The sequence below is a fragment of the Meriones unguiculatus genome, chromosome X, assembly GCF_030254825.1.
Source record: "Meriones unguiculatus strain TT.TT164.6M chromosome X, Bangor_MerUng_6.1, whole genome shotgun sequence".
In the NCBI taxonomy this organism is placed as follows: domain Eukaryota; kingdom Metazoa; phylum Chordata; class Mammalia; order Rodentia; family Muridae; genus Meriones; species Meriones unguiculatus.
In genome coordinates this window covers 2254587-2398765 of record NC_083369.1, presented here as the reverse complement: position 1 = coordinate 2398765, position 144179 = coordinate 2254587, and the positions used below count along the sequence as shown (strand labels likewise).

At 37.0% G+C, this 144179-nt stretch overlaps 1 pseudogene; it reads left to right on the top strand.

The window, feature by feature from the left end:
* Positions 1-83326: 83326 nt before the first annotated feature.
* Positions 83327-126816, top strand: LOC110542445 (asparagine--tRNA ligase, cytoplasmic-like; annotated as a pseudogene).
* Positions 126817-144179: the final 17363 nt, after the last annotated feature.

Here is a 144179-nt window from a genome sequence, read left to right as displayed (position 1 = left end):
ACCAGTTGTATGTATTAAAGTTAAATGAGAATAAATACTTTTTTTTTCCTTTTTTTTATGGTAGCAATTAAATAATGAATCAAAAAGAGGGATGAGTTTTCTTTTGATTTATACTTTTGGAAAATTAAGAAATGAAATAAATCTCCATTAATCAGAGCTATGAGCAACTCATACACATAAGTCAAAACGCTAAACATTAAAATATGTGTTACATTAAAATATGTGTTTTTCAGAGTAGGTTTCTTGCCTTTACATTTTCTGGAAAGAGAACTGGTGATACAAGTTCAAAGTTGAGTAGAAGCCAGAAGAGGCTAATGAACTTTAGAAATGTCTTGCTGAAGTTACATATTGAGCATGCTTAACACACTGATACAATTAAAAGACAATTTTTTCTTATAAGCATTATATAAATGTGCCTTATGGTAACAGTGAAGAAGCAATCTAACTTTAAACCATCTCTAATTCATGCATCTAGTCAAATGTAAACTTGATCTAAAGAGAAAAATAAAAATTGACTCATTCTCTCTCTTCATATATACTTATATATATATATATATATATATATTTCCTTCTTTGGAAATTTTATAAATGAAAAAATATATTTGGATTGTATCTATCCATTAATACTTCTCTCTGATTTTTCATAGTTTTCTCTATCAATTCTTCATCTTCATTATGTTCTACTTTTTTTTCTTATTAATAATCACCTGAGTCCAATTAGTACTCTCTATATGTATATAATTATGTGGCCATCCAATGGAGCATGGTCATCCTACCAGCAGGCATATCCCCAAAGTATCCCATTCTCAGCAGCTATCATCTGCCAATAGCTCTTCTGCCACAAGTGGGGGCGTGTGGGTCCCTTTTTCATCCACTGCAGAATTACTGACTTGATTTTTTAAATTTTATTTATTACTTATTACAGTTTAATCACTTAGTATCCCTGCTGTAGCCTCCTCACTCATCTCCTCCCAGTCCTACCCACCCTCCATTTTCTCCTCCTATGCCCCTACCCTAGTCCACTGATAGGGGAGGTCCTTCTCCCCTTCTTTCTGACCCTAACCCATCAGGTCCCATCAGGACAGTCTGCATCATGGCCCTCTGTGGCCTGGCAAGTCTGATCCCACCCTGGGAAGATGATCCAAAAGCCAGCTACTGAGTTCATTTTCCCTACTCCCCTTACTAGAGAACATCAACAGCACAGGCTCTAAGATCAATAACCAATATATGGGACCTGTTGAAGCTGAATAGCTTGTGTAAAGCAAAGGAAACTTTCATCAGAACAAAATAACAGCCTACAGACTGGGAAAAGATCTAAGTTGATCTATTTTTTGCAGGCTGTCACAGCTATTGTGAATTTATGAGCAACAACCATACAATTTACATGAGTCAGCATTTCATTGTCATCCTCACAGATTTCAGCCCTTACATCATTTCCTCATTGATGTGGTTACAGAAGATGGTTGGTTCAGGTTCTTTATTCTCCATTACAAGGAGTCCTACCTAAGGTCACCTCATAGGTTCAAGGAAGTTTTCACTACACTAGGTTTCTACATCAACTCTCTTAATTCACCCAATTCCAGTCATTTCTCCATGAACTCTATCCCTGTATCCTTACTTCCCCCACCCATTTCCTCCTCTATCCATTCTTACTTACCCCCTCCCATCTGTATAATCTAGTCTATGTCCACTTCCCAGCCAAGATCCATAGATTCCCTTAGATCAATCTTCCTTACTTAAACTCTCTGGGTCTATGGATTTTATGGTGATTATCCCTTACTAAGTAACTAATATCTACTTGTAAGTGTTACATATTATATTTCCCTTTCCAGGTCTGGGCTATTTTGCTCAGGATGATGTTTTCTAGTCCCATCCATTTGCCTGCAAATTCTGTGATGCTATTTCTTTTATCTGCTGAGTAATACTCCATTGTGTAAATGTACCACATTTTCTCGGTTTTCATTTGTACCCTCTCCCCTTTTTAATTTGAGCTATTTGGTTTGATATATCTAGGTTTTGGAGTTGTTTATGTATTTTCAATATTAGCCTTCTAATAGATATAGAGTTGGTAAAGATCTTTTTCCATTTTGTAAGGTGCCATTTTTTTTTCTTTTTGATAGTGTTCTTTGCCTTACAGAAGCTATTCAATTTCATAAGGTTCCATTTAACAATTGTCAGTCTTAGTACCTATGTTATCTGTGTTCTATTTAGGACAGAGTTTCTTTCTTAAACCCTTCCCATCTTAAAAAAAATGTAATTTTTAAGAAAGTTGAGAGCAATACAAATTTTGGATAGAAACACAAATGCTTAGAAAGATGTTTGAAAGATACCTATGTAGCAAAACTAGAGTTGATCGTCAATTAAAGAATATAATATTATTCATGCTAGTTTCACTGTATTTACAGTATCAAACATGAAATCCCACCTGAAGATAAGGCCTCATGTACAGCTGGATAGCACTTGGTTTCCCCTATAGCTGTCATGCTACTAATAGACCAGTGGCCATATCTTGTTAGGCATGTGGGTTTGAAGCTTTTAGTGTTGTGTGCTCAGTGAGACAATCTTTAATCTCGTAGATGTCCTTATGGTATCTTCTGGCAATACATAAGATAGTAATCAGAGCAAGTTTATTGATACTACAAGGCTGTTGTCTCTCCTCTCCACCAAAACAATGGTGCTTTCAGCAATAAAGTCTTACCACCAAAACAATGGCAGTAGCCTATGTTGTGGTTGTTTCTGAGCCTTCAGTAATAAATAATTTTTAGGAATATGTCCTGTGCTTAGTACTAAGATACTTATTATTTTTATTTCTTTTTAATTTTTGTATTAATTACAGTTTATTCACTTAGTATCCCAGCTGTAGCCCCTTCCCTCATCTCCTCCCTTGCCCCTTTTCAATTCGACTGATAAGGGAGCTCCTCCTCCCCTCTGACCTCACTAGCCTATCAGCTATCATCAGGACTGGCTGCATTGTCTTCTTTGGTGGCATGGTAAGGCTGCTCCCCAATGAGGGGGAGGTGATCAAAGGTCCACCCACTGAGTTCATGTCGGAGACAGTGCCTGTTCCTATTATTAGGGAACCCACTTAAAGAATGAGGTGCAATGGACTATATCTGTGCAAGTGTTCTTGGTTATCTTCAGTGCATGTTCCTTGTTTGGAATATCATTTTCAGAAAATACCCCTTGTGCCCAGATTTTTTGGTTTTGTTGCTCTCCTTGTGGAGTTCCTGTCCCTTCCATGTCTTTCTATTTCCCCCTTCTTTCATAAGATTCCCTGCACTCTTCGCAAAGGTTGGCTATGAGTCTCAGCATCTGCTTTGATACAGTACGGGGTAGATTCTTTCAGAGGTCCTATGTGGTAGGCTCCTGTCCTATTTCTTGTTTTCTCCCTCTTCCGATGTCTGTCCTGTTTGCCTTTCTGAGTGATGATTGATCATCCTGCCCAGAGTCCTCCTTCTTGATTAGATTTTTTTAGGTGTACAGATTTTAGTATGATTATCCTATGTTATATGCCTAATATCCACGTATAAGTGAGTATATACCGTGGGTGTCTTTCTGTTTCTAAGATACCTCACTCAGGATGTTTTTTTCTAGGTCTTACCAATTGCCTGCAAATTTCATGATATCTTTGTTTTCAATTGCTGAGTAGTATTATATTGTGTAAATGTACCACAGTTTCTGTATCCATCCCTCTGTTGATGGACATCTGGGTTGTTTCCAGGTTCTTGTTATTATGAATAAAGCTGCTTCTTAATTTTGTCAGATTTAGAATTAATTTTAAAAGGACAAAACACTTTTAGAAAGTATCCCAACTTAGTATATCGTATGGTGAAAAGAGATAAATAGCTTTACCAAAGTCCATCACAGGGGTCTGAAATGTAAACCAACTCCCAATTCAAACTTCATTACTAATTTGTGTTCATTCTATAATTTATAAGCATCAGAGTAGAGACACTTTTACTTTCAGTGAAATCCATTTTAAACAAAAGCTAAAAACAGAATAAAACATATGTCAGTATAAATTATAAGGTTGATCATCTAAAGCCTTTCTAACAGAAAGCCTAATGAATTCAATCACATTCTTCTATCATCAAATGAAAGACAGTTGTTGCCTTTATTTTCTAAAAACCAAATATTTACAGTAAAACAATATTATATGATTTCAAAAATACTATGACCTTATACAGACTGAAAACAAATCAAGGTCTTTTTATGTATTTCATGTAAATTCATGTTGCATAAAATGAAATAGCCAGTTCTTTAATTTGACTATACTTGGAAAAATACTATTTTCTTTTCAGGTAGATTATTTAGAAATGGTATCATGTTGTACAAAATATTCATTATTATTTGACTAATGCTCTTGCTTTCACGCAAACACTTACATATTACTTCATCAAATAGTAATGTTAATTTTATGAAACAGATCTGAATACTGTCTCTGCTTCACAGCTAAACAAAGGATAAAGAGTTAAGTCAGTCAAAGAAAATTATGAGCTAAGACATGGTTAAATAGTGCTGTATCTTTTTGAGAAAATTGACTTTTGAAATGTATTAATGCCCTTTGTTTCCCTTTTCCTTCACATGCTTCTCTTTTTCCTTCAATATTTTCAAATATGAATTCTTAGTAAAGTTGTTAAAGCCAATGTAAAGTTTAAGATTATTGTTTTAAAACTTTATTTCTTTATAAAAATTTTATTTTTCCCATATTCTTTTTGATCACTATTTTATCCAAGGCAGTGCTCTTTAAACATGCTTATCTTATTGGTAAATATTCAGTACCTTGAAACTTAAATATTACCTGGAGTAATTTATCTTTAATATGACTTACTTCTTTTGATTAGTAAAATCATTGTATCTAATATGTAACAATTAGAAAGGGTTGTCTCCCTTTTATTCATTATTTCAAGTCATTTCTATAATGTGGAGGTATTTAGTTGATCTCCTTTGTTAGTGAACTGTGTTATCCTAGCAGAGATATCAATTGAATTACAAGTGTTTGTAATTCAAGTTAGATAACATATTTTGTGCATAACAAACTTACAAACTGTAGTTCTCAAAGGCTTCTTCTAAGATAATTTCTATTCAAGTGTGGAAAGCATTAACCATACTTAATGTGGAGAAACCCTTAGAATAAACCAAATGAAAAGTTCTCTTCAAGCTCTTCATCTTGTGAGAGCCCAAACTCATGAACAGTATTTCTTCTTTTTGCTTTTAGTAATCTCCCAGTAGATGGAATGTGTTAAAACATATTGTGTTTCTTTACAAGCCACCTTTAATTTCCTAAGGCAGACTATTGAAATGTCTACATTTTTCATTGAAAGCATCTCCCTTCTGAGAAAAGAACACATGGTAAGAGCCTTTAGTAAAAAAAAAAAGAAGGTTGAGACATATGATACATACTGTTTTTCCCCTTTTCTGTTTGAACAATAAAAAGAATGCGACATCTAATACACTTCACAGCTATAAGCAAGTTTCACTTTTCTTTTCAGATTTTATCTCTTACTACTTAATATTTTAGTTGTTAAGCTCAATTTAATTAATTAAAATTTCCTTTAATCATTTCATTCAAAGGAATAAATAATAAAATTAATTTAAAATTATTTAATGTATCTTGTTGCTCTTGTAGTACCTACCTGCCCTTTGTTACATGTATGCTTTTTAAACATCTCTTCATTTTATTTTGCAGAAACTACTGAATATTCACATAAAATGGTGAAAGTAATTACCCATAGGTGTCACTGGTTACACAAGAAAAGTTATTTAATTGGTTTTATGTTACATGTAGCAGTTAGAAAAAAATAAATGTTTATACATAATGTATTCTAGCTTCTGTACATACTTTATACTTTCTAAAGAAAATCTCTCTTATAGTACATGATAATATAAGAAACTGGCAAGTACTCTTTCACTTATTGACCAACTTTTTCTTTTAATTATTTGCCAAGTTTATGTGTTGACCAAAGCAGCAAAATGAATATAAACTTGGCAAATATATAATTGACTAGCAATGAATGTTCATATTTATGTAGAACATACCTTCCTATTTTTATAGACTTCTAAATATTCTATGCTCATTTTCCAACTGTTCTATGATGTTGACACTTTTTTTTTTATTAATTACACACTTTACTCACTTTGTATCCCCCCCCCCGTGGTTCCCACCCTCCTCCCTTCCCAATCCCTCCCTTCCTCAACCCTCTGCATGCATGCCCCTCTCCAAGTCCACTGATAGGGGAGGACCCTTTTCCTTCCTTCTGATCCTAGTCATTTAGGTCTCATCAGGAGTGGCTGCCTTGTCCTCTTCTGTGGCCTGGTAATGCTGCTTCCCCCTCAGGGGGAGGTAATTAAAGAGCAGGCCAATCAGTTCATGTCAGAGACAGTCCCTGTTCCTATCACAATGGAACCCACTTGGATACTGAACTGCCAGGGGCTACATCTGTGCAGGGGTCTTAGGTTATCTCCATGCATCGTCCTTGGTTGGAATAGCAGTCTCAGGAAAGACCCCTGTGCTCAGATTTTTTGGTTCTGTTGCTCTCCTTATGGAGTTCCTGTCCTCTCCAGATCTTACTGTTTCCCACTTCTTTCCTAAGATTCCCTGCACTCTGCCCAAATGATGCCCATAAGTCTCAGTATTTACATTGATAGTCTTCAGGGAAGAGGTTTTCAGAGGTCCTCTGTGTCAAGCTCCTGACTTGTTCCCTCTTTTCTCCTTCTTCTGACGTCCATCATCTTTGCCTTTCTGGATAGGAATTGAGCATTTTAGCAAGAGTCCTCCATCTTGATTAGTTTCTTTAGGTGTACAGATTTTAGTAGGTTTATCCTATATTATATGTCTATATGAGTGAGCATATACTATGTGCATTCCTCTGCTTCTGGGATAGCTCACTCAGGACAATCTTTTCCAGATCCCACCATTTACCTGCAAAGTTCATGATTTCCTTGTTTTTCATTGCTGAGTAATATTCCATTGTGTAGATATACCACAATTTGTGCATCTATTCCTCCACTGAGGGGCATCTGGGCTGTTTCCAGTTTCTGGCTATTACAAATAAGGCTACTACAAACATGGTTGAGCAAATGTCCTTATTGTGTACTTGAGAATCTTTTGGATATATGCCTAGGAGTGGTATAGCTGGATCTTGAGGAAGCACTATTCCTAGTTGTCTGAGAAAGTGCCAGATTGATTTCCAAAGTGGTTGTACAAGTTTACATTCCCATGAGCAGTGGAGGAGGGTTCCCCTTTCTCCATGACCATCTCCAGCATGTGTTGTCTCTTGAGTTTTTGATCTTAGCCATTCTGATGGGTGTAAGGTGAAATCTTAGGGTTGTTTTGATTCCCATTTCCCTGGATGGCTAATGAGGTTGAGCATTTCTTTAAGTGTTTCTCTGCCTTTTGATATTCCTCTGCAGAGAATTCTCTGTTTAGTTCTGTTCTCCATTTTTTAATTGGGTTACTTGATTTTTTGCTGTTTAACTTCTTTAGTTCTTTATATATACTGGATATTAGCCCTCTGTCAGATATAGGGTTGGTGAAGATCTTTTCCTAATCTGTAGACTGTTGTTTTGCTCTGAGGACAGTACCCTTTGCTTTACAGAAGCTTTTCAGTTTCATGAGGTCCCATTTATTGATTGTTGCTCTTAGAGCCTGTGCTCTTGGTGTTCTGTTTAGGAAGTTTCCTCTTGTGCCAATGAGTTCAAGGGTATTCCCCACTTTTTCTTCTAAGTGGTTTAGTGTGTCTAGTTTTATGTTGAGGTCTTTGATCCACATGGACTTTAGTTTTGTGCAGGGTAATAAGTATGGAAGTCTACATGATGTTGACACTTTTATGAATTTGCTTTAGAGTTTTAGAGGCTTTCTTACAGTCTTTAGATTCCCACCTCTCCTAGCATTGCTCAAGGGAACTACTTGAATCATCCAGTTCAATCTCTTTTGTTTGTTAACTGTAATAGAACCAACATTATGAATTCTGCATGTAAATTTATGCAACACGGTGGCTAAGAATTGGGCAATGAAGAAACCAGTTTGAGTAATAGCTGTATGTTTTACTTACTTATTAAAGTTGTTCTGTATTTACATTAGATATTTTTTCTTAAAATGTTTATAGAATCTTGATTTTCAAAAACCCAAATTTTTTGATGAAATACAGTATCATTCCATGTTTAACATGCTGTCCATTGTTAAGATTAAGTCAGTCATTACCCTAAATTATACTTGTATAATTTGTTCAGCCTAAAAAAATTAAGCTCTGTAATTATTTTTAGGCTTATTTGGTACTGTCATTTATCGTGCCAAATACATATTATTGCAGGAAAAATGCACGAATCACTGATAGTACTGGTGAGAGGTCCTTCTTCATATCAAACACCTGCTGAAATCTCCAACTGTCACCTCCTTCTCAGGAGTCTAGGACACCTACTGTGTTTCCCAAATGATATCTCCACCTCATTGGCCACCTGCAGCTTGTGCCACCTGTCTCATTTTTCTTTCTCCTCCTTCTCAGGAGAAGTGACCTGCTGTCAAAATAATATTTAAATGACTACATTTTTTTGGCTAGAATATTTCCTATCTATTTAATCAAATTTAATTGCTAGTATTCAATAGCAAAGAATATTTTTTTTTACATTCCATGCTTTTTTATCTTAAAAGAAATCTCATTGACTTATATGATAATTAATTTTGATAAAGAATGTCCACATTTTGTCTACTTTTCAAAGGAAGCATTTTACTATATATTGGCCAAGTACCAAAATTAAAAACAAAGAAAATTAAGAGTACACTGAAGAACACTAGATATAAAAAAACAACTATTGTTGATTCAATGTTTATTCCAAAACAGATATCAGTTGAAACTTCAGGTATGTATTAAATACAAAGATATAAGTTTTCATTGACAAAAGGTGAAAATAGAAAAGCACTGATTTACGAAAGAGTTCAATGTAATAAAATCTCTAGGCAAACCATCACTCAGCTATGCTTACACTTCCATATTCATTACTTATTGCCACAGTTGTAGTAATTTAACATAGATTTTGAAATAAAATCATACATTAGTGTTGATGTCAAATTCAAGATAAAATACAGAACAGTACATATCAGCAGAGGTATTTTATCTCACTGTATGAACAAAATTTTGAAATTGATAAAGATGACATATTCATATTTATCATTTTCAATTTGATAATATATTAGAATAGAAAAGTTTTATAAGAATTCCTTCAAAGGAATGTTCCTCTACTCAAAATTCTGGTTCTCATCTAGGACTCAGGAATGTTTAGAACATAAACAAGATTTTGTTTACTGTTTTATTATGTTTCATTTCATTCTTATGGAATTATTGAGATTCAGAAACAGAATCTTGTATGTGTCAGGCAAGTAAAGTATAATTGAACTCTATACCTAAGCTTGGGTAGTTAAAGTATAAAATATAAGATTTTTAGGACAGTTTTCTCTCATTTGACAGTATTCTGTACCAATACTGAATACAAGTTTTCAATAGTGTGTTAACAAATGAATTGATCTTCAAGCAATAATGTCAGCCAATAATCATTGTACCTATATGCTCACTTCACAGATAAAAGTATTCCAGATAAATGGATTAGATCCAGTGCATACCTGAGCATTCAAATTTACTTGGAAATGAGACCAATGCTCAGTGAAGTTTATCCAGAAAATACATGTACTAAAGAAAAACATATATTTCCTTCTTTTAAAAATCATCTCTAGGTTCCTCCTTATAATTAAATATTTATCATTAAATTACATTATTTTAAAAGTTTATTTTAAAGATGTTTAAAATACCATAGTTTGATTCAATTGGCCTCTCCATAGAGATTTATTGACAACTTAAGTAAAATTTAATCTGAATCAGCCATGAGGACTAAAGTATTTGCTAGCATACATCATTTACCAAATAGACATAACGTTTTATTTTATCTGCATTAGGCATGTGAGCAGGCCACAGTGTTTTGTTATGTGCAAGCAACACAAATACACAGATACAACACATAAACATACACACACATCACCACCACGACCACCACCACGACCACCCACCGCAACAACAGCAACAAAACATTGAAAGTGCCCATGTTAGCAGGCCACTTTACTAGAGTCTTATACTTTGTGTAAATGACAAATTTCATTTTTATGTAGTGTCTAAAAATAATCTCCAGGAAAAGTCATCAACAATAAGTATATATTTATATGATTAATCTTCAATGAGAACTGTTTAAATAGTATTTGACTTCTTCTTTAACAAATCATAAATAATGTACATATAAATCATCAACATTGGAATGAGGTCCCTAAGATGACTGTTGAATGTATTACCTTGAAACTATAGTAAACAGCATACAGTGTCTCAATGGTCTTAGGCAGAACTCTCTTAGTTGTTTTATATTATTCTAGAGGATTATATTATAGCTTCAATTCAAATAAAATAGTAAGACTTGTTGAAAAGCTATTCCAGACTTCAAAATAACTTATAAAGCTATAGTAATAAAAAATAATGATACTGGAATGAAAGAAAACATACCCACCAATGAAAAACTAGAACAAACAAACATTAGTAATTATAACTAGAGAGACTGAATGGTTAACAACAAGATAAAAAACATAATGGAGAAAAAGCCACTATTTCTAAAATTGGTTCTGTCAAAACTGCATGTCTCAGCTTCTTCAGGTGTACAGATTTTAGTATGTTTATACTATATTATTGGTCTAGGATCCACTTATAAGTTAGTATATATCTTGTGTGTCTTTCTGCTTCTGGGATACTAACCTAGAACCCCTGCGCAGATGTAGTCCATGGCAGCTCATTATCCAAGTGGGTTCCCTAGTAAGGGAACTGGGTGACCAGAGAATGGATCTGATTGCTTCCCTCACTGAGGGGTTTCCTCTAATCTGGGAAACAAAATTGCTGGTGTTTTGGGGCCCAGAGTTCTGTTTGTTGTTTGCTGTGAAATCAGTGCTGCCCTGCTCATCAGACACAGTGTTCTCTTGGCACTGACATCTTGGATCCCTCCAGTCCTTTTAAATTATTCAAAATAGAAAAAAAAAGAGAGAGAGAGAGAGAGAGAGAGAGACTCTCAAACTCGCTGTAGAAGATGATATCATTCTAACACCAAAAACCAGGTAAAAGCACAAAATGAACAACATCAAAAGGAAAAAATACAGGACTTCATAAATATAGACTCAAAAATGCTCATAGACATTTAAAAAAATGACCAAATTTGCTTTGTTCCTGAAATAATGGTGTAGATAATCATAAATAAGTCAATAAATGTAATAAGCCACAGAAATGTATTAAAAGAAAATTTCTAGATCTAAATAGATGCAGAAAAATCCAACATTCTTTCATGATGAAAGTTATAGAGACTGTAGTGCTATTGTGAACATACCTCAACACAAAATCTATCAAAAACCCATAGCCATTACCATATAAATGGAGAAAACCTTCAAGTAATCCTCCGTAATTCAAGGAGAGGGAAAGCTGCTATGCCCATTCCTATTTAAAGTTATACTGGAATAACTTGAGCAAAAGGCAAATAAAAAAAAATTAACAATACAGAAACATGGAAAGGTGAACCCAAACTATTCTCCACTTGTTGATCACGTGACACTATATGAGAGCTAAAAGAACTGTAACAGAAAATCCCTAGACATTATAAACATATTCATTAATGTGACAGGATACAGAATCAACTTGAAAAAAAACAGTAGCTTTTCTATACACCAACAACAAACACACAAAGGGTTCATGAATACACTCTCTTTTACAAATAAACCTAACCAAGGAAGTGATAGTCTTTAAAATAAAAACATTAAGCCTGTGAAGAAAAAGATAGAAAAAGACACACAAAAAAATGAAAAGACAGTATCCCATCTGGTAGTTCTTTGGTTGTGCCAGGCATTGGTTGAACATTCCTTTAATTTCTGCTCTATCTGCTCTGTCTTTAATCCCTGCACATATTGCAAACAGGGTAAAATTTGCTTCAAAGTTTTTGTGGGTGGATTGTTTTTTCCCTTTCTCTACTAAGAGACTTGTCTAGTTAGAGGGTGTCTTCTTTGGTCTCTGTGGGCTCTTCTACTAGGAGTCTCTGTTCAAATCCCCTCATATCTTCTCAAAAGTCTACCCTGACTTAGGTCTCTCACTTGTCACAGAGATGCTCTCACCTTCAGTTTATCTTTTGTCTATAGACCTTCTGTCCTCCTGCCCTGTGCTCTCTCCATGTCTGATCTCCACTCTCATATTTATCTGTGCCTCCTCCCATGTCTTGTTCCCTCTCTTGGACCACTACCTCTGCCTATTATAATTCCCCTTCCAAATGAGATTTATACATCTTCCCTTGGATCCTTCTTGTTACTTTTCTTCCTTGGGTCTGTGCCTTATAGTATGCTTATCTTGTACTATATGGCTAAAATGCACTTAAAAGTGAATACAAACCACATGTGTCATTTGGGATCTGGGTTACCACACTCAGAATGATATTTTCTAGTTCCATCCATTTGTTTGTAAATGTCATGATTTTTTTAATAGCTGAGAAGTATTCCATCGTGTAAATGTGCCACAGTTTCTTTGACCATTCTTCTGTTGAGGGACATCTAGGTTTTTTACAGATTCTGGATTTTAGGAATAAAGCTGCTATGATTAAAGCCTAGCCTTTAACAGCTGAGCCATCTCTCCAGAGGGAAGCAGCATTACCAGGCCACAGAAGAAGACAACAAGCCACTCCTCATTAGACCTAATTGACTATGATCAGAAGGAAGGAAAAGAAGTCCTCCCCTATCAGTGGACTTGGGGAGGGACATGCATGCAGAGGATGGAGGAAGGGAGGGATTGGGACGGGAGGAGGGAGAGAACCACAGGGGGGATACAAAGTGAATAAAGTGTAATTAATAAAGAAAAAAACCACATGAAAACATACTTAAGAATTTGTATACACATTCAAAGTAAACTAGAGTGATTGCCCGTAGAGGGGGAAAATAAATAAATATATCATAACTCATAAAAAAAAAAGCTGCTATGAACATAACTGAACAAGTGTCCTTGTTGTATCGTGGAGCATTTTTTGGATGTATACCCAGGAGTGGTATAGCTAGGTCTTGAGGAATAGATATTCCTAATTTTCTGAGAAAGCACCAGATTGATTTCCAAAGTGCTTATACAAGTTTTCACTCCTACAAGCAATGGAAGAGTGTTTTTCTTTCTCCACATACTTGACAGCATGTGCTGTCACTTGAGATTTTGATCTTAGCCATTCTGACTGGTGTGGGATGGTATCTCAGAGTTGTTTTTATTTGCATTTCCCTAATGACTAAGGAAGTTGAACGATACTCAGCTAAGCTTATAGACAGAAGTTTATCAGAGTTGTCCTCCGAGAGGCTTTCCCCTGCAAAGCCTCAAAAAGATGCTGAGAGACATAGTCAAACATTGAGCGAAGTGTAAGTGGTCTTGTGAAAAAGTGAGAGGAAAAATAAAAGTACCTCTAGATGACAAGAGCTCCAAAAGGAGACCAACATAACCAACTAACAATAGCAGCCCAGAGGGGCTTGCTGACGATGAAGCATCAACTGAGGACCATACATGTACTGGACATAAACTCCCCTACAAAATGTAGCCAGCTGACAGCTCAGGCTTCACGTAGGTCCTCAAGCAAGAGAAGCAGGGACTGCATCTGAAATGGACTTTCCTGTCAGCTTTTTGATGATTTTACCATGGCAGGACTACCTTGCCAGGTCATGGGGGAAGAGGACATGCTCAGTCCTGATGTGACTTGATGAGCTTGTGTAGACAAGAAGAGGAGATACCCTTTTCTGAGGAATAGGGAAGAGAGAAGTGAAAGTAAATGGACTGGGAGATGAGGTGGAATGGGGCTACAACAAAGATGAAAAATGAATAAAAATAATTTAATAAAAATATAAAAGAAAATTGAAAAAAGAAAATGAAAAGTCATCTCATGCTCATGGATTGGTATAATTATTGTAAAAAAAATTTCCCCAAGAGGTATTTACAGATTCAATGCAATCTCATTGGAAATTCATGTCTCATTCTTTACAAAAATAGAAAATCTGTGCTAAAATTCATATAGAATCACAGAAAACTCTGGATAATTCCATCAATTCTGAAGAAAAAGAAAAATACTGGGAAAATTACCATATCTTAAAATAGATTAAAGAACCATATTAATAAAAAAATAAGATATACAGAACAATGAAACAAATTCGAAGAACCAACATAAGCATACATGTTTTTAGCAACTAAATATTTGAGAAAGTTATGAAAACATAAACTGGTAGAAAGAAAGCATCTTCACTGAATATCCTGAGGAAAATTAGATGTCCACATAAAGAAGAATGAAATTAGCAGTGCATTCCTCTCCTTACAAAAAACCTAATCTCACACAGATCAAAGATCTAAATGTGAAAGCTGAGATGTGAACCTGCTAGATGAAAATATAAGTAGTATTTTCTATATGGTATGGGTTTGAGAAAGTATTTCATAGATAGGACTTCATTTGCCCAAGAATTGACAGGCGGGACCTCATAAACCTAAAAGGTGTCTGTTTAGATAAAGAAATAAACAATGGAATTAAGTTAAAACTCACAGAATGAGAGAGAATCTTTGCCCAGTGTGATAAAAGATAATAACCAAAATACATTTAAACAGTAAAAAATATAGTCAAAATGTACCTGGGTTCTGAACAGAGAGATCTTGAAATATTAGACCTATAATATAGGATAAACATACTAAAATCTGTACACCTACAGAAGCTAATAATATAGGATAAACATATTAAAATATAGGACAAACATACTAAAATATAGGATATACATACTAAAATCTGTACACCTAAAGAAGCTAATCAAGAAGGAGGACTAATAATATAGTCCTCCTATAATAAGAAGGAGGAAGCTAATAATATAGGATAAACATACTAAAATATAGGACAAACATACTAAAATATAGGATATACATACTAAAATCTGTACACCTAAAGAAGCTAATCAAGGAGGACCATTGGTAAGATGATCAATCTTCACCCAGAAAGGCAAACAGGATGGACATCGGAACAGGGAGAAAACAGGCAACAGGACAGGAGCCTACCACAGAGGGCCTCTGAAAGAGGGTATGGAAGCAGATACTGAGACTCATAGCCAAACTTTGGGCAGAGTGTAGGGAATCTTATGAAAGAAGAGGGAGAGAGAAATACCTGGAGGTGACAGATGCTCCACAGGGAGAGAAACAAAACCAAAAATTTGGGCAAAAGGAGCTTTTCTGAGACTGATATTCCAACCTAGAACCATGTATGAAGATAACCTAAACCCATGCACAGATGTAGCCCATGGCAGCTCAGTCTCCAAGTGGGTTTCCTAGTAATAGGAACAGAGACTGTTTTCTGACATGAACTCAGAGTCTGGCTCTTTGTGCACCTCCTCCTGAGCAGGGAGTAGCCCTACCAGGCCAAAGAGGAAGAAGGTGCATCCAGTACTGATTAGACCTGATAGGCTATGTTCAGATGGAAAAGGAAGAGGAACTCCCTTATCAGTGGACTGGGGGAAGGGCATTGGAGGAGAAGAGGGAGGAGGTTGGTGTTAGGAGGAGACTAGGGAGGAGCCTACAGCTGGGATACAAAATGAATTAATCATAATTAATAAAAATTATTTTCTTTCTTTCTTTCTTTCTTTCTTTCTTTCTTTCTTTTTTTTTCTTTCCTCTCCTTCTTCCCTTCCTCTCTCCCTCTTTCCTCTTCTCTTTTCTCCCTCCTTTTTTTTCAAAGATAGGGATGGAACTTAAGGCCTTGCACATGCTAGGTAAGCTCTCTGTGACTAAACTACATCATCAACTTTTTGTGTGTGTGTGTGCTGACCTAAGTGTGCACTTCTATTTTTTTCTTTGTTAATTACATTTTATTCACTTTCTATAAAAATAAATTAATTTTAAAAAGAGACAGAAAGAAAATCAGTGACTATGAAATAACTCAAAAAATATTCGTTATCCATAGCAATTAGGGAAACACAAATTAAAAGCACCTTCAGATTTAATCTTACCCAAGTCAGAATAGCAAAGATCAACAAAATAAAAAAAAAAATTCTTGGTGCTGTGATAATTGTGTTACTTTTTTAAAAAAGTGCTGTGTTTTGATATTTTTAGAAAATTTGTCAATAAAATAAATTTGAAATTAAATATCTATATTTTGTTTAGAGTATACAATATATACATGACTATTTGAAGAAAATTAAATATTGAGATGTTTATAATTTTAGAAAATACTAAAATCATATAAAATTTTTCTAAATATTTAATAAATGTTACACATTTTCCAAAGGCTAACTATATCAGCACAAATTTTTGAACATTCAGTTCCATTTATCTAATACCTTATTGATTATAAGAGTTCCCTCCTGTTCTAAATGCCCTTTGTATATTGGGACTTAATGTGTTTGTCTTCTCTCACTTGTTCATTACAATCTGGGATCACTCAACAGGGTCCAGTGCAATGTTTTCTATATTATGCACCTATTTAACTATAAAGTAGGTTATGTCATAATATTTTCCATATCAAAATCTTCATTTAACACTAACTAGTATTTAAAAATAGATATATTCTTATTTAATCAATTAAGTGTAGTAAAAATTGATATCTATCTATGGAAGAATAAATTTGTTCCCATACTTCTCCCTCAAAAATCAATTCCAGTTTGATCAAAGAATTTAATATGAAAATGGAAATTCTGATATTGTTAAAGTAAAACAAGGTTAGCATTTCAAGATATAGACATGTGTAAGTAATTTCCGAGCAGAGCCCAGACAGCATAAAGGTTAGGAACAAAAAAAAAAACAAAAAAAACAAAAAAAAACTGAGAAATGGAATTAAGTGATTTAAAAAGAAAACGTCTGCACATTTTAAGACAACCTATTAATAGAGTGATGAGACTCTAGGATGGGAGAAACTTGTTAACAGTCATAGTTCAGACAAGTAATCAATATGTAAAATACATAAAGAACTACAATGTGTAAATACCAAACCAGCAACTACAAATTCTAGCCAATAAATTGGGTACTAAACTGTGCATATTGTTCTCTGGAAAAGAAATATAAGTAGATAATAAATATTATTTAAAATCAACAGTCTTTTACAAAATGAATGCAAATCCATTATATACCATTAAGAATAAATGAAAATAACAAATACATGAAATAAACAAATAACAATAAGTATTGCTGAGTATACTGGGAAAGAGGAAACCTTATTTACTGTTACTGGGAGTAAGAATTGAAATAACAACTTGGGAAATGACTGTGGAAGTTTCTAAAAAGTAACAAAACAAAAGCTAAAATTAGAGGCAGTATATGACCAAAGTATGCTTTTTTCTGTAAAAACATATTCAAAGACTTTTAAATCCTAATATAAATGTGTTTGTATAAACATGTTTATTGCTGTTCTTTTCTCTTTTTTTATTGGAAGTTTTTTTAACAATATATTCTTCATATGGATTTTCCTTACTGATCTCCTCTGAGATGCTTCCCACCTCCTCATTCTTCCAACTATACATTTTCTTTCTCTGTATCTTAAGAAAAAAGCAAAACAACAACAAAAACTAAACAAAATAAAACAGGCAAATAAAAATAAACAAAACAAACTCGCTAACAAAGAAAAACAAAAAAGAGCATATAAAACACACACACTGGAGACATACACAGATAAAAATATCATTGTAGAAATCATAATATACAAACAAAAGATCAATAATGTAGAAATATCCAAAAAGCAATATTAGACAAAAATATTCAAAAGCAACTTTGATTTTATTTTTTGTCAGCAATCAACTGCTGGCTATGGGACCTTCCCTTAAGTGTGGTTTGTTTACTTAATAATATTCCCTTAGAGAATCTAATTTTCCATTTGTGAGTGGTTGTTAATTGTAGATAGCTTCATGGTTAGGGACAGGAGGTTGTATTTATTCTCCGAACTCAGAATTGCAACCCCAGCTGATTTGAACATGTACAGGACCTGTTCATGCTGTTCATGCTGTGATAGTTTCTGTAAATTCATGTGTGTCAGTCTTGTTGTGTCTGGAAGTCACTGTTTCCTGGATATTCTCCAAACTCTTTGACTCTTATAACTTTTCTGCTTCTTCTATATAGTAAGGAAAGAGAGTTGATGAAGATGTCCAATTTAGGACCTCATGTTCTAAGCTCAATCACACTTTGTACATTATCTAGTTGAAATTCTTTGTATTAGTTTCCATCTACTGCAGGAGAAAGTTTTCTCTGATGATAGCTCAGTGAGATACAGATATATGGGCATATCAAAATTTTATTAGGAATATTGTCATTGTTTTCTGCAGATGTCTATGGCTTAATATCACATTCTTGGCAATCCAGGCAGAGTCAGAAATTCATTTCATCTCTTGGAGGGGATTTTAAATTCAATCAGATAGTGATTTGTTACTTGCACCAAGTTTATGCTACTATTGACCAATTATATCATGCAGTCACCATTTTAGGTCAAAGGGTAGGGTAGTATTTACCTTTCTCTTCTGATACCATGCCGGTGCCTTCTAGTACCATGAACACTAGTCAGTATGGGTGAAGGCTCCAGTTAAGCACCAGATCGAGTTCTCCATGTTTAAGGATATATAAAAGTGTTGTCTTCAGCTGTGCTCTCTTACCATCAGAACGCCATAAGCAATCAATAGCATTGGCATTAGCCTGGGTTATTTGGTGGTTGTCATGGGTTCCCCTTTGGCCATCAACTCAATTAGTTATAGCCCATTCCTGGTATTGAAAATAATCACTTGGTAACAAGAGATGCTTGTTTAAGGCTTTGCTTCACCCATTATTTGGTGACTATATTTTTATGTATGCATATATTTAAAGAAACTTCTATTGTATTAGGTTTCAATATGACCTCGCCAATAGCCCTTAATATTAGATGTCCCTCCCTGCATTCATTTTTAACCACTCTTCAATCCACATCACTATGTAAAATCTTACCCTTTCAATTTTCTCCTGTCTAACTAGACATTTCATTTCTTCCTCCTTCAAATATCCTCCCTTTTTTTTCTCAGTACCTAACAAAATATCTAACTTCTATGGTTACAATGGTAGTGGAATGAGTACTGAAGGCTTAAAAGCTAATATCTACATTCATACATAATTCATACATAGCAGAGAATACATACTGTATTTGCACTTTTGAGTCTGGGTTCTCTTACTCTGGATAACATTTTTTTTTTGCTCCATCAATTTACCTGTAGATTTCCTAATTTCATTTATTAACACATGAATAGTATTTCATGTGCAAATACAATAAATTTTCATTATCTACTCATCTATTGATGTAAAATGAGGCTGTTCCCAATTTCTGGCAATTATGAAAAGAGCATCAATGAAAATGGTTGTAGAAGTGACTCTCTAGTAGGATGTAGAGTTCATTGAATATATACCCCCAAATGGTATAGCTGGATCTCAACATAGATCTATTCTGAACTCCCTGAGAATCTACCACACTGATTTCCATAGCGGCTGTACACTTTTGTATGTCCACTGGCAATTCATGAGTACTCTCCCTACCCCACATTCTTACTAGCTGTCATTTGTTTTAATGTTATTTCCAATGCTGAAGGATATAAGATGAAATCTCAGAGTTGTTTTGGTTTTCATTTCTGTTATAACAATGTTGAACATTTCTTTAAGTGTTTCTCATATATGCTGCATCATTTGTGAACTCTGAGTAGTTCTATGCCACGTTTTTAATTGGATTATTTTTTTTCTTAAAACATTTGGGGTATAATCCTTCTATCAAATTTTAGTTGGTAAAAATGTCTTCCCATTCTGTACACTGTTGTTTTTATTCAAATGGTGATATCCTTAGTCATACAAAATCATTTCAGTTCCATGAGGTATCATTTATTAATTGCTCTTAGTACTTGTGCTTTAGATACTCTGTTTGAAAGGCTTTTCTTGTGTCAATGAGTACAAAACCATTCTGTGCTTCTCATCTGTCAGATTCAGTGTATCTGACCTTACAATGAGGCCCTTGATTCATTTAGAATTTAATGTTATGCATGGTAATGAATACTTATCTATTCTTATACATACAGCCCAACAATTTTACAAGCATCATTTATTGAAGATGTTGTCTTTTTTTTTTTTTTTTTAGTATTTATTTCTCTCTTTATTAAAAATCAGATGCTCATGGGTGTGTGGACTTATATCTGTGTCTTCTATTCAATTGCACTGATTGGTCTGTCTGTTCTTATGCTACTACCCTGCTGTTTTTAGTACTACAGGTCTGTAGTACAACTTGGGATCATGGACAGTGACACCTCCAGCAGTTGATTTTTTTTAATTATTTTAACTTTCCTGGGGTTTTTGTGTTTCCATATTAATCGGGAAATAGTCTTTTCAGTTTTTCTGTGATAATTTTTTATCCTGCTACTTTTCTGAAACAGTTTATATGCTGTAGAATTTTCCCAATGAAAATTTAAGGGACATATATGTATAAAATCATACCATCTTTAAATAAAGATACTTCGACTTGTTCTTTTGGAATTTGTATTTCCCTTCATTTCCTTCAATATTTTTATCACACTAGTAAAGACTTCAAGTACTATATTGAATAGGTATAGACAAAGTGGATATCTTTGCCTTGTTTCTGCTTTTAGCAGAAATGTTTTGAGTTTCTCTACATTTAGGTTGACATTAACTGTGGGCTTATTTTACATCACCTTTTCACCTTTATTATGATAAGGCATGTGCCTTAGTATCTCCAGGACACTTATCATGAAGGGATAATGGATTTTGTCAAAGTTTTTTCTACTTCTAATGAAATGCTAAAAAGGTGTTTGTCTTTCAGTCTCTTTATTTGATGTATTGCACTTATCAGTAGCAAAAGGAATCAGTCTAGGTGACTATCAACAGAAGAAGTTATGATAAAAATAAGGTACATATACATGAAGAAATTTTATTCAGCTGTAAAGGAAAAAGAAGTTATAAAGTTGACAGATCTGGAAAATATTATATTGAGACAATATGGTCTCAGAAAGAAAATACATCTTATTTTTTGTCATCCATTTATCTTAGATTTTAAATGTCAAACAGGGGGTTTTACTTGGGAATATACATGGCTTGCATCCAAGATGCTACAAAGGAGCCTATAATATGGCAAAACAAAGAGAGAGATACTTTAAGTTGGAGTGTGGAGAGAGTATTGAAGCATATGAGACATGAATACGGATGCAGGAATTAATGGGGCAGTCTGATACAGTATGTAATGGGGAGCAGGTATATGGGAGAAAAGAGATGAAAATAAACCCTTAAATCTATTTATCTTTTCATTATTTTCTCTGTGTTAAATTTGCATAACATTTACTTTGTACTGGTTACAATATGGACCTATGGACATGGCTCAGTGTGTCCAATGATTTCTTTCTAGAACACCAGCAGCAATTTCAAAGTTATGTACAGTAGCAAAAAATGTCTGTAAACACTATGCTCGGAACTGGAGACTGAAGGACTCCTGAGACTTGCTTTTCAATCAATCCAGTTGAAGATTTGACCTCCAGGTTTAGTGAGACACTCTCAAATCATAAGGTGGAGAATAATTGAGCAAGAAACATAATGGCAACATTTGTCCTGTACACATATTTGTTAACACATGCACAAGCACTTGCACGTATATGTGAACACACTTACATATACTCCACATACAGAAATATCATAAATAATAAAAAAGTGAAAAACATTTGTTAGCCATATATTTTTTGATCTATTAATTAATTATTTTTTTCTATTTATATTTAAGTCTTAGGCCCCTCCCCCTTTCCTCTCAGTCCTACCCTCTCTCCCAAATCCTTACAGCCTTATTCCTTAGAATAGGGTAGCCCATCTACCCACACACCCCAGGTCATCTATTCACATGAGGACTGGGTTAGTCTTCTTTCCCCGTGGCCATCAGAAGGATGTGATAAAAGAGCAGACAGCATAGTCCATGTCAGAAATATCCCTCGCTCCCCTTACTAGTGACCCCATATGAATCCTGAGCTGCCCGTTGGCTACATATATGTAAACAAAAGCACTTAAAAAATGCCAATTGTCCTTAGTCATCAAGATATGCAAATCAAAATGACTTTGAGATTTCATCTTACACACCTGTCAGAATAGCTAAAATCAAAACCTCAAGTGACAGCACATGTGGCTAGGATGTGGAGAAATAGGAACACTCACACAAATTCACAAAAGCTGACTAACTTTGAAATTGAGGAAAAAAGTCAAAATTTAGGATGTCCTTTCTGTATAGTTTTACCTTATTTTTTGTTAACATACTCATCAAGTCATCTAAATCAGATTGTCTATCTTTGATACTATTCTTGAGTAAATGTAAACAAACATCTCAGTGGTACAGTGAAAAAGTCTCAAGAAACTATTTCAAATCCATCATTGTGAACTAGTGCGTTTACTGAGGTTATTTAGATAAGTATATATTTAGAGCAACATGAATGATTTAAAGGGAAATGGATGAATTAAAAAGCATATTCCCTTGTAGGTGATAATTAAAAACAAAACAAAACAAAAAAACTACACCCCTGGATCTTGCTGCAGAACATGAAGGCAAGTACACTGTCTCTTCTTCTGGATATTGTTATTGCTTATATTGCCTTGAAAGGGGCCTTGGAATTTCTATTTTAGGGAATTACTTATCCCCCTTCTTTTCTGAGACTTCCTGAGCTCTGTCCAAAGTTTGGCTGTGAGTCTCTGCATCTTTTTCAATCCTTGCTGTGAGTCTTTTAGAGGACATCTGTGGTAGGCTCTAGTATTGTTCCCTCTCTTCTACCACTTCCACTGTCTGTCTTCTTTTCCCTTCTGAAAGAGCATTAAATTATCTTCCCTAAGGTTCTCCTTGTTGTTTAGCTTCTTTAATTCTGTAGGTTTTATTATGTTTATCCTGTATTGTATGGTTAATATCCACTTATAAGTGAGTATGTACCATGAATGTTTTTCTGATTCTGAGTTACCTCACTCAGAATGAGTTTTTCTAGTTGCATCCATTTGTCTGCAAATTTCACGATTTCCACATTGTTAATAGCTGAGTAGTATTCCATTGTGTAAATGAACCACAATTTTTGTATCTATTCTTCAATTGAGGGACATCTAGGCTGTTTCTAGATTCTGGCTATTGTGAATAAGGCTGCTAGGAACACAGCTGATCAAATGTCCTACTTGCATGGTTGAACATCTTTCAGATATATACCCAAGAGTGGTATAGCTGCTTCTTGAGTTAGTGCTATTCGCAGCTTTCTGGGAAAGTGCCAGATTGATTTCCAAAGTGGTTGTACAAGGTTACATTCCCACCAGCAATGGAGGAGGGTTCCTTTTCTTCTCATTCTCTTCAGCATGTGCTGTCACTTGAGTTTTTGATCTTCGGCATTCTGTTGGTTTACTTTTGAGGTCAAGTATTGTCATTCTTTATTTCAGCCAGCACATCTAAATCTTCCCTTTGATAATGAAATCAGGGACATGCTTCCTGGGATATTTACAGCACCAGACTTATATCCTTTGCCCTAGTTGCTAATTCTCATCTTTCCTTATAACTACCAATTTTTATTTCTCTCTTGCAATATTTACCTTTCCCTTCATTCCAACATTACCTGGTCTTTCAAATTCAGACTTACAATAACCTATTAAAAACAATAATCTGTCTCCAAACTTTCACCCCCAGTCCTGGCCCCTGACTCTCTTTGTACATACCATTGTTCCTCCAGGGTACCAAATACAATCTTACTTTTCCTCTTGATCCTTTCTTCTCCACTCATTAATCATATAGCCCATTACCTAGCCATAGCCCCTACCTTGCATTTCCTACTCACAAAGTTATGGTTTGGACACTCTCACTGGTCTTCATAGTCTTTTTTCAATGGCTGACACGTCCAAAATAAAGGAACGATTGGGCTGTTTTGTTGTTGTTTTAATTCCAAAAACCCCTCAAATTTTACTTTTTAAAAATGATTCACAGTTCACATGTCCTGCAATTTACTCTGGTAAGTAACCTACTGTGTTCTCATTTCCATTCTCATATCCAATGAAATAGGCAGTATCAATCAGCTGCTCAACATGTTGACAATTTATATCAACAAAATTGAATAATCCCAATTGAAAGGGTACTACCTTCTGATAAGATACCAATTGGAATTACCAAAAGAGAAACAATATGCTCTCCTGTCTCCTGATCTGAATGAAAAACAGTACCAACAGCCCTGGCTCTTATGTAGCACATAGACTCAGTATCCAAGTAGGATCCCTAGTAAGGGGAGCAGAGGCTTTCTCTGGTATGAACTCAGAGACAGACTCTCTAATCGCCTACCCCTGGAGGGTGCAGAGCAAGACAACGTAACCAATCCTGATAAGACCTGATAGGCTAGGGTCAACTAGAAGGAGAGGAGGACCTCCTTATCAGTGGAGTAGGGGAAGGGCATAGTGGGAGTTGGGGGAGTGAGGGTGGGATTGGGAGGAAATGAGGGAGGGGACCACAGCTGGGATACAAATTGAATAAATTGTAATAAATGATAATAATAAAAAGAAATACAAAATTAAGGAGATTATCCACGTGACCAATGGAATCAACTCTCTTTTCATAACCTTGCAGGTTCAATTAATAAATACACTCAAGACCCTACATTCCTCAAGAGTAGCTCTTTGTACACATTCAATTTATCTCTTAGTCAGCCCTGATACTTTTAAAAATACTTGAAACATTCAAAAGAGTATCCCAAACACATCAGATAGTTCTTTTCAACTGAGTAGTCAAGTCTTTTGGTAATAGGGAGAAGAAATCAAAGTAGGAAAAGGAGATGCAACTTAAACTTAAGTACCAATTATTGACATTCCAATAACATCAAGTCAGCCTCTGATATTAGTCTTCCAGCACCCACATATATCTCTTTGAGAGTGTGGTACACTCTCTCAAAGAAGCCCTATGGTACAGGGGGCCTTTGGGCAATATGTCAATCCCAGGACTTCATCCAAGCTCTACGCCAATTGCAGACAATGAGGAACAAAATGTCCTTTCCCCAGGAGACCTCATTTCTGGGAGTAGGAGATTGATTCCCAAGTATCACAAAGTATGCTGTCACTCATGGACTGAGGAGGCCTGGGTTTGTCCTCCCTTATCAATCTTGGAGAGCCCTGTAAAACCAAGATAACTAGTGTAGTGTCTGGCTATCTATCTCTGTTTTAGTTGACACTGGGCTTCTACTTTTTTCTCCAAACTTTTTCTGAACCCCATCTTCCTTTCATTATGGTCATAGAAGTGACTATTCAAAAACTAAAGATGACCTCAGCATTATAGTGCACATTTTGAGAACTAACACTTATTTCTTCCTTTATATTTCTTCTCTCCTGCTACTCATTTTTTCTCCCTCTCAGTGGATAATGAAAATAAGGAGATTTCATCAACTGAAAGACCAACAAAAACAATAACAAAAAAAGGACATCAAAAATTCCATTCTGATTAAAAAATTAAGACCATATCCAGCTACTCTTAACTCACTTCTAGACTAGAGAACTAAAGCAGTTCACTTTCTCATATCACATATAGCTCTTTCAATGTAGAATTATAAAATGCTGAGTAATACTCATTTCCCACACTACTCATAATCAAGTACACCAAGTAACTAAACATCTCTCTCACTTTTTTTCTGTTCCTTAGATATTTTAAATAATTTATGACATTTACTATTCTACCTAGAAGTGTTAAAATAATAGCCTTTTCAGGGTTAATAAAGTTACAAGTGAAGATATAATGTCTTTTCACTTAAGCATAAATTTTTGTAATGACAATCTGCTTACAATAAACCCCTAGCTTACTGAAATATTTATATATTTAAAACATTCAAGATTTTAATTTTCTTTATAAACACACATAAACATATGCATTTTCATTATTCATTATAATTTGAAGGAAAAAAATCTAGTTTTTAAATTCAACTTTAACTCCATTTAGTCTATCTAGAGATACCCAAAGATTTTGGATAATTATTTTTGTCCAAGTAATGCAATAGACATCAATCTCTAATAACAACCACTTTCATGATGTCTTATACTTTAAGTAATATTGTTTCCTGGTTTAATTAGTATTTGAGTTGTTGAATATTTTAATTATCTAGAATATAAACCTTAATTAAACAATAATTTCATTTTACAAAAAAGCAGTGGAGGTGGCAATACTACAATGAGTCTTTCCAAAGTTATAATATTAATCATTCAGAGAAATGTGAGGTAGATTATAAAGTACAAATACCCTTAAATACAGTGCAAAACAGTTAGTCTAATTAGAATATGTAAATTTTGGTTATTTTAAATACATTATTTCTTCATCTGTTACTTTTATTCTATTAGACTATTTTGTGGTCTTAATTAATTAGTTTTATATCTAGTAATCCTATTATATGTCTCGTGTAAATGTTACATAAGATTAAAAATGGCTAACAAAATCATCTTTGGACCATAAGTGCTAATAATTATGGTATGATACAGTAGTTTCTTTCATAATGGTCTTCACAAGCTATTTTTCTCTTTTGAAAACTGCTGTCCTGCCAACTACTCAACTTCATCCACATCAGATCACCAAAATGAGCCTTCCTAGCTATGGGTAACCTAGTAATAAAAAAAATAATAATATGACACCACTGCATAAATAAAATATGATATTTGATAAACAGCAGAAACTTGTGAATGAGAAATGGAAAGAAGCTCTGTCTTACCTCTGATTGATTTATTAGAACTTTAGTACTTCAGAGAGACTGCAGTTAAATCCCAAAGGTTAATTGCTTTATCTCATGTTATCTTTAGTGCTTAAAGCATTCCTTACCCACCTCAGTGTCAGAACTAAAATCATGTGGGTAATAAAGTTAAACATTTGGAATCTATTAATTTAGTAGATCAACTGTCTTCACAAACGCAAAAGCTAAACAATTCATCAGATAGCACCTTGGAATAAGCTTCCTACATCTTTCTGTAACCTCCTGTAAGATGAATTCATCAATATATTTAAACTTGCTTTCATTTATTATTTTCTTTGTTTTTAAAACTTTATTGAATTTATTCCAAATTGCAACATTGTGGGTTAGGGGTTACCTAAAACTGTGTTCCTGGGACACTGTCATTCAAATTTCTCAATACTAATTCCTTAAAGGTGTGAGCTGTGTTTTTGTGTTCACACCACAAAGACTTTCTTCCTCTCTCTGCATTTACAAACATTCTCTCCAGAAGAATCTTCTTTGGATGTCTCTCACACAATAGCAAGTACAACAGGATCTCCAGCTTATCCTGTAATCAATTACAACCTTTGATGGACTTTTGAACATCATTGATAACCTCACACTTCAGTGTACTTTTTTTCTTACCTCAAACAAGATAGAGTTCTTCACACTGATACTTTGTTACCTATAATTCACAATTTTATTTCATACTCCTCCACTTCCTACTCAAAAGAGACTGGAAGTCTAAATAAACATGGCGTCTAATTAGTACTAAGGCAATATTAATTCAACAAGTGACATTTTAAAATTGGAATCAACACACTGTAACCTCCCTTGACAATAATAACTATAATAATTATTAATAGTAATAATAATAGTAATAACCCCATAGCTTTCTATGATTTGAGTCAATATGATTCCCCAAAATTGGACTAAATGTCAAATAATCACCCTAGCTGTCCACTTCTTGGACAGAACTACCTGCTAATGAGAACTTTTCTCTGATTGTTCACTCATTACTCTGATCACAAAATCTTGGAAGTTCAGAATGCGTCATCCCCTCTCAATATTCTCAGACACACATATCTTCCCAGACTATCATAATTACACTCTCTGAAAACACAACTTTTAAAGGGATATAGTCTCTCTTTTATCCCCTACTTGTTGAATCTTCCTTCACCTTTTCCAGAGAACCAACAAATCGTTTCCTGTACCTTTTTTTACTTTGCTTACTTCCCTTTGGGTTTTCAAGTCTCTCATAATGAGTCTTCTCAAATAGAATCTATACCAGAAATCAAAGGGAACATATCATTGATTGGTTTTGATTCTGAGTACATAAAAAGAGAGTTCTGGAAAGGTCAAAACAGTAAACCATGATATATCCATTGTTTACAACTCTAAATATTGTACCATTTCTACAACATCTAATAAAATAACCTTAACAAACTCAATTAACTGTAGCTTATTAAGACCCTTTATGTCTATAGGCATCACTTCCCTATAGATATCCTGAACAGTAACCTTCTGCCATATCAGTGCAACCTCTCCTGCCTAATGTTCTCCCCAAGGGACACCTACACTCACCTACAGCACTGGGATTTTTAGAAAGTGCCCATCTTGCTAGACCTCCTACCTTTAATTTAACTGCATCCACCCCAGGTTTAACATATCATTGGGAAAAGGAGAGAGAAATGATTTACAGGCTTAGAAAAGTCTTCCAAAATATAAAACCTCTCCATCCACATGTGATTCCACCACTACTTGTAAGCTTCTAAACACACATCTTATCCATATTTCCTTGAAATCAGCACCTTCCACCTACTTCACGAAAACCCCACAACAATCTGATCTCTCATGGTTAAATCTCAACAGGTGATTTCTTTTACCTGTTCTCCAAACTTTATATAATGCTATTCACTATATGGCTTAAAGTTAGAAAAGAGTAGAACCAATAAATGGAAAAAAAATTTTGTCACAGAATAAATGGTTAAATACACTGACAAACCACCTTAAAACTTTTCTCTGTTTTCCAACAGGACCAAAATATTCTCAATTTGTAGATCAAGTACCTACATAAATCAGCCTACTATGATGTGCACTTACACATTAGTCTTGCTCCCATCATTTCTCACAAACCTTCAGATACACAACTGCTCATGGTAATTTGTACTCCAGTAAAATCAAAGAGAAGTATGCATATCTTTCTGTCACTAGACACTCTGGGGGATTCTCCCTGAGCTGGGATGGGAGCAACAGATTTACACATAGTTTACATCAATTATCTCAGAACACCTTGAAGCAATATCAGAACAGTTGAACAACCTTCAAGATCAAGTCAATATTTTTTTACCTTAGTTATGTTCCAAAACTACAGAGGTATAGACCTCCTAAATATCACCCACAAAGGAATTTGGGCTCTCCAACAGGAGCACGGTGCTTCTACACCATATACAAATAAAGACTGATTTGATAGCATCTTCATCAAAGGCACAAAATAGGCAAAAAGTTTTCTTAAGACTCTCAGTTCCCTTCCATCCTGCCTCCTCCTGACATTTATTGCCTACCTCCTTATCTCCCACATAGTTATATTATTTTCTTGTCTTTTAAACATTTTACAGAAATTCCTCTTGGACCACATCACTGCTACCACCTGATTCTACCACATCACTGCTACCATCTGATTCTATCACCGTAAAAGATGAAATAAAACCAACAATTAAAAAATTACAGATGCCCCCCCCAAAAAAAATGTAATAGCCTGCTCTTCAGCAGGAGATAACTAGTCCAAAAGAAATGATACCTCTACATTTAATATACATTTTTTGGAAAAAAGATACCCTTCCCCATTCCCAAACAAGCAGGGCCATAAACTGACCTCAAATTCCAAGGAGCCAGACTCCCAGAAATCAGAGAACAAAGACTAATGAACCTTACCTTATATATCTGGTGGTTCAAAAAAAAAAAATGATGACAGACCCTACATTTTCAATGATAGCTTCACTGGAAAATCAGCTTCTACATCATGCTGGTTACAAACACTCATTCTCGGGAGGGGCAAGATGGCGGAGCCGGGAGGACTCTTATTCTGAGCAGCAGCACAGCAGGATCAGCACAGTGACCAGCAATCAGAACTCTCGGCCATAAAACACAGGCATTGTGTTTCCCAGGTGAGAGGATAGCCCACGGTGGGGGATTCAATCAGCTTTTAACTCACCCGGCTAAACCGCTGAAGAGATCCTGGTTCCACCAGGCGCTTGGCTGCCGACCGCCAGCCCCAGCCCCAGCCCAGAGCCACAAGCCAGTGTCTCTGGTCACGGTCCCAGACTGAACCGTAGGTACCACACTATCAGAGACTGGAATTTTCAGTCGAGAGATAACCCCAGGGTACAGGAAACAATTGGGACCGGCCTTAGGTCACCCAGACATCCTCTGGAAAAGACTCGGGCGGGTTCCACGGGCACCCCAGGAGCCAGCCCAGAGCCAGAGCCGGGGACACAGGTTCCGGCACAGAGCCCTGCCTGCCTGCGTGCCTGATTCGACGCCGGAGATAGAAACGGCGGGTCTGATCTCAGAGCACTCAGCTCACCCCCAACCTGAAAAGGTCCCCAGAAAATTACCCAGCTTAGGGAGCCACTCAGGCTCCCAAAAGCCGCAAAGGCAGACACAGGCCGTTTCTGCGCACCAGACAGCTGGCAGAGCCTGAGCCGCCATCACACAGCTGTGCTCCAGGCACAGGCAATTTCTGCGGCCAGCCAGCTGGCGGACACTGAGCAGGGTGCACCAGGGCAAAAAAAGACACTACGAGTCCCTATCTCCAGAGAATTCACGGGGAAGGAAGGAAACTGTACTGATCTAAATCACCCAATCCTTCCCTAGAAAAAGTCTAGCAGTCTAGTGGGGCCGAGGCGCCAGCACTCAGCTGTGCTCCAGACACAAGCACAAACAGTTGAGGCGCGCCTGATGTCCAACTGGGTCACAGCAGCTGATCATTAAATTTGCAACAAGAAACCCAGAAACAGGGCAGCTGCCCTCAGGACTTCCCTGGGTGAGAGGAGAACCCTCTCGACTAACAAAGACCACAGTTACCACTCAGGTCTATATCCCTGAGGTGAGCAACTCCTGAAAAACACCAGCCATCCAGGGACTATATCCAAAAAGCTGAGAAGACATCCTTCAGGAAAAACCAGCTTTCTGCAAAGGGGATTCTCTCCACCACAGGATCCCCAGGAACCACCAGAAAATAACCCCAAACACCTAAGATAACATAGTGGGTAGAGGCCAGCGTAAAAGCTCAAGCAACAAAAGACAGAGCAATATGGCATCTCCAGAACCCAGTTACCCAGGGGCAAGTAGCCCTGGACACCCCACCATAACTGAAATCCAAGAAGATGACCTAACAAGTATGCTCATGAAGATGATAACAGAGGAAACAAATAAGATTAGTAAAGACATAGAGGAAGATAAACTCAAACAGAATATTGCCATCCGTAAAGAAATAGAGGAAGCTGCAGCCAAACAGTTTACGGCCTTTAGAAAGGAAATGCTTAAAACACTGAATGAAATGATAGAAACAGAGTTGAAGGAACTAAAAGAAAAACAGGAAAATACAATCAGACAGGTGAAGGAAGTAAACAAAACAACTCAAGACCTGAAGATAGAATTGGAGAAATTAAAGAAAACACAAATGGAAGAAATAATGGAAAGGAAGAATCTAGGGAAGTAAAAAAGGAACTACAGAGATAAGCATAACCAACAGACTACAAGAGATGGAAGAAAGAATCTCAGGTGTAGAAGATACAATGGAAGAAATCGGTGTATCTATCAAAGAAAATGTTAAATCCGAAAAATTCCTGACACAGACCGTCCAAGAAATGCAAGACAATATGAAAAGACAAAACCTAAGAATAATAGGTATAGAGGAAAAAGAAGACTCCTTTCTCCAAGGCCCAGAAAATAATTTCAACAAAATCATTGAAGAAAATTTCCCCAAGCTAAAGGAGAGGCCAATTAGAATACATGAGGCCTACAGAACACCCAACAAATTTGTCCAGAAAAGAAAATCCTCCCGCCACATAATAATCAAAACAGTAAGTATACAGAACAAAGAAAAAATACTAAAAGCTGCAAGGGAAAAAGGCCAAGTAACATATAATGGCAAACCCATTAGAATCACACCTGACTTTTCAACAGAGACTATGAAAGCCAGAAGGGCCTGGACGGATATCATGCAGACACTAAGAGAACACAGATGTCAGCCCAGGCTACTATACCCAGCAAAACTCTGTCCTCATAGATGGAGAAAACAAGATATTCAATGACAAAAACAAATTTCAACAATACCTACAAACAAATCCAGTATTACAGAAGACACTGGAAGGGAAAATACAACCCAAGAAAGCTAGCTACATTCAAGAAAACACAGGAAATAAATAACCTCACTTCAGTAAAACAAAAAGCAACCAAGCACACAACCTGATGACCACAGCCAACATCAAAATCAAGAGATCTAACAGCCACTGGTCATTAATCTCTGTCAACATCAATGGACTCAACTCTCCAATAAAAAGACACAGATTAACAGAATGGATACGTAAACAAAACCCAGCAATCTGTTGCATACAAGAAACACACCTAAGACACAAAGATAGACATTACCTGAGGGTAAAGGGTTGGAAGACAACTTTCCAAGCAAACAGACCCAAGAAGCAAGCAGGAGTAGCCATTCTAATATCTGATAAAATAGACTTTCAACCAAAATTAATCAAAAGAGATGGGAAAGGACACTTCATATTCATCAAGGGAAAATTCCACCAGGAAGACATCACAATCCTGAACATCTATGCCCCAAATACAAGGGCACCCACATTTGTGAAAGAAACATTGATAAAATTTAAAGCACATATAGATCCACACACATTAATAGTGGGAGACTTCAACACCACACTCTCAACAAAGGACAGGTCAACCAAACAGAAATTAAACAAAGAAACAATGTCTCTGACAGAGGTCATGAATCAAATGGACCTAACAGACATTTACAGAACCTTACACCCAAACACAAAAGAATTTACCTTCTTCTCAGCACCTCATGGAACCTTCTCCAAAATAGACCACATAGTGGGTCACAAAGCAAGCCTCAACAGATACAAGAAGATTGAAATAATCCCATGTATCTTGTCTGATCACCATGGAATAAAGCTGGACCTCAACAATAACAGAAATAACAAAAAGCCTACACACACATGGAAACTGAACAACTTGTTACTAAATGACAGCTGGGTCAGGGAAGAAATAAAGAAAGAAATTAAAGTCTTTCTAGAAATCAATGAAAATGAAGACACAACATACCCGAACTTGTGGGACACAATGAAAGCAGTGCTAAGAGGAAAGTTCATAGCACTAAGTGCCTTCAAGAAGAAATTCGAGACAGCTCATTCAAGCACCCTAATGGCTCACTTAAAAACCCTAGAAAAAGAAGAAGCAGACACACCAAGAAGGAGTAGACGGCTGGAAATAATCAAACTCAGGGCTGAAATCAGTCAATTGGAAACAAATAAAACAATTCAAAGAATCAATGAAACCAAGAGCTGGTTCTTTGAGAAAATCAACAAGATCGACAAACCCTTAGCCAGGCTAACTAAAAGGCAGAGAGACACCACCCAAATCAACAAAATCAGAAATGAAAAGGGGGATATAACTACAGACACTGAGGAAATCCAAACAATCATTAGGACTTACTTCAAAAGTCTATATGCCACGAAATTTGAAAATCTAAATGAAATGGACAATTTTCTTGAACGATTTGACTTACCAAAGCTGAACTAGGACCAGGTAAATCAACTAAATAGACCTATATCCCCCAAAGAAATAGAAGCGGTCATCAAAAGTCTCCCATCCAAAAAAAGCCCAGGACCAGATGGCTTCAGCGCAGAATTCTACCAGACCTTCAAAGAAGAGCTAACACCAATTCTCTTCAAACTATTCCACAAAATAGAAACAGAAGGAATATTACCAAATTCATTCTATGAAGCCACAGTCACCTTGGTACCTAAATCTCACAAAGACTCAACAAAGAAAGAGAATTTCCGGCCAATCTCCCTTATGAACATTGATGCAAAAATACTTAATAAAATACTTGCAAACCGAATCCAAGAACACATCTAAGATATTATCCAGTATGACCAAGTAGGCTTCATCCCAGGTATGCAGGGGTGGTTCAATATACGGAAATCCATCAATGTGAACCACCATATTAACAAACTGAAAGAAAAAAACCACATGATAATCTCCCTAGATGCTGAAAAAGCCTTCGACAAAATCCAACATCCATTCATGTTCAAAGTATTGGAGAGATCAGGGATACAAGGCACATATCTAAACATAGTAAAGGCGATACACAGCAAGCCTATAGCCAACATCAAACTGAACGGAGAGAAACTTAAAGCAATCCCACTGAAACCAGGGACAAGACAAGGCTGCCCACTCTCTCCATATCTCTTCAACATAGTGCTGGAAGTCCTTGCTAGAGCAATAAGACAGTTGAAGGAGATCAAGGGGATACAAATTGGAAAGGAAGAAGTCAAATTATCACTATTTACAGATGATATGATAGTATACGTGAGTGACCCCAAAAACTCTACCAGGGAACTCCTACAGCTGATAAACACCTTCAGCAAAGTGGCAGGATACAAAATTAACTCAAAAAAATCAGTAGCCCTCCTGTATACAAAAGACAAAAGGGCTGAGAAAGAAATTAAGGAAACAACACCCTTCACAATAGCCACAAATGACATAAGGTACCTCGGAGTAACCCTAACCAAGGAAGTCTAAGACTTGTATGAAAAAAATTTCAAATCTCTGAAGAAAGAATTAGAAGAAGATATGAGAAGATGGAAAGATCTCCCATGCTCATGGCTTGGTAGGATTAACATAGTAAAAATGGCCATCTTACCAAAAGCAATCTACAGATTCAATGCAATGCCCATCAAATTACCAACACAATTCTTTACAGACCTGGAAAGGAAAATTCTCAACTTCATATGAAATAACAAGAAACAGAGAATTGCTAAAACAATCCTCTACAATAAAAGATCTTCCGGAGGTATCTCCATCCCTGATCTTAAGTTGTACTATAGAGCAACAGTTTTAAAAACTGCATGGTACTGGCATAGAAACAGAATGGTGGATCAATGGAACTGAACAGAGGACCCAGAAATAAACCCACACACTTATGGACACCTGATCTTTGACAAACATGCCAAAACCATACAATGGAAAAAAGATAGCGTCTTCAACAAATGGTGCTGGTCTAACTGGATGTCTACATGTAGAAAAATGAAAATAGATCCATACTTGTCACCCTGCACAAAAGTTGATCAAAGACCTCAACATAAAACCAGATACATTAAATTGGCTTGAAAAAAAAGTGGGAAATACCCTAGAACTCATTGGTACAGGGGAAAACTTCCTGAACAGAACACCAACAGCACAGGCTCTAAGAGCAACAACCAATAAATGGGACCTCATGAAACTGAAAAGCTTCTGTAAAGCAAAGGACACCGTCATCAAAACAAAGCGACCACCTACAGATTGGGAAAGAATCTTCACCAACCCTTTATCTGACAGAGGACTCATATCCAGTATATATAAAGAACTGAAGAAGCTGAAAAGCAGCAAACCAAGTAATCCACTTAAAAAATGGGGAACAGAGCTAAACAGAGAATTCTCTGTAGAGGAATACCGAATGGCAGAGAAGCACTTAGAGAAATGCTCAACCTCACTAGCCATTAGGGAAATGCAAATCAAAACAACCCTGAGATTTCACCTTACACCCATGAGAATGGCCAAGATCAAAAACTCAAGTGACAACACATGCTGGAGAGGTTGTGGAGAAAGGGGAACCCTTCTCCATTGCTGGTGGGAATGTAACCTTGTACAACCACTCTGGAAATCAATCTGGCGCTTTCTCAGACAACTAGGAATAGCGCTTCCTCAAGATCCAGCCATACCACTACTGGGCGTATATCCAAAAGAAGCTCAAGTACACAAAAAGGACATTTGCTCAACCATGTTTGTAGCAGCTTTATTTGTAATAGCCAGAAGCTGGAAACAACCCAGATGCCCCTCAACTGAAGAATGGATGCAGAAATTGTGGTACATCTACACAATGGAATATTACTCAGCAATGAAAAATAAGGAAATCATGAAATTTGCAGGTAAATGGTGGGATCTGGAAAGGATCATCCTGAGTGAGTTGTCCCAGAAGCAAAAAGACACACATGGTATATACTCACTCGTATAGACATACAACATAGGACAAACCCACTAAAACCTGCGCATCTAAAGAAACTAAGCAAGAGAGAGGACCCTAACTAAAATGTCCAATCCCCATCCGGAAAGGCAAAGAGGATGGACATCAGAAGAAGAAGAAAACAGGAAACAACCTAGGAACCTACCACAGAGGGCCTCTGAAAGCCTCTGCCCTTCAGACTATCAAAGCAGATGCTGAGCCCGATGGGCAACTGTTGGGCAGGTGAACGGAATTCTAGGTAAGAACTGGGAAATAGTAAGAGCTGGAGAGGACAGGGTCTCCACAAGGAGAGCAACAGAACAAGAAAATTTGAACACAGGGAACTTCCCAGAGACTCATACTCCAACCAAGGACTATTCATGGAGATAACCCAGAACCCCTGCACAGATGTAGCCCAGGGCAGTTCAGAGTCCAATTGGGTTACATAGTAATGTGAAGAGGGACTGCCTCTGACATAATCTGATTGGCCTGCTCTTTGATCACCTCCCTCTGGGGGGGAGCAGCCTTACCAGGCCATAGTAGAGGACAATACAGCCACTTTTGATGTGAACTGACAGACTAAGATCAGAAAGGAGAGGAGAACCTCCCCTATTAGTGGACTTGGGGAGTGGCATGCAAGCAGAGGGAGGAGAGAGGGTGGGATTGGGAGGGGAGGAGGGAGGGGCTTATGGGGTGATGCAGAATGAATATAGTGTAATTGATGAAAAATTAAAAAAGGGAAAAAATAATTTAAGAACCTTAAATGACTTTCAAAATTGGAGGAAAACATGGAGTTAGTCAATTGGCATGGAGCACGTCTCGCCCCTGGGGGCAATGGTCTCCTGAACCCACTCAGACCTCGGACACCACCACTGCTAGTTCTAGAACTGACGCAGGATGTTCCAACGAGGGGTTAAGGCTTCTCATAATAGTTCCTATAAGCCCACACCTGTTTGTCTATATACCTGTTTTTATTCATTATTAGCCAGATAGAGCCAAGTAATTGTGGTAATGATACTTGCTTTTTTGCCCAATGCTGGAATGCTAGTAAATTTAGGTATGCCCTGGTTACTCGCATGCCTCACTGGGTGCCTGTGCCCATTGATGCCCCTCACGCTATGACTCTCTTCACACAGAAAAGGGATCTTGGAACTACAGCCACCATTGTTACTACCATCTCATTGGCGGCTGTTGGAGCTACCACCAGGGCATTAGCCATGAGTCATACTAGGCAGACTGCTCAGACCCTGAATAATCTTTTAGCCAATGTAGCTCATGCCTTAGTTGTACATAAAGGAATTAATGCTCAACTAAAAGGAAGCTTGATGGTGGTCAATCAGAGGACTGACCTCTTGCAGGAGCAAATTGATACCCTATGGCAAATCGCTCAACCTTACTGTCAATGAAAGTATGCTGGACTTTGTGTCACTAGCATACAACATGAGAATTTTTCCTGTGCTGCAAATCTGTCTAAACAATTGTCTAGCTATATTTTAGGTAATTGGACTGGAGAATTTGATACTACGATGGAGCAGCTGAGAGTGGCCATTGTCACAGTAAATTCTACCAGAGTGAACGCAGGACTAGCCACAGGACTATCAACATGGATTGCTGCAGCCATGAATCATCTGAAGGAATGGGCGGGCATGGGAGCATTAGCAGGCCTTCTGGTGTTGGTCTCCTTGGTTTGCCTGTGGTATATATGCAAGATTAGAGTCTCACAACAGTGTGATGCAGCCATGATCATTCAGGCCTTTACAGCCATTGAAGCAGGACATTCTCCCCAAGCATGGTTGGATACCATAAAAAGCTAAAATGATACGCTCAGGATGCGAGGCTAAGCACTGCACTCAGGGTCAGCCGCTTTCGACCCAGAGAAGAGCATGTCTGATTGCATGCGGGTTGATGCCCCAGGTCCCGCCTCTGAGAAAAAGGTATCAGATGGGTCTGATGCTCTTTGGGTGGATGACACCTAAATGAACATCAGTACAAAGTCCCAATTTATTTCTAATATCAGAGATCAGACCTCTACTCTTGCCTGATGCATCTAAAACAAAAAGGGGGAACTGTAGAGAGCTGCGGAATGCTATGCCTTAAAGATGGAGCTGGTTTCTGCCTTCCACCTTCCCGATGGTGAGTGCTCTCTGTCACGAACAATTCCACATTTGGCTAAGGCTGAGGATCTGGCTTGCTTCCGTGTATGTGGACCTATCTGCATTGCCCACGTGGCACGCCTAGGTTGGCTACCCAGAGGCTATTTAAGCTGTGGGCTGGCTTTCCCCAGGGTCCGAGGATTGTTCAAGGTTCCTGAATAAACTGCATTGAAAAAAAAAAAACACTCATTCTCCCTTTTCTATCTTTAGTTATTAAAACCCCAGCTTAAAATATGTACACTGCATCTCTCAAACTCTGATTACTGTGTCCTTGGGTCCTGTTTCCTGATTACCACACAACCAGACATCAAGACATGGTCTGTCAGATTAAAAAATATGTTTCTTTAGCTGTTATGATAAAGTAGAACTTTTGTTTTATATTTATTTCTATGAACTTAAGTATTACTCCAACATACTGCCGCTTGTCTCTCCTAATTTCATTTCATTATTTTTTCACCTGTTCTCCAAACTTTATATAATGTTATTCACTATATGGCTTAAAGTTAGAAAAGAGTAGAACCAATAAATTAAAAAAACAAAACAAAACAAAAAACAACCTCAATTTAGCACAAGTCTCATTGCCTCATTGCTCCCTGGGAAATTGTGAATGTAAAAGAAATGTTGCACAGAAGTATTTAAAGGTTTTCATTTGAATGGTATTATACACATGCAAGAAATTTTTATGACTGTAGATATTAAACCTAGTGGGAAATTTGTTAAATCTATTTTGAGGAGTCTTTAAGGAAGAAATTAGTCTCATAATTTAGTAACATATGATATTGGTTATAAACCAATATTTAAATAGTCAAAACCATTTACTAGACACAAGGGTATCATTTATCTGAAGACTACATTTAGTCAATACAGTACTCTGTACTGTCACTACAGTTAAAGGCTATTATTTTCTACAGTTAATAAGCTCCATTTGGACAATATTCTAAATGTATATGTGCATGACTATCTTATACCAACAAGATAGCAAGTTTATGCATTTATTAGTTTCCTCACCCATTTTTAATTAAATCTCCTTTAGGTTTAATCAGTTGATTTAGTAAATTAAGACTAAGCATTTAGAGGAAGATTCAGTATTAAGATAAAAGTTTTTATGATGCAGTTACAGCATTAGCTTGTTTCTTAAGAATACTTAAATCAACTACTGAAAACATTTAGAACAACTAGGAAGCAAATCTTCCTTTTCAAATGTTATAGCAGGAATCTATATCGTAGTTGAATGATATATTTCATTTTCCTCTGTTCTGAATATGCTCCTTCTTTCCAGGTTCTAAGTGTGTGTGTGTCCATCTATGTATACATATTATGTAAAATATTATATATTATTTTATATACCATATATAAAATATGATTATTTGCAGGTGTCATGAAATCAATATTCATAAGAATGCATCCCTTTACTTTTTTCTCTCAGAATGTATGTATTTTGTGGTCACTAAATTGTGTATAAAATTGTAATTATGTTTTCCTAGTTGTAATATAAAGGAACACTAAATAGCAGTTTATATATCCTATGGGTTCTAGCTTATGTTTCTTACAGTTTATGTCACAAATCTCTTGCAGCATATCTGACAAACCAACACTGTGATAAGAAATAATATGATAAAATTATTGTAAGTGGTACATTTTGTTGAAAACTTAATTATAAATGAACTAATTAAAAGAACATAGGATAACTATATGTTATTATTAAAGATGACTCAGAATATTCGATAAGAGGATTGTGAGAGAAATAATAGTCTAATATATGTGATACATAGATATATTAAAACTGAAGTATAAGATTTAGAATTAAATACTTGTCCTATTATAAGGTATGTAAAATTGTCTAGATTTATCCTAGTTCATCTATGGAGATGACAATAGTTGCATCACAATATTTGAACATTACTTTATATAGTTGTAAAGAGATTTGGGTAAATATTTTCATACATATATCTTTATTTTCAGTGTTTAAAAAGGAGCCTTAGCAAGTAGTCTTTCTTGTTCTTTTTCTGTAAGAGTGTCCCATACGTTCATTTCTGAATGGTCTGGCTCTTTGTCACCTTAGAATGTGTTGTTGTAGTTTTCATTTTTATTTTTATTTTTTCCCCAGAGTGTGTATTTGCTTTATTTTATTTTTATGTGTTTTTCTTTTCTTTTTTTTTAATTTTATATCTCAAGGGTGCCTACTCTCAGTCCTCCTCTTTTGCTCTCCCCTCTTCCCTTTTCCATTCTATCTGGACCTAGGCTCCCTCCCCCAATATCAACCTTCCCCAGCACATCAAGTCACAGCAGGACTAAGCATATCTTCTTCTCCTGAGGCCAAGTAAGGCAGCCCTGCCAGTGCAAAGTGATCCAAAAGCAGGCAATAGTGTCCTTTTTAGAAACAGCCTCCCCCTCTATCTGCCAGGCAACCCATATGAAGAACAAGCAGCCCATGTGTCCAGGGGCCCTAGGTCCAGATCATACATGCTCCTTAGTTGAAATTTCAGTCTCTGAAAAGCCCCCATAGGACTGAGTTAGATGTCTGTTTTGGTCTTCTTGTGAGGTTCCTGTCCCCTCCAGGTCCTTCCATCTTTCCCTCCAAGTGTTCCACAGGAAGCTCAGAGCTCTGCTCCATGCTTGGCTACAAGTCCTAGCATCTGTTTCTGTCAGCTGTTGGCTGGAGCTTCCCAGACTACAGTCAAGTTAGGCTCCTGCAAGGATAACAGAGTATCATTATTAGTATCAGAGCCTGGCTCTCTACCATGGGGTGTTGTAGTTTTCCCCTGACTTTCATTGCTGCATATGGCACCAACCTGTGATGCCCTAAAAAAGCCTCCTGTATTTCAGACATATTTTTTTCTTACCTTCATTTGTGAAGAAGCAATTCAATTACCCCTTGGTAATCTGAATCAATCACCTGTCCTAAGATTCTTAGCATATTGACTTAAGGGCATCACAAGCTCAAAGTAATAAGGGGGAAGTTTGTGCTCCTAGGTCACTGGACTACTTGTTGCATCTACTGGCAGAAATGCTTCTCCCTATGGAACCAAATTTTCTAGGCCAACAGAGCTTAAGGTTATGGGAACAGGAACTAAACTTTTTTTCTAGTGGTTGACTAGGGGTAATAGTGAATGGAACTGTTTCCGTTTCTATTTCTTGATTCCTAAACCTGTAAATCATAGCTAAAGGAGAAATAATACCATATATTAGATGCTGATTCAAAGTTTATACTGCCTTCTGTAAACCCTGACCCCGCTCTCCAGGCTACCAACACACATATCAGTGTCTTCAAGTAGACATTTCAACATTCTGTCACTTGAAGTCAGAAGATCAGTGGAGTCCAGGAACATGGGTTCATTTTCATACTCCTCTGTTTGTGAAACAATGCTGTGTATAAAAACATGATGCTGGGTAAGGCATTCTGTAAGTCCACATATATTAATTGTGTCCAAAGTATTATGTTGATGAAAAGTAAATTCATAACCAGAATACGTATTCTGTTAAGGAAGAAGTGTTGCCCTTTCTATGCAGGAAGTGATCACATGTAGTCAATCTCCCTCAGGTCTCTAGGTAGTCTTCCTGGTTTCTCACCTTTTGTCTTTTCTGGTGGTATATCTGGCATTCAGCAACAGCTGTAGTCAGGTGAGGCTTGAGAAGTAAAATTTTATGTTGTTTAACACATGCATAATTCCATCACTTCTTTCACAGAAACTTTGTTCATGATCCCATTGAGCAATGACTGCAGTGACAAAAGAAAAAGGATTACTGAACACAAAAAGGGTCATATTATCCACTTGTGTGCTGATTACCCTCCTCTGGTGAATTCACCTTTTGGTGAAAGTTCACATGGGACACAGGGAACTTCACATCTTTTGCATGCTAGCAGAGATCTATCCACATCATTTTTCATCAAAAGTCTTTCTCACCAATTTTCCAATCATGTTCCTTTCAGGTCCTTGAGCATATGCCAAACTGTTGGCTACAGATAATCATGCATTTCTTCATTTTTACTTCTAATCAAAAATATTATCACATGTACTATCTGACATTCTGTCCATTGTGAAGATTTAACTTCACAATATCTTTCACAGTCAGTCCAGAAAGAGGTCTGTCTTAGGGTTTCTATTGCCTTGATGAAACACCATAACATTTTTTTTCTCTTAGCCTACTTCCATTTTTGTCTTTATTTGGTCAGATTTCCTAGGGCATATGCACTTTTAACATCCTGTATTCTCCAAAGCAATCAGCTTCAAAAAATGGCTGCTCAAGGCCTCTTTTTCTTTCTTGCCTCAGTGTATGGACCGCCATGGCACATACTGCATAACCTCAGGTGTGCTTCTTAACTATAGAGGGAGATTCTACAAACTATTTTACTCATGTATCCTTCACAACTAAAAGAGGAAGAGTCTACAACTTTTTTACTCATTTATTCTTCATATATAAAACCACGACCATGTAGATGACCCTGACCTGTAAAGCTCTCTTCCTAGGATGGAGCCTGAACCCCTTGAGTAACATTTGAAACAGTTTTCTTTGTTTTCACTTTTTAGAACTACAATGTGTCTTAGGTCTATTCCTTTAATGATTTGAAAGCTTAGCTGTTTGGGTTCTGTCTTTAAGGAACCCTTATCTCTATTCTAATGTAGCTTTGACATGTTCTTAATCTCCTTACATGTCTCACTATAGATCTTTGCTCCAAAGTTAAATTTCTTCGTGCTGTTTTTCTTCAGATTGTATTTTTTAATTTATTTTTGGCACAATATGCTTTTTTATTTCACTATAGGCCTGCATAAGAGTTATTCCTATGCCCAGATATACTTGGTCCTTGTGGAGCTCCTGTCCTCTCCAGGTCTTACTAACTCCTCCTTCTTTCATATGATTCCCTGCACTCTGGCCAAGGTTTGGTTATGAGTCTCAGCATCTGCTTTGATACACTGCTAGGTACAGTCTTTCAGAGGCTCTCTGTGGTAGGCTTCTGTCCTGTTTCTTGTTTTCTGCTACTCCCAATGTCCATCCCATTTGTCTCTCTAAGTGAAGATTGACCATCTTACTCCTTTTTGTTTAGCTTCTTTAGGTGTACAGATTTTAGTATGTTTATCCTATCTTATAGGTCTAGTATCCACTTTTAAGTGAGTATATACAGTGGACTTAGAGAGGGGCAGGGAGTAGATGAAGGCATGAGGGTGGGATTTGGAGGGAATGAGAGAGGGGCCCACAGCTAGGATACAAAGTAAATAAATTGTAATTAATATAAAAATAAAAAAAGAGTTATTCCTGATAATCATACAATATAGTCAATAGTAGTCTGTTTAGATATATCCTCTGCCAGAGAAATTACTCCATTAGTTTTCAGTTTAGCTAGATTAACCTTTATACAGATTCTTGGGACACTGGCAAACAGAAGGAACATTCTTTGACAAATGTGGAGAGCTGCTTTTTTGTCAAGCTGCTTTGTTATTGAGTGTTCAGCAAGAAACATGTTTTCAGTGAGAAATATGTTTTCACCCTGGCCTACACCTTGAGACAGAGATAAGCAGGGTGTTTTGCCAAGTTTGGTTCCTCTTTTTTGTATGAGGTTGAGGTAAACAAGTTTCACTTCTTGATGAACTAACCTTTCATTGTAAAGAAAAGGTATTGTGGAATAAACCAGGTGTGACAGTTTCTACTGAACTGATTCTCTTGAACTGATCCCGTGTTTAGTGTGTTATTATTATTTTCTTTTTTTCTTCAATCCTCACTCCCCACTCAGAAACTGTTTAACTCTGCCAGAGGGCTCCGGGCAGACAAAATATAACAAGAATGTTCTTTCTTCATTAGAGTGCACAATTAAGTGGAAATTAACCCCCCCCAAATGGAAAAAATCCAAACCACTTATATGCATTTTTCCATGGAAATACTAAAGAGATAAGATAGGTTTAACATGGATAGTGACATTGTTGTGCCTGATTTGAGAGACCCCCAAAAGACCACCAGGAGTAGAGTCTGCTGCAAATCACAGGAGGATCTTTAGCCAAGCTTAAGATCAGGCCAAACTTCCCTGATTGGCAGCAGATTAGAAAGTGAGGCCCAAGTCTCAGGGGGACAGAGTTTAAAGATAAAAATCACAAAGAAGGAATTCCAAGCCTTGGCCTTACAGGGAAGGGTCAGATTGGGTATGGGGGTTCAGCAAGAGAGGTGGCCATTAGACTAATTGTTCCTATCCAACTGGCCAAACAGGAAGATATCTAAGATATCTGTAACATAGCCTGCTGGGTGGAGGACCCATTAGCATATTATGTGGTATTTATGACAACCTGTGGAGTGGAGGCCTGATTATTGTTACCTATTAACACATTCTGTGGTACCCACGAAAACATGCATGTGCCCTTCTCAGAACCCGAAGGTGGGGACCAAGCCACTCCAAGGACAGTCAACTTAAGATAGAGTCTGAGAAACAAAATGGAGCCACCACTGCCATCCTCAATTCCTTCAATATTATATAAATAGAAGACTGATCTGTATACCAGGAATCGTTAGACTTCATAAATGTTGTGTTTACTAAGTTTCCAGGAGATAAAGAAAAACATAAATGACTAGATAAAATACAGTATTTAGAAGCAGCAGGTGTAGTTTAGAAAATTTAGAAAATTTCAGAACTAAACCCAATCAACACTTGGTTAGGAATATAAGTAGTATATTACCTGGTCCCAAATATTTACTTCTGATGAAAAGGCTTTTGGCAAGCTGCAATTCATGATTCAGCAAATGAGGAGTTCCTTGAAGTATGAATTATTTATTACAATTTTGAAGGCTAATACTTGGTATAAATTAATTTAATGAATTTTATATACTTTAAGAAACTAAACCCTGACTTCTGTTTTCCTTTTACAATGGTCTGCTACCCAATAAAAACAGACCTTATTTCTCAAAGAGAAACAGAAAAAAGCATAGCATAGCTTTTTGCCTATACCATTTTATTTCTTGTATTCATGAACTAGATTGGATTTTGTTTTGAGCATTCTTGTCCCCCTGTAAGCAGATAATCATTACCCCCCTATAAGTAGAGAATATACCTTATTTATTCGAGCATACTGTATGTGCTGATCAAACCATATATTGTGTCATTAAGAAAATATTTGTTAGTTTAGCATTCAAGCTCCTCATTGAGACAGTCACCTAAACATCTTATCTCTCACTGTGGCTTGTCAATACATACCTAATCATTATTATACCCAAGTCATTTTTATATTCTTTTACTATTTTTATTCACTTTACATCCTCATCATCCCTCCTCCCCTTCCAGTCCCACTCTCCATCCCTTCTTTGTCCCCTTCTCTTCTCCTCACTCCAATTTTCTTCATAAAATGGGTTTTATCAAGTTTTATCAGTACTGAGCATGTCCTCTTCCCCTGTGGCCTGTCAAAACAGTCCTACCAGGGGAAAGTGGTAAAAAAAAAAAAACTAGCAAGTGAGTCCCTCTCCTTTGCAGTCCCCACTTCCTTTACTATAGGACCCACTTGAAGCCTGCGTTACCCATCTGCTAATTCTTTGTAGGGATCCTAGGTTCATGCATGATCCTTGGTTGATGCTTCAGTCTCAGCAAACCCCTCTGGACCATGGTTAGTTGGCTCTGTTGTTTTTCTTGTGGAGTTCCTGTTATTTTCCAGTCCTTTCTCTTTCCTCGCACTAGTCCTCAGGATACCCAATGCATCTACTAATGTATGACATTGAGTCTCAGCATCTGTTTTGAGACCCTGCTGGGAAGAACCTCTCAGAGGACAACTCTGACAGGCTCCTGTCTGCAGCCTTAGCAAAGTATCATTCATAGTGTCATAGGGTTGGCACTTTACAGTAGGGTGGGTCGTTGGTTGGGCCACACATCAATCTCTGCTCTATCTTTATCCCTGCATGTCCCATAGGCAGGGTAAATTATGGGTCAAAGTTTTTGTAGGAGGATTGATGTTCCCTGCCCTTTGCTAAAAGACTAGACTACACATAAAGGATCTTCTCTCTGCTGATAGGAGTCTATCTACTTGAATCATCCTAATACACTCTACCTTGACTTAGGTCTCTAGCTTGTCACAGAAATGTCTCCACCCTCAGTTTCTCTTTTCTCTATAAGTTTTCTGTTCTCATGGTCTTGCACTCCTCATTTAATCTCCACCCTTTTAACTCTCTGGGTCCTCTTTCCTACCGTGTATCCTCTCTTCAGCCATTACCTCCGTCTCTTCTACCTCCATGTCTGAGTGAGATTTATGCATCCTCTCTTGGGGCCCCTTATTATTTAATCTTTTTTGGTTCTGTGACTCTTGGTGTGCTTGTCTTGTACTACATGGTTAAATTCCACTTAAAAGTGAGCACACACCATGGGTCTCTTTTCTGTTTCTGGGTTACCTCACTCAGGATATTTTCTAGTTCAGTCTATTTGCCTGCAAATTCCATGATTTCTTTGCTTTTAATAGCTGAGTAGAATTCCATTGTATAAATGTGACACAGTTTCTTTAGCCATTCTTTGATGAGGGACATCTAACTTGTTTCCAGATTCTGGATATTGTGAAAAAAACAAAAAACAAAAACCTGCTATGAACATAGTTGAGCAAGTGTCCTTGTTGTATGGTGGGGTGTCTTTTGGGTATATACCAGGAGAGGCAAAGCTGGTTCTTGTTCTTGAAGTAAAGTTATTCACAGTTTCTAAGAAAGAGCCAGATTGATGTCCAAAGTGGTTGTCCAAGTTTATGCTCCGCCTGAAAGTGCTTGAGATTTCATTCTATTATTATTATTATTATTATTATTATTATTATTATTATTATTATTGTATTATTACTAATTACAATTTACTCACTCTTTATCCCAGCTGTACCCCCCCCATCATTCTCTCTCTCCTAGTCCTCTGATAAGTGAGGTCCTGCTCCCCTCCTATCTGACCTAGGCCTATCAGGTCTCATAAAGACTGTCTGGATCCTCTTTCTCTGTGGCCTAATAAGGCCACCTTGCCGGGCGGAGGGGGGGGTCATCAAAGAGCAGGCAACCAAGTTCATTCCAGTGACTGCTCCTGCTCCTCTTACTAGGTATGCCACATGGAGACTGAGCTGCCCAGGGGCTACATCTGAGCAGGGGTTCTAGGTCCTCTACAGACATAGTCCTTGATTGATTCATCAGTTTCTGCAGGGCCCCTGTTCACAGATTTTCAGGGTCTGTTGGTATCCTTGTGGAACTCCTGTCTTGTCCAGGTCTTTATATCTATCCCTTCTTCTATAAGAATCTCTGCACTTTGCCCAAAGTTTGGCCATGAATCTTAGCATCTGTTTCAATACCCTGCTAGATAGTCTTTCAGAGGCCCTGTGTGAAAGAGTCTTATCCTGTTCCCTGTCTTCCCCTACTACTGATGTGCTTGAATTTTTGATTTTAGCCTTTCTAACTTGTGTGAGATGTAATCTCAGAGTCATTTGGATTTGCATGTCCCTGATGAGTAAGGATGTTGAGCATTTCTTTAAGTACTTCTCCACCATTCTAGATAACTCTATTGATAACCCTTAGTTTAGTTGTGTGCTCCAATTTTTTTTTAAATTAGGTCATTTTGTTTACTGGTGTTTGATTTCTTGAGTTCATAATATATTTTAGATACTAGACTTTTGTCAGATGTAGGACAGGTGCAGAACTTTTCTTTTCATGTTCTTTGCCTTATGGAAGTTTTCAGTTTCAAGAGGTTCCATTTATTAATTCTTGATCTTAGAGTCTGAGCTGTTGTCTCCTGTGCCAATGAGTTTGAGGCTCCTTCCTACTTTCTTGTGTAATAGATTTAGTTTATCTGGTGGTATATTGAGGTCTTTGATCCACTTGGATTTGAGTTCTGCAGGGAGATAAATACAGATCTATTTGCATTTTTCTACTGTAAACATCCAGTTAGACTAGCACCATTACCATTTATTGAAGATGCTGTCTTTTTTCCATTGTATGGTTATGGCTCATTTGTCAAAATCAAGAAACGATCTGTATGCAGGTTTGTTTCTGGGTCTTAGATTCAACTTCATTGATCAACCAATCTATTTATATGAGAGTACCATGTAGTTTTTATTATTATTGATTGACATCAGGGATGGAGATACTTCCAGGTTTTTTTTAATTGTCTAAGATTGTTTTACTTATTCTGTTTTGGTTTTTTTTCATATGAAGTTGCATGGTCTGTAAAGAATTGTGTTGGTATTTTGATGGAGATTTCAATTAATCTATAGATTGTTTTTGGTAAGATGACCATTTTTACTATGTTAATTCTACCAGTCCAGGTGCACAGGACATCTTTCCATCTTGTGATATCGTCTTTAGTCTCTTTCTTCAGAAACTTGAAGTTCTTGTCATACAGGTCTTTCACTTGCTTGGTTATGATTACACCCAGATACTTTATATTATTTGTGGCTTTATATTATTTGTGAATGGTGTAGTTTTCCTAATTTCCATACCAGCCCATTTGTCATTTGTGTACAGGAGGGCTACTAATTTTTTAAAATCAATCTTGTATCTAAACACTTCGTTGAAGGTGTTTATCAACTGAAGGAGTTCTCTGGTGGAATTTTGAGGATTACTTACATACACTATCATATGATCTGCAAATAGCTCTATTTTGACTTCTTCCTTCCCAGTTAGTATGCTCTTGATCTACTTCAGTTGTCTTATTGCTCTAGCTAGAACTTCAAACACTATATTGAAGAGGTATGAAGAAAGTGGCCAACCTTGTCCCTGATTTTAGTGAGTTGCTTTGACTTTCTCTCCATTTAGTTTGATGTTGGCAATGGGTTTGCAGTATATAGCCTTTATCATGATTCATTATGAACCTTGTCTCCCTGATCTCTTCAAGTCTTTCATTATAAAAGGGTTTTGGATTTTGTCAAAGGCTTTTTCTACATCTAATGAGGTGTCCATGTAATTTTTTTCTTTGAGTTTGTTTACATAGTGGATTGTGTTGATAGACTTTCTTAAGTTAAACCATCCCTGCATCCCTCAGATGAAACCAACATGATCATGGTGGATTATGTACTTGATGTGTTTCTGTATTCCATTTGTGAATATTTTATTCAGTTCATTTTCTTTAGTAAAATTGTTGGTTTCATTGATTCATTGTATTGTTCTCTTTCCAATTTATTGTTTTCAGTCATAAATTTGCTTATTTCCTGTCATCTACTCCTCTTATATGTTTTTGCTTCCTTATAGTCTAGAGCTTTCATGTGATATACGTATATAAACTCTCCAAGTTCTTTATGAAGGTGTTTAATACTTTAAACTTTCCACCTAGCACTGCTTTCCTTGTGTCCCATAAGTTTGGGTACGTTATGCCTTCATTTTCATTGAATACTGGAAAGTTTTTAAATCTTTCTTTATTTCTTCTGTAACTGAGTGTTCATTGAGTAGAGAGCTGTTCAGTGTCCAAGAGTTTGTAGGCTTTCTGTGTTTCTGTTAATGTTGAATTCCAGCTTTATTCCATGCTGGTCTGAGAAATGTGGGGGATGATTTCATTCTTCTTATATCTGTTGAGACTTGCTTTGTGACAGAATCATGGTCAGTTTTGGAGAAGGTTCAGTGAGGTGCTATGAAGAAGGTATATTCTCTTGAGTTTGGGTGAAATGTTCTGTAGATATCTGTTAGTGCCTTTTGATTCATGATGTCTGTTAGTTTCTATATTTCCCCACATAATTTCTGCCTTGATCTCACCATTGAGAGAGTAAGGTGTTGAAAACTATCACCACTAATGTGTGGGGTTTGATGTGTGCTTTAGGTTTTAATAATATTTCTTTTATGAATGAGCATGCTCTTGTCTTTGGGGCATAGAAGTTCAGAACTGAGATGTCCTCTTGGTACATGTTACCTTTTTTGAATATGAACTGTCCTCCATCTCTTTTGATTAATTTTGGTTGAAAGTCTATTTTATTAGCTACTAGGATGGTTATTCCAGCTTGCATCTTGGATCCATTTGCTTGGAAATCCATTTTCCAGTCCTTTACTCTGATGTAATGTCTGTCTTTATTGGTGAGGTGTGTGTTTTGTATGCAGGAGAAATATGCGTCAGGTTTTCACATCCATTTGGTTAGCCTATGTCTGTTTATTGAAAAGTTGAGACCTTTGATGTTGAGAAAAATTATTGACCATTGGTTGTTAATTCCTGTTAGTTTGATGTTAGTGGTTATAGAGTATGTTTCTGTGTTTCCTTTCTTTTAGTTTTTCGGGTGTGGGATTATTTATTTCCTGAATTTTCCTTAATATAGTTAGCTTCCTTGGGTTAGAGTTTTCCTTCTAGTATCTTCTGTAGGGCTGGATTTCTGGCAAATACTGTTTAAACTTGGCTTTGTCATGGAATATCTTGTTTTCTCCATGTATGTTGATGAAAATTTAGCTGGGTATAATATTCTGAGTTGACATCTGTGTTCACTTAGTGTCTGCATGACATCTTTTCAAGCCATTCTGGCTTTCATAGCTTCCATTGAGATTTTAGGTATAATTATGATAGTTTACTCTTTTTATGTAACTTTGCCTTTTTCTTTCAGAGTTTTTAATATTTTTCTTTGTTCTATACATTTAGTGCTTTGATTATTATGTGGTGGGAGTATTTTTCTGGTCTAAGGTGTTTTGATTTCTGTAAACATATTGTATGTTTATAAGCCTCTCTTTAGGTTGGGGAAGTTTTCTTCTATGATTTTATTGAAAATATTGTGTGGGCCTTGGAGATGGAAAACTTCTATTCTTATTATTCTTAGGTTTGGTCTTTTCATAATGTCCCAGATTTCTTGGATATTTCTTGGATATACTGTCAGTAGCTTTTTAGAATTTACATTTTCTTTTTCTGCTGTATCAATGTCTTCAGTAATATCTTCTAGCCCTCATATTCTCTCTTCCATCTCTTGTATTCTGTTGATGATGCATGTGTCTTTAGTTCCTCTCTTATTCCATAGGTTTTTGAACTCCTGGATTGCTTCGGATTGTGTTTTCTTAATTGAGTCTAGTTCTATTTTTACATCAAGAACAGTTTTATTCATTTCTTTCTCCTGTTTGATTGTAGGTCCCTGTATTTCTTTAATTATTTGAAGGGATTTTTTTCAATTGTATTTTGTATTTTCCTGTGCTACTTTGAGAGCTTTATTTTAATTCTTTATGATCTCTATTATTTTCATAACTTCAGATTTAAGTTCATTTTCTTTCACTTCATGTGTGTTAGTATCTCCGGAGCTTGTTGTGGTAGGATAGTGGCTTTTGAGTGGTTACATTTCGCCACGTTTTTTTTTTTTTTTTTTAATTTTCTTCTTGTATGCTTATGCTGAACTCTAGCCAACTTGGATTCTCTCTTAGTCCCAAGTCTTAATTTGCTCTAAATGTGTTGCCCTTTATTTACATGAAAAAGCCCAGATCTCCTCTTTTGCATAGTATTATTTCAAACTTCTTTTGTTTTTTAGTTATACAAGTAATTCAGTGCTACATAATTTTACGTGAGGAAAAATAAACATTTTTTTTTAATTGAAAAGAGAGAAGGCACTAATGACACAGCAAAAAAATAGTCTAACCAAGTATTGCTTAGTTTATTAGGTTAGCCACAAGAGGCAATTGTCTGCTGCTGTGGACTACCTGAATCAGTTCCACATCCTACAACTGTGATCAAAACAAAAACACCTTTATATCCACAACATCACGCTACTTATACTCTGAAGGTTAAGAAGAGTCACCAAAGTAAAGTATAAAATCACAATGACAAGACATATGTGGCAAAACATGCTTTTCCATAGAAACATATGAATGGCAACAGCTGAGGTAAACTCACTCCTACCTGCTACCCCTGGGAGGAGCATAAAAACTCACTCTAAGAATAATCTTGTGTTATGAAAAAACAGACACTACAAGACTCATCTTGTTTACTTGGAGTTTTTTAACAAGTTTTCAGAACTATCATCACATAGTTTTATTTATGGACTATGTTCTGACAGTGCCTCAGTGGGTAAAGCAGTTGCAACAAGCCTAATGACATGAGTTTGATTACTGTGGAAGAAAAAAAAAGTTGCTACGAGTAGTCTTTTGACCTACAAATGTATGCTGTAGCATGTATAAACCCCTCACAACAGATACAACTTAATAAATTGTTGAAAGATTATTACTATTTAATATTGACTCATATTTTAGTAAAGTGGCAGGTACTCCCTAACCAGCTGTATACCCAAATCATCACACAAAGAGACTAGGATTTATTTAATGAGGACAATGCTGTGCAATAATTACTCCATCTTGAACCTCCAAAGTAGTATGGCTTCCTCACATTCAATTTTCCTATATTATACTTGTTTTCAGTCATACCATAGGTTTGGTTCATTTCTCCTGATGTTTCTAATTTTTTCCTCACAGATCTAACTTGTACTTCCTGACCTATCTCTTTCTATTACCAGACTAAGATAGTCTACCTTATTCTCTATATTGCTCCGTATTGGCTGGTAGACTTTTATTGATAAGAGAGAGAACAATTGGTGTCAGGTTTGCACAAAATTGAGACAGGAGATGCTCATTGCATCACAATGCAATGTCAGGATTGAAACCAGATAGTGAGGTAGAAAAATCATCATTTGAATGAACAATGATAAACTATACACAGTACACAAAAACATTATGCCAACAATAAATGTAATAAGAAAATGAAAGGTGTTTTTGGTTTAGTTAAGGTCATTTAATATTGAGATAAATGTTTGTAAACCATAAACTCTTTAAAAATTGTTTGTTAGAATATTTCAAAACTAGTTTTTGTTTAATGTGTATCTGCCTATACTTCTTTGGTTTGTACAAAAGGAAACATTTAACAGGAACTTGATTATAGTTTTAAAGGGTTAGTCTATGATCATCATGTTGGGGCACAAGTGGTAGGAAGGCATGTAGTTAAAACTGTAACTGAGAGCTTACATACTGATCCACAGGCAGGAGGCAAAGAGAGAAAAAGAAAGAGACAGAGATAGACAGAGATAGCCTGAGAGGCAGAGACACAGAGAGATAGACAGAGTAACAGAGAGACAGAGAGAAAGACTGAGCCTAGCTTGAAATTTTGGAACCTCAAGGCCAACATCTCAGTGACATACCTGCTCCAATAAGGCTTCACTTCTTAATCCTTTCTAAATAGTCCATCAACAGAAACCAAACATCCAAATACATGAGCCTGCGGAGTACATTTTCATTCAAACCATCACATTCTACTCCTTGGTCCCCACAGGCTTGTAGATACCACGTAATGCAAAATATATACAGTCCAACTTTAAAAGCCCTATAGTCCTTTCAATCTCAGTATTACTTAAGACTCCAAAGTCTCTTCTGAGAGTTAAGGCAACCCCTGGTAAAATCAAAAAGCAAATTACACACTTTCAGCATACAGTGTCATAGAATATATATTACTGTTTCAAAGGGGAGTAAAGAGAACATGGTGAAGAAATACTGGACCAAAATAAGACTGAAACACAGCATGGCAAAGTGTAAATACTGTATTACTCTAACTGATGTCAGATGATTAAAATGGTTCTTTCTCCCCATTCTTTTTTTCCAGTTTGCTAATTGTGACACGATTTGATCTTTTGGGCTTATTTCACACATTGTATGCAGCTCACTTTGGCAGGTATCCCAAGGCTCCGCCATCAAAGAGCTAGTGGTGTCCAAGGTGATCCAGGCTTCACCTTCACAACTTCATTCAATGAACTCTCAAGAATTATCTTGCTATATGCCTTGTCTCTTTGGCTTTTCTTAATCTAGAAGAGGATTCCATAATCTCTTTACACCTATGTCTTTTATGATAGAGACAGAGCTTGAAACTACTAAATGGAAAAGGCCAGCAGTACATGTCCCGAAGTCCCAGATTCGCATGGCAGCTGCAACATTCTCCCAGGGCCCTAATAGGCTAGATGTCATGCTAGCTCCGAAGGATCACCATCAATGACTGTACGGCCCGCCCAATCCCACAGTAACAGAGAATATGCTATATACTCACCAAAACCATGCAGAAACGTCATACAACCTAGACACACCAGGCGCTGGGCCTCCCAAGCTTGGAGAGCACAATGAAGAGACCCAAGGACTTCTCAGAAAGCATCAGGACTAGCAACCCAGTCTCAAGTTACAGCGGGACTTTCTAACCTGGAGGCGGAGCAGCACTGAGCTGGCAGGGCACAACAGCCCTCCAGTTTAAGACTGACCAGGGCCAAACCAAAGAACAGAGAGCCTGGTTACACCATCCCTGCTGATGTGACCATCCTGAAATCTCCAGCTGCAGCAAGACTTCAGAACCTGGCAGTGACAGCAGCACAGAACTGGCAGAGCACATCAAAGAAGCAGGGCCAAACCAGAGAGCAGAGAGCCCAGATACCACGATCTCTGCCAAGTGACCTGCCTGTAAGTGAGTGCACCCTTGAGAATCTGCAGATACCCAGATCCTGGATCCTTCTAAAACAGAAGCCAGGCATCGAACCCTCTCCCACCCACATACCCACTTTGGGAAACAGAGGGGCACTAGGAACATTCAAGTTCCTGCTCTGTGGGTCTAATTGAGGAGTTAAGGCAGTTAATGCCAAAAATTGTGCTGTGATCATCACTAGCGCCTGCGACATATACAGTGCAGAGCCCCTCCTAAACACTCAAGGGTTCAACATTAGCCATCACTCTGTCCCTCAAGACACATGTGCACGCACACTTACACACACACACACACACACACACACACAAACACACACACACACACACGCCCGCGCTCGCGCGTTCTCGCGCACATGCTGCATTTGCCCTATCTGCGCCTGCATACTTTTCTCCCACAGGTACAGCTAGTCCTCAGCACACACTAAGGACACCGGACCTCTCTCAGCTTTCTGAAGAACTCTCCAGACTCCAGAAAGAGACAGTACCAGTCTGATTTGCAGAATCCAAAAGCAAACAGGGAAGGTTTCAGATAAGCCAATGGCTAGGTGTAGGTGAAAGAACACTTCCAACATAAATCAGGACATCATGACTTCACCAGCAAACCCCAAAATCGATGGATACTCCAATTCAGCAGAAGCACAGGAAAGTGATTTTAAAGCCATGCTTGCCCAATTATTTGAGGCTCATAAGGAAGAAATGAACAAATCTTTCAAAGAGTTGGCCAGTCAATTGGAGCTAAAGAAAGAAGAAATAGACAAAATCCTTAAAGAAACACAGGCAAACATAGCCAAACAAATAGATACACAAGTAGAGGAAAAATTCGTGGCACATAAAAGGGAAATTAACAAAGAAATAGAGGCCATCGTAGAGAGACAGGAATCCAAATTCAAACACATGAAATAAATGGTGCAAGGCATGAAAACAGAATTAGAATCAATAAAGAAAACACAAAATGAGAAAACCCTTGAGCTGGAGAACTTGGAGAAAATATCAGGAACCACAAAAGTAAGCATCACCAAAAGAATACAAGAGATGGAAGAGAGAATCTCTGGAGCTGAAGACACACTTGCAGAAATTGATACTTCTCTCAAAAAAAAGTAAATTCAGAAAAGTTCCAATCACAAAATATCCAAGAAATCAAGGATGCTATGAAAAGACAAAATCTAAGAATAATAGGAATTGATGAAAAAGAAGACTCCAGGCTCCAAGGTCTAGAAAATATTTTCAAGAAAATCATAGAAGAAAATTTTCCCAACTTAAAGAAAGAGATGTCCATAAATATACAAGAGGCCTACAGAACTCCAAATAGACTAGACCAGAAAAGAAACACATCACGTCACATCATAGTCAAAACACTGAATCTACAGAACAAAGAAAAGAAATTAAAAGCAGCAAGGGAAAAAGGCCAAGTAACATATGAAGGTAGACCTATCAGAATCACACTGGACTTCTCATCAGAAATTATGAAAGCCAGAAGGGCCTGGGCAAGTATCATGGAGACTCTAAGAGATCACAAATGTCAACCAAGACTAATATACCCTGCAAAGCTTTCAATCAACATAGATGGAGAAAACAAAATATTCCAAGACAAAACTAAATTTACACAATATCTACACAGCAAACCAACCCTACAGAAGATACTAGAAGGAAAACTCCAATCCAACGAAAACAAACTCACCCAAGAAAACAGTGCATACAGATAATATCCCAACAAAAATGAAAAGAAAACAAGCAATGAAACAGGGTTAGATCACCGACTCCATTACAAAAGGAACTAACATGCATTGGTCACTATTATCTATCAATATCAATGGACTCAACTCACCACTAAAAAGACACAGGCTAAAAGAATGGTTATGGAAACAGGATCCAACATTCTGTTGCATCCAAGAAACACACCTATGCAACAAAGATAAACACTACCTCAGAGTAAAGGGCTGGAAAACTGTTTTTCAAGCAAATGGTTCCAGAAAACAAGCTGGAGTAGCCATCCTACTATCTAATAAAATAGTCTTTCAACCCAATTTGATCAAAAAAGATAAGGAGGGCCACTATATTCTCATCAAAGGAAAAATCCACCAAGAGGACATCACAATCTTGAATATCTATGCCCCAAATACAAGAGCACCGACATTCATAAATGAAACATTATTAAAGCTTAAATCATACATTGATCCTAATACCTTAATAGTGGGAGACATCAACACTCCACTCTCACCAAGGGACAGATCAACTAGACAGACACCAAATAGGGAAGTAAAAGCTCTCACAGAATCCCTAAATCAAATGGACCTAATAGACATCTACAGATTTTTCACCCAAACTGAAAAGGGTAGACCTTCTTTTCAGCACCACATGGAACCTTCTCCAAAATAGACCACATAGTGGGTCACAAAGCAAGCTTCAACAGATACAAAAGGATTGAAATAATCCCTTGTATACACCATGGACTAAAGCTAGTCATCAACAACAACAGAAACAACAAAAAGCTGACACGCACATGGAAACTTACTAGTCAATAACAGCTGGGTTAAGGAATAAAGAAAGAAAGAAATTAAAGACCTCCTAGAATTCAATGAAAACGAATGCACAACATACCCAAATTTATGGGACACATTGAAAGCAGTGCTCAGAGGAAAATTTATAGCACTAAGTGCCTGCAAGAAGAAATTTGTAACATCACATACAAACAACTTAATGGCCCAACTGAAAAACCTAGAAAAAAAAGAAGCAGATATACCCAAGAGGAGCAGACGGCTGAAAATAATCAAACTAAGGGCTGAAATCAATCAATTAGAAAAAAAATAAAACTATCCAAAGAATCAATGAAACAAAAAGCTGGTTCTTTGAGAAAATCAACAAGATAGACAAACCCTTAGCCAAACTACCTAAAAAGCAGAGAGAAACTATCCAAATCAGCAAAATCAGAAATGAAAATGGGGACATAACCAGAGACACTGAGGACATCCAAACAATTATTAGGTCATACTACAAAAGCCTATATGCCACAAAATTTGAAAATCTAAATGAAATGGATAATTTTCTTGACAGATTCCATCTACCAAAACTAAGTCAAGATCAGGTAGAAAGACTGAATAGACCTATATCTCCCAAGGAAATTGAAGCAGTCATTAACAGTCTCCCCTCCAAAAAAGGCCTGGGCCAGATGGTTTCAGCGCAGAATTCTACAAGACCTTCAAAGAAGTGCTAACTCCAATTCTCCTCAAGCTATTCCACAAAATAGAAACAGAAGGAACACTACCAAACTCATTCTATGAAGCCACAGTCACCTTGATACCTAAACCACACAAAGATCCAACAAAAAAAGAAAACTTCAGACCTATCTCTCTTATGAACAATGACGCAAAAATACTCAATAAAATACTTGCAAACCGAATCCAAGAATATATCAAAGATATCATCCACCATGACCAAGTAGGCTTCATCCCAGGCATGCAAGGGTGGTTCAACATACGGAAATCCATCAATGTAATCCACCACATAAACAAACTGAAGGAGAAAAACCACATGATCATCTCCTTAGATGCCGAAGAAGCATTTGACAAAGTCCAACACCCATTCATGTTTGAAGTCTTGGAGAGATCAGGGATACAAGGCACATACCTAAAGATAGTAAAGGCAATATACAGCAAGCCTATAACTAACATCAAACTCAATGGAGAGAAACTTAAATCAATCCCACTGAAATCAGGGACAAGACAAGGCTGCCCATTGTCTCCATATCTCTTCAACATAGTACTTGAAGTCCTAGCCAGAGCAATAAGACAACTAAAGGAGATCAAGGGGATACAAATCAGAAAGGAAGAGGTCAAAGTGTCACTATTTGCAGATGATATGATAATATACATGAGCGACCCCAAAAACTCAACCAGAGAACTCCTTCAGCTGATAAACACCTTCAGCAAAGTGGCAGGATACAAAATCAACTCAAAAAAATCAGAAGCCCTCCTGTATACCAAAGACAAAAAGGCTGAGAAAGAAATTAGGGAAACAACACCCTTCACAATAGCCACTAATAACATAAAGTACCTTGGTGTGACTCTAACCAAGCAAGTGAAAGACTTGTTTGAGAAAAACTTCAAGTCTCTGAAGAAAGAAATCAAAGAAGATATCAGAAGATGGAAAGATGTCCCGTGCTCATGGATTGGTAGGATTAACATTGTGAAAATGGCCATCCTGCCAAAAGCAATCTACAGATTCAATGCAATTCCCATCAAAATACCAACTCAATTCTTTACAGACCTTGGAAAAAAGATTCTCAGCTTCATATGGAGAAACAAAAAACCCAGAATCTCCATAACGATACTGTACAACAACAGATCATCTGGAGGTATTTCCATCCCTGATCTCAAGCTGTACTACAGGGCAACAGTAATAAAAACTGCATGGTATTGGCATGGAAACAGAAAGGAGGATCAATGGAACCGCATAAAAGGCCCAGAAATAAACCCACACACCTATGAATACTCGATATTTGACAAAGCAGCCAAATCCATTCAATGGAAAAAAGACAGCATCTTCAACAAATGGTTCTGGACCAACTGGATGTCTACATGCAGAAAAATGAAAATAGATCCATATTTATCACCCTGCACAAAACTAAAGTCAAAGTGGATCAAGGACCTCAACATAAACCCAGACACTCTAAATTAATTGGAAAAAAAAAGTGGGGAACAGCCTAGGACTCATTGGCACAGGAGACAACTTCCTGAACAGAACACCAACAGCACAGGCTCTAAGAACAACAATCAATAAATGGGAACTCATGAAACTGAAAAGCTTCTGTAAAGCAAAGGATACTGCCATCAAAACAAAATGACTGCCTACAGATTGGGAAAGAATCTTCACTACCCTTTATCTGACAGAGGGCTAATATCCAGTATATTCAAAGAACTAAAGAAGCTGAAAAGCAGCAAACCAAGTAATCCAATTAAAAAATGGGGAACAGAGCTAAACAGAGAATTCTCTACAGAGGAATATCGAATGGCAGAGAAACAGTTAAAGAAATGCTCATCCTCATTAGCCATCAGGCAAATGCAAATCAAATCACCCTGAGAAATCACCTTATACCCATCAGAATGGCCAAGATGAAAAACTCAAGGGACAACACATGCTGGAGAGGTTGTGGAGAAAGGGGAACCCTCCTCCACTGCTGGTGGGAATGTAAACTGGTACAACCACTCTGGAAATCTATCTGGCGCTTTCTAAGACAATTAGGAATAGTGCTTCCTCAAGACCCAGCTATACCACTGCTAGGTATATAGCCAAAGTTTGCTCAAGTACACAAAAGGGATACTTGCTCAACCATGTTTATAGCAGCTTTATTTGTAATAGCCAGAACCTGGAAACAACCCAGATGTCCATCAACAGAAGAATGGGTACAGAAATTGTGGTATTTCAACACAATGGAATACTACTCAGCAATCAAAAATCATGAAATTTGCAGGCAAATGGTGGGATCTAGAAAAGATCATTCTGAGTGAAATATCCCAGAAGGAGAAAGACAAACACGGTATATACTCACTTATATAGACCTATAAGATATGATAAACATAATGAAATCTATACACCTAAAAAAGATAATCAAGAGAGCAGACATGGGGTAAGATGATCAATCCTCATTTAGAAAGACAGATGGGATGTGCATTGAACATATGACAGGAGTCTACTGAGCGCATCTGAAAGACTCTAACTAGCAGTGTTTTCAAAGAAAAGTCTCATGACCAAACCTTTGGCAGAGTACAGGGAATCATAAGAAAGAAGGGGAGTTAGTCTGATATGGAAAGGATAGGAGCTCCATAAGGACCAAATATATCTGGGCACAGGGTCTTTTCTGTGACTGACATTCAACCAAGGACCATGTATGGATATAACCTAGAACCTCCACTCAGATGTAGCCTGTGGTAGCTCAGTAACCAATTAGTTTCCCAAAGTGAGGGGAAGAAGGACTATTTCTAACAGGAACTCAATGACTGGCTCTTTGGCCTCCCCACCCCCTAAGGTTGGAGCAGTCCTGTTAGGCCACAGAGGAGGGCTTTGCAGCCAGTCCTGAAGATACCTGATAAAACAGGATCAGATAAATGGGGAGGAGGTCCCCCCATCAGTGGACTTGGAAAGGGGCATGGTGGAGATGAGGGAGGGAGGGCGGGCCTGGGAGGGAATGAGGGATTGTGATACGGCTGGGATACAGAGTTAATAAAATGTAACTGATAAAAATAAAATAAAATTAAAAAAAAAACTACTCAATGATGCTACCTGCAAAGGCTACAACTTGGCTCCCTCATTGCATTATATTTGCATAACTTTGAATTGTTAATTATGTTCTTCCTTGACTGAGCTTTAATTTTTCAGAAGTTGGAAACTTATTTGTGTAGGGTCTTGCGCTGAGGTCATGATAAATATTCAGATATAGAAGTCAACCATTACAAACAGCTAAGATTATAAATTTGACATTATACATTTTAGTATAATTATGTGCTTTTTGCCATTAATATAGCATTAATTGTAAATTACTAATAGTGTTTTATTAATCAGTTTTTAATTTGAAATGCTTGAGAAATGAAGTATTTTGGACTTGGGAAACTATCTATGGACTATGGTTTATTTATATACACATAGCAAGACTCCTGACAAAAGCATATAAATTTAAATGTACTATTCATTTGTATTTCATGTATTCCTCATATTTTCCCATACTCCCACATTTTCCCTTAAGCCTTCCTTTCTTTAGTGTTAAACTTTACTACTTAGTGGTTTGTTGTTGACCTTGATGAAACAAACATATTCATTTTGTGTTATTAAATGTTTCTATCTCCCTTCCAACCCCTCAACACTGGGTGGGAGGAAAAGAAGGTTAGTGAGGATGGGAGTGCAGTTCTCTCTACTCCACCCCACTGGGTTGGGGCATAGGATACTTTTTGGTGCAGTATCAATATCAACCATCCAGAAATCCAGAAGTCCAGGTAACCACCAAATCAACAAACAGCCAAGGCAGCAGTAGGACAATCCAGCAGCAAGAAGTCCTCCTCCAAACAGCCATTGTTTCTCTCTCTGGATTGAAGTATTTATACCCCTCAGAGTCCTCAGATTTCAACTATTCCACCTGGAAAAGACCACATTCTACACAAGACACTTAACAGGTGTGCACAAACTAAAATCCCCAACTTGGAATTTTAACAAAAACGTTTACATAACAAAACATCTACAACATTTACCACTTTTTGTTTAAAATAAATTAGATTTTTGCCTAACAATAATAAACTATATACAATAAAAATTATGAAAATTATCAGGTTAGAATTATATCCAGTCTATTTGTATTTGGCAATCTTAAAAAAAGTATTCCACAATCTATCTTATCCTGGTGAGTCCTAAGTTCTCTACCTAAACCATTGTTCTATTTATCAACCTGAAAACATCTATTTAGACCTTAAGCTTGATTGTAGCAAAACTATGACTATCTAAACTTCAATCTCATGAAAGATACTAGAAGGAAATAATATTACCTAGACATACAGGAAATATAGAACAAACAGCTTCCAGAACTATACAAATGACAGAAAAAGTTGACTGCCTGGAAAGATACCAATGTTCTCTCTGTTTCATTGGGACATCCAATTTTCAGCCTACTGGACCAGAATATATGATAAGCTTTTCTGTGAAACAGGAATTTTGAAAGACAAACACTCAGACACTATATTTAAATACAGAAACAATCAAGTCATATTACATAAGATAACAGTGTAAGTTAAAAATAAATATCCATTGTCTGAGTTCGAAGGAATATTAATCTGAGTTACCCATTTTTGTAGTAGATCTCTACCCCAAAAGGTTATGACTATATCTGCAACAGGTTTTTTATTTAATTTAATTTATTTTTTATTATTAGTTACATTTTATTAACTCTGTATCCCAGCTGAATCCCGATTCCTTATTCCCTCCCAATCCCACCCTTGCTCCCTCATCTCCTCCCTACCCCTTTCCAAGTCCACTGACTGGGGAGGACCTCCTCCCCTTTCATCTTACCCTGTTTTATCAGGTATCTTCAGGACTGGCTGCAAAGTCCTCCTCTGTGGCCTAGCAGGACTGGTACTCCCTTGGGGGGTGAGGAGTTCAAAGAGCCTCCCATTGATTTCCTGTCAGAAATAGACCTTGTTCCCCTTACTATGGTAAAACAATTGGTTACTGAGCTATCATGGGCTACATCCAAGCAGAGGTTCTAGGTTATGTACATACATGGTCCTTGGTGGAGTGTCAGTCTCAGAAAAGACCCTGTACCCAGATATATTTGGTCCTTATGGAGCTCTTATCCTTTCCACATCATACAAACGCCCTTCTTTCAAATGATTTCCTGCAGTCTACCAAAGGTTTGGTTATGAGTCTTAGTATCTGCTTTGAAACACTGGTAGGTAGAGACTTTCAGATACCTTCTGCAGTAGACTCCTGTCATACGTCCAATGCACATCCCATTTGTCTTTTTATGTGAGGACTGATCATCTTACCCCATGTGTGCTTTCTTGTTTATCTTTAGGTGTATATATTTCATTATGTTTATCATATCTTGTAGGTCTATATAAGTGAGTATATACCATGTGTGTCTTTCTCCTTCTGGGACACTTCACTCAGAATGATCTTTTCTAGATCCCACCATTTGCCTGCAAATTTCATGATTTCTTCATTTTTGATTGCTGAATAGTATTCCATTGTGTAAAAATACCACAATTTCTTTATCCATTCCTTCTTTGATGGACATCAGGGTTGTTTCCACGTTCTGGCTATTACAAATAAAGCTGCTACAAATATGGTTGAACAAATGTCCTTGTTGTGTACTTAAGCATATTTTGGATATATGCCTAGCAGTGGTGTAGCTGGATCTTGAGGAAGCACTCTTCCTAATTGGCAGAGAATGCGCCAGATAATTTCCAGGGTAGTTGTACAAGTTTACATTCCCACCAGCAGTGGAGAAGGGTTCCCCTTTCTCCACAACCTCTCCAGCATGTGTTGTCACTTGAGTTTTTGATCTTGGCCATTCTGATGGGTGTAAGGTGAAATCTCAGGGTTGTTTTGATTTGCATTTCCCTAATGGCTAATGAGGTTGTGCATTTCTTTAAGTGCTTTTCTGCCATTCTATATTCCTCTACAGAGAGTTCTCTGTTTAGCTCTGTCCCCCATTTTTTAATTGGATTACTTGGTTTGCTGCTTTTCAGCTTCTTTAGTTCTTTATATATACTGGATATGAGTCCTCTGTCAGAGCCTCTGACATAGTCTGGTTGGCCTGCTCTTTGATCACCTCCCCCTGAGGGGGGAGCAGCCATACCAGGCCACAGAAGATGACAATGCAGCCACTTTTGATGAGAACTGATAGACTAAGGTCAGAAAGAAGGAGAGGAGGACCTCTTGTATCAGTGGACTTGGGGAGGGGCATGTATGCAGAAAGGGAAGGGAGGATGGGATCGGGAGGGCAGGAGGGAGGGGCTTATGGGGGGACACAAAATGAATAAAGTATAATTAATAAAAGTTAAAAAAAAACAGCTGAGAATTCACATTTCAAGCTACAGTCAAGAAGCAGAGAGAAAATTAAGAATTAGAAGAGTCTTCTAAACCCCAAATCTGTCCTCTGCAAAATAACTCCTTCAACATGGCCATAACTCTTTTTCACAAACTGGGAATCAATTATTCAAGCATATGAGCCAATAAAAACCATTTTTATTCAAATAATGACACCAGGGATGATTGTCCTTCTATTGAACAGGTCTTAAGTTTAATCAAATAGTTGTTGGTTACCCCCAGGTTAAAAGTCCCTCTATTACACCAGTGGTGATATATTTATGGTTTAGTTCATGTTATGCTTCATGGGTTCTCTAGCTAGATATGACTACCAAAAGCTCTGCTGTCTTTGCAAATTTCATAGAAACTTTGATAGTATGGCACCCACTTCTCAGAAAGGAGGCTTCTAGGTCAACTCTACCTTGATTTCTCCAAAGCTTTGTCTGAAGTATATTGTGTCTTATATATTGTTGCTATTATTTCTCAGAAATACAAATTGTGTTTTCATGCTCATTAAAAATAGTGACTGTGATCTCCAACCAGGCAAGCAGATCAGTTATGCCCTTGATCAGTCATCATCAAAGAAGTTTTCTACTGCAGCATCTGGGGAGATGCTGAAATCTACAACCACACATTATGCAGCATGCAAGGGATGTTGGAACACTCAGCCCTATACAGGTTGACTACATCAAACCTTTCTCCTTTTAGCTTAAGGAACTTTACATAAGATGAGGCAAAAAGATGTAGGAACCAGAGGGGATGGAAGACGAGAAGAAAACAAGGCCCTCTAAATCAACACGATCAAATCACATATGAACACAAAGAGACAGAGAAAGCTTCACAGGGCCTGTGCAGTTCTGTACCAGGCCTTTATTAATGGAGTATACCTTCAAATGTAATGTGTTAGTTTTATTTTATTATCATTATTTATTATTTTTGCCTTACAAACCTGTTTGATTTCCAATAAGAGATAGGAAAGAAGTGGATCTAAATGGAGGAAAATTTGGGAGGAATTGAGAGTAGACAGAGAGCAAAGCATAATTCGTATATATTATGTGAGAAAGAAATCTGTTTTCAATCAAAAGTAAAACATTGTAAACTTCTTTCATTCAGTTTTTTCTTTTTTTATAAATATCTGGCTAGAAGAAATTAGTACAGTCTCTGACACAGGAAGTATAATTAGGAAATGATAATAAAAAACTTAGAAATAAATATTGTATTATCTAGAACTGTCTTAAAATTTTTGCTTTACAATTTCAATTAGTTGTTCCTGATTAACTTCTATGTCTTAGTCCAAATAGATTTTATTTAAAGAACTTACAAAATAGCAATCTCTTAGCTGCTTGCAATCTGTCCTTATCTTTTACTATACCATACATAACTAGGTCCTTTAAAATTAAGACTTTTCAGGAAAACTTTCTGAATTTCTAATGAGGATGTCACAATTTATCTAAAAACTGTTCTGGGAATTCTCTCTTCTCATTTCTCATAGGTCATAGTTACTTTCTTCCCAGTATTCTCTAGTATACAGTATTGTGTTTAACAAAATCAGATGATAATTACTTATTCTTTAATGAAGTTAACTTTGAACCTTACACTTAACTGAGCATTTCATTCCAGACGTAAATTTTATGAATATGTCTTTCTATGTTATATTAAGAGTTAAAATATTGATTACAGCATCCAGATGTCTATCACTAGTTAATGTACCATATAAAATAGCTGTAAACTTATTCATTTTAAGTTGATGCTTTTATTCAAAATAGTAATTAAAACAAAAACACTCATTTTATAAAACTCGAGGCGATTCCTGATCATAATATTCACTTTGCTTTTTCCCTAAAGAAATAGTTTGTAACCTAGTTAGTAATTTGTCAAGGAAATTAATTGTTATTATTTATTTATAAGCAAATACTACTTTAAAACCATAAATAAAAACATTTATATGTAAATCAGTATCAAACGATTCATGAAATGAAAATGAGCATTTTAGAAAAAAACAAAAATAAACAAAAAAAAAAAACACTTCAATAGAACCAAATCACATTTCCAGGTATTTATTTATAGCAGATGTTTTCCTAACAACTATAAACAGCAATCACAGGGACTTGCTTATTTAAAAATAAAAGAGAAGTGAGCTCAAAAGCCTAAATTTCAGGTTTGTCTTAACCATCATTAACCCCAATTTCCTCACATTTAAAATGTCACTATTGATTCTAAATAAGAGTACTCTCAAATGAGCATACCTAAGGCTATTTTCTCTACGTGTTTGTAAAATTGTAAATGAAAGCAACACACAAATGATGAAAACAAGTAGTGCAATTACTTTATAAAGATAATTCTAACCCCATGGGATATTCTTTCAAAGGTTATTTTCACCAGAAGCAGAAAGACTTACAAGGTATATACTCATTTGTAAGTGGATCTTAGACATATAACATGATAAACATAGTGAAATCTATAATCCTAAAGAAGCTAAACAACAATGAGGACCTTAGGGAAGATGCTTAATCCTTATACAGAAGGGCACACCATGTAGACATCAGAAGCTGGAGAAGACAGGGAACAGGGCAGAAACCTACCACAGAGGACATCTGAAAGAATCTACCCAGCAGGGTGTTGAAACAGATATTTAGACTCATAACCAGAGTGCAGAGTGCACTGAATCTTAATGTTTTTATTTAACTCATGGGTAGGGTGTAGTGAATCTTATGGAAGACAGAAGATATGAAGTCATTGAGGGGAAAGGAGCTCCACTAGGAGACCAACAGAGCCCAAACATCTGGGCTCAGGGGCTACTGCAGAAACTGATGAATTGACCAAGGACCATGCATATAGAATAACTAGATGCCCTGCTCAGATGTAGTCCATAGACAGTGCAGTCTCTAAGGGAGAATTCTAGTAAGGGTAGCAGGGGTTTTTCTGATATGGCAACCTTGTAGCCAGAACTTTGATCCTTTTCCCCTGAGGTGTATGTGTGTGTGTTGAGGGGGGGGCATCCTTGCCAGACCACATAGGAAGACAATGTAGCTAGACACCCTGCTCAGATGTAGCTCATAGGCAGCTCAGACTCCTAGGGGTTTCCTTAGTAAGGGGAGTGGGGGCTGTCTTTGATATGGACCCAGTGGCCAGCTCTTTGCTCACTTTCCCTTGAGGTGGGGGGGGGGCATCCTTGCCAGGCCACATAGGAAGACAATACAACCCATCCTAATGAGACTAGATAAGGTCAGCTAGCAGGGGAGGAGGACCTCCCCTATAAGTGGACTAGGGGTGGGGCATAGAGGGAAAAAAGGGAGGAATGTTGGGACTGGGAGGAGGTGAGTGAGGGGGCTACAGGCTGGGTTACAAAGTGAATAAATTGTAATAAATAACAAACTAAAAGAAAAAAATGTAAACTTAATCAAGTATTCATATCTATATGTTTGAGATTTTACTGTTTATAACATGAGTAAATGAGCACTTAATGAGAAGTTTGTCTGTTGATATAATGTTCTTGTGGGATGTATACAATTTACCCTTGTTCATTCAAATGCTCATTTCTTTACCCCACTATCTGGTTTCAATCTGGACATTGCATTGTGATGTTTACTCTAAGCATCACCTGCCTCAAGTCTGTGTCAACATGCCACCAATTTTTCTCTGTATGTCAATTAAACATCAATTAAACAAGCAGCCAGTGCAGAGCAATGGAGAGAGTAGGGTTGGACATCCTGGTCCGGAGGAGAGAAGAAAGAAGCAAGTAGGAGGAGTCAGAGAGGAGATATTTGAATAGAGAGAACTTTGAACCATGAGGTGAGATCAACCAGACCTAAGATGTGGAAAAAAAAAAAGTATAATGTGGGAAATCCGAATGGAAGGAAACTATGCAGGCTTGGAGGTTTAGGTTAGATAAACTATTGCCCAGCATTGTGCTCTAGCTTAATTAAATAATAAATCCTAGTCTCTGTGTGGTGATTTGGGTATACAGCTGTTTTTGAAATATCCACTGATTAACTAAAAGATAAATCAATATTAAACTTTAATAATCAACAACATTTTTCAGATAATGTCTTTATTTAATATATTCATTCCCAAAATATATGCATATTTGCACATGCAGATAATTTATATTTGGCATATACTTTAATCAAAGGTGTAAACAGTCATACCTAAGTTAAAATTTGAATTTGATCAGAAGGGACATCAAAGATTTTTGAAAAGAATCAAGTTAGACTTTTGATATTGTTAACTGCCAGAGCCAGCCGGGCAGAGTCGAACGGTTCTTGAGTTGGAGTGAGGATTAAAATTAATAAAATAAACACACAGCACACAGGAAACTTTTTAAAGGTCCAGAATCGACAGCCATAGCAAAAGGCAGACTGCTGCAGCAAGCAGTGCCAGCTGCCAGTCTCAAGTCTCTGCCTGCCTCCTCTGCCTCCAGCCTTCTGACCACTTTATTATTTGAGTAGTTCCTTTTTGCCAGTAAAACATCTCAGAACAATAGGTTAATTTGCACAAGGAGCCTGAGGAAGAGGTGTAACCCTCACAAGCTATCCCACCTGTTGTCACAAACAAAAGGAGATGGACTTGCAAGTTCTCCTCTGCCATTAGTAAAGGCCTGCTAAAAGCCATCTCTCCACCGAGATTTAAATATCAAAGCAGGCCGCTGAGTCACGGCTCCCGACAGTCAACCTTTTTTAAAAACTAAAATATTGCTTTGAACATGTTTAGCAAAGTCTATTTGGGAACCACAATACAGGTAGGAAGGAGAAAACAAAATGAAAAACCTAAAATGTGCCCCATACTTTAGTATCAGGAATATCTAAAGTGCATACTCCTTCAACTCAGAATTTTTTTCATATTTAAAACAGAATTATTTTTTTGCAGGGCATGTTTATCAGATTCATAATTTTGGTTTGAAAAGACATTGGAAGAATTGTTCAAAATATTCTTCATCTTTTATTTGTGGTGTATAGAAGGTAAGTATTCCTATTTCAACCTAATATAGCTTCTGTTATTCAATTTAATGTATTTTGATTTCCAGAACTAAAATGTTCCATGTATTTTTGACTTTCATAATATGAATTATCATTTTGCCACCAGAATTAGAAATTTTATGGTAAAACTGAACATGCTACCTAGTTGTGTATGTTCATAAGCTACTATCAGAGACCTTGTAATTGGTGTCAGCCTAGAATTTTTTAGTTAGTAATATATCTGCCACTTGTGATAGACATTATTCATTTTTTTGGATAACATAAGTCACCTGATATTAAAGAGCCAAGAGAATAAATTTTACTATTGTATTTTATTAAGCAATTATATAACTCAGATATAAATCCATGGACTTGAAGCTGAACTCATAAAGGAAGTTTTCATTAACTCTTTCTAAAATACTGTGATAAGCATTCCCATATAAGAAACTTATAGAAACTACAAACTATACACAATGTTTAAATAAATCAATGAGTCTAGTATGGAATTTCACACTCTAATTTGACTGTATATTAGTTGAAGAAAATTATTTAAATCTGAAATTACACTGCACTCTTCTATAGAATTTCATGTTTGAACAAATGTGAAATCAGAATCTAAAATAGCAGTATTTTTCTTCAGAAAAGTTCAACATTGTCTTATTTTCTGGTGTTAGCAGCAGAGGTTTGCAGTTATTTGAAACATACAAAAATTTTAATGCAAGTGTCCTATCTTCTGTATCCAGTTTATATTGTGTTTATTACCTATCAAAGCAGGCTCATCATGAAGTGATATGAAGAATTAAACTTTATGTAATGTAAAGACATTTTACATTTTAATTTGTTGACAATATACCATATAGTTTTAGGAAAGGCGTTGGGATAGTAAGCAGGCATCTCTATGGCCAGCTCTAAGGGACCTGACAAACTGGTTATCAGGCATTCCTGAAGCCACCAAGAAGACCACCCGCTGATCACCTGGAACCACCTGTGCATGCTCTGGGTCACCTTATAAGAGAGCTCTTCCCTCTCTTTTTCTTTTGCCTCTTCTCTCTGCAACCCCCTTCCCCTTCCCCTAACAAACCTCCCACGTGGAACCGTCTCGTGGTGTGATTTGTGAACCTGCCCTGTAACTTTCAGAGCTGCATGTTTTCTAACCAAAGAGCCTATCTTTGTTTTCACAGTTTCATATGTTGAACACAGATGTATTTGTTTTTTAATACAGTTTTTTTATCTAGTTTTTACATCTTAAATATGTTTCCCCCTCCCTCCCCTTCTCCTAACCTCTAGTTAACCTTTTCTCTTCAGCAAATCCACTTTCCCTCCATTTCCTCTTTAGAAAAAAACAGGTCTCCAAGTGACAACAGAAAGACAAGATAAAATAAGTCAAAAGCCTTCATATTGAGACTGAACAATCCAATTAAAAAGGAGGAAAAAAATGTCTCAAGGGCAGGCAGAAGAGTCAGAGATACACCCAAACCCACTGTTAGGAATTTCACAAAAACACCAAGCTAACAACCATAGCATACACAGTGGTGCTTGCTTTGGCAGTGCATATACTAAAAACATGGAACATACACAGTGGACGTGGTGTAGACTCATTCAGGCCCCATCTTTCTGCTTCGGTCTCTGTGAGCCACTGCAACCCATCCTTAGTTGGTTAGGGGGCCATGTTCTTCTGATGTCAGCCATCCCCTCTGACTTCTATAGCAGAATAGGAAATGTCAAAAATAAGCTGTTTTTTACAAACGGTTTAGTTTTCATTTTGTCTTACTTCTTTAAAAAAAGTAAACTATTTTATTATTATCAAAGACAACTGATTTTATCTTTAGGATAAAAATAGCTTTCAATTAAGAAACTATTAATTTTCTTACTAGAAAAGAATTAATATTTAAAAATTAGAAATTTATTTTATACTTGATGGATAATTAATTAAAAAACTCTTTCTAGAAAAGAGAATAATGGAGATATTGCCTTTCTGCTTCTAAATCAGGAAAATATTAGTTTTGTTCTAATATCTTACAAGGAAATTTGTAAGAAAGCATCAAACCGGTCTCTATTAAAGAAATAAATGTAAAAATTGTCAATAAAGCTTAAAAACTACAAGAGATATATTGAAGAAATAATCGGCCTTGACTTAATAGGTTCAACCTTATTAGGTCAGTTAGTTTAGGAAGAATAAACACTACTTAAACTACACTTAATACATCTTTCAGTAAGATTTGCCCAATCTGTGAACAGCTTGCTATTTCTCTCTTACATTGTATTTACTTCATTTAATCATTGGTGGACTTTCCAAAGTGGATAGGAAGGAGGCAATGAACATTTACAAACAGAAGGAGAAACAGCTTGTAAATTAAATTAGATATGGGTATGTTATTCTTTATACTTTCATTAATTAGGATTCTCTAGAGAAACAGAATTTGAAGAGTGAACATTTACACTCACAAAAGCACACTCACACACTCACAGAGGCACACACAGGATTGTTTACAGTGGCTTACAGGCTGTTGTCTGACTACTACAACAGTGGCAGTATCCTGATGTAAAAAACAAGAATCCAATATTCATTTGGCCTAAGAAAGTAGATGTCTAAGCCATTCTTCAGTATACATTTGGAATCTCAAGGAAGTACACTCTAACACCAGTGAATGAATTACCTTGCCAGTGAGAACAGGGGTAAGCAGGAAAAAGAATAGATGTTTCCTTCTTCTATATCCTTTCCATAGGTTGCCACGAAATGATGTGGCCTACATTTAAGGTGGCTCTTCATACCTCAAGTGATCCAATAAAGAAAAAATCCCTCACTGTTGTACCCAGATTTGTTTTCTTTTCTTTATATTGTTTTTTTTGTTTCTTTTTGTTTGTTTGTTTTGTTTTTGTTTTTGTTTTTTGTTGTTGTTGTTGCTGTTTTCTTTGAGAATAGGTTTTTCTGTGTAACCTTAGCTGTCCTGGACCTGCTTAGTAGGAAAGGCTGGCCTCAAACTCACAGATATCCATTGACCTATGCTTTCCTGAGTGCTGGAATTAAAAGCATGTGGCACCAGGCCTGGCTGAAGCTTAGGTTTTAATTAATTCCAAATGTAGTCAAGTAGTCAAGTTGAAAACCCATTCAAAAGTACCCATTATAGTATGCTTCACTGTAGTCACTGTTCATCAGAAGCATATGTTAAACAATGAAAAATATAGATAGCTTAACATCAGATATTCTGCATTAATTGGACTGGATTTGATTATGTTCATGAGCCTTTTCTAAAAGCATTTAGATAATCATTGTGTGGCCTGAGGAAAGTGGTATTATATTTGTAAAAATATATTATCTTAAGGTATATTTGTATCTTTGTACTGTATATTATCAAATGCTATTAATAGATTTTTTGAGATAAAATTACTGTCACTGGAAAAAGAAAGAAAATTATGTAAAGTACAAATATCTATGTATTTCCAAATCCTATTGTGCTTATTCAAAAAAGTTATATGAACGCACATTTTCTGAAAATAGAATCCCTAATAAGCACCATATGTGTCATAATAACTATTTAAAAACTTTGTGCAACTTTTGGAGGAATTTAAGGAAGTCTCTAAGCTTAAAGTATTTTCAGCCTAATTGCAATATAAGTACCAGTCTTAAAATCAAGTGAAGCATTAAACCACAGGTTAGCACTATAAAAACGATCATTGTGAATTCAATCTTGAGGTAGAAAGAAAGGCTAAGGCAAAAACAAACAAACAAAAACAGTGAGAGAAAAATCACAGAAATTTATGGAACCCAGAAACATCAACATTTGAAGGGGAAACTGTATGAAATCTAAACTTAATAATAAATACTAGTAGTTTTTTTGTTTTTTGTTTTTTGTTTTTTTATGAAACTATTCATAATGATGACTGGGGAATAAAGAAAATTATAAAAATCAAACATCTCAAGTTTCAGAGTAAATTCATGTCAGAAATGGAACTCCAGTTTATACATCTTGTTCCAATATTGTTCCCCATTTGTCCCTGGTGTGTTTATTTGTCCTTGGTTGTATTTATTTCATGTTTCTCTGTTTTATTTTTATTTTCTCTTGTATCAGTTTTGGTTTTTTTTTTTGTTTTGCATATATTAAGTTTAAAATATTATTAAGTTCTTTCACATATCTTAAATTTTCCATTATCAGTATAGTTAGTACTGTTGTTTTGGAAAAAAATGCCTCTACATTTTACTTTAAAGTGGGATACCTTTTTAATATAACTTTGGCTTATTGCAATTTATTCATTTTCTGTTCCAGCTGCTTCGCAACCCCATCCTCTCTCCCTCCCTCATCTCCTCCCATGCCCATTCCCCAATCCACTAATAGGGGAGGAACTCCTCCCCTTCCATCAGACCCTCTCCTATGAGGTCTCATCAGGAATGTCTTTTATAGTCTTCCTCTGTGGCCTGGTAAGGCTGCCCCCATCAGGGGGAGGTGATTAAAGAAGTAGCCACTAATTTCATGTCAGAGATATCCCCTTTTCCCCTTACTAGTGAGCCTGTTTGGAGACTGAACTGCCATGGGCTACATCTTTATCTTCATGAATGGTCCTTAGTTGGAGTATCAATCTCAGAAAAGATCCCTGGGCTCAGATTTTTTGGTTCTGTTGCTCTCCTTGTAGAGCTCCTGTCCTCTCCAGTTCTTACTATCTCCCCCTTCTTTCATAAGATTCCCTGCACTCTGCCCAAAAGTTGGCTATGAGTCTCAGCACCCTGCTGTGTAGTCTTTCAGAGGCCCTCTGTGGTAGGCTGCTGTCTTGTTCCTTGTTTTCACCTTCTTCCTATGCCTATCCCATTTGACTTTCTGAATGAGTATTGAGCATCTCCCCAGGGTCCTTCTTTTTGCTTATCTTCCTTAAGTGTACAGATTTTAGTATGATTATACTATATTATATATATATATATAATATCCAAGTATAAGTGAGTATATACCATGAGTATATACATATATATCATGTGTATATACCATGTGTCTTCCTGCTTCTGGGATATCTAAAGTGGGATATCTTAATGTGTGAATATTTTAGAAATATAATTATGGGAATTTGTTATGTCTTTTCAAATGCTAGATTTTTTTATATTTTGTGTTTCAATGTCTTTGAAGGTATTGCTCTATCTTTTTTTGGCTTAGCAGTTTCTTTTTTGATTTCTGGTTACTAGTGACAGACAACTTAAGTGCACTAACAACAAAAAAAAATCACTGTTATACTGATATATGTTCCACATTTTTTTTCATCTATGTATTTGAAAGGCTGAAACAGGATGATATTTATTCAGATGGGTCTGGAACACCTAAAAACTATCTTACATAGAGGGCATCACAGAGAAGAGGATACTCTGCCATAATGAAATTCTAATTTTTTAATTAATTAATTTATTTTATAAATTACACTTTATTCACTTTGTATCCCAGGTGTAGCCTCCTCCCTCATCCCCTCCTATTCCCACTCTTCCTCCCTTATCTCCTCCAATGCCTCTCCCAAAATCCATTGATAGGGGAAATCCTCCTCCCCTTCCTTCTGACCCTAGCCAATCAAGTCTCATCAGGACAAGTTGCATTGTCTTCCTCTGTGGCCTGGTAAGGTTACTCCACACTCATGGGGAGGTGGCGAACAAAGAGCCACCCACTGAGTTTATGTCAGAGACAGTCCCTGTTCCCCTTACTAAGGAACCAATTAGAGACTGAGGTGCCAAGGGGTATATCTGTGCAAGGATTTTAGGTTACTCCTGGGTTGGAGTATCAATCTGAGGAAAGGCCTCTGTGCCCAGATTTTGTGTTCTATTTCTCTTCTTGTGTAGCTCCTGACTCCTCCAGGTTTTCTACCTCCCCCTTCTTTTGTAAGTTTCCCTGAACTCTGCCCAAAGATTGACTATGAATCTCAGCATCTGCTTTGAAAACTTGCTAGGTAGAGTCTTTCAAATGCCCTCTGTGGTAGGCTCCTTTCCTGTTGCCTCTTTTTTACCTCTTCTGATGTCTGTCTTGTTTGACTTTCTGAGTGAGGATTTATCATCTTACCCAGGATCCTCTTTCTTGCTTAGCTTCTTTAGGTGTACAGATTTTAGTATGTTTACCATATATATATATATATATTTTGTCTTACAAGTGACTTATAAGTGACTATGTTATCATGTGTGCCATTCTGCTTCTGGGATACCTCACTCAGGATGTTCTTTTCCAGTTCTCACCATTTGCCTGCAAATTTCATGATTTCCTTGTTTTCCATTGCTGAGTAGTATTCCATGGTGTAAATGTACCACAGTTCCTGTATTCATTCCTCAAAAGAGGGGCATCTGGGTTGTTTTCCAGATTCTGGTTATTACAAATAAAGCTGCTATGAACATGGTTGAGCAAATGTCCTTGTTGTATACTTGGATATCTTTTGGATATATTTCTAGGAGTGGTATAGCTGGATCCTAAGTTAGTACTATTCCTAATTGTTTGGGAAAGTGCAGATTGATTTCCAAAGTAATTGAACAAATAAACATCCCCTCTAGCAATGGAAGAGAGTTCCTCTTTCTCTTAACATCCTCTCCAGCATATGTTGTCACTTGACTTTTTGATCTCAGCCATTCTGATGGGCTTAAGGTGAAATCTCAGGGTTGTTTTGATTTGCGTTTCCCTGGTGACTAAGGATGTTGAGCATTTCTTTAAGTGTTTCTCTGCCATTCTATATTCTTCTGCAGATAATTCTCAATTAGCTCTGTAGCCCATTTTTTAATTGGATTACTTGGTTTGTTGGTGTTTCACTTCTTCAGTTCTTTACATATTCTGTATATTAGACCTCTGTCAAATGTAGGGTTGGTGAAGATCCTTTACCAGTATGTAGGCTGTTGTTCTTGTTGTGATGACAATGTCCTTTGCTTTACAGAAGCTTTTCAGTTGCATGTGTTCCCATTTATTGATTGTTGATCTTAGAGCCTGTGCTCTTGGTGTTCTGTTCAAGAAGTTGTCCCCTGTGCCAATGAGTTCTAGGCTCTTCTCCAATTTTTTTTTTCAAACATTTTTACTGTGTCTGGTTTTATGTTGAGGTCTTTGATCCAATTGCACTTTAATTCTGTGCAGGGTGACATATAGGGATCTATTTGCATTTTTCTACATGTAGACATCCAGTTAGAGCAGCACCATTTATTGAAAATGCTGTCTTTTTTCCATTGTATGATTTTGGCTTTTTGTCAAAATGAAGTGACTCTAGGCCTGTGGGTGTATTTCTGGGTCTTGTACTCGATTCCATTGATCCACCATTCTGTTTTTATATCTGTGACATGCAGTTCTTATTACTATTGCTCTGTAGTAATCAGGGATTACTTGATATCAGGGATGGATAAAACTCTATATGATCTGTTGTTGTACAGGATAGTTTTAGCAATTCAGTGTTTTATGTTTTTCCATATGAAATTGAGAATTGTTCCTTCAAATTCTGTAAAGAATTGTGTTGGTATTTTAATGGGAATTATATTGAATCTGTAGATTACTTTTGGCAGGATCTCCCTTTTCAGTATGTTAATCTCTCCAAGCCATGAGCACGAGAGATCTTTCCATCTTCTGATATCTTCTGTAATTTCTTTCTTCAAAGACTTGAAGGTTTCTTTTCTTTTTTTTTTTTTTTTTTAACAGGTCTTTCACTTGTTCGGTTAGAGTCACACCAATGTACTCTATGTTATTAGTGGCTAGGTAGTATTTCACTAATTTCTTTCTCAAACCTTTTGTCTGTTGTATACAAGAGTGCTATTAATTATTTTTTAATTTTATTCCATGTCCAGGCACTTTGCTGAAAGTGTTTATCAGCTGAAAAAGTTCTCTGGTTGAATTTTTCAGGGTCACTCATATATACTGTCATATCATGTGCAAATAGTGGTACTTTGAACTTCTTCCCTTTAGATTTGTTTCCCCTTGACCTCCGTTTCTTGTCTTATTGCTGCAGCTAGGACTTCCAGTAGTATGTGGAAGAGATAAAGAGAGAAAGGCAGCCTTGTCTTGGCCCTGATTTCACCAGGATTGAGAGAAATTCCATTTTTAATCACTCATTTAAATTTTTATTTTTTAACTTTTTAAATTTGTTGTTATATGACATTTCTCACATTAAATTTTATATTACAGTAAACCAGTTAAGGTAATATAGCTATTTTAGGCTGTCAGAGTAATAAGATTCCAATAAACAATTTTTGAGGTGTTTTGGCCTTAAATACAATTTACATTGCATGGTTTCTGTCTATGTTCCAATTGTACCTACATTCACTCAAAATGTACACTATTCATACTTATTTTCCAATCACCAAGCCTGTGTTTTATACCACTTTACTGTTATAGGCCTTCAGATTTCAACTTCTAGATTTCTTCTGGAGACATCCTTTCCTGTCTCTTCTCCAATATGATTCTGACATATTTATAAAATAACCAAGTGCACTTGAATCTTTCTCTCAACCTTTATTGTAATTAATTGATGGTTATAATTATTGTTCATTTGGAATCTCCCCCAGTAGATGGTAAATTCCAAGAAGACAGAGGTCCTTTTGGAAAATTTCCATTATATATCTAGTATGGGACACACAGCATAACTGGGTAATTATTTTCAATGAACAATAACAGTTATAAGAAATTAACAACAACCAAGCTTGAAAGAATTTTTTAGGAAGAAAAGTTAACTGACACATGATTTGTTTTTGTTTTATGTTTTTTGTTTTTGATATGGTAGTGATATTTTGGAGTGAAAAATTATGCCGAGAAATTTCTTAGTCTTGTGTGCCAAACTTATTTGACGATAAGACTGCATGTTGATTACAATGAATGAAATTACAGTGCATATTTCTCTCATATTAGCTATGAGAGAAAATTCTGAATTTTCTTTTCTACCGTTGAGTAATGATAAATGTCAAAACCTGAGGTAGTAGAGTATTGCTGTAAAATACTGTTTTCCTTCCATGAAAAACCCATTCCACACTTTAATTCATAGAACCTGAGACAGCTAAATGAATGCACAAGATCATGCCACACAGAATTCTAGTGTGTATAATTAAGGAACTCATAAGTCCTTATACATATCTGAGGAGGTATTGGCAATTGATGGTTGCAAGAGGAAAAACTATGTCAGTTTTCCTTACAGATGTGGTACTTGTTAGGCTATCTATAATTTAGTGAATGGCCCTCCCTTTATCTGCATTCTGTATTGGTACCATTAAACTCAGTAGATTTCTAAGAGTGCATGAAATTTGGAAGTAAATGTGATGGTGAAATATAAAACAATTCTATACAAGAAAAAAAAAAAAACCTGCAGGTATCTCCATCCCTGATTTCAAGCTATACTAAAGAGCAATACCTTCAAATGAAATCAAATCAAAAACCCAGAAATAAATCTACACACCTATGGACACTTGATTTTTAACAAAGGCGCCAAAACCATACAATGGAAAAATAAGAGACCATCTTCAACAAATGGTGATAATCTAACTGCATGTCCTCATGTAGAAAAATGCAAATAGACCCACATCTATATCTCTGCTGTTAGAAGAATAAGTGGGAAAGAGTCTTGAACTCATTGGACAACTTCCTGAATTGAACACCAACACCTCGGGCTCTAAGATCAATAATTAAAAAGTGGTACCTCCTGAAACTCAAAAGTTTCTGTAAGGCAAAGAATGCTCTCAATAGAACAAAATGGGAGTCTATGAACTGGAGAAATTTCTTCACCAACCTTACATCTAACAAAAGGTTATTATCCAAAATTTATAAAGAACTCAAACGCTAAACACTAATATACCAATTATTTCAATTAAAAGATTCCTCTACACAGAGGAATCTCTAATAGATTAGAAGCACTTAAAGAAAATTTCCTCAGTGATCCAAGATGGCAGCCACCAGCATGCACCATATCAGAGGGGCAAAGGATCTGAAACTCCGAAATTGGTGAGTGGATGTGCTGCTGAACCCAGAACAGAGATATCGAGGCTTCCAGAGAGAAAGGAGACTACCCATGGACTGAGACCATTTAGATTCAGGTTACCTGCAGATTCAACCATGAACTTCTCAATCCCCAGGCATGTCCCAATATCCACCTCCCCACTCCCTCTTGGTGGAGGCAGTTAAGGCAGCCTGTAGATTCAGCCACAGACCAGATTGCCTGGGCCTCAGATCCTGCAGCTCCTAGCAAAGACGTCCTGGCTCAAGATCTAGGACAGAGAATATTCATCCCCAACCCCCGAACACTCCCCCAGGACCGGCCACCATAATCTTAACCTTGCAGAGGTTAAAGATATGGAGGTGGCCTGCAGAGTCCTCCACAGAACACAGAGCCCAGGCCCCAGCATAGGCAGCACAGCACAACACACAGAGCTGGTGGACACCAAGACCTGTTGCTACAGCACCACTGAGCTGTTAGCCTACAGCCTCATTTGCCCGAGGAGGATCAAATAGGAGAGTAGAGAACAAGGGGAACCCCTGTACTTTTCGACTGGTCCTACTAGAGAGTGAATGCGCTTTCAAGTGAGTGCTTGCAGAGCCCCACATCCAGGGCTCCTCTATGTAAGCAACCAGAGAACATATCCCTACCACCCATACCTCTATTGTGGGCAACATAGGGACACTTGGGACAGCATTCTCAACACTGAAGCTCCTGCTCTGCAGGTCTACAAGTGAATTCCAGGCAAACAATTCTTAGAGCCCAAACAGATCTGTATACTAGTGGCCTGTAGGTTACTGAAGTAGTCAAGGAATCTTTGCCTGCACTCTGTGCCTGTTAACAGTGCCTGCAAATAGTGCCATCATCACACTTCTCACTTAGGTACAGACAAAACAACAATGCACACTCTCAAACCAGTAGACCTTTTTCAACTTCCTGAAAAACATTCCAGAAACCAGAAAAAGACAGAGGAAGTCTGAAGTACAGACTCCAGGAACAAACAGTGAGGTTACACATAAGCAGATGGCTAGAGGCTGGCTTAAGACACCCCCAACAAAAATCAGGACATTAAGGTTTCACCAGCAACCCGCAAAATTAAAGAACATTTCAGTTTATCAGAAACACAATAAAATGACTTTAAAAGTATGCTTGTCTAGTTATTAGAGGCTCAAAAGAGGAAATAACAAATCTCTCAGAGAAATAGCCAAACAAATAGACACATAAAGAGTAAATGGACAACTCTCTCAAAGAAATAGCCACACAAGTAGAGGCAAATAAAGAGGAAACAAAGCATTCAAAGAAATAACACAAATGGAGGCAAATAAAGAGAAAAAGAACAAAGCTCTCAAAGAAATACAGGCAAATACAGCCAAAGAAGTAGAGGCTCAATATCAGCATATAAAGAGGAATTGAACAAAAAAAAAAAAATGTAAGCCATCAAAGAAAAGCAGGACTCCACATTCAAACAGATGAAGGAAATGTTGCAATACATGAAAACAGAATTAGAATCAATAAAGAATACATAAACAGAGAAAACCATGGAAATGGAGAACTTAGACAAAAGATGAGGAACTACAATAAGCATCACCAACAGAATATAAAAGATGGAAGAGAAAATCTCAGGTGCTGAAGATACACTTGCAGAAATTTATACTTCTCTCAAAGAAAAAGTAAAATCGAAAAGTCCCAAACACAAAGCATCCAAGAAATCAAGGACATCACAAAAAGACAAAATCTAAGAATAATAGGAGTAGATGAAAAAGAAGATACCAGGCTCCAAGGTCCAGAAAATATTTTCAAGAAAATCATAGAAGAAAATTTTCCCAACTTAAAGAAAAGAGATGTCCATAAACATACAAGAAGCCTACAGAAAACAAAATAGACTAGACCAGAAAAGAAACTACTCATTTCACATCATAGTGAAAATACTAAATCTACAGAACAAAGAAAAAAAAATATTAAGAGCAGCAAGGGAAAAGTCCATGTAACACATAAAGGCAAACCTATCAGAATCACAACAGATTTCTCAACAGAAACTATGAAAGCCAGAAGGGCCTGGGCAGATGTCATGCACACTTTAAGGGTCCACAGATGTCAACAAGACTACTATACCAAGGAAATCTTTCAGTCAGAATAGATGGAAAAATAAAAATATTCCATGCTATCAGGAAATTAACTCTATTAGTGAAATATATCTGCTACTTTTCAATTTTTCCTCAGGAAACATCTGAAGAGATGGGCAGAAGACAAATTCTTTGATAAAATATCAATGAGAAGGCTTCTGTCACAGTTATTAGTACTAATTCCCTTTAGATAATCTTGACCTCAGTCTCCAAAGTCTTTATTGTTCCAAGCACCATTATCTTCCAGGTTTCTGACAAAATGTTCCTTTGAGCTCTGTGTATAGCACTGAAAACCTTTTCTAGTCTAAAGTTCCAAAATTTTCTACATTTCCCCCAAAAGCAACATAACCAGGCTCCCCAAAGCAATATCCCATTCTCTGACACCAACTTCTGTATTAGTTACTTTTTCATTTCTGTGATAAATCATTATGCCCCAAAAGAACTTACAAATAATTTATTTCTGAACTGTGGTTCTGTAGGCAGGAAGGTACTGCAGGAAGTGGTAGACACTGAGCAAGAAACAGGAAGATGAGAGATGAAAACTTTAACCACAAACATGGTGTGAAAAATAAAACTAGGAATGGTGCAAGTTTGTGAACTCTCAAAATCTACCCCAGAGATATATTTCCTCTATCAAGTCCGTACCTTGTAAAGTTTCTGCATACAAAGCCACAAAGCCACCAGTGAGAGAGGAGGCCACACAATGTTCAAATATCTGAGTCTTTTGGGGTCATATCTCATTTAAATTGTTACAGTACTCAATGCTGAAATAATAACACTTACATATATAGGGGTAATCCATAGCTCCATAGCTGGACTTAAGACCCACCCAACAGGAGAGCCTCTATGCCTAATAATATAAGCCTATCCAACTATTTTTAGCCTGAAAAAGACATAGATCCTAAAGAACTTCTTTTATTTTCCTAAGCTAACATAATTTCTAACTATATTATATTTATTCTTATACTTAAATATATGTATAGCTTAGGTTGTTCACCAAAAAAAGCTTCTTTATGTAACAGATCAAGATTATAATAGAGGATCATGAATGGTCAAAATGCAGAGAATAAGTAACAATAGGGTACTCCGCCACTCTTGGTACATCTATAATGCCACCTTAGTATGTAAGTCTCAGGAAATATTGCAGAAAAATTATAGGACAGAAAGAATATAAGAGATAGAGGGCCCAGATGTTTGCAATAGGATAGTATTTTCTGTGCAAGACAAGGAAGCTATTTTCAGTTAAATAATGACCAAATCTGTAAATTAGTGTCCTCAAAGATACAAAGGAACAAAACTAAGAAAAAATTGAGAATTATGTAAGGTGGCAAAAAAAAAAAAAATAGATAACAGTGTGTTTTCCCTACCACTAGGGAATATTTTTCTTTGTAAATTACTTGATATGTTTCACACAATAAAATTGACCTGTATAAATTACATAAACTGCATTATTTTAGAAAAATAGAGAAATCTTCCTTAAGTTTCTCCTTTGGCTTTGCTGAGATTTCAAGGAGAAAGCACAAGAGAAAAAGAAAATGAATAGTACTTGTCATTCCCATTTCACTTACTCTTACAAAAGTACTAGACACTTCAAATTACAGTAAAAGAAAACTACTTGAATTCCTAAGAGGACTGCCTATGAATCCTTGATAATTACTTTACTGAAGACCGTTCATATTGTGATAAAGTAGCATGCCAGACAGACAACAATTCACAGATAATGTTCTAGTTTATATAACATTTTATTAATATATAAACTCATTTATTTATTTTCTGCTGAATATGGCTGATTTCCAATTAAAATGCTAGTGTTCAGTAGCTGTGACAGATTCGCACAGGCCCTTTTTAAATATATACTGTGTGGTCTTTTGCAGAAAGAACTGTGCTTGTACCTTCTTCTCTGTGTTCTTAATTGCCATCAAAATATAATCAGAACAGTTCATGTTGAGGTGACAGGGCAGATGTGGTGCAGTGTTAATTCAGAGGTGATCAGTGATGCTGCAAGCATAATGCTAGTAGAGCTGTATGTCTCTGATCAACAAAGAAATGACGAAAAAAGAGATACAGCCAAGAATAAACCATTTAAAACACACAACTTATCAAACAAGGATTTTATAAGTTGAATAAGAGTGTTTTCCACCATTTATGTGGATTCGCACACACACACACACACACACACACACACACACACACACACTGAGAGGTGGGATGTTATTTGCAAACCACAGGTGAAGAAAATTTAAAAAAAAAATGTAGCACAGAAAACTAATGAAGAATTATTCTCAGGAGAAGAAAGAGGCAGAAGATACATTACTAAAAGACGGGAACCTGGATGAAACAAACATATATAATTAGTAATGACTCAAGCCTGCCAGAGCTGGCATGTATAAAGATTTCTGCATTAATAGGATGAGAGTAAAGGTGTTTGGCTGAGTTTACAGGTTACATAGGCAAGGAAGGTTTTTGGTGTTGAGAGATGGCAAAATCTTGTCAGATAATTTGTGTCAGTGTTACAGTGGAGTATTCTTGTCCACTGAGAGTAATGTGGCAGAACAGGGAACACTAAACCTAACTTGAAAGGGCAAACAGGCTGTAGGAGGCCATGAGCTGAGTTATGATTTTTGGGAACTAGTGGAGCTGTCCCCAGATAGAAGGGCTGAAATCCTAATCAATGAGAAATCTGATGTGAATGCCTTGCTCAACAACTGGCACATAATGATCTGAGTAGAGAAAATGTCCAAAATATTGACAGCATGATCCATGATCACCAGGTGTTTAAGGGATCACTTCTTTGAAAAAGAGTACTATAATATTACTACTCCTACACTGGTGCAGCACACAAAGGTAGAAAATGGGGCCACATTCTTTAAGCTTGACTATTTTGAAGAAGCATTTCTTGACCTAATCCTCACAGTTGTACCTGGTGATCTATCTTCTAGGCCTGGGAGTTGTTTGTTTATTTGTTTTCTATTGCCTAGTCATACAGGACCAAACAGTTTGGAACATAAAGACACCTGGCTGAATTCACTCATGCAGAAACAAAGTGTCCTTTCCTGACCTTTGAGGACCTCCTGAATCATTTAGAGGACCTAGTATGTGATGTGATAGACAGACTCTTGAAGTCACCTGTGGTAAGCATAGTGCATGACCTCACACCTGACTTGATGAAAGCTCCCAAACAGCATTTCTTACTCATGAACTATTTTGAGATATCTAATGAGTAAAGGAAAATGGTGTAAAGAAATAAGTCAGAATCTTCTATGAAGTTGAAGATAATATTCCCAAAGCTCCAGAGAAACTTATGATAGACACCAATAATGAACCAATAATTCTGTGTTGATTTCCTGTGGAGATTAAATCCTATGTGCAGTGATGTCCTGAGGCTCCTCAAATTACTGAATCTGTTGACATTTTGATGCCCAATATTGGTGAGATGGTGGGAGGCTCGATGCACATTGAAGAAAGAAGAAATTCTAGAAGAATATAAAAGGGAAGGAATTAATCCTGCCCTTACTACTGGTATACAGATTAGAGAAAATGGATGCTATGGGTTGGGTCTGAAATAGTTCCTAAGTTTGATTCTCAACAGGTGTCACATCATACCACATGCCCCTGAAGCATTAGGGAACATGTTTTTTTTTTTTGTTTGTTTGTTTTTGTTTTGTTTTGTTTTGTTTTGTTTTTTGTTTTTTGTTTTTTAATTTTATTTTTCTTTTTAGTTACATTTTGTTAACTCTGTGTCCCCGCTGTATCCCGCTCCCTCATTCCCTACCCAAACCCACACTCCCTCCCTGGTCTCCTCCTTGCCCCTTTCCAAGTCCACTGATAGGTAAGGACCTCCTCCCCTTTCATTTGACCCTGTTTTATCAGGTATCTTCAGGGCTGGCTGTAGAGTCCTCCTCTGTGACCTAACAGGACTGCCCCTCCCCTGGGGGGGGGTGTCAAGGAGCCTGCCCTTGAGATCCTGTTAGAAATATTCCTTGTTCCCCTTACTTTGGAAAACTATTTGGTTACTGAACTACCACAGGCCACATACGAGCAGAAGTTCTAGGTTATATCCATAGATGGTCCTTGGTTGAGTGTCAGTCTCAGAAAAGATGCTGTGCCGGATTGGTCCTCGTAGAGCTCCAATCCTTTCCATATCATACTAACTCCCCTTTTTTCATATGATTCCCTGCACTCTGCCGAGGGTTTGGTTGTGAGTCTTAGTGTCTGCTTTGAAACACTGCTAGGTAGAGTCTTTCAAATGCCTTTTGTGGTAGATTCCTGTCATACCTTAAATGCACATCCCATTTGTCTTTCTAAATGAGGATTGATCATCTTCGCCCATGTCTACTTTCTTGATTATCTTCTTTAGGTGTGTAGATTTCATTATGTTTATCATATCTTGTAGGTCTATATAAGCAAGTATATACCATGTTTGTCTTTCTCCTTCTGGGATACTTCACTCAGAATGATCTTTTCTAGATCCCACCACTTGCCTGCAAATTTCATGATTTCCTCCTTTTTGATTGCTGAGTAGTATTCTATTGTGTGAAAATACCACAATTTCTGTATCCATTCCTCTGTTGATGGACATCTGGGTTGTTTCCAAGTTCTGGCTATTTCAAATAAAGCTGCTACAAACATGGTTGAACAAATGTCCTTGTTGTGTACTTGAGCAAATTTTGTGTATATACCTAGGAGTGGTATAGCTGGGTCTTGAGGTAGCACTACTCCTAATTGCCTGAGAAAGCGCCAGATTGACTTCCAAAGTTGTTGTACCATTTTACATTCCTACCAGCAATGGAGGAGGGCTCCCCTTTCTCCACAACCTCTCCATCATGTGGTATCACTTGAGTTTTTCATCTTGGCCATTCTGATGGGTATAAGGTGAAATCTCAGGGTCGTTTTGATTTGCATTTCCCTGATGGCTAATGAGGTTGAGCATTTCTTCAACTGTTTCTCTGCCATTCGATGTTCCTCTTTCGAGAATTCTCTGTTTAGCTCCGTTCCCCATTTTTTAATGGGATTACTTAGTTTGTTGCTTTTCTGCTTCTTTAGATCTTTATATATACTGGATATTAGCCCTGTGTCAGATAAAGGATTGGTGAAGATTCTTTCCCAATCTGTAGGCTGTCGTTTTGTTTTGATGACAGTGTCCTTTGCTTTACAGAAGTTTTTCAGTTTCATGAGGTCACATTTATTGATTGTTGCTCTTAGAGCCTGTGCTGTTAGTGTTCTGTTCAGGAAGTTGTCTCCTGTGCCAATGAGTCCTAGGCTGTTCCCCACTTTTTTTTTTCAATTGATTAAGAGTATCTGGTTTTATGTTGAGGTCCTTGATCCACTTTGACTTTAGTTCTGTGCAGGGTGATAAATATGGATCTATTTTCATTTTTCTGCATGTAGACATCCAGTTGGTCCAGAACCATTTGTTGAAGATGCTGTCTTTTTCCCATTGAATGGATTTGGCTTCTTTGTCAAATATTGAGTATTCATAGGTGTGTGGGTTTATTTCTGGATCTTCTATGCAGTTCCATTGATCCTCCTTTCTGTTTCCATGCCAATACCATGCAGTTTTTATTACTGTTGCCCTGTAGTACAGCTTGAGATCAGGGATGGAGATACCTCCAGATGATCTGTTGTCCTACAGGATCGTTTTGGAGATTCTGGGTTTTTTGTTTCTCCATATGAAGTGGAGAATCTTTTTTCCAAGGTCTGAAAAGAATTGAGTTGGTATTTTGATGGGAATTGCATTGAATCTGTAGATTGCTTTTGGCAGGATGGCCATTTTCACAATGTTAAAACTACCAATCCATGAGCACGGGAGATCTTTCCATCTTCTGATATCTTCTTTGATTTCTTTCTTCAGAGACTTGAATTTTTTCTCAAACAGGTCTTTCACTTGCTTGGTTAGAGTCACACCAAGGTACTTTATGTTATTAGTGGCTGTTGTGAAGGGTGTTGTTTCCCTAATTTCTTTCTCAGCCTTTTTGTCTTTGGTATACAGGAGGGCTTCTGATTTTTTTGAGTTGATTTTGTATCCTGCCACTTTGCTGAAGGTGTTTATCAGCTGAAGGAGTTCTCTGGTTGAGTTTTTGGGGTCGCTCATGTATATTATCATATCATCTGCAAATAGTGACACTTTGACCTCTTCCTTTCTGATTTGTATCCCCTTGATCTCCTTTAGTTGTCTTATTGCTCTGGCTAGGACTTCAAGTACTATGTTGAAGAGATATGGAGACAATGGGCAGCCTTGTCTTGTCCCTGATTTCAGTGGGATTGATTTAAGTTTCTCTCCATTGAGTTTGATGTTAGTTATAGGCTTGCTGTATATTGCCTTTACTATCTTTAGGTATGTGCCTTGTATCCCTGATCTCTCCAAGACTTCAAACATGAATGGGTGTTGGACTTTGTCAAATGCTTCTTCGGCATCTAAGGAGATGATCATGTGGTTTTTCTCCTTCAGTTTGTTTATGTAGTGGATTACATTGATGGATTTCCGTATGTTGAACCACCCTTGCATGCCTGGGATGAAGCCTACTTGGTCATGGTGGATGATATCTTTGATATGTTCTTGGATTCGGTTTGCAAGTATTTTATTGAGTATTTTTGCGTCATTGTTCATAAGAGAGATAGGTCTGAAGTTTTCTTTTTTTGTTGGATCTTTGTGTGGTTTAGGTATCAAGGTGACTGTGGCTTCATAGAATGAGTTTGGTAGTGTTCCTTCTGTTTCTATTTTGTGGAATAGCTTGAGGAGAATTGGAGTTAGCACTTCTTTGAAGGTCTTGTAGAATTCTGCGCTGAAACCATCTGGCCCAGGCCTTTTTTGGAGGGGAGACTGTTAATGACTGCTTCAATTTCCTTGGGAGATATAGGTCTATTCAGTCTTTCTACCTGATCTTGACTTAGTTTTGGCAGATGGAATCTGTCAAGAAAATTATCCATTTCATTTAGATTTTCAAATTATGTGGCATATAGGCTTTTTTAGTATGACCTAATAATTGTTTGGATGTCCTCAGTGTCTGTGGTTATGTCCCCATTTTCATTTCTGACTTTGCTGATTTGGATAAGTTTCTCTCTGCTTTTTAGTTAGTTTGGCTAAGGGTTTGTCTATCTTGTTGATTTTCTCAAAGAACCAGCTTTTTGTTTCATTGATTCTTTGGATAGTTTTATTTGTTTCTAATTGATTGATTTCAGCCCTTAGTTTGATTATTTCCAGCCATCTGCTCCTCTTGGGTTTATCTGCTTCTTTTTTTTCTAGGTTTTTCAGTTGGGCCATTAAGTTGTTTGTATGTGATGTTACAAATTTCTTCTTGCAGGCACTTAGTGCTATAAATTTTCCTCTGAGCACTGCTTTCAATGTGTCCCATGAATTTGGGTATGTTGTGCCTTCCTTTTCATTGAATTCTAGGAGGTCTTTAATTTCTTTCTTTCTTTATTCCTTAACCCAGCTGTTATTGACTAGTAAGTTGTTCAGTTTCCATGTGCGTGTCGGCTTTTTGTTGTTTCTGTTGTTGTTGATGTCTAGCTTTAGTCCATGGTGGTCAGATGGTATACAAGGGATTATTTTAATCCTTTTGTATCTGTTGAGGCTTGCTTTGTGACCCACTATATGGTCTATTTTGGAGAAGGTTCCATGTGGTGCTGAAAAGAAGGTCTACCCTTTTGAGTTTGGGTGAAACGATCTGTAGATGTCTATTAGGTCCATTTGATTTAGGGATTTTGTGAGTGCTTTTATTTCCCTATTTGGTGTCTGTCTAGTTGATCTGTCCCTTGGTGAGAGTGGAGTGTTGAAGTCTCCCACTATTAAGGTATTAGGATCAATGTATGATTTAAGCTTTAATAATGTTTCATTTATGAATGTCGGTGCTCTTGTATTTGGGGCATAGATATTCAAGATTGTGATGTCCTCTTGGTGGATTTTTCCTTTGATGAGAATATAGTGGCCCTCCTTATCTTTTTTGATTAACTTGGGTTGAAAGTCTATTTTATTAGATAGTAGGATGGCTACTCCAGCTTGTTTTCTGGAACCATTTGCTTGAAAAACAGTTTTCTAGCCCTTTACTCTGAGGTAGTGTTTGTCTTTGTTGCATAGGTATGTTTCTTGGATGCAACAGAATGTTGGATCCTGTTTCCATAACCATTCTTTTAGCCTGTGTCTTTTTATTGGTGAGTTGAGTCCATTGATATTGATAGATAATAGTGACCAATGCATGTTAGTTCCTTTTGTAATGGAGTCGGTGATCTAACCCTGTTTCATTGCTTGTTTTCTTTTCATTTTTGTTGGGATATTATCTGTATGCCCTGTTTTCTTGGGTGAGTTTGTTTTCGTTGGATTGGAGTTTTCCTTCTAATATCTTCTGTAGGGTTGGTTTGCTGTGTAGATATTGCATAAATTTAGTTTTGTCATGGAATATTTTGTTTTCTCCATCTATGTTGATTGAAAGCTTTTCAGGGTATAGTAGTCTTGGTTGACATTTGTGATCTCTTAGAGTCTCCATGATACTTGCCCAGGCCCTTCTGGCTTTCATAATTTCTGATGAGAAGTCCGGTGTGATTCTGATAGGTCTACCTTCATATGTTACTTGGCCTTTTTCCCTTGCTGCTTTTAATTTATTTTCTTTGTTCTGTAGATTTAGTGTTTTGACTATGATGTGACGTGATGTGTTTCTTTTCTGGTCTAGTCTATTTGGAGTTCTGTAGGCCTCTTGTATATTTATGGACATCTCTTTCTTTAAGTTGGGAAATTTTTCTTCTATGATTTTCTTGAAAATATTTTCTGGACCTTGGAGTCTGGAGTCTTCTTTTTCGTGAATTCCTATTATTCTTAGATTTTGTCTTTTCATAGCATCCTTGATTTCTTGGATATTTTGTGATTGGAACTTTTCTGAATTTACTTTTTCTTTGAGAGAAGTATCAATTTCTGCAAGTGTGTCTTCAGCTCCAGAGATTCTCTCTTCCATCTCTTGTATTCTTTTGGTGATGCTCACTTTTGTGGTTCCTGATATTTTCTCCAAGTTCTCCAGCTCAAGGGTTTTCTCATTTTGTGTTTTCTTTATTGATTCTAATTCTGTTTTCATGCCCTGCGCCATTTCTTTCATGTGTTTGAATTTGGATTCCTGTCTCTCTACAATGGCCTCTATTTCTTTGTTAATTTCTTTTTTATATGCCACGAATTTTTCCTCTACTTGTGTATCTATTTGTTTGGCTATGTTTGCCTGTGTTTCTTTAAGGATTTTGTCTATTTCTTCTTTCTTTAGCTCCAATTGACTGGCCAACTCTTTGAAAGATTTGTTCATTTCTTCCTTATGAGCCTCAAATAATTGGGCAAGCATGGCTTTAAAATCATTTTCCTGTGCTTCTGCTGAATTGGAATATCCATTGATTTTGGGGTTTGCTGGTGAAGTCATGATGTCCTGATTTATGTTGGAAGTGTTCTTTCGCCTACACCTAGCCATTGGCTTATCTGAAACCTTCCCTGTTTGCTTTTGGATTCTGTAGATCATACTGGTTCTGTCTCTCTCTGGAGTCTGGAGAGTTCTTCAGAAAGCTGAGAGAGGTCCCGTGTCCTTAGTGTGTGCTGAGGACTAGCTGTACCTGTGGGAGAAAAGTATGCAGATGCAGATGGGGTAAATGCAGCATGTGTGTGAGAGAGCGCACCTGTGTGTGTGTGTGTGTGTGTGTGTGTGTGTGTGTGTGTGTGTGTGTAAGTGTCCGTGGACGTGTGTCTCGAGGGACAGAGTGATGGCTAATGTTGAACCCTTGAGTGTTTAGGAGGGGCTCTGCACTGTATATGTCACAGACGCTAGTGATGATCATAGCACAATTTCTGGTATTAACTGCCTTAACTCCTCAATTAGACCCACAGAGCAGGAACTTCAATGTCCCTAGTGCCCCTCTGTTTCCCAAAGCGGGTATGTGGGTGGAAGGGGGTTCGATGCCTGGCTTCTGTTTTAGAAGGATCCAGGATCTGGGTATCTGCAGATTCTCAAGGGTGCACTCACTTACAGGCAGGTCACTTGGCAGAGATCGTGGTATCTGGGCTCTTGCTCTCTGGTTTGGCCCTGCTTCTTTGATGTGCTCCGCCAGTTCTGTGCTGCTGTCACTGCCAGGTTCTGAGGTCTTGCTGCAGCTGGAGATTTCAGGATGGTCACATCAGCAGGGATGGTGTAACCAGGCTCTCTGTTCTCTGGTTTGGCTCTAGTTAGTCTTAAACTGGAGGGCTGTTGTGCCCCGCCAGCTCAGTGCTACTCTGCTGCCAGGTTAGAAAGTCCTGCTGTATCTGGAGACTGGGTTGCTAGTCCTGATGCTTTCTGGGAAGTCCTGGGGTCTCTTCATTGTGCTCTCCAAGCTTGGGAGGCCCAGCGACTGGTGTGTCTAGGTTGTATGACGTTTCTGCCTGGTTTTGGTGAGTATATAGCGTATTCTCTTTCACTGTGGGATTGGGCCTGCCGTACAGTCAGTGATGGCGATCCTGCGGAGCTAGTATGGTGTCTAGCCTACTAGGGCCCTGGGAGGATGTTGCAGCCGTCATGCGGATCTGGGACTCCGGGACTGGCCTTTGCCTGCTGCTAAAGGGCTTGGAGCTCCACCTCAGTGGCTGTATACCCCAGGCAGGTAGGTCTGTGCTGAGAAAGACCAGCCTGCTGTACTGAGGAGGAGGGAGGTCTGGGGGAGGGGAGTGCCAGGAGATCAAAGGATCGTTTCTCTCCTTCCCCAAACAAGTCCCCAGGTGACCCGAGACCAAAGTTTTCACCTCCTGCAATGTTCCCTGTTGTTTAGAAAGCCTCACTGTCGTTTTCCTGGGTTAGAGGTCCTTCCATTCACCAACTCAGAAGTTTAGGTATTCCACCACTCAGAAACTGTGTATGCTATTCGCCATCTTGGCTCTGCTGATCAGAAGGGAACATGTTAATGAAAACTTAAAAGTGCCTCTACAAGAAAACAAACTTCCAAATCATCCCTTGACTTCCTGTTGTGAGTAGTAGCTTTTTCCCGTGTATATGTTTTTTTTCTTCCCCTTATCATAAAAAGCAATAGATGTTTTTTGAACATCAAGAGCCAATTATGACCCTTTAACAAAAATAGTCATTATAAAAATTTAAGGAAATACATACGATTTCACCCTTAAGTTACAGAGAATTTTTTTTTCATACTGTAGATTACTGTCATTATGTTAAATGAAACATGAATGATTACAGTTTTTAACTATGGCCTGTCATTCCAGCAACTTCATCTTTTTATCTTTTTAAATGGAATTCTTTAATTTATTATATACATCATTACAGCAAGCATCTAAAAAAATTGGCCATTTGACATAAAAATTCCAGTATTATAGTGCAACAGTCATAAATACTAGATTTGTTCTTTACACTCATTAACCTTTTCTAAATTCATATAGTTTTATAATTCTTAGGGGTATGAATTGATATGAAAAAAATAATGAAATGGAACTGAGTTAAAATTTTCAATGAGCATGATTTCAAAGTGGACTAGTTAAATGATTGCACCTCCTTTAGCCTTTAGTTTAAGAGTAGTGGACAGATGGCACTTTCCTCTTCTGATGTAATTCTTGAGTGGCAAAAAGGAAACACATTTTTAAAAGTCTTTGCATCACGGTCACTAAGTCATCACTGGTTCATCCTTCGATATCATCTGTGCTGCCTTGCAGACTCAAAGCAGTTCTCCTGAATGACTGTAGTACACAGTTGACTAGGTTCTTCACCAATGCTTGTCAAGTGCTCTAGTTAGCTGTATTTCCACTAATCAATAAGTAAACACTTGTAAAAAGCAAAATCATACCCTATTTTACATCATCACTTATTCTTTTCCTTAACTTAAACTACAGTGTCTTTGAGTTTTCCATAATATATGCTTAAATATATTATCCCTCTGTCAGTTGTAGGGTTGGTGATGATCCTTTCCTAGTCTATAGGCTGTCATTTTGTTCTTTTGACTGTATCCTTTGCTTTACAGAAGCTTTTTCAGTTTAAGGAGGTCCCATTTACTGATTGTTGATTTTAAATCCTGAGCTGTTGGTATCTGTCCAGAAAGTTTTCTCCTGTACCAATGAGATCAAGGCCCTTCCCCACTTTTTCTTCAAAAAGATTTAGTATGTCTGGTTTTATGTTTTGTTCTTTGATCCACTTGGACTGTACGTTTGTACAGGGATATAAGTACAGGTCTATTTGCATTTCTCTACATGTAGAAATCCAGTTAGGTCAGCATCATTTATTGAAGATGTTGTCTTTTTTTCATTGTACACCACTCCTGGGCATATATCCCAAAGATGCTCAAACATAAAAGGACATTTACTCAACTATGTTCATAGCAGCTTTATTTGTAATGCCCAGAATCCAGAAACAACCTAGATGTCCCTCAAATGAAGAATAAATACAGAAATTATGGTACATTTATACAATGGAATACTACTCAGCAATTAAAAACAAGGAAATAATGAAATTTGCAGGCAAATTAATGGAATTAGAAAAATGATCCTGAGTGAGGTAAGAGGAGAAGAGATAGACTCTGACATGAACTTGGTTGCCTGTTCCTTGATCATTTCTCCCTGATGGGACAACCTAGGCAGCTCATGAGGAAGAGAATCAAGCAGTCCTCATGACCCCTTATATTCTAGGGTCAGAGAGTAGGGGAGGAGGACTTCCCCTATCAGTGGACTAGGGATGAGGAATAGGGGAAGAAGAGGGAGGTTGGGGGGGGGACTGAGAGGAGATGAGGGTGGGGGCTACAACTGGGATATAAAGTGAATTAATTTTTTTAATTTTTTATTTAACTTTTGTTAATTACACTTTATTCCTTTTGTATCCCCCCATAAGCCCCTCCCTCCTCCCCTCCTGGTCCCACCCTCCCCCCCTTTCTGCATGCATGCCTCTCCCCAAGTCCACTGATAGGGGAGGTTCTCCTCTCCTTCTTTCTGATCTTTTTTTTTTGTTTTGTTTTTTGTTTTTTGTTTTTCTCAATGCAGTTTATTCAGGAACCTTGAACAATCTTCTGCTCTGGGGAAAGCCAGCCCACAGCTTAAAATAGCCTCTGGGTAGCCAACCCCAGTGTGCCTCGTGGGCAATGCAGATAGGTCCACATACTTGGAAGCAAGCCAGATCCTCAACCTTAGCCAAATGTGGAGTTGTTTGTGACAGAGAGCACTCACCATCGGGAAGGTGGGAGGCAGAAACCAGCTCCATCTTTAAGGCATAGCATTCCGCAGCTCTCTACAGTTCCTCCTTTTTGTTTTAGACGCATCAGGCAAGAGTAGAGGTCTGATCTCTGATATTAGAAATAAATTGGGACTTTGTACCGATGTTCATTTAGGTGTCATCCACCCAAAGAGCATCAGACCCGTCTGATACCTTTTTCTCAGAGGCGGGATCTGGGGCATCAACCCGCATGCAATCAGACATGCTCTTCTCTGGGTCGAAAGCAGCTGACCCTGAGTGCCTCGCATCCTGAGTGTAACATTTTAGCTTTTTATGGTAGCCAACCATGCTTGGGGAGACTGTCCTGCTTCAATGGCTGTAAAGGCCTGAATGATCATGGCTGCATTACGCTGTTGTGAGACTCTAATCTTGCATATATACCACAGGCAAACCAAGGAGACCAACACCAGAAGGCCTGCTAACGCAGGACTGAGAGGAGATCAGGGTGGGGGTTACAACTGGGATATAAAGTGAATTAATTTTTAATAATAAAATAAAAATAATTTACAATAATCAAAAATTAAATTCTAATTTTAGTAACAAATAGGATTTGCATTATTTAATATACTTTAAAAACAAAGCCTCGTATCAATTTATATTTACTTTAGCTTTCTAGATCTTAAAGATTTCATAAAACAAAAAGTTAGAACTTGTTTGCATTGATCATCAAGTTTGTGCTACCATTCAACCTATAAATAAAGAATAGTTTGTTGGGAGGTACTTAATGTACACTGACACTTTACTTCAAAATGCTGTACATATGTCTACCTGTCTATCTGTTTTTTATGTGTTTGAATATGTTATTGTGCACACGGTATTTTTTACAGATTTATCACATTCACACATAAATAGTGAAATACAATTTCAAATGTTCTATTGATCTTTTTTTACACTAAGAATTTATGTATTATTTATTTGTCAGTTAAACAAAAGGTTACAGTGCATGAGCACGATATACAGGTGGATCCTTTTGGTGCTTTGTGTGAACATTATATAAATGAGAAGAACAATAGCTATCTTTTTTGTGGTACATCTAAACAACAGAGTATTACTCAGCAATGAAAAATAAGGAAATCATGAAATTTGCAGGTAAATGGTGGGACCTGGAAAGGGTCATCCTGAGTGAGCTATCCCAGAAGCAAAAAGACACACACGGTATATACTCACTCATATAAACATACAACATAGGATAAACCCACTAAAACCTGTACATCTAAAGAAACTAAACAAGAGAGAGGACTCTAACTAAAATGTTCAATCCCCACCCTGAAAGGCAAAGAGGATGGACATCAGAAGAAGAAGAAAACAGGAAACAACCTAGGAACCTGCTACAGAGGGCCCCTGAAAGCCAGAAGAAGTGAACATTTCTAAATATTTGTTCATCAGTTGATGTATCTAGACATTTTCTATTGATCTTCATTTTCATACAAAAACAATGATTGTTTTTGGAGTGAATAGAAACATGGCAGAACATGTAAACATTGCGTTATGATGAAATCAGAGCAGCTAGCATATACTCATCCAAAATTTATCAGTTTTTAAGACAGCATTCAAATTGTCTTTCCTAAATATTTAGAAATGTTTAATATAGTAAACCCTGCCATAATCATACTGTTTTGAAATACAGAACCAGAACTAGTTTCTTCTACTTAAATATAAGTTTATATGTATTGTGAAGCCTCTCTTGATACTTGTCTTTCCATTCCTCTTCTAGTACCTGTTAGAAATATTCTACTTGGTGAGTGTGATGGTGCATGTCTATAATCCCAGCACTAGAGAGGCAGAGACAAGTGTATCCCTATGAGTTTGGGGTCAGCTTTGTCTACAAAGAGAGTGCAGGACAGTGAAGAATACAGAGAACAACCCTGTCTCAAAAAACAAAACAAAATTAAAAAAAGAAAGTAATATAGTACTTTTATTTTCATGAGATCAGGCATTTTAGTCTACATGTAAAAGAAATTATGTGGTGCTATCTTTCTGTATTTGGCTTATGTCAAGTTAACAAATAAGTATAGGCATGGGAAAGGCAGAATAAAAGACAATTTCTAAAAATGGATCATGGAAAAATGTGATATTCATATGTAACAGATTGTAAGTTGCTATGATAGTTTATCCTACTTTTAACTTGATTATGATATTTCCATGGCATTAGTAAGGCATACATTTGGTGTGTCTGTAAAATATTTCCAGAAAATACTCAGTTGAGATGACACTTCCTGGGTATGAATGGCACCATACCATACACTTGGGTCCTGAACTTAGTCAAAGGAATAAAAAAAATAAGAAGTCACCTGACTACTAGTCTTTTCTTTTCTCTACTTTCTGATATACTCAAATGTGAGTATTTCCGACCATAGCTATGAACCACTTCTAATATCATGAATCTTAATCCCAGCTGTCATATAATTTTACTATACCCTTCTGATTATGAAGTAATATAGATTCTTCCTCCTTTAAGTGGTGTTTTGTCAGATAGTTGGTCTCATCTATGTGAAAAGTAACTAGTGCAGCAGAATTCAATTTATTCTGTATAAAGAAATCATTTTATAATAAATCAAAGGGAAGGCAAATTATAAAAAGAATGACTTTATTAACTTGTGACAATGTAACTGAAACACTATTACACTATCTTGAGTTAAATAAGCTAATAGAATTTTGAGAGCAAAATGATTTTATATTAATGTGAATAAAATATGAGATTATCTTATGCACATTCCTATTAATATTGATTACATTGTAATAAAAAGTAACATTTATTTTTAATTGTTACAATTACTTTCTATCAACTTTACAACCAGGATAGCTGTCTGCAGTTTTAATGCAAGATGTGATATTTTTCAATTATTATATTGTAATTTTATTAATTATAATGTAACATTTACTGAACATTAGGTTGTAGTGCCTGAGTAAGATCCTAAATGCCTCTTATCAGAGGCTTCAGAGTTAGCTCAATAGAGACTTTCTTACTATGTTTGCCAACTAGAGAAAGTTACATATTATATACATCATTTAATGGATTATAATATAATTACAAAATATTTAATTGTGACATTGCAGATTATAGTCATTTAAATATATAAAATGAGACTTAATCCTTAATTGTTTATGTGCTACATTATTAATAGGTAAAATAAAGAGTTTAGGTGAGATATATTGCATTACAGTACTATGGACCAAATTATATACTGCTTGTGAAAATTAATTAAAACCTGGTATAAACACTATTTTGCCTCAAACTTTGGGAAGTATATTATGGTAAAGTTAAGATTTTCTTGAAAAACAACATTAAATTTTTGACCTTAGTAATCTTCTTTGAAAGAGATATGAGAAATTACACTCAGGAACTCATTTTGATATATATATATATATATATATATATATATATATATATATATATATAAAGTAAAAGTAGATTGGGAATAAAATTTTGAACTCTAATGGCAAATAAAAAATGAATGATAATTTTGTTCCATTTGGGGGCTTTTTCCAAATCTTAGTTTTAAAGCTCTGTAAGCTTAAAGGCTTTAAAATTAATTCAAAATTCTTGCTAGGTAGATTTGCAACCTTTTACAAGTCATATTAACGCACCCAGCCTATTTTCTAAACTATTGATTTGCTTTATCTCTAAATGCTTTCTGTTTTGACTCACTGAGCTGTTATATAAATGGTTTTCGTATTATTTGAACTTTCTCCTAATTTAAGCCATGAAAGAGCTCAAAGCCAGTGCAATTTCTATTGAATTACTTTTCTTTTTTAATAACTTTTTATTTTTATATTAGTTACAGTTTATTCATTTTGTATCCCAGCTGGAGCCCCCTACCAATCCTACCCTCCCTCCCTCATATCCTCCCATGACCCTCTCCAAGTCCACTGATAAGGGAGGTCCTCTGGCCCTTCCATCTGACCTTAGTTTCTCAGGTCACATCAGGACTGGCTGCAACATCCTCCTCTGTGGTCTGGCAAAGCTGCTACCACCTAAGGCAGGGTGGTCAAAGAGTCTGCCAATGCATTCATGTCAGAGATAGTCCCTGTTCCCCTTACTAGGGAAACCACTGGGATACTGAGCTGCAATGTGCTACAACTGAGCAGGAGTTCTAGGTTATATCCATGAATAGTCCATGGTTGTAATATCAGCATAAAAGAAGAATCCTGTGCCCAGATATTTTTGTTCTGTTGCTCTCCTTGTGGAGCTCCTGTCCTCTCCAGGTATTACTATCTTCTCCTTCTTTCATAGGATTGCCTGAACTCTGCCCAAAGTTTGGTTATGAGTCTCAGCATCTGCTTAAATACACTGCTGGGTAGAATGTTTCAGAGACCCTCTGTGGTAAGCTCCTGTCCTGTTTCCTGTTTTCTCCTTCTTCCAATGTCCATCCCACTTGTCTTTCTGAGTGAGGATTGATCATCTTACCCAAGATCCACTTGCTTGATTAGCTTCTTTAGGCATACAGATTTTGATATGTTTATTTTATATTAGCTGTTTATTATCCACTTGTAATTGATTATATACCATGTGGGTCTTTCTGCTTCTGGGAAACCTCACTCAGTATGATCTTTTCTAGATCCCACCATTTGCCTGCAAATTTCATGATTTCCTTGTTTTTAATTGTTGAGTAGAATTCCTTTGTGAACATGTACCACAATGTCTGTATCCATTCCTAGGTTGAGGGACATCTGGGCTGTTTCCAGGTTCTGGCTATTCTCAGCTGCTACAAATATGGTTGAGCAAATGTCCTTATTGTGTGTTTGAGCATATTTTGGATATATGCCTAGGAGTGGTATAGCTGGATCTTGTGGAAGCAATATTCCTAATTGTCTGAGAAAGAGCCAGATTGATTTCCCAAGTGGTTGTACAATTTTACATTCCCACCAGCAATAGAGGAAGGTTCCCCTTTCTCCACAATCTCTCCAGGATGTGTTGTCACTTGAGTTTTTTACCTTACCATTCTGATGAGTGTAAGGTGAAATCTCAGAGTCATTTTGATTTGCATCTCTCTGATGACTATGGATGTTGAGCATTTTTTAGGTGTTTCTCTGCCATTCTATATTCTTCTACAGAAAATCTTCTGTTTAGCTCTCCACCCAAGTTTTTAATTGGATTATTTGATTTGTTGCTGTTTAACTTCTTGAGTTCTTTATATATTCTGTATATTAGCCTCCTGTAAGATATAGGGTTGGTGAAGATCCAAGATCCTTTCCCAATCAGTAGGCTGTCATTTTATTCTGATGACAAAAGCTTTTCATGAGGTCTCATTTATTTATTATTAATCTTAGAGCCTGTACTGTTGGTGTTCTGTTCAGGAAGTTGTGTCTTGTGCCAGTGAGTTCTAAGTGAATTAATTTACTTAATTAATACTTAAGAATGAAGTACTAATCAGCAACTTAAAAACTCAGAAACATATTCATGTTCTTCAAAAGAAGAAGAAGAAATACAGTAATTGTGGTACATGTACACAATGGAATACTTCTCAGCAATTAAAAACAAGGAAATCATGAAATTTGTAGGCCAATGTTGGAACTAGAAAAGATCATCCTAAGTTACTTCACCCAGAAACAGAAAGACATATATGACATATACTTACTTATAAGTAGATATTAGCCATATAATATAGGATAAACATACTAAAATCTATAGTCATAAAGAAGCTAAACAACAAGTAGGACCATAGGGAAGAGGCTGAAACTTCACTCAGAAGGGCAAACAGGATAGTCATTGAAAGTAGGAGAAGACAAGGAACAGGCCAGAAGCCTTTCATAGTGTGCCTTTTAAAGACTGTACCACCCATGCTATTGAAGAAGATACTTAAACTCATAGCCAAATGTTGGACAGAGAGTGGGAAACCTTATTTAACAAGAAGGAGAGAGAAAGATCTGGAGGGGACAGGAACTTTACATGAAGACCATCAAAGCCAAATAACCTGGGCCAAGTGCAGCCTTCAGAGACTGACACTCCAACCAAGGACCATGCATGGAGAGGACCTATAACCCTTACTCAGAGGAAGCCCATAGGCTGCTCAGTTTCCAAGTAGGATCCCTAGTAAAGGTAGTAGGAGCTGTCTTTGATATGAATTCAGTGGCTGCCTCTTTGATCACCACCCACTGGGGGTACAGCGTTTCCAGGCCACAGAGGAAGATAGTGTCTCCAGCCCTGATGAGACCTGATATGCTAAAGTCACATAGAATGTGAGGATTTCCTCCCCTAACAGTGAGCTTAAGAAAGAGCATAGTGGAAGAGGCACGGTGTGTGTGACTGGGAGAAGACAAGGGAGGGGCCACAACTGGGATACAAAGTGAATAAATTGTAATAAACAAACAATTTTTAAAAAAAGAAAAAAAAACTCAGAAGCTTCAACATATTCCATTGACTTTCACCGATTTCATATTGCAAATATTCCATTTTCCTCCTAAAATGTGGCATTTATAAACTTTAATACTAGACTTTAGAGTCAAAGTTCATCATATTTAGTTCAGAAGGTAAATAAGCACCAAATTTGACTTAAATATTATATAATTTAAAGGAAAGTACGAACTAAATCAAAGGCATTTCTGTCTTTCAACTAGCTGACAGATATAATTATGACATTTATGTACTTTGTACCTGTTAATTAAAGTACATAAAATAATTAATATTATCTCAGTATTTTCAAGTTATTTGACTTTTGACCTTCTTTCCCAATTTTTACAGAACAAAAGTACATCAAATATGGACATAATTTGGCAAAATATTCTTTAGTGGAATTGTCAATACCACTTTACTGTTCAATAGGAATTTTTTCTGTATGTAATATTTAAAACATAGCCTTTCATAATATTAAAATTACATTTGTCTTCACTTAAAAATAATTATTACATCATAAACACTTGATTATTAATGATGGAATGTAGTTAAAGTAAAATATCTTGTAATCTGGATAAGCTATTTTAAGGTAAAGAATATAAATACTCAGCCACAAAATTAAGGAATTTTTCAAAGGCTATGATAGCTATGCTACTTAGGGTTGTGGACTATGAGAAAATAAAGATTCTTCAATGTGTATTTGGATCACGGAAATATTAAGCAAACAGTCCTTCTACATGGAAAATGACTATATGTAGTTAAGTAGACGGGTTCTATTTTACAAAGAAATTTGACAATGAACCACTCACAAATGTATCAGGCTTTTAAAACATAAATAAGCTTGAATAGAATAAAACAGTAAAACAGTTATTACGTTATTGCTTAAAGACAAATATTTTATATTTGTAAAAGTAACTATATATATTTATATATATATATGAATATATATATTCATTAAGTCATGTTTATCAATTAAATCCTACAAATTGTATCTTATTTTGGCATTTATTTGCAATAGAAATTGCTACATTAGGTTGCAAAAAAAACCCTTTTATTTATAACACCAATCATCACTATATTACAGTGGTCATATTATTAATTAATTATGTCAGCTTTCTTTTCCTATTTTAGTAAGAACATTGAATTTGAGATGTTATTATGGTACTATGAACTGTAGGCATCAGATCTCTACAACCAAACTTAGGAGCTATGAATACAACACCCATATGAGGTAGTTTCTGTAATTTTCTTAAATTAGTGATTTTTTTTTTTCAGATTAAATCTTGAGTTCTTTTCTGTGACTTTTTTTTTTTAATTCTGTGATTTTTGACCTATAGGTCAAAATATAAATATCCTGCTCAAGCTATAGAACAAACTTGTTGAGAGGGTGTGAATTTTTATATCTAGAAGTGAACAATCTTGAATTTGGCTCTCCACAAAACTCTAACAACAAAAATACCAATCTGAAGCCAAGTATGGTGGTGCAGTCCTTTAATTGCAGTACTCAGGAAACTGAAGCAAGTGTATTTCTAAGACTTTGAGGCCAGCCTGGTCTACATTGTGGGCATCAGAACAACATAGACATCAAAGTTAGATCCTTTCTCAGAAAACAAGAGATTAAAAAATAGCTCCAGAAAAATTTTAAATGAATCATTAGTTCAAGAATAACTACTGAAAACTGACTGGCTAAGCAGTGTTTGATGCATTGTCCTTAGTCAAGTCCCTTCAGCCAAAGCTAGACTTGCATTCATAAATGGAAACAGAATATTCTCGCATCTCTATAAAAATAATTTATCATTGCCATGTCACTTGTATGCCTTTCTAGAAGAAGCCTATTTCCTGAAATAATTTTGATATTTGATCTGTGACTTTATACCCTGGCAAAGCCTTTCCTCCAAGGGCATATATGTTTTATGAACAACCACTGGCCTGAAATGTACCAAAAGTTTGGCCCCTCAATAAAAATCTTTCAAATTCTTTTTTATGAAGGAATTGACTTTTGAAGTCAACTTTTTCCATTTGTACAAACTTGACATTTGTACTGTGAAAGTTTAGTGAAAATTAAAACAGAATCATAAACAATATGGTATACAAGCATGCACACACACATCCTCAGTGGGGAAAAATTCACATATGTTCAAATCAGTGCAACACTCGACTAAGAATAGAATTCGGGTAACTCACAAGGAATACAAGTCATATGGAATACATGTAATAAAAATCACTAAATAAATATTAAAAGCTGCAAATACAATATATTCTTAAAAACATCTGCCAAAACCACAATACTAGAGAAGACAGAAATCAAGGAAAATGTTCCTGACAAATGTTTAAAAGCTCAAATTTTATTTATACAATATTAAAATAAGCTAGACAAGGCAATCCATACCTGTCACCCCAGCATTATAGAGCCTAAGGAATGAAGAACAGAACCTCAAGACCAGTTTGAACTGCAAAGACTATCTCAGGGAAACAACCAACCAAATAAACAAACAAACAAACCTAGAAACAGTAATGCACCACTGCCTCCCAAAATTAAAAAGAATAACAAAGAAGCTTTGATAAATATAATTAAAGTTGTAAAAAATAATAACTAAAGAATTAAATAAAATATGGGAAACAGTGTGATAATATTTTACCAAATAAATAGCAATACAAATACTGTGAATATAAACCATGAGACACTATAAGAAACAATTTTTGTATTGAAAAGTACAATAATAAAATTTTAATAATCAAATAAAGTTGCTTCAAACATAAATGTTTAATGACAAAAATATTTTAATGTGACTACCTAATCAGAAGAAAAAGAATAAAGAAAACTTGGGAAGTTAGAATGATGGGGAACATATCTAAGCATCCATCACAAAGAGATGGAAATGGACAGATATCTGAAGCTATAATGAATACAAACCTTTCATGTTAAATGAAAGCTATCATTCTATAGCATAAAAAATATTATCAATGTGGATAGAATAAATTCAAATATACTGTTACATAGACATTACATATTCAAGGGCTGAATTCTAAAGTTATACATAAAATGTTAAAGTAAGAAGAATAAAACTACACAACATAAACAGACCCTAAATTAAAATCAACATTTCATAGTACATTACAAGAGGTGAGCATGAAATAAGTAAAGAAAATGATTGGTATATATAATATTAAAAGTTCTGTTATTGGAGAACACAGTAATCAACAAAAATCATATATCCAAAATAAAGTAGAATTTTGTGAGATAAGACAAATCAACAATTCAGTAACAATTCTTCCTTATATTGAGTAGGCTAATATGAAAGGAATAGTGAATAATTTAAAACAAACACCCAAAAAAAGAGCTATAGAAGTAAAAACAGACGAAAATTGAAACAGTATACATACATTTTGATTATGACACTTTATTCTTTTTTATTTTTCAACCAAGCACATTAAATAATAGATGTCATATTGATGGTATTATGATATATAAAATGTGCTTCTTGTGATCAAAATTATGCAAAAGAAATAACATAAAGCTGAGTTTAATACGTTTATTATGAAACTAAATTATATTAACCACAACAAATCTGTTTTAAGATGATACAATGAGCAGTTTCAATGAAATTGTAGTCTTTGAGAGGTACAAGTTAAGGTTTCTTACAGAGACAACCAATTTTAAAAGAAAATAACAACAGTTGTAATATACTTTATTTGAGCACTGAGAAAGCCCATAGGTTAAAAATAAGTTACCACCCAATTCAAAAAACACATTCATAGTTAAAGCATTTTAATGCACATTTGTGTATCTTCCTCATAAACATGGAACAGTTTTCGAATGGAAGAGATGGCAGCCCCATTTCAATTTCCTTTCTAAAACCAGAAATAAAATACATTTTAGAGAATATTTCTTATCCTGTATGAGAGTAGCTGGAAAGACTGGTCTGTCTCACCCAACACAGACTTCACACAGGTAGAAAAATTAGACTTTGCTCATCCAATATAATCATAGGACTGAAGTCCCACAGAAGAATAAATCAAGGGATTTATGAGTATAATGCCTTATAGAAGAATTAAACTTCCATTATAGAAAAAAAAAACAAACACTGACATAAATATACATTTTAAAATAAAAAAAAATTGACACATGATCATGGTCAAGAACCACATTGAAAAAAATAATGAACTATTCATATACCAAAAGACAAAAGAAAGGGAAAACCACTGAGAAAAAACCCTGTCTCTTTTCAATATAACAGACAAAAAAAAAAAAAAAAAAAGTACTGACGAAGGAAGAAGAAAGTGGCCTGTGACATTCCATTGACCCAGCCTTGCATAGAAAGAGGAGTTTTCACTTAGAGGATAAAAAAAAATGAATTTCATTCAGACCTTGCACTTGAAACCCAGTACCAGACACATCATGATGAAAGCACAGTTAGGTAAACCTATGTGGTTCCTACCGACTGCCTACAGCCTAATCTACAAGAAATTTGTTAGGTCAGGCAAGTAAAATATTGTTACACAATTCTTCTAACTTCACCTACAAGGGTGAATAGGTTTTGAATACTATTATATGAAATTATCTCAGAGTCCTTGCCTCACTTAACTGTGCTGAGGTATGGCACATATTAAAAAGTGAAATCCTCACAAGCACATAGACAGAGTCACTGTTTTAAATCCAGCATCAAGTAGAGACTTTTCTTCTTGTAGGGAACACCCAATTTAGCACCAACCCACATAGCAAAAAAAGCTTCTTTCATCATCACTATTTTTTCTCTGGATAGTTTATAATTGTGCAAAAACTAAATTTACTGATAAAATGAAAAGATTGTAATATAAGGTTTCCTTGGAATATAGTTCTGGGATCATAGAATTTAACACATGGAGACACTAACTGTTAACCCACAAGTCCTGTTGAAAGATAGTGTAGTGCATCTTTACCAGCTCCATTCGGAATGAAAAGCATATGGACTGAGTTTATCTGGATCATATTTCATCTGCTATACACAGTATTCATCAGTCACAGTTCCATATCAGCAATAGAGTTTTTCTAAAAATGTGGGCCATTATGATGACTAAAGTTTGTCATCTTGACTATACCTAGAAACTACTAACACCAAGCAACTTGGAAAACCCAAATTCTGGGCCAGTGGCTTTATCTCCCTTAGGTACAGCTGAAAAAACAAACACATACTCTCAAACCAGTGGACCTCTCTCATCTTCCTGAAGAATACTCCAGACACCGTAGAAAGACGGATCCAGGCTGAAGTACAGACTCCACGAACCAACAGTGAAGGTTACAGATAGGCAGATGGCCAGAATCAGTTTAAGAACACACTCAACAAAAATCAGGACCTCATGGCTCTACCAACAACCTAACAATGAATGGATATTTTAATTCATTGCAAACACAGAAAAATGAATTTAAAGCTATGCTTACTCAGTTATTAGAGGCAAGAAGGAAAAAATGAACAAATCTCTCAGAGAAATAGCCACAAAAGTGGAGGCAAAGAAAGAGGAAATGAAAAAAGCTCTCAAAGAAAGACAGGTAAATATAGCCAAACAAACAGAGGAACAGGTAGAGACACAATAAGTGGCATATATAGAGGAAATGAACAAAAAGAATAGAGGCCATCATGGAAAGACAGGATACACACTCAAAAAGATGAAAGAAATGGTGCAAAATATGAAAACAGAATTAGAATCAATGAAGAAAACATAAACAGAGAAAACCCAGGAGCTGGAGAACTTATACAAAGATCAGGAACCACAAAGGTAAGAATCACCAACAGAATACAAGAGATGGAAGAGATGATGTCAGTCGCTGAAGAAACACAGAAATTGATACATCTCTCAAAGAAAAAGTAAAATCGGAAAAGTTCCAGATACAAAACATCCAAGAAATCAAGGACACCATGAAAAAATGAAATCTAAGAATAATAGGAATAGATGAAAAAGAAGATTCCAGGCTCCAATGTCTGGAAAATATTTTTAAGAAAATCAAAGAAGAAAAATTTTCCAACTTAAAGAAAGAGATGTCCATAAACATACAAGAGGCCTACAGAACACCAAATAGATTAGACCAGAAAAGAAACTCTTCACATCACATCACAGTCACAACACTAAACTTACAAAACAAAGAAAAAAATATTAAAGGCAGCAAAGGAAAAAGGCCAAATAACATAAAAAGGTAGAACTATCAGAATCAAAACAAACTTCTAAACAGAAAATATGAGAAACAGAAGGTCCTAGGCAGATGTCATGCAGACCTTAAGAGACCACAGATACCAACCCAGACTACTCTACCCAGCAAAGCTTTCAGTCAACAAGTCAACATAGATGGAGAAAACAAAGTATTCTATGACAAAACTCAATTCAAACAATATATACACAGCAACCCGGCCCACAGAAGATACTAGAAGGAAAACTCCTATCCAACAAAAACTACACCCAAGAAAATATAGGATACAGATAACTTTCACAAAAAAAATTAAAATGAAACAAACAATGAATCACAGTAACACCCCCAACTCTAAAATAAAAGGAACTAATTTTAATTGGTCAATATTATCTATCAACATCAATGGACACAACTATCCAATAAAAAGACACAGACTAATAAAACGGTTGCTAAAACAGAATCCAAAATTATACTACATCAAAGAAACACAACTCTGCAACAAAGATAAATACTGCCTCAGAATAAAGGGCTGGAAAATGTTTTACAAACAAATGGACCCAGAAATTAAGCTGGGGTGGATATTCTAATATCTAATCAAATAACATTTCAACCAAAATTAACCAAAAAAGATGAAGAGGGGCACTTCATTCTCATCAAAGGAAAATTCCACCTGAAGGACATCACAATTCTGAACATCTATGCCCTAAATACAAGAGTGCCTACACTTGTAGATGAAACATTAATAAAGCTTAAATCGCACATTGATCTCAACACTTTAATAGGAGATTTCAACACACTACTCTCATCAAGGGACAGATCATCTAGACAAAAGCTAAACAGGGAAATAAAGGCACTTACAGAAGTCCTAAATCAAAAGAAGCTAATAGATGTCTACAGAACTTTTCACACAATTTCAGAAGAGTATACTTCATTTCAGCACCTCATGGAACCTTCTCCAAAATAGACCATATAAAGGGACACAAAGCAAGCCTCAGCAGATACAAGAAGATTGTATTCTATCTGACCAACATGGACTAAAGCTGGACCTCAACAACAATAGAAATAGCAAAATGCCTACATGCATATGGAAACTGAACAACTCCCTAATCAGTGACATCTGGGTTAAGGAAGAAAGAAATTAAAGAATTCCTAGAATTCAATGAAAATGAAGGTACAACATACCTAAACTTATGGGAAACAATGAAAGCAGTACTAGGAGAAAAATTATAGTACTAAGTGCCTTCGAGAAAAAAATTGAAACATCTCATATAAGCAACTTAATGGCCTACCTGAAAGTCCTAGAAAAAAAAAAAATCACACACACCCAAGAGGAGTAGACCACTGCAAATAATTAAAAACAGGGCTGAAATCAATCAATTAGAAACAAATAAAAATATTCAAAGAATCAATGAAACCGAGAGCTGGTTCTTTGAAAAAATCAACAAGATAGACAAACACTTAGACAAGCTAACTAAAAAGCAGAAGAAATTATCTAAATTAGCAAAATCAGAAATGAGAAGACAGATAAAACAACAAACACTGAGGAAATCCAAACAATTATTAGGTCCTACTACAAAATCCTATATGCTATAAAAGTTGAAAATCTAAAAAAAATGGAAAATTTTCTTGATAGATTCCATTTATCAAAATTAAGTCAAGATCAGGTAAAAAGATTGAATAGTCCTATATCCTCCAAGGAAATAAAAACAGTCATCAACAGTCTCCTTTCCAAAAACAGCCCAGGGCCTGATGGTTTCAGCGTAGAATTCTACCAGACCTTCAAAAAAGTGCTAACACAAATTCTTTCTAATTATTCCACAAAATAGAAACAGAAGAAACTTTACCACACTCATTTTATGAAGCCACAGTTACCTTGATTCCTAAACTACACCAAGTCCCAACAACAAAAAAAGAGAACTTCAGACTTATTTCTCTTATGAACATTGATGCAAAAATACTCAATAAAATAATTGCAAAACGAATCCAAGGACACAAAAAAATATCATCACCATGACCATGTAGGCTTCATCCCAGGCATGCAAGACTGGTTCAATATACAAAAATCCATTAATGTAATCCATCCTATAAGCAAACTCAAGGAGAAAAACCACATGATCAACTCCTTAGATGACAAAAAAGCTTTTGACAAAATCCAACACCCACTCTTGTTTAATGTCTTGGAGAGATCCTGGGTACAAGTCACATACTTAAACATAGCAAAGACAATATAGAACAAGCCTATAGACAACATCAAACTAAATGGAGAGAAACTTAAATCAATCCCACTGAAATCAGGGACAAGGCAAGGCTGCCCACTCTCTCCATATCTCTTCAACATAGTGCTTGAAGTCCCAACCAGAGATCAAGGAAATACAAATTGGAAAGGAAGAAGTCAAAATATCACTATTTGCAAATGATATGATAGTCTATATGAGTGACCCCAAAAATTCAACCACAGAACTCCTTCAGCTGATAAACTCCTTCAGCAAAGTCGCTGGATATGATTTAACTCAAAAAAAAAAAAAAAAAAATCAGAAGGACTCCTGTATACTAAATACAACAAATGGGCCAAGGAAAAAATTAAGGAAACAACACCCTTCACAATAACCACCAATAATGTAAAATACCTTCCTGTGACTGTAACCAAGCAAGTGAAAGACCTGTTTGGAAAAAAAAATCAAGTCTCTGAAGAAAGAAATTGAAGAAGATATCAGAAGATGGAAGGATCTTCTGCAATCGTAGATTGGTAGATGTGAAAATGGCCATTCTGCCAAAAGCAATCTACAGATTCAATGCAATTCCCATCAAAATACCAACACAATTCTTTATAGACCTTAAAAGAAAAATTCTCAATCTCATATGGAAAAAGAAAAACACACAATTTCCAAAACGATCCTGTACAACAACAGATCATCTGGTGGTATCTCTATCCCTGATTTCAAGCTGTACTCCAGATCAGTAGTACTAATAACTGCATGGTATTGGTATAGAAAAAGAATGCTGGAACCAAATAGAAGAAATTACCTCACACACCTATGGATACTTGATGTTTGAAAAAGAAGCCAAAACCATTCAATGGAAAAATAGACAACATCTTCAAGAAATGCTGAATGTCCTTAGTCATCAGAGAGATGCAAATCAAAACAAACTTGAAATTTCGCATTACACCCATCAGAATAGTTAAGATCAAAAACTCAAGTGACATGTTGTAGAGGATGTGGAGAAAGGGGAACACTCCTGCAATGCTGATGGGAATGTAAACATGTTTGTTTGTTTTTTGTTTTTTTTTTCAATGCAGTTTATTCAGGAACCTTGAACAATCATCTGACCCTGGAGAAAGCCAGCCCACAGCTTAAATAGCCTCTGGGTAGCCAACCCCAGCGTGCCATGTGGACAATGCAGATAAGTCCACATACATGGAAGCAAGCCAGATCCTCAGCCTTAGCCAAATGTGGAGTTGTTCGTGACAGAGAGCACTCACCATCGGGAAGGTGGAAGGCTGAAACCAGCTTCATCTTTAAGGCACGGCACTCCGCAGCTCTCTGCAGTTCCTCCTTTTTGTTTTAGATGCATCAGGCAAGAGTAGAGGTCTGATCTCTGATATTAGAAATAAATTGGGACTTTGTACTGATGTTCATTTAGGTGTCATCCACCCAAAGAGCATCAGACCCGACCGATACCTTTTTCTCAGAGGCGGGACCTGGGGCATCAACCCGCATGCAATCAGACATGCTCTTCTCTGGGTCGAAAGCAGCTGACCCTGAGTGCAGTGCTTAGCCTCGCATCCTGAGCATAACATTTTAGCTTTTTATGGTAGCCAATCATGCTTGGGGAGACTGTCCTGCTTCAATGGCTGTAAAGGCCTGAATGATCAAGGCTGCATCACACTGTTGTGAGACTCTAATCTTGCATATATACCACAGGCAAACCAAGGAGACCAACACCAGAAGGCCTGCTAATGCTCCCATGCCCGCCCATTCCTTCAGATGATTCATGGCTGCAGCAATCCATGATGATAATCCTGTGGCTAGTCCTGCGTCCACTCTGGTAGAATTTGCCATAACAATGTTTAACCACTTTGGAAATCAATCTGGCGCTTTCTCAGACAATTAAGAACAGCGCTTCCACAAGATACAGCTATACCACTCCTAGGCATATATCCAAAATATGCTCAAGTACATAACAAGGACATTTGCTCAACAATGTTCATAGTAGCTTTATTCAGTATAGCTAGAACATGGAAACAGCCCAGTTGCCCCACAATGGAGTCATGGATACAAACATTTTGGTACATTTACACAATGAAATACTACTCAACAATAAAAAACAAGGAAATCATGAAATTTGCAGACAAATGGTGGGAACTACAAAAACTCATGCTGAGTGAGGTATCACAGAAATAAAAAGACACAGGGTATAAACTCACTCATAATCGGATACTAGACTCATAATATTGCATAATCCTACAAAAATCTGTACACCTAAAGAAGCTAAGCAAAAAAGAGGACCCTGGATAAGATAATCAATCCTCACTCAGAAGGTCAAATAGGATGGACATTGGAATAAAGAGAAAACAGGAAACAGGATAGGAGCTACCATGGATGGCCCCTGAAAGACTCTACCCATCATTTTATACAAGCAGATAATGAGACTCATAAATAAAATTTGGGCAGTCTGCAGGGAATCATAGGAACAAAAGGGAAGATAGCAAGACCTGGAGAGGACAGGAGCTCCATACGCAAAGCAACAGAACCAAAATATCTTGGCACAGCCTTCTTTTCTGAGATTGATACTCCAACCAAGAACCACTCATGGATATAACCTAGAACTTCTGCTCAGATGTAGCCCATGGCAGCTCGGTATCCCAGTGGGTGCCCTAGTAAGGAGAACAGGACTGTCTCTGACATGAATTCAGTGGCTACCTCTTTGACCTCCTCCCTTGGAGGGAGCAGCCTTGCCAACCACAGAGGAAGACTATGCAGGCAGTTTGGATGAGACTGGATAAGCTAGGGTCAGATGGAAGGGAAGGAGGACCTCATCTATCCATGGACTCGGAGAGGGATGAAAAGAGGAAAAGATAGGAGGAAAAGATGGAAGGATAGTGGGATTGGGAGGGGAAGAGGGAGGTGTATACAGCTGGGATACAAAGTAAATAAATTGTAATTAATATAAAAATTAATTAAAAAACTGATACTACCCACATATACAGCCTTACAGAAGATGCTGGAATGAAAAATACAAAGCAAGAAATGTAACTACATCCATGAATACACAGGAAATAAATAACCTCACTATAGCAAAACTAAAAGTAGTAAACATAAAAACATACTACCATGTGCAACATAAAAATAAAATGAGCTAACAGTCTGTAGTCATTACCAAAAGTAGTAAACATAAAAACTAAAATTAGTAAACATATAAACATACTACCATATCCAATAGAAAAATAAAGTGAGCTAACAGCCTCTAGTCATTAATCTCTTTCAACATCAATGGACTCAAATCTGCCATAAAAGACATAGACTAACAGATTGGTAGCACAAAGAAGAGACAACATTCTGTTGCATACAAGAAACACACCTAAGTAACAGGTATAGACATTACCTGAGAGTAAAGGGCTGAAAGACAATTTTCCAGGAAAACAGACCCAACAAGCAAGTAGAAGTAGCCAATCTAATATCTAATAAAATAGACTTTCAACCAAAATTAACCAAAAGAGATAGGGAAGGTCACTTCATACTCATTAAAGAGAAATTCCACCAAGAAGACAACACAATTCTGAGCATCTATGTCCCAAATACAAGGGCACCCACATTTGTAAAAGAAACATTAATAAATTTTAAAACACACATAGATCGCCACACATAAATAGTGGGAGACATCAAAACCCCACTCTCATCAAAGAAAAGGTCAACAAAACAGAAACTAAACAAACAAATGGCAAAAAACCATGACAGTAAGAGATGCCATAAATAAAATGGACCTGACAGACACCTAAAGAACTTTCCACCCAAACACAGAATTTACCTTCTTCTTAGCACTTCATGGAACCTTTTCCCAGATAGACCATATAGATGGTCACAAAGAAAACCCCAGAAGATACAAGAAGATTGAAATAGTCTTTATATACTATCAGACCACCATGGACTAAATCTGGACTTCAACAACAGAAATAACAAAAAGCCTACACAGAAATGGAAAAGAAACAACTCTCTACCCAATGACAATTGAGTCAGGGAAGAAATAAGGAAATTAAAGCCTTCCTAGAATTCAATGGAATCAAAGGCACAACATACCCGTACTTATGGGACACAACAAAAGCAGTCTTAAGAGGAAACTTCATAGCAAAAACTACTTTCATAAAGAAATAAAAAAAAAAAAGTCCCTGTTCTGCTTACTATGGGAAACCAATTCGTTACTGAGCTATGATGGGCTTCATCTGAGCAGAGGTTCTAGGTTATATCATACATGATCTTTGGTGGAGTGTCAGCCTCAGAAAAGACCCCTGTGCTCAGATATATTTGGTCCATGTGGAGCTCCTATCTTTTCCACATCATACTAACTCCCCTTCTGCTGAAGGTTTGGTTATGAGTCTTAGTATCTGTTTTGAAACACTGCTAGATAGAGTGTTTCAGATGCCTTTTGTGGTAGACTCCTGTCATACATCCAATGAACATCCCATTTGTCTCAATGGCAGGCTCTTTGACCTCCCCACCCCCAAGGGTGGAGAAGTCCTGCTAAACCACAAAGGAAGACTTTGCAGCCAGTCCTGAAGAAACCTGATAAAACAGGGTCAAATGAAAGGGGAGGAGGTCCTCCCCTATCAGTGGACTTGGAAAGGGGCAGGAAGGAAATGAGGGAGGGAGGGTGGGATTGGGAGGGAATAAGGGAGCGGGATACATCTGGGATACAGAATTAATAAAATGTAACTAATTATAAAAAATTAAATTAAACTTTAAAAAAGTGTCACTTTGGAAAAAAAAAGAAATAAAAAACATCTCATACAAACAACTTAATGGCTCACTTGAAAGCCTTAGCAGGGGTGTTGGAACAAGACACATGAAAGAAGAATAGACAGCTGCAAATAATTAAACTAAAGGGTGAAATCAATAAAAGAGAGACAAAGACAACAGTTCAAAGATTCAACAAAACCAAGAGCTGGTTTTTGAAAAAATCAATAACATAGACAAGCCCTTAGCAAAACTAAGTAAAAGGCACAGAGATATTATACAAATCAACAAAATCAGAAATGAAAAGGTGGACATAACAACAGAAACTGAGGAAATCCAGACAATCAGTAGGTCTTTCTTCCAAAGCCCATATGCCACAATCTTTGAAAATATAAATGAAATGGTAAATTTCACTTACTAAAGCTGCATCAATATCATGTAAAAAATTAAATAGTCCTTTATCCCATAAGGAAATAGACGAAGTCAGCAAAATCTCCCATCCAAAATTAGCCCAGTGCCAGATGGTTTCAGAGCTGAATTCTACCACACCTTAAAAGACCTAACACTAATATTCTCCAAACTATTCCACAGAATAGAAATAGAAGAAACATTACCAAACTCATTCTATGAAGCCATAGTCACCTTGATACCTAAATCTCACAAAGACCCAAAAAGAAAGATAATTTCAGGCCATTGTCCCCTATGAATATTGATGCAAAAATAACAAGTAAAGTATGTCTCTAAACACTTAGCATAACATTAGCATTAAAATAATAGGACAAAGAATGATGACTGTGACATACACTACATGTGTTACCTACAGCATTTGTTTTAGCTTTGGTTCTTTATACAGACTCTGTCTTTTTCCATGAACGTTTTTATGAATCATAAGCATCTGTGAAAAAAGAAACTGAATAAGATACTCACAAACTAAATCCAAGAACACATCAAAGATATCATCCACTATGACTAAATACGCTTCATCTCAGTTATCAGAGCTGGTTCAATATATTGAAATTCATCATTGCCACCCACAATATAAACAATCTGAAAAAAAAAACATGATAATTTTCTTACATGCCAAAAACGCATTTAATAAAATCCAACACTCATTTATGTTTGAAGTCCTGGAGAGATCATGAATACAAATAGTAAATATAAACAATACATAAATAACATCAAACTAAAAGGAGAGAAAAGTGAATCTAACTGAAATCAGAGACAAGGCAAGGCTGCACACACTCTCTTTTTCTCTTGAACACAGCAATTGAAGTCCTTGATATAACAATAAGACAATTAAAAGAGATCAAGGGGATTCAGTTTGAAAAGGAAGAAGTCAAAGTATCACTATTCGCAGATGATAGGATAGTATACATGAATGACCCCAAAAAATCTACTAGGGAACTCCTACACCTGATAAACACTTTAAGCAAGTGGGCTGGATACAAAATTAACTCAAAAAAATCTGCATCTGTCCTGCATACAAAAGACAAATGGAATAAGGAAAAAAAAATAGGGAAACAGCACCCTTCATAAGGGCACAAAAAACATAAAGTATCTTGGTATAACTCTAATCAAGCAAATGAAAGACTTGTAAGAAAAAAACAACTTCAAGTTTATGAAGAAAGAAATTTAAAAAGATATCAAAAGATGGAAAGATCTCCCATGCTTATAGATCAGTAGTATTAACGTAATAAAAATGGCCAACATACCAAAAGCATTCTACAGATTCAATGCAATTCTCAACAAATTACCATCACAGTTATTTACAGACCTTGAAAGAAAAATTCTCAACTTCATATGTAATAACAAAAAAACCCAGAATAGCTAAAGCAGTCCTCTAAAATAAGAGATCTGGAGGTATCTCCATCCCTGATCTCAAGCTATAATTATAGAGCAACAATAATAAAAACTGCATGGTTTTTATTAAGCAACACACCTACAAACACCTGATTTTTGACAAAGATCCCAAAGCCTTACAATGGAAAAAATATATAGCATCTTCAACAAATGGTGCTGGTTTAACTGGATGTCCACATGTAACAAAATGCAAATAAATCCATACTTATCACCCTGCACAAAACTAAAGTCCAACTGGTTCAAAGACCTCAACACAAAACCAGACACAGTAGACCTGTTAGAAGATAAAGTGGGGAAGAGCCTTAAATTCACTGGCACAGGAGACAACTTCCTGAACAGAACACCAACAACTTAGGCTTTAAGATCTATAATTAATAAATGGGACCTCATGAAACTGAAATCTTCCATAAAGCGAAGTACACTGTCATCAAAACAAAAGGACTGCCTACAGAATGAGAAAAGACTTTCAGGAACCCTACATCTGAGAGACGGCAAGTGTTCAGAATATATAAAGAACTTCAGAAAGTAGACACCAACAAACTAAATAATTTACTATTCCTAATTTTATGATAAAGTGCCAGATTGATTTCCAAAGTGGTTGTGCTAGTTTATATTCCCATTAGCAATGAAGGAGGGTTTCCCCCTTTTTCTATATCCTCTCTAGTTGTCACATGTCATATGTTGTACCTAATCTATTGGGTGTAGGGTGGAATCTCAGGGTGGTTTTGATTTGCATTTCTCTGATTACTAAGGATGTTGAACCTATGAATTTCTTGATTTCCTTGTTTTTAATAGCTGAGTAGTATTCCATTTTGTAAAGTTACCACAATTTCTGTATGTATTCTTCAGTTGAGGGACATCTAGGGTTTTTTTTATTTATTTATTTGTTTCAGATGCTGTGTATTATGAATAAAGCTGCTCTGAACATAGCTGAGTAAATATCACTGTTGTATGGTTGAGTACCTTTCAGATATATGCCCAAGAGTGTTATAGCTGAGTCTTTAGATATTGTTATTCCCAGTTTTCAGAGAAAGTGCTAGATTGAATCCAAAGTGGCTGCAGAATGTTACATTCTCAGCAGCAAAGGAAGAGGGTTCCCCTTTCCACCCATCCTCTCCAGCATGTGTTGTCACTTTAGTATTTGCTCTTAGGCATTCTGATGGGTATGAGATGGAATCTTAAGGGTGTTTTGATCTGCATTTCCCTGATGACTAAGGATGCTGAGCATTCCTTTACATGTTTCACGACCATTTGATATTCCTCTCTTGAGAATTCTCTGTTTAACTCTGTACCTCATTTTTAATTGTATTATTTGGTTTATTAGTGTTTAATTTCTTGAGTTCCTTATATATTATGGATCTTAGCCTTCTATCATATATAGGGTTGATGACGATCTTTTCCATTATGTAGGTTGTTGTTTTGTTCTGTTGAATGTATCTGTTACTTTACAGCTTTTCAGTTTCAGAAAGTTTTAGAATACTTTGCATGAAGTAAAATAATAGTGTAACTACTGATAAATGTGCAAGGCTTTTAAAAACAACAACCACCACTGCATTCAACATAACAACTCAGAAGTCACATAAAAATGTGATGTTCTGGACTTAAGAAATATATACAGAATATTCTTCCCTTTAAATCTCTTTGTCTTAAAGAGAAGAAGGTGGAGGGAAAATATTATTATATTGTTGTTTGTATTAAGGCAGCCCGCTTTTGAGTTGCCTAACAACCTATGATGTCATCATGTGTCATCTGCCAGGTAGCCACACCTAGCAGGTGTGGTTAAGTTGCTCCTTAAAAGGACCAACCTGCCACTTTGTTGCTTTCTTGCCCTCCTGCTCTCTTGCCCTTTTGATCTCTTGCTCTCTTACTATCTTGCTCTCTCCCCTTTCTCTCATAGCTCTCTCTCCCTCCCTCCTATCATATCTCTCACTCTCTTTCTCTCTCTCTTCATCTCCACATTACAAACCTGTTTCCTATAAAACCTGTGCCCATCATCATTTCATTGGTCATAATATTTGGTGCATTATGCCGAGAAGGGCTCTCCTGGTAGCACCTGGAACCCTTAAATTGCCGTTATGCCTGCAACATATTTTTCTTCTGATCCACTTATCCCTAACTACTACTCAACCAAATATGTCTTAAAACCTACACTTTCTCTGAACTGTCTTGACCTTATCGCATGCACCTGTCCCTCTGCTTGTTGCCTGTCAGAACCAGTGTCCTGCACTGTGCTCTGAGCACCCAAGACAAGACAGACACACATGCTTTTCTAGAATCAGCTTGGAGAAATTAAAACACTCATGCCATACCATGAAACTGTTGCTTCAGACATAGAGACAGCCTGCTTCTAAACTATTGCTGTTAGGTAAGCAATTTCCAGGGACTCTGCACACACAGATGGCTTTAGATTGCAGTCCTTTAAATCTCCTGTGGAATGCCTGCCTGGAGAGGCTAGCTTGCAGAGGAAGGTTTTCAGTTGCTCAGACTTTCAATCAGACATATCATGTGCACACAGAGAGTTTTGAACCAGGCCAGGATATCCATCCTACCTGCAAAACACCAAGACTCGTGTTGTAAACACAGGTGTTCAAAATGTTTCTGACTTCCCAGATTAAATTTTTTTTCTTCCAGATTTCTGTACACTCTGCTCTTAAATATGTATATATGTTGTAAATTCTTAAATAGATATATACATATATATATATGCTGTAAATTCTTATCTAATGATTTATATAATTTGCTCATTGGATTTACATTCACAACTCTTCCTTAGTGTCATAACTAACTGTTTATTTTATCTCCTTTTATACTAAAAACAACAAGTCTTATTTTAAACGGGTATGAAATTTTACATAAATTCAAAGTTACATTTTTACATGTTGCATATATATATGATATAACCCTGGTTCAAAATAATTTTTATATAATTCTAAACTTTCAAGATTATAAAGGTCTACTCATATTAAGCTTATTTAAAATGTAAATCTAACGGCCTGTATTTTTATCAATTCCCAAATTAATAAATGCTGTTTCTCCTGCTTTGAGCTGCTTATGATCTAGATTCACCACTAGACTTTCTGGATAATAGGTTTGATATATTAAATCCAAATGTAATTTTAAAATTGCTTTATACTGTTGTACTATATTGTTGGTTTTAAGACTCATAACTCAGGGGTTACTACATGCAAGTTTTTACCAATATTGTAAATTAAGATCTATTAATTTTAGAGGCATTTATTTATTTACGTTATTTCATTGTGCTATATCTTCACTATCAAAAGTTTAAAATATACTTGGTCTTGTTTTCTAAAAATGGTAATATTGTTAATCTATAGTATAGGCTTAGACTTTTATAAACTATAAACTTTTTGTATACTGCAGCATCCAAGATGGTTGCGCCAAGAGGACATGTCTGATGTGCAGGACAGCAATGACTGCAAATTGATCAACATATGGAACGCTGGGCCTATAAACACCAACAATTGTGTTTCTCAGGTGAGAGGAAACACCATGGTTTGGAAAGCAGTTCTGTCCATTCTCAGATCACCCAGCTAAACCCCAGAAGAATTTCTGGGTCCTGGCAGGTGCTCAGTCTTCAGCCCAGAGCCACACGCCTGAGTGCTCTGATCACCATCCTAGACTGAAATGTAGGCCCACAACAATGCAGACTTGGATTTCCAGTTGAGAGAAAACCCCACGGTGAAGGAAGCTATCAGGACTGACTTCAGGTCATCCAGACAATCCCTGGAAAAGGTCCCAGGCTCTGGCAGATGCTCAGCCGCCAGCCCAGAGACCTGCCTACATGCCCAACTCACCTTGCCAGACTAGACTGTGGTTTCTAGGGCACAGAGACCGATTTTCTCTGTTGGGGAGAAACCCTACAGTGAGGAAAACAGCAGGTCCTACCTCAGGGCACTCAGCTGAACCCCTGTACCCAAAAAATTCTCTGGAAAAGTTCCTGGGTTCCCAAAGGCTCCCAGTAGCCAGAGAGGAGCCATTCCCTTGTACGTGTGTGCTCTGCTCACCATCCCAGACTGAACTGTGACACCCAAGACACCCAAACATAGAGACTGGGTCTCTCTGTCAGGAGGAAACACCACAGTGAGGGAAACATCAGATCTGGCCTCAGGACACCTAGCTCCAGAAACATTTCTGGGCTTCCACAATCTGCAGGCTCTAGGCCCCTGCTCCATGAATGAGTGCTGCAATCACCTCCCACTGATTACTGCTTGGGTACTGGGTCATAGAGCTCCAACCTCAGACCTAGAAAAGACCAGGATCCACAAGATCAGCCCCAGACATTTAGACCAAGTTTAGTTAAAACTAACCAAACCACAGGGACCCCTGGTTCTTCAAGAGGGCACACAATGTAAGAGCAGCAGCAGCCATCCACTAAATCCAGAGCAAGAAACCCAGGGCAGCCTCTCCTGGACTTCCCCTTGTAAGAGGAGAGTCTACCTGACTACCAACAACCACAGTTACCACACAGATCCATACACCTGAGCTGAGCTGTGGCAATTCCTGAGAAGCACCACCATTCACCATTCAGTTGACAATACCTAAAAGGCTGAGGAGACCTCCTTCAGGAACAACCATCTTCCTAACAAGGGGATTCTCCTCACCCCAGGATTCCAGGAGGTACCAGAAACTTAACATCCACCTGAGATAGCCAGATGGATAGAGGCCAGTGTAAAAGCAAAACCAACAAAAGCCAAAGCTATATGTCATCTCCAGAACCCAGTCACCAGAGGCAAGCAGCCCTGAACATCTTAAGTGAAATCCAAGAAGAGGACATTACATCTATGCTTATGAAGAGGTTAATGGAAGAAACAAAAAAATGCGTACAAAAAAATTAGAGGAAGATAAAAACAAACATATTATGGCTATCCATAAAGAAATACAAGAAGATGCAGCCAAACAGTTTGTGGTTTTCAGAGAAGAAATGATTAAATCACTGAAAGAAATACAAGAAACAAAGAAATGTTCAAACAAACTGGTGAAGGAACTGAAGGAAAATAAAGTCAGTCAGGTGAAGGAAATTTACAAAATGGTTCAAGACCTGAAGATAAAATTGGAAAAATTAAAGAAAACACAAATGGAAGAAATCATGGAGTGGAAGAACTTAGGGACGAAAACATGAAATACAGAGATAAGCATAACCAACAGACTACAAGAGATGGAAGAAAGAATCTCACTTATGAAAGATACAATGGAAGAGATCAATGTATCCATCAAAGAAAATTTTTAATCTAAAAAAATTCCTGACATGAATCATTCAAGAAATCCAAGACAACATGAAAAGACAAAACGTAAGAATAAAAGGAATAGAGGAAAAAGAAGATTTCCTTCTCCAAGACCCAGAAAATAATTTCAACAAATCACACAAGAAAATTTCCCCAATATAAAGGACAGGGCTATAAGCATACAAGAGGCCTACAAAAAAAAAAAAAAAAAAAAAAAAACTAATAAACTAGACCAGAAAAGAAAATCCTCCTGCCACATAACAATCAAAACAGTAAGTATACAGAACAAAGAAAAAATACTAAAAGCTGCAAGAGAAAAAGGCCAAGTAAAATATGATGGAAAACCCATCAGAATCATGCCTGACTTCTCAAGAGAGACTATAAAACCAGAATGGCCTGGATAGATATCATGCACCCTAAGATAACATAGATATCCGCCTAGGCTACTGTACCCAACAAAATTCTCAGTCATAGAGAAAACAAGATAGTTAATGACAAAAAAAATGTAAACAATACCTACCCACAAATCCAGTGTTACAGAAGATACTAGAAGGAAAAATGCTACCCAGGAAAGCTAACTACAGTCAGGAAATCACAGGAAATAATAACCTCACTACAGAAAAAAAAAAGTAGACAAACACTCAAACACACTACCACAACCAAAAGCAAAATCAAAGGACCTAACAGCCACTGGTCATTAATTTCTCTCAACATCAGTGGACTAAACTATATAATAAAAAGACACAGACTAACAAAATAGATGCATAAAAAAGATCCAAAATCTTTTGCATACAAGAAACACACCAAAGTCATAAATATAGATATTACCTGAGAGTAAAGTGCTGGAAGATAGCTTTCCAAGCATATGGACACAAGAACCATGCAGGAATAGCCATTCTAAAATCTAATAAAAGAGATTTTATTTTAATAAAACCTAATAAAAGAGATTTTATTTTAATAAAACCTAATAAAAGAGATTTTCAAGCAAAATTAATCAAAAGAGATAAGGAATATCACTTCATACTCATCAAAGGAAAATTTCACCAAGAAGACATCACAATTCTGAACATGTTTCCCCAATACAAGGGTACCCACATTTGTAAAAGGAACATTAATAAAATTGAAACCACACATAGATACCCACACATTAATACTGGGAGACATCAGCACCCCACTCTCAACAAAGGACAGGTCAACAAAACAGAAATTAAACAAAGAAACAAAGACTCTAAAATAGGTTATGTATCAAATGGATCTGAGAGACTTTCATCCAAAGAGAAAAGAATTTACCTTCTTCTCAGCACATCATGGAACCTTCTACAAAATAGATCATATAGTTGTTCACAAAGTAAGCCTCAGCAGATACAAGAAGATTAAAATAAACTCTTGTATCCTATCTGACCAACATGGAGCAAAACTGGACCTCAAAAACAAGAGAAATCACAAAATGCCTATACTCACACAGAAACTGAACAAGTCGCTACTCAATTACAGCTGGTTCAGGGAAGAAATAATGAAAGAAATTAAATACCTCCTAGAATTCAGTGAAAATGAAGGCACTACATATCCAAACTTATGGACCATAATGAAAGAAGTTCATAGCACTAAGTGTCTTTGGGAAGAAATTCGAAACATCTTACTCAAGTAACTTAGTGGTTCACCTGAAAACCCTAGAAAAAAAAGAAGCAGACACACCCAAGAGGTGTAGACAGCTGGAAATAATCAAACTCAGGGCTGATATCATTAAATTAGGAACAAATCATACAATTCAAAGAATCAGTGAAAATAATAGCTGATTCTTTGAGAAAATCAACAAGATAAACAAACACTTAGCCAAAATAAATGAAAGCAATGAGACACTGTCTAAAAAAAGAAAACAAAAATGAAAAGGGGAACATAACAAGTGACACCAAGGAAATCCAAACAATCATCAGGTCTAACTTCAAATGCATATAATCCATGAAACTTGATAATCTAAATTAATGGACAATTTTCTTGATTGATTCCACTTACCAAAGCTGATTCAAACCAGGTAAATAAATTAAATAGTCCTATATCCCCTTAGGAAAAAGAATGTCTCCCATAAAAAATAAAAATAAAAAAAAATGTCTAGGGCCAGATGGTTGGTTTCAGCACATAATTCTACCAGACCATCAAAGAAGAGCAAACACCAATACTATTTAAACTATTCCATAACAGAGAAACAGAAAGAATATTACAAACTCATTCTATGAAATCTCACCTTGATAGCTAAACCTCCCAGAGACACAACAAAAAAAGAGAATTTCAGGTCAATATCCCTTATGAACATTGATGGCAAAATTTTCACCAAAACACTCTCAAACAGTATCCAAGAACACATCAAAGATTTCATCTATTATCACCAAGTAGACTTCATCCCAGGTATGCAGGGGTGGTTTAATATATGGAAATCCATCAATGTAATCCACCATATAAACAAACTGAAAGAGAAATACCATATGATCACCTCCTTACATGCTGAAAAAGCATTTGACAAAATCCAACATCCATTCATGTTTAAAGTCTTGGAGAGATCAGGGAAACAAGGCACATATCTAAACATAGTAAAGGCGATATACAGCAAGCCTATAGCCAACATCAAACTAAATGGAGAGAAACTTAAATCAATCCCACTGAAATCATGGACAAGGCAAGGCTGCACACTCTATCCGTATCTCTTCAACATACTTCTTGAAGTCTTAGTTAGAGCAATAAGACAAATAATGTAGATCAAGGGGATTCAGATTGGAAAGGAAGAAGTCAAAGTATCAGTATTTACAGATGATATGATAGTATACATGAGTGACCACAAAAATTCTACTAGGTGTTCCCGCCCTGCAGTGAAATGTGGATACCACTTGAGCAAGGGCTGGGGAAAGAGAGACAGGGTGAAAGAAAGGATACCAAGTCTAAGCTCTGATCTAGGTGTCAATTTAATAACAGTAAAACTAACATTTATATAGCAGAAAAGCCAAACAGCTTCTCACAGACACAATTTTACTTAGGCAAAACATATTAGGGCTCACTCAAGGTTACACAGAACTTGCTGTCTGGTTACCATGGTTGCATGGAATTTATTGTCTTGTCCTCAGGGTCAGAGTCCTCTGCTGTAGAATTTCCAGGGTCAGTGTCTGAGCCACCAAGCTTTAGATTTTAGCCAGGGCCAAGAGGCAGAATTCCATTGCTCAGATGTGCACTCCAATGTGCCATTAACTTGAAATAGTCTGCCACATCTAGTGAACTCCTACAGCTTATAAATAACTTCAGCCAAGTGACTGGATACAAAATAAACTAAAAAAAAAATCAGAAGTCCTCCTGTATACAGGAGACAAATGGGCTGAGAAAGAAATATGGGCGACAACACCCTTCACAATAGCCACAAAGAACATAAAGTACCTTGGTGTAACTCTAACCAAGAAAGTCAAAGACTTGAATAAAAAACTCTAAGTCTCTAAAGAAAGAAATAGAATAAGATATGAGAAAATGGAGAGATCTCCCATTCTCATGGTGTAGCAAGATTAACATAGTAAAAATGGCCATCTTAAAAAAAAAATCTACAGATTCAATGCAATTCCATCACAATTATCAACACAATTACCAACACAATTCTTTTCAGACCTTGACAGAAAAATTCTCAAATTCTTTTTTTTTTTTTTTCAATGCAGTTTATTCAGGAACCTTGAACAATCATCGGACCTGGGGAAAGCCAGCCCACAGTTTAAATAGCCTGTGGGTAGCCAACCCCAGCGTGCCACGTGGGCAATGCAGATAGGTCCACATACATGGAAGCAAGCCAGATCCTCAGCCTTAGCCAAACGTGGAGTTGTTCATGACAGAGAGCACTCACCATCGGGAAGGTGGAAGGCGGAAACCAGCTCCATCTTTAAGGCATAGCATTCCGCAGCTCTCTGCAGTTCCCCCTTTTTGTTTTAGATGCATCAGGCAAGAGTAGAGGTCTGATCTCTGATATTAGAAATAAATTGGGACTTTGTACCAATGTTCATTTAGGTGTCATCCACCCAAAGAGCATCAGACCTGTCTGATATCTTTTTCTCAGAGGCGGGACCTGGGGCATCAACCCGCATGCAATCAGACATGCTCTTCTCTGGGTCCAAAGCGGCTGACCCTGAGTGCAGTGCTTAGCCTCGCATCCTGAGCGTAACATTTTAGCTTTTTATGGTAGTCAACCATGCTTGGGGAGACTGTCCTGCTTCCATGGTTGTAAAGGCCTGAATGATCATGGCTGCATTACGCTGTTGTGAGACTCTAATCTTGCATATACACCACAGGCAAACCAAGGAGACTAACACCAGAAGGCCTGCTAACACTCCCATGCCCGCCCATTCCTTCAGATGATTCATGGCTGCAGCAATCCATGATGATAATCCTGTGGCTAGTCCTGTGTCCACTCTGGTAGAATTTACCGTGACAATGGCCACTCTCAGCTGTTCCATCATAGTATCGAATTCTCCAGTCCAATTACCTAAAATATAGCTAGACAATTGTTTAGACAGATTTGCAGCACATGAAAAATTCTCATGTTGTATGCTAGTGACACAAAGTCCAGCATACTTTCATTGACAGCCAAGTTGAGCGATTTGCCATAGGGTATCAATTTGCTCCTGCACGAGGTCAATCCTCTGATTGAACACCATCAAGCCTCCTTTTAGTTGAGCATTAATTCCTTTTTGTACATCTAAGGCATGAGCTACATTGGCTAAAAGATTATTCAGGGTCTGAGCAGTCTGCACAGTATGACTCATGGCTAATGCCGCGGTGGTAGCTCCAACAGCTGCCAATGAGATGGCAGTAACAATGGCGGCTGTAGTTCCAAGATCCCTTTTCTGTCTGAAGAGAGTCATAGCGTGAGGGGCATCAATGGGCACAGGCACCCAGCAAGGCATGCGAGTAACCAGGGCATACCTAAATTCACTAGCATTCCAGCATTGGGCAAAAAAGCAAGTATCATTACCACAATTACTTGGCAAACTTCCCAGGCCACAGAGGAAGACTATGAATGACAGTACTGATGAGACCTGATAAAGTAGGGTCTGATGGTGGAAGGAGAGGAAATCCTCCCCTATCATTGGACTGAGGAAGGGGAAAGGGACATAAGGGAGGGATGGAGGGAGTGAAGGATAGGGACGGGATGAGGGTGCTGGCTACAACTGGTGTTCAAAGTGAGTACATTGTAATAAATAAAACTTATATTAAAAAGTAATAATAAATCTGAGATTGACAAAGGAAGACAAAAAAAACTTTTATATACTAAATCTTACAAAAAAGTGTTATGCTCTCACTTTAATGGACTATATTTATGACTTTTAAGGCTCCAACTTAACAGACAAAACCTGAAGTCCTGATATTTAATGATTAACATATGCAAGTTAATAGTCACCTCATAGATGATCTCTAACATGTCTAAAATATATTTCTAGTCCTACAGATGCTAACATGTTCTTACTGCCATCTTTAATAAACAGCTGAGGATGGTTCTTGAGTCACCATACAGGTGTTGGTAAATATAATTAGAGAGGAGCCTTCCCAACAGGCTCATCTTTAGCAAAACTATTCTCCAGACATTGGCTATTGCTCTGAGGCTGTTGCCATTCTAGCAAAAATCCAAGAGGTATGCAATGCCCCATCTGGCTGGGGTATAGCCAAAAATTAATTCTGTCAGGTGACTGTTTTAAATGTAGCCAAATAGGATGCTGGTCCAGGAGCTGCCTCAACAAGCCATGGCTGCCTGCTGTCACACTGGCCTCTGGATGTCAAAATGTTCCCATGCTGGCTTGTTCTTTGTGTCCAGCCATGGAGGCTCACTCAGCACAAGAACCACAGACACTTCAGCCTTCCAGCTCCTGGGCCTGGTGGAGATCAAATGGCTCCTAGATTCAGTGACATCAAACAACCCTCCCAGCCCAGAGTAACATTGCATTCTGTTTTGGCCTCCACTCGGGCCCATGGACGTACTGCCAACTTCTGTGTTGGGAGAATTCAGATGCCTTCTCTGTTCTATTCATATGCAGGACACCAGTTCTTAAGCTTTCTAAGAGTTGTTAATGTCAGGCTTAGAAATATTATGCCTTATTGCCAGACTCAAGAAACTGGCCTCAATGGGAGCTAGAGAGATGTCTCAGAGGTAAGAGCACTGGCTGCTCTTCCAGAGGTCCTGAGTTCAATTCCCAGCATCCACATGATGGCTCACAACCATGTGTAATGAGATCTGGTACCCTCTTCTGGCATACAGGCATGCATGCATGCAGAACACTGCATACATAACATATATGTAACTGGCCCCAGTTGTAACCTTTCACCATTCCTTTAGCTAAAGGACAATAAAGGTTCATAGCCATCTCACCTGTCTATGACAAATAACTAGATACAGAAGCCTAAGAAAAATGTTGTTTGAAGGTCTAAGAAAGTGTTTTAATGTTGGTAAACACAAGTTATAGATGTTTGAGGATCTAAAAAAGTGTTTTAAGATTGGTAAAATGGTTGCAAGCTCTAAGGTTATTTAAGGTATTCTAAATAGGTAAAAATGTTTAATATTTCCTCCTGTTGCTATGCTACTGTTATATTGGCTGTTCAGAGATTTGGTCTTTATAAATAGAGCTCTGATTTACTAATCTAACTCTAATACAGAAGCATTCCACTGGAACACCCACTATCATGGTTCCAAGCCCAAGATTTTATATCTCCTCTAAATCTCCATAATGTGCAATCATACTAAATGTTAACTTCAAGTGACCATTTTTCTCTTTTACTTCATGAATGGCTTCTACATTTCAGAGTTCACTTTAAAGAATGCTTGTGTTGTTAATACAAATGTGTATATCTACTACCTTTTTCCATAGTGTATATTTCACTGCAAATTACAGTTATGATGCTAACATGCCTAAAGTTTTATCTCCTATGTAAAATTTAAAAGTAATTCTTGTAAGCTGCAGGAAATCCACCTCTCAGGTCAAATTGGCCTCCAGATAAGTACTGCACCTATTGCCTATCTCAGAGGGTAGGATTCCTCCCCTTTCTCTGGTTTTGGGACTTCCCTTTCCTGGATACTTGATTGTTACATTCTTACATCTAATGCCAGTTGATTGGTGAGTCTTCCCTTCCGGCTGGTTCCAATTTTTGCTACCAACACCAGCCATTTGGTGAGTCTTCACTTCTGGTTGGTGCAAACGCTTCCTACTGCTCTCACCAACCTGCATCCAAACTCTTCATGTAGGACCCTCTTCTCCCTTGGGTAAGATTTTCCCTCTACAGGCACAGTTTCTCTCCTTCCCCCTCTCATTTGTCTATGAAAATCCTAGTGCTAGGTAAACCGTGTCTGCTATGGGCAACTGAGCTGTTGTTCTCTGACCAATGCTGATGAGCTGTTGGAACAGATTGTACCAATGTACTGAGTCAAATCTTGCTCTTGGGATGCCTTGCCAGATCACTGGCTCATACCTGCCAATGGGAATAGTCCATTTTTCTACTTTAAGGTCCTCTAATATTACACACCTCTGTAACCAAACGACCTCAATTTCCTTAAATGTCATATCCAAAACAAAGCCTTTTTTTAAATTACTGCCAATGATTGGGTAAATGACAATTCCCTCAGGTAAATGGAGGTTCCCATATCCAAATCTTTGATCCAAAACCTTCCACCTCTGTCTGCTCTCCCAAAAGTTTTAAAGAAAAATTTTCCATAACCTACTTAACATTGTCTTCTGCCTATAAATACATTCCAGTATCCTGCCATACTCAGGTGTTTCCTATATCCACAACAGTGCCAAAGCAGCTATCACAAGTGTTCCAATCTGACCTCACAGACTTCCATCAGGCTGGACCACCACTTTCCCTCCCAGTCATGTATTTCTCGCAGACCCTGGACAGCATCAAAACAGCCTGTTCTTCCTGAACTTGTCTAGCATTGCAGCCTTTTGAACCACCTTCAGTATCCCCAGTGACAGCAGGAAGTAGCCAGAAGAAAATCTACACCCTTTATGCATTTGTTACTCACAAAAGGCTGGAATGGTGTGCTTCAGGCCTAGGACAAGTAGCTTCAGGTTCTCCCAGCATACCTCAGTATCCACCTGCTGCCATGGGTAGCTTGCAATTCTCTACTGGTAACCCTCTTCCCTGAACTGTCCAGGGCAGGGACTTTCTCTCTACCTCAACATATAATATGGTCATTTTCTTGCTATTGTAATTTTTTCTTTCTCTCTTAACCCCTTGCATGTCAACCAAGAGCTGCTTCCAATGAACTTACATTTAGATACTGTAATTTACCTTACATGAGAAGCAGATCAAGCTCCTCCTTTTTTAATTATAGAAAAAGGAAGGAATGTTAGTATGTAGGCAGCCTGCTTCTGAGTTGCCTAGCAACTTATGATGTCATCATGTATCATCTTCCAGATAGCCACACTTAGCAGGCTTGATTAAGTTGCTCCTTAAAGAGACCAATCTGCCACTTTGTTACTCTCTTGTTCTCTTCCCCTCTTGCTCTCTTGCCCTCTTACTCTTGCTCTCTCCCTTTTCTCTGTTGGGGCACCCACTCCCTTCTCCTTATCATCTCTCTCTCTCTCTCTCTCTCTCTCTCTCTCTCTTCATTTCCATCTAATAAACCCATTTCAAATAAAATCTGTGCACATTATCATTTCGTTGATCCTAACAATTGTAATCTCAAAGCATCATTGGAAAAAGAGTGAAACTGCAAACACCACAAAAGTAATGGGAAATTAAACAACTTATTTGAATGCAGAGTGGGTTATTCCAGAAATCAAGGAATCAAGACAAAATGTAAAAGTCCTGTAGACAAAAATAAAAATTCATGTTGTCAAAACCTTTCAGAGATAGCCAAGACATTCCTAAGAGGAAAGTATATACTGATAAGTGCTCATATTGCAACAAACAAAAGAATTCTTGGAAGATATCAAATAAATAACCTAAAGCTCTTTAAATACAGGAATTAACCAAACCCACACACCGTAGACATAAAGCAATAGTAATTAGTAAAATTGAGAGTAAAAGAAAAAGATACAAAATCAACCAAACAAAGATTTGATTCTTTGAAAAGTTAAGAAGGTTAAACAACCTTTATCTAATATGATAAACACTATTAAATAAAAGCCCAGGACTGGAAGTATTCACTCCTCAGCTCTATCATATTGTCAAAGTTAAATTTATACTAATTCTTCTTGTGTCTAAAAATAGAAATTAAAAGAACATTACCAATTTTATTCTATTAACTCAATATTTTCTTGATACCAAAATCTGGTATAAAAAAAGGGAAAAATACAAAATAAAAAAGTTTGGAAAATACAAATCAAGATTTATTTTTAAATTTCTTCTTTTTTACAGTACATCCTAAGCACTGTTTCCTCTCCCTTCACTCCTCCCAGTCCTACCTCTATCCTCTCATCCACTCTCCTCGGTCTACTTCTCCATTTCCTTTCAGAAAAGCTCAGGCTTCCCAGGGATATCAACCAAATTCACCATAATGAAGCACAGTGAGACTAGACACAAATGCCCATATCAAAGCTGAAGGAAAAGGATTCCAAGAACAAGCAAACAATGGAGATACTTCTCACTCCCACCGTTAGGAGTCCTACAAAAAAAAAAAAAGAAAGAAAAAAGAAAAAAAAGAAAACAAACAAACAAACAAACAAAAAACATGAAACTACACAACTATAACATATATTCAGAGGACTTAATGCAGACCCATGCATAATCATGTATTGCTGTTTCAATCTTTGTAAGTCCCTATGAGCCCTGCATAGTTGATTCTGTAAGCTATGTTCTCCTGATATCCTCAACCACTCTGGCTCCTACAATTCTCCCCCCATAATGCCCCTCACACACTCTGTTGTGGGGTTCCATGAGCTTCAAGGGAGGTCCCCAATGGAGAGCTCTAATTTAACTTCCCTCTGCCTAATGTTTTGCTGTGATCTCTGCATCTGCTCCCATTAGCTTCAGGAGGAAACCTCTCTGATGGCAATTGAGCCAGGAATCAATCTATGAGTATGGCAGAATATTATAGGAATCTTTTGTTGATTTTTTTCTATCCTATGTCTCTGAGCTGTAAAGCTTCTGATTCCTGCTCATCCAGGCACTGTCATACTCCCTCTAATGGTATTGGCCTGGAATTAGGCCATCTATTGGTCAGCCACTTTCACACGGTCTGTGTCTCTATTGCCCCAGGACACCTTGCAGGCAGGATTGATTGTAGGTCGAATATTTTGTATCTGGGTTGGTGTCCCAGTTCTACCACTACAAGTTTCCTGGTTACAGAAAATAGAAGTTTTGAGCTCTGGGTCCTCCATTACTATGAGTTCTCACTAAGATCATACTGGTAGAAGGCTCGGAGCTTCTACTGTATTATTTTTCCAAATGTCCTCACAAGTCCTCTAGTTCCAATTGATTCTCCCATCCTCTCTCACTAAATCCCTTTCTGTAACCTATTCCCTTATGTTTCAATTTACACACACACTTAGTCTATTCACAAAATCTATGCATTTCTCCCTTCACAGAGAGGTCAATCCTGAGTGAGGTAGCTCAGTTCCAGAAAAACAAATATGGCATGCACTCACTTATTAGTGGATTTTAATTGCTAAGTAAATGAAAATATCATGCTATGATTCCAGACCTAGAAAAGCTAAGTAATAAGGAGGGCTCTAAGAGGGACACAAGTATGCAAAATTTCTTTCTAAAATACTAACAAACCAAATTCATGAAATTAAAAAGTTTATACATTATGATGAATTGGACTTCATCCCAGGAAAGTACAGTTGATTCAACATTTATAAATCAATAAATAAAGTATGCCACATAACCAAACTCAAGGACAGAAATGTTTAAAATGCATTTTACAAAGTACAACATGCATTCAAGATAAAAGTTTTAGACACTTTTGGAAGAGACAAACATCTCAAAATATTGAAGTCTGTATTCAACAAACTTATAGCTAACATTATATTATGGAGATATATAGATATATTAACAGCATTCCTTGTACAGTCAGAAATGAGACAAAGATGTCTACGCTTCCCTCTTATATTAATATAATGCTTGAAATCTTAGATGTAACAATTAGAGGAAAGAAAAATGTAAGAGCTGTCACAATAGAAAGGGACAAAGTCAACTCATCCTATTTGCAAATGACATGATACTTTACTTAAAAGGTCCTATTGAGTCCACTATAAAACACTTATAGTTAAGTGTCAGGAGAAAAAAAATCAATTTAAAAATCCTACAAATATATTATCTACTGAAGGAATAAAATGGAATCTGAAGGAGTACTTTTTAATTTTACTAATTATAGTTTATTCAGTTTGTATCCACCCTCATTTTGTCCCAATCCCACTTCTCCCTCATCTTCTTCCTGTCACTTTCCAAGTCAACTGCTAGCGGAGGTCCTCCTCCCCTTCCATCTGACCCTACCTTATCAGGTATCTTCAGGACTGGCTGCAATGTCCTCCTCTGTGACCTAGCAAGGCTGTTCCTCCCTCAGGAACAGGGAGAAGTAAAGGAGCCACCTTGAGTTCATGTCAGAAATATTTCCTGTTCCCCTTACTAGGAAAACCCATGTGGATATTGAGCTGCCATGGGCTACATCCAAGCAGGGTTTCTAGGTTATATCCATACATGGTCCTTGGTTGGAAAAACAGTCTCATAGATGACCCCATACCTTGATATAATAATCCTTGTGGAGCTCCTGTCCACTCCAGGTCATATTAACTCCCCCTTTTATCATATGATTCCCTGTGCTCTACTGAAGTTTTGTTTATGAGTCTCAGCATTTGCTTTGATACACTGCTAGGTAGAGTCTTTGAGAGTTCCTCTGTGGTAGGCTTTGTCCTGTTACTTGTTTTCTCCTACTTCCTATGTCCATCCCATTTATCTTTCTAAGTGAGGATTGATCATCTTCCCCCAGGTCTTCTTTCTTGCTTATCTTCTTTAGATGCCCTTATTTTAGTATATTTATCCTATCTAATAGGGCTATATAAGTTATTATATACCATGTGTGTCTTTCTGTTCCTGGGATACCTCACTCAGGATGATCTTTTCTAGATCCCACCATTTGCCTGCAAATTTCATGATTTCCTTATTTTTAATTGCAGAGTAGTATTCCATTGTGTAAAAGTACCACAATTTCTGTATCCATTCCTCCATTGAGGAACATCTGGGTTGTTTCCAGGTTCTGGCTATTGCAAATAAAGCTGCTACAAACATGGCTGAGCATAGGCCCTTGTTGGGTACTTGAGCATCTATTGGATATATGCCTAGGAGTGATATAGCTGTGTCTTGAGGAAGTGATATTCCTAATTGTGTGAGAAAGCATTATATTGATTTCCAGAGTGGTTGTACAAGTTTACATTCCCACAGCAGTTGAGTAGGGTTCCCCTTTCTCCACAACCTCTCCAGCATATGTTGTCACTTGAGTTTTTAACCTTTGCCATTCTGACAGATGTATGGTGGAATCTCAGGGTTGTTTTGATTTGCACCTCTCTGATAGCTAAGGACCTTGAGCATCTCTTTAAGAGTTTCTCTGCCATTCTATATTCCTCTACAGAGAATTCTCTGTTTAGTTCCTTGCCCAATTTTTAATCGGATTGCTTGATTTATTGCCGTTTGATTTCTTTTGTTCTTTATATATTCTGGATATCAGCCTTATGTCAGACATAGGGTTGGTGAAGATCCTTTCCCAGTCTATAGACTGTCGTTTTGTTCTAATGACAATGTATTTTGCTTTACAGAAACTTTTCAGTTTCATGAGGTCCCATTCATCAATTGTTGCTCTAAAAGCCTGTGTTGTTGGTGTTCTGTTCAGGAAATTGCCTTCTGTGCTAATGAGTTCCAATGTCTTCCCCATTTTTTTCTTTAACTGATTTAGTGTATCTGGTTTTATGGTGAGGTCTTTGATCCACTTGGACGTTAGTTTTGTGCAGAGTGATAAATATGGATCTATTTTCATTTTTCTGCATGTAGCCAACCATTTGGACCAGCACCATTTGTTGAAGATGCTGTCTTTTTCTCCATTGAATGGTTTTGTATTCTTTGTCAAAAATCAAGTATTCATAGATGTGTGGATTTATTTCTGGATCATTCTATTTGGTTCCATTGATCTACTTTTCTGCTTCTATGCCAATACCATGCAGATTTTATTACTATTGCTCTGTAGTACAGTTTGAGATCAGGGAAGGAGATACCTCCAGATGATCTATTGTTGTACAGGATCATTTTGAAAATTCTAGGGTTTTGTTTCTCCATATGAAGTTGAGAATTTTTCTTTCAAAGTCTTTAAGATTTGAGTTGGCACTTTGATGATAATTGCAATGAATCTGTAGATTGCTTTTGGCAGGATGCCATTTTAACTATGTTAATCCTTCCAATCCATGAACACTGGGATCTTTCCATCTTCTGATATCTTCTTCAATTTACTTCTTCAGAAGACTTGAAGTTTTTTTTTCAAACAGGTCTTCACCTGCTTGGTTAGAGTCACCCCAAGGTACTTCATGTTATTGGTGGCTATTTTGAAGGGTTTCATTTCCATGATTTCTTTCTCGGCCCTTTTTTCTTTGGTATACAGGAGGGCTTCTGACATTTTTGAATTAATTTTGTATCCAGCCACTTTGCTGAAGGTGTTTACAACCTGAAGGTGTTCTCTGGTTTAATTTTGGTGGTCACTCATGTATACTATCATATCATCTGCAAATAGTGAAACTTTGATCTCTTCCTTTCTGATTTGTATCCCCTTGATCTCCTTGACTTGTTTTATTGCTCTAGCAAGAACTTCCAGTACTTTGTTGAATAGATATGGGGATAGTGGGCAGCCTTGCCTTGTCTCTGATTTCAGTGGGATTGATTTAAGTTTCTCTCCATTGAGTTTGATGTTAGCTATAGACTTTACTATATTTAGGTTTGTGCCTTCTATTCCTGATCTCTCCAAGACATTAAACATGCATGGATGTTGGACTTAGTCAAATGCTTTTTCTACATCTAAGGGGATGATCATGTGGTTTTTCTCCTTCAGTTTGTTTATATGGTGGATTACATTGATGGATTTCCTTATAGTGAATCATGCTTGCATGACTGGGATGAAGCTTACTTGGTCATGGAGAATGATATCTTTTATGTGTTCTTGGATTTGGTATACAAGTATTTTCTTGAGTATTTTTGCATCAATGTTCATAAGAGAGATAGGTCTGAAATTCTCTTCTTTTGTTGGGTCTTTTTGTGGTTTAGGTATCAAGGTGACTGTAGCTTCATAGAATGAGTTTGGTAAAGTTCCTTCTGTTTCTATTTTGTGGAATAGGTTGAAGATAATTGGCATTAGCACTTCTTTGAAGGTCTGGTAGATTTCGGCACTGAAGCCATCTGACCCAAGGTTTTTGTAGAAGGGAGACTGTTGATGATTGCTTCAATTTCCTTAGGGGATATAGGGCTAGTAATCTTTCTACCTGAGCTTGCCTTGATTTTAGTAGATGGAATCTATCTAAGAAATTTCCATTTCTTTTAGATTTTCAAATTTTGTGCCATATAGGCTTTTGTACTATGACCTGATGATTGTTTGGATTTCCTCGATATCTGTAGTTATGTCCCCCTTTTCATTTTGGGTTTTGCTGATTTGGATAGTTTCTCTCTGCCTTTTATTTAGTTTGGCTAAGGGTTTGTCTATCTTGTTGAATTTCTCAAAGAACCAGGTCTTGCTTTCATTGATTCTTTGAATAGTTTTATTTGTTTCTAATTGATTGATTTCAGCTCTGAGTTTGATTATTTTCAGCCGTCTGCTCCTCTTGGGTGTATCTGCTTCTTTTTTCCCCCTAGGGCTTTCAGTTGAACCATTAAGTTGCTTGTATAAGATTTTACAAATTTCTTCTTGAAGGCTCTTAGTGTTATGAAATTTCCCCTGAGCACTGCTTTCATTGTGTCCCCTAAATTTGGGCATGTTGTATCTTCATTTTCATTGCATTCTAGAAATGCTCTATACACCATTTTTTAATGAGATTACTTGATTTGTTGCTGTTTAGAGATAATTTATTTCTGTATTTCTTTCTTAACCAAGCTGTCATTGAGTAGCAAGTTGTTCAGTTTCCATGTGAATGTTGGCTTTCTGTTATTTCTATTGTCTTTGAGGTCCAGCTTTAGTCCATGTTGGTCAGATAGGATACATGGGATTATTTCAATCTTTTTATTTTTGTTGAGGCTTGCTTTGTGACCAACTATATGGTCTATTTTGGAGAAGGATCCATGAGGTGCTGAAAAGAAGGTATATTCTTTTGAGCTTGGGTGAAAAGTTCTGTTGACATCTGTTAGGTCCATTTGAATTAGGGCCTCTGTAAGTGCCTTTATTTTCCTATTTGGCTTCTGTCTAGATGATCTGTCTGTTGGTGAGTGTGGGCTGAGGTGTTGGGATCGATGTGTGATTAAAACTTAATAATGTTTCCTTTACGAATATATGTGCTCTTGTATTTGGGGCATATGTGTTCAGAACTGTGATGTCCTATTGGTGGATTTTTCCTTTGATGAGAATATAGTGCCCCTCCTCATCTTTTTTGATTAATTTTGGTTGAAAGTCTCTTTTATTATATATTAAGATTGCTATCCCAGCTTGTTTTCTGGGTTCATTTGCTTAGAAAACATTTTTCCAACCTTTCATTCTGAGGTAATGTTTATTTTTGTTTCTTAAGTGTGTTTCTTGGATATAGCAGAATGTTGAATCCTGTTTCTGCACCCATTCTGATCGTCTGTGTCTTTTTATTGGCAAATTGAGTCCATTGATGTTGATAGTTAACAGTGACCAATGAAAGTTAGTTCCTTTTATTATGGTGTTGGTGGTCTTACTGTGATTCATTGCTTGTTTTCTTTTAATTTTTGGGGGGACATTATCTGTATCCTTTGTTTTCTTGGGTATAGTTGTTTTCATTGGATTGGAGTTTTCCTTCTCTTTTCTCCTGTAGGACTGGTTTACTGTGTAAAAATTGCATAAATTTAGTTTTATCATGGAATATTTTTTTTCTCTATCTATGTTGATTGAATGTTTTGCTGGATATAGTAGTCTGGGATGACATCTGTGGTCTCTTAACGCCTGCATGATCTCTGCCCAGGGCCTTCTGGCCTTCATAGTTTCTGATAAGAAGTCCCATGTAATTCTGATAGGTCTACCTTTATATGTTACTTGGCCTTTTTCCCTTGCTGCTTTAAATATCTTTTCTTTGTTCTATATATTTAGTGTTTTGACTATTATGTGACGTGAGGATTTTCTTTTCTTCTCTATTCTGTTTGGTGTTCTGTAGGCCTTTTGTATGTTTATGGACATCTCTTTTTTTAAGTTGGAGAAATTTTCTTCTATGATTTTCTTGAAGATATTTTCTGGTTCTTGGAGACTGGAGTCTTCTTTTTCATCAGTTCCTATTATTCTTAAATTTTGCCTTTTCATGCGTCTTTGATTTCTTGGACATTTTGCGTTTGGGACTTTTCTGATTTTACTTTTTCTCTAAAAGAAATACCGATTTCTGCAAGAAAATCTTCAGTATCAGAAATTCTCTCTTCTATCTCTTGTATTCTGTTGGTGATGCTTACTTTTGTGGTTCCTGATCTTTTCTCTAAGTTCTCCAGCTCCAGGGTTTTCTCGTTTTGTGTTTTCTTTATTAATTATAATTCTATTTTTATATCTTGTTCCATTTCCTTCATGTTTTTGAATGTGGCTTCTTGTCTCTGTATGATGGCCTCTATTTTTTTGTTTGTTTCTTCTCTATATGCCACTAATTTTGCCTCTACTTGTCCCTCTATTTGCATGGCTATTTCTCTGAGACATTTGTTTATTTTCTCTTTATGTGTCTCTAATAACTGGATAAGCATATATTTAAGGTCATTTTCCTGTATTTCCGAAGAATTGGAGTATCCATTGATTTTCGGGGTTGGTGTGGATCTGTGATTTCGTGATGTTTGTTGAGTATGTTCTTTCGCAGACCTCTGGCTACTTCTTTATCTGTAAACTTCGCTGTTTGTTCTTAGATTCTGCTGATCAGATTGGTACTGTCTTTCTCCGGTGTCTGGAGAATTCTTCAGGGAGATGTGAGAGGTCCAATGGTTTCAGCATGTGCATTGGTGCTTCAGCTGTACCTGTGGGAGGAATGTCATCTGGTCAGAAGGACAAGGGTGTATGCATACATGTGCGTGGAAGTTTTCCTTGAGGCACAGCGTACTAGAGACTATAGAGGCCTTCAGTGTGAGGGAAGGGCACCTTGTGTTCACCGAAGGGGTGGTGGGCGCTTAAGTTATCGCATGTGCCAGTTAAGATCACGTGCGTGCACAAATTTCCTGCGTATGCCAGTGGCCTACTGGCTACTGATATTTGTCTCTAACTGAGCTACAGGATTTATTTGCATAAATTCCACTGGTGGTGCCACAGAGCCAGGGTTTCCTTGTCCCAAGATACCCTCTTTTTTCCTGCAGTGGGTGTGTGAGTAGATTTCTGATGTCTGGCTGCTAGATTAGAAGCACCCTGGATCTGGGGCTCTGCAGGCAGAAGGGGGTGCACTCACTCTCTAGCAGGTCAAATCATAAAGCACAGAGAATCTTCCTGGTCTCTACTGACAGGTTTGAACCTGCGGAGCCAAATGTGCACTCAGACAGCTCAATGGTATTATAGCCCTTATACCTCAGAGGGAGTCCAGCTGCAGCTGCAGAACTGCGGTGTCCAGGTGCCTGCCAGGAAATCCTGTGTGACCAGTACCGTGGTTTTGTGCTTAGTGTGCCTGGGTGGATTTGCAGGTCCACCACACCAAGAGCTGCACAGCCACTGAGTCTGCCACTGAGGGACTAAGTCCGACACTGAGGGACTAAGCGTCCCATACATTATAGTGGCTTGGGTACTCCAATGGGGAGGGAGGATGGGAACTCCTATGGGAAAGAGTTTCCCTCTCCAATCCCAGCGAATTTCCTGTCTGACCTGAATCAAAGAGTTCTCTGCTCCTGTCCTATCCCCCTTCGTTCAGGGAGCCAAAATGTCAATTTTTTTTTTTTCTGAGTAATATTCCTTTGTGTAGATGTACCACAATTTCTGTATTCATTCCTCAACTGAGGGGCATCTGGGCTGTTTCCAGCTTCTCCCTATTACAAATAAAGCTGCTACAAACATGGTTGAGAAGATGTCCTTTTTGTGTACTTCATCATCTTTTGGATATATGCCTAGGAGTGGTGTAGCTGGATTGAGGAAGCTCTATTCCTAGTTGTCTGAGAAAGCGCCAGATTGAATTACAAAGTGGTTGTATAAGTTTACATTTCCACAAGCAGTGGAGGTGGGTTCCCCTTTCTCCACAACCTCTCCAGCATGTGTTGTCACTTGAGTTATTCATCTTAGCCATTCTGATGGGTGTAAGGTGAAATCTCAGAGCCATTGGATTTGCATTTCCTTGATGACTAAGGACGGTGGACATTTCTTTAAGTATTTCTCTGCCATTCTATATTCCTCTGCAGAGAATTCTCTGTTTAGCTCTATACCCCATTTTTTAATGAGATTACTTGATTTGTTGCTGTTTAACTTCTTGAGTTCAATAAATATATACTGGATATTAGCCATCTGTCAGATATAGGGTTGGTGAAGAGACTTTTCCAATCTGTAGGCTGTCATTTTGTTCTGACCACAGTGTTCTTTGCTTTACAGAAGCTTTTCAGTTTCATGAGGTCCCATTTATTGATTGTTGCTCTTACAGCCTGTCCTGTTGGTGCTCTATTCAGGAAGTTGTCTCCTGTGCCAATGAGTTCCAGGCTTTTCCTCACTTTTTCTTCTAATGGGTTTAGTGTGTATGGGTTTATATTGAGGTCTTTGATCCACATGAACTTTAGTTTTGTGCAGGGTGATAAGTATGGATCTATTTGCATTTTCAGATATCCAGTTAGACCAGTACCATTTGTTGAAGATTCTCCCTTTTTTTCCATTGTATGATTTTGGCATCTTTGTCAAAAATCAGGTGTCCATAAATATGTTGGTTTATTTCTGGGTCTTCTGTTTGGTTCCATTGATCCACCATTCTGTTTCTATGACAGTACCATGCAATTTTTATTACTGATGCTCTATGGTACAGCTTGAGATCAGGGATGGTGATACCTCCAGAAGATCTTTTATTGTAGAGGATTGTTATAGCAATTCTGAAGGAGTAATTTTAAAAGATTCACATTTCTAAATTTATACTTCCAGAATTTATTCTTTTATCTCTTGTGAATTGAAAAAGTTTAAAATTTAAATAAATTATATTGGCAAATTTTATTAGAATATATGAATACTGAATGAATATTTTAATACCTCTATATTATGATTAATGTAAACATATATATAATAAATGAATTTAGTGCTTAAATTTTTATTATGCAGAACACTTTTAATTTGCAGTGTATAATTTCAGATAAGTTGGTACAGTTTTAGTTCCTAGTTCAAAGCATGATATAAAAGTCTTTTGAAGTCAGTATAAGCTATCACTTTAATGAATAAATATTGGTGAAATCTGAACACTAAAATTAAAACTGGCATAAAAGGAAGTCAGACCTTCCCTTATGCATATTTTCAACACAAGAGAACATCTAATGTAAAATTCATTGGCTCGGGTTCAGATAGGATTTAGTATATCTAATCATTACACTGATTTCATGTATTTCAAGCTCTTTTATCTTACATGTTTCTTTTCCTAATATCTTTGCATACACTATAGGGAAAAGAAAACTAACTGACAAAATTAAACAAAATATAAAGGTAGAATTTAATTCAAGCCTTATTCTACTGCATGTGCCAAAGCGACAGAATTTAGATTATAACATAACTCAAAGGAAATAGTCATTTCACAGTGATACAACACTTTAGGGGATGGTTCTTAGCTGGACAACATGGCATGATTAAAAAGCAAAATTTAAGAAAAAAATTACTTAGATATTATTTGGCAAAAATACTTGGAAATTTCTAAGAAAGAGTACCTCATAGGAAAGCATGTATTGACTTAGAAAATAAAGAAACATTTAGTAGAGTAATAAATTTAATATAATAGTATAGAGAATAGTCAGAAATAAAAAGTGTTCATATAACACTTTCATAAGAATTCACTGAGTGTCTGAAAATTTCTTATTTTAGTCTGTCAAAAAAAGAAATTACAAACCAGGAGTCAAAGTACCCAACCATGACTCTCAAAGTAAAGGATTTGAAAGTATATGTCTTAGTTAAGTTTTTGTTGCTGTGATTAGACCAGGACCACAGTAACTCTTAAAAAGAAAAATATTTAATTGTGACTATGTTTTTTGAGGTTTTTGAGGTTTGGTCTCATTATTGTCATAGCAGGAAACATGGCAGCAAGCAGGCACAAATGATGTTAAAGAAGGATTTGATAGTTCTTTGTCTCGATTCCAGGGCAGCAGAAGGAGATTGCCACACTAGGCCTAGCTTGAGAACATAATACCTCAAAGCCCACCACTACACTTCTTCTAACAAGGTCACAGGTACTCCAACAAGTCTATACCTCAAATACTGCCATTCTCTATAAGCCTATGGGGGTAATTTCTTTCAAATCATTACATTCCATTATTTGGGCTTCATAGGCTTGAAACTATACCGTAATACAAAGATGCATTAAGTCCAACATTAAAATTTTCATACTCTACCGCAGTCTAAAAGTCCAAAATCTAAAGGTTTTTTTTTTTTTTTTTTTGAGATTCATGCAACCTCTTAACTATGATCCCCTGTAAAATCAACATGAAAAAGCAAATCACATACCTGCAATATATACACACAGCATATACATTACCGTTCCAAATAGGAAGGAAAAAAAAAAAAAACATAGTAAAGAAATACTGGAGTAAAGAAAGAGCGAAAACCAGATGGGCAAAATTTGAACTCTGAATCATCTGTCTGATGTCAAAATACTCTTCAGACTTCCAACTTCTTTCAGCTTTGTTGACTGCAACACACTTCTTTTTCTTTGGCTCACTGTTAGCAGATTTCCTCAGTAGCTATCCCACAGCTCTGGCATCTAAATCATCTCGGTGTCTCCAAGGCAATTCAGGCTTCACTTTTACAGCTTCACACAATGAACTCTCCAGGCCTTCATGCAAAGATACCACTGATAGGTCTGGCCTCAGTGAGTTTCTTAGTCACAGATTGAGATTACATCACCCTCCTTCCTCTATTTAACAGAATATATATATATATATATATATATATATATATATATATATATATTATGTATACAATGTTCTTTTTGCATGTAAACCTGTACCCCAGAAGAGGGCACCAAATCTTATTATTATGGATGGTTGTGAACAACCACGTGGTTGCTGGGAATTGAACTCAGGACCTCTGGAAGAGGAGCCAGTGCTCTTACCTCTGAGACATCTCTCTAGCTCTTAACTGCTAAGCCAACTCTTCAGCCCTTTCCTGTATTCTTGACTCTAAAACCAGAACTACATGGCAGAATCTGCTAACTTCTTCTGCTTACTGGAGCCAAATTATAAAGCCCAATCCCACCCTACTTCACCCCACCTTACCCCTTTTTATTTTGGTTTTTAGTGACAGAATTTCTTTGTGTAGCCATGGCTATCCTGTACCTCACTCTGTAGAGCAGACTGGCTTTAAACTCACAGAAATTTGTCTGCTTTTGCCACTGATGTTCTGGGATTAAAGACCCGTGCCACCTTTGCCCAGGGAAACACTTTTTCAAATACATGTTCACGAGTTTTTTGTTCTCAGTGGTTTCCTTCACTCAAAAAGCATGGCTGTTCTGAAACTTGCTATGTAGACCAGGCTGGACTGGAATTCAGAGATCCCCCAACCTCTGCCTTCTGGGTTCTGGGATTAAAGGTATGCATCACCATGCCTGGCCCTAAGATTTTCTTTAATTCCTTTTCATTTTTTTTTTTAATGTGTGGATCTCTTTGCTGTGAAGAGAAACCATACCATAGAAACTCTAATGAAGGTAAACAAGAGAAACCATACCATGGAAACACTTGTAAAGGTAAACATTTAATTGGCTCTGACTTAAAAGTTAGATGTTTAGTCCATTAGCATAGTAAGAAACATGGTATCTTGTAGGCAAACATGATGTTGGAGAAGGAGCTGAAAGTTTTCAATCCACATTTAGCATGGAAAAAAAGTGTGAGCTGCTAGGACATGTTTTGAGTTTCTGAGACCTCAAAACCCACCCAATAGTGACATACTTCCTCCAACAAAGCCGCAATTGCCCCAACAAGGTCACACATCATAATATTGGTCCTCTCTATAAACCTATGTGGGTATTGTGTAGGTAATTTTATCTTCTTTATGTTCATGAATGAAGTACTGTCATGTTCAGAAGTCACTGTTTAATGCTATTCAACTTCAACCTCAATCTCTGGCTCTAAACTTTGTTAGAGCTGTGACTTCAAACTTGTCCTAAGCCAGTTTATTATAGTTAGGATTTAAAATTTGACCCAGTTTATTTTTCCAATATTATAACAAAATGTTTTCACAGAAGTAACTTTATGACAAAGAGTTTATTTGGACCACAGTTTCAGGCTACACTGAATCATGGCAAGGAAATCACAGTGGTATAAGCTTAAGATATCTGCATTGTTTCAAGGTTCTGGCTATCACAAATAAAGCTGTTAGAAACATGGTTGAGCAAATATTCTTGTTGTGTACTTGAGCATCTTTTGGGTATATGCCTAGGAGTGGTATAGTTGGATCTTGAGGAAGCACTATTTCTAATTGTCTGAGAAAGTGCCAGATTGATTTCCAAAATGGTTGTAAAAAGTTTACACTCCCACCAGCAATGGAGGAGGGTTCCCCTTTCTTCACAAGCTCTCCAGCATGTGGAATGGATACAGAAATTGTGGTACTTTTATAAAATAGAATACTACTCAGCAATTTTTTTTCTTTTTTTTTATTTTTTTTTATCAGTTACATTTTATTAACTCTGTATCCCAGCCGTGTCCCGATCCCTCATTCCCTCCCAGTCCCTCCCTCCCTCCCTCCCTCCCTCCCTCCCTCCCTCCCTCCCTCCCTCCCTCCCTCCCTCCCTCATCTCCACCGTGCCCCTTTCCAAGTCCACTGATGGGGGGGACCTCCTCCCCATTCATCTGATCCTGTTTTATCAGGTATCTTCAGGACTGGCTGCAAAGCCCTCCTCTGTGGCCTAAAAGGACTGCTCCTCCCTTCGGGGGTGGGGAGACCAAAGAGCCAGTCATCGAGTTCCTGTTAGAAATAGTCCCTGTTCCCCTCACTTTGGGAAACCAATTGGTTACTGAGCTACCACAGGCTACATCTGAGTGGAGGTTCTAGGTT